Genomic DNA, 144,179 nt, shown 5'->3' on the forward strand with positions numbered 1-144,179 from the left:
TAAACACGCCGAGCGAAAGACCTGGACCCAAAAGAACACACTCTGGGCGATGCCATTCACCTGACCTTCTGGAACAAACGCAAAACTCAGCTAGAGAACAGAAGTCAGAGGAGCAGTTATCCTTGAGGGGCTGTGGGCTGGAAAGAGGCACAAAGGGACCTCCTGGGGCTAGAAGGAAATGTGCAATATCTAGACCTGGGTGGTGGTTACATGGGTGTGTGCGTATGGAAAAATCAAGGTGAACGCTTCAGCTTTGTGTGTTTTACTTAGGTTGTGACTCAATTAAAAGTTTTCTTAAAAAAAAAAAGAGAGAGAGAGACCTCTGGATCCCTCTTTTTTTGAGGGGGGCAGGGGGAGCCTGTCGGATCTCTGGCTTCCTGGGGCCGCGGTGGCCGGCCAGCTGCGGGCTGCCTTGTAAACATTTACATTTCCCCACGTGGTGTCAGCCCCGCAGGGAAGCCATCCAGGAGGGCAGGAATGTAAACACGGGCTGCAAGCACCAGGTCTCGCTCTCCCCCTCCGCAGACTGCCCAGTGGGTGCCCTTGGGCAGGTCGCTCCCCAGGAGTCCCCGCTGCCCCGCCCCACCTGCTACGCCATCGCCATCACGGGAAGGAATTGAGAAGATGCTTCTGAATTCCTTTGCAGCACTGTTGGAAATGGGGGCCCTGCCCGACTTTGAGCAGAAGGATGCTGGCTGAGAGGGAGAAGTGGGGAGGTTTGGGATTGAACTTCAGGGGGTCCTAAGTCACCCAAACAACAGTACATCACCCCACATTTCTCCTGCTTCCTTTCTGCCCCCTCGCTGTACACTAGGACCTTCTGTCCCATCTTCCTTCTCTCCCTTCTTTCCTCTTTCCCTCCCTCCATCCCTCCCTCCTTCCTTCCTTTCTCTCTCTCTCAATACTTACTGAGCACATACTACATGCCAGACGCTTCCCAAGCCCTAGGGCTATGGCAGAGAACAACACAGATGAAAATCCCTGTCCTCCTGGAGCTGACATTCCAGTGGGACAAGGAAGACAGTTAAAGCGGTAACTTAGTAATATCTACGTGGTCTGGCCGGGAGAAAAGTCAGGGACAGGGTGACGTCCCAGCAAAGCCCTGAAGATGAGAGAGACTGAGTCAGAGACGATCAGAGGAAGAGCATTCCAGGCAGCAGGAAGAGCAAGTGCAAAGGTCCTGAGGTGGGGGGTGCCTGGCATTTTCAAGGAGTGGAAAAGAAAAGTGTTTGGTGTGGCCAGAACAGAGTGAGTGAGGGGACAGTGGGAGGAAGTGAGGTCAGAGGGCACCAGGGCCAGATCACAGGGCCTCTGCGGGCATTGGCAGGGGTTTGGGCTAATATTGAAGATGAGGACGGCCAACCATGGGTCCCTGTGTGTGCAAAACCCTCCACCACTTCTCTCCTTTCCTTGCATTAAGCTCTTCTCCTCTTTACCCACCCCAACACACACTCAAGGACACTAAGAGATGGTTCGAGGTCTCATCTCTGGGGAGGAGAAGGAGCTCCATATGAGGCCCCGACAAAAGCCACACAGATCCCCAGCCCTCCCCGTGGCTCCTTCCGCCCTGACCACCTGCTTCTGACTCAGCTGGGATGGGAAACTTGGCTGGTGGGGGCCCCTGCTGAGCCACCTGCTCCCGGCAGCTTCCCTGGGTTCATCTTCGGCAGCCGGGCCCGAGGGCATCCTCACAGAGAGGGCCCTTCCACAACACCCAGATCCGCCCGCCATGGGGGAAAGGGCCACGTGGGGGGGATGGCAAGGAGGTAAAACCCAAGACCACCTGCCCTTCAGGGACCTCTGGGATCTGCTGCTTTGAAGCTGCGCGACCTGGGGCTAGGTTACTCAACCCCTCTGGGCCTCAGTTTCCTCATCTGTAAAATGGCAGTTATAATAATAAATAAATACATAAAATAAAAATAATTATTAAAAAAAACCCACGGGGCGCCTGGGTGGCTCAGATGGTTAGGTGTCTGCCTTCGGCTCAGGTCATGATCCCAGGGTCCTGGGATCGAGTCCCACATTGGGCTCCCAGCTCAGCGGGGAGCCTGCTTCTCCCTCTGACCCTCTCCCCTCTCATGCTGTTTCTCTCTCACTTGCTCTCTAAAAAATAAATAAAATCTTTAAAAAAAAAAAAACCCACATCCCCGGGATTATTATGAGGAATCAATGAGCCTTGGCACAAGGCACTAAATAAATATGCTAATAATAATAATAACAGCAACCAAGTGACACAAGGGACAGAGAATGGGAATCACACCATCTGGACCGCAGCAAACACAGAAGCCTGGCATACAGCAGGCGCTCCATAAGGCTACTAGATGGAAAGGGCAGAGCAATTAGCCCCGCCCCCCACCCCCATCCGCCAGCAGGTCAGTTTGGCAGGGGGTGCCCTCATCCTTGGAGGGGTGTGCATGCAGGCCCGGGCCTCCCCTCCACACCCCTGCACCCACCACGAAGCTGGGGCTCCTGGGTGCGGGCAGCGGGCTGCTCTCCCCCGGGGTTAAGCCAGACCTCCCTGAGCCGGGACACAAGCGGACGCTGGCCAGGGGGGATGGGCCCCGACAGCTGGAAACATCTGGTTTGAATTGTCGGTTGAAAGCCCTGGCCAGGCAGCCAAGGAATTTGTGAGCTAATTTTAGGCCAAAAGACAGAGAGCTCAGCAGGGCGGGGGTTTGCTCCCCAAACCACAGGGATGGGGCTTCAAGGTTGAAGGGGACAGGGAGGCCGCCATGGTGCAGCTCAGGTGGTCCAGGTCTGCCCCGAAGCCAGGGACAATCTCTCCCCAGATGGGCCGTAACTGGGTACCGACAATGTGCCAGCCACATGTGTGGTCACCTCCCTCGGCCTTGGGGTTAGCACCGACTCATCTCCCCATTTCACAGGTGTGGAAGCTGAGGCCCCCAGAGGTTAAAGAGTTGCCCACCGTCCTGCAGCCGGGTACGCAGTGGAACTGGGATTCGAACCAGGACTGCCTGACTCCAAGCCCTACACCGGACGCTCCCTTGGTCTCCGCCCCCGGTGCTTACATTTTTGTCAGTCCCATCATTTTGCCTCCCTCCCCACGCCCTCGCAAAGCCTCCCTTGCTGTGTGTTCATTCAGTAAATGTCCCCTGAACCTCTACTGCCGGGCACTGGGCAGTGACGAGGGGAGAGTGAACGTGAGGGACAGGGGCCCCTGAGCTTGCACAACAAAAATCGGTATCTCAACATTACTACAGGCAGTCATCAGCGCCTTGAAGGGAAAAGGGGGTTGTTGGAATGAAGACCTATGGGCAGGGCTGCAGAGAAGGCCTCTCTGAAGAGGGGACACCAAGCTGAGACCAAAAGGATGGGACAATGCCAGCCATGTGGACATCTGGGAAGAGAACATCAGGTAGAGGAAACAGCAAGTGCAAAGGTCCTGAGGCAGGAGCATGTGAAGAAGAAAGAGCAAGAAGGCTCATGGGGCCAGAGCGCAGTGAGAGGGAGACTATTGTCCTACGTGTTCATTTGAACCCAGTGATTTGCTGAAACTCTGCAGGAAATCACATGAAGCCTCTCCCTCTGGAGCGGCCCAGTGGCTGGACAACAGGGTCTCAGGAACGAACCACCCCCAGGGAGCACGGGGGCAGCCCGAACCAGCGCTGAGGCTGGAGGGGAGGGTGGTTCGCGGGCACGTGGCTGCCCTGGCAGGGTTCATGTGCCTCGCAAAGGGCCCTGTGTCTGTACCACTTTGGCACCCCGGTCTCCTGTCCGGAGGCCCATTTCTCTCTCCTTTCTTGGGAAAGGCAGCCCTGAGCCCATCCCGCCGCCCGCTGACCTCGGGCATGGGGGTGCAGCTCTGCAAGCTCCTGGGTGGCAAGAGTGAGGGCAGCTCCAGCCCCAGCCTCCCAGCCTCCAGGAGGCTACTCAAGGTGGCTGGCACACAGAAACCCCTCTGCGTCTCCAGAAACCTCTGGGAAGGGGCCTTCTGGGCGTCTCTCACTGCCGAGTAGGGATAGCCGTGTGTGTCCCCCTAAGTACTACCGGCCTTTTGGACCAGACACTTCTTTGCTGTGGGGGGCTGTCCTGGGCACTGCAAGGAGGGGGTGGTTAGCTGCAGCCCTGACCATGTGTTCGATGCCAGGAGCACGACCAAAGTATCCACAGACAGGTCCAATGTCCCCCGGGGAGGGCAAAGTCGCCCCCAGGTGAGGACCGCGGGCTCAAAGCCTTCCTGTGTGGGCAGCAGTAAGTCGATGGTTTACTCACCAGCCGGGGAGGCTGGGACCCCCAGAGTTCCCAGCACTTATGGTTTTATTCTATTTGTTGAGAAATACAAAGAAAACAGAAAAAATCTGAAAGAAGCAAAGAAAGCTCAGCTATCATTGCACACCGGGTGGCTAGCCTCTCAACAATTTGGTGGACTGCCTTCTAGTCTTCCTTCCACTCTTGATAATCCTAATAGCTGTGATCTACTGAGCACTTCCTCGCTTCCAGCCTCATTTCATTCAGCCTCCCGACACCCCCGGCGGGGCGATACTGTTCTTATCCCATTTGCCAGAGGAGGAGACCGAGGTTCAGAGTCCACATGATGTTACATCATGGGCGTTTTTCCCTGCTGTCCTTCAAAAACACTTTCATGCCTATCCCACCAGGTTGTCCAGTCACCTGCTTTGTGCTGGGGTCATGCTAGAGGCTGAGTCCATGTCCCTGCCTGCGAGTGCGCCGCCTCCCAGGAGTGAGCGTGGGGGCCAGAGGCCGAGGCTGACAGCTGCGAGGGGGGCGCACGCCTGTCCTCAAGGCTGGCCCCGTTGGGACCCTGAATCCACACGCCACCTTGCACACAGTGGTTTTGGCTTTTGTGAGCTGCCCACAGGGAGAGGCACAGGAAAGGGTGGTCCCCACAGGAGCTGTTTGTCGTTCTGTTTTCTGCCTGCTCTGTGGGGACCGAGAGCATCCTGGCCATTACTAAGTGGTGCCATGTTGAAAAAGGACCACACTCGGGACGCCTGGGTGGCTCAGTCGGTTAAGCGTCTGCCTTCAGCTCAGGTCATGATCCCAGGGTCCTGGGATCAAGTCCCGCATCGGGCTCCCTGATCCGCGGGGAGCCTGCTTCTCCCTCTGCCTCTGCCTCTCTCTCTCTCTGTCATGAATAAATAAATAAAATCTTTTAAAAAAAAAAAGAAAAAAAAAGAAAGAAAGAAAGAAAAAGGACCACACTCTCTTCTGGGCAATCCCATTCCTGCCCATAGCTTCGGGTCCCATGCTCCTTTGCAGCCGCCGAGCGCAGCATGGCACCAAGGATGGGCAGAGCCCAGTGGCCGCTTCCCAGCACCTCCCGCCCTCCTCTGTGGGCTGGCCTCCGGGGTGGACTCTGCTCTGTGGCCAAGGGGCGATCAGGTCAAGGGTGTGGTTTTGAGCTCTGGAGATTTCAGGGAATTCCCAGAGTTTAATCCCGGATCTGTGATTTTTCAAGCTGTGTGGCCTCAGGCAAGTCATCAAACCTCTCTGAACCTCAGTTTGTTCCTCTGTAAAACGGGATTACAGATAGGACCTACCTCACAAGCTAAGGATGAAATGAGGAAACACAGACAACAAATCCAGCACAGAGTAAACTCACGGTTGGCACCTGGGAGGGAGCTGCGGCTGTTACTTCTTGCGCCATTGTGAAGGTTACCGGTACCCCGACCGTTCACGGTCCAGGGGCACTTGACCGTGCCTGTGTTAGATGAGGACTCGGAGGCTCAGAGAGACTACAAGGCCAGGCCCGGACTGAGCATCATCTTGAATTCTGTCCCTTGCTGAGCCTTCTAGGGCATGAAAGACCCATAAGACCCTGCCTCTTGCGGCTCCCACCTGAGTGGGAGGAACAGGTGAGTGAACAGTGGCCACTCAGTGGTATGAGCAGACACGCCAATACCCATTTCACAGACGGAGAGATGGAGGCCCAGAAAGGAGGAGAACAACCTAGAGTTACCTTTTGGCCAGCCAGACTGATCTCTGTGCCCAGAGCTCAGGGCAAAGAACCGGGAAGACGAGGGACAAGCAAACAGGGAGCCCAGAGGCATGGCTGGATCAACCTTGAGCTCAGAAAGTGCTCGGGGCTTCGGGGAGCTGAGCCTCAGAGAGAGGCAGTGGAAGGGGTGATGGATCAGAGGCAGGAAGCATGTGTGAGGAGGAGTGAGGAGTGACGAGGTCAGTCTGTCTGGACCATGAAACATTTAGGTCAATGGCCAGCAAATGACAAGATTGGAAACTTCTTTTCTCCTCGGTCACCAGGGAGTCACTGAAGGTGTCCGAACACAGTAGCAGCCACTGAAGGAAAGGAGGAGCTGGGGTGGGGGGTGGCCCCAGGAGCTGTGGCCTCTTCCGGTCTCTCTGGGGACGTCCAAACCCTCCACGCTCACGCATGCTCCTTCACCTGAGCAGACCCACAGGCATGCCCAGGCTCAGGAACCCACTGCCCGCCTGCTTGTTCATCTGCTTGCACTGGGGCACAATTCCCACACGGTAAAATGCACCAGTCGGACAAGAAGAGTCGAGTGAGCTTCAGTAAAGGACGATCCCATGTGACCACCACCCAGATCAAGATGGAGCACGATGTCCCCATCACCCCAGAAGCCTCCTTCCAGCCCCTCCTACATCATCCCCCAAAAGGGTAACCACTGGGCTGATTTCTACCACTCTGGATTGGCTTTGCCTGTTCTTGGACTATTTATCATTGAAGCCACATAGCATACACATAGCCCTTTGTGTCTGGCCTCTTTAACTCAGCATGTGTTTGAGATTCGTCCACAATGGTGCATGTACCAAACGTTTGCTCCTTTTTATTCCGAGTAGCGTCCCGTTGTTCATTTATCCATTCACCAGATGATGGATCTTTGGATTGTTTCCCGCTTTTTGGCTACTATGAATAAAGCTGCCATAAACATTGCATACAGGTCTTTGCATGGACACACATCTTCATTCTTTCGCAGAAATACCTAGGAAAGGGATTTTGAAGTTGCCCGGATGTGCAACTTGGTGCAAATATGCAGTATGCTGAATACGTGTCTAACTTCGTAAGAAAGCGCCACGCTGGCTTCCAAAGTGGCAGTGCCCTGTTGCATTCCCAGCAGCAACATGCGAGTGTTCTAGCTTCTCTGCATCCTCATCGGTGCGTGGCACTGTGGGTCTTGAATGGTAGTCCTTCTGGTGGTGTGAGGTGACATCTCACGGTGGCTGTCATTTGCATTCCCCTGATGGCTAATGATGTTGAGGGTTTTTTCCAGCAGGCTTCTGACACTTGGCCTGGAGATTCACCAGACCCTGGAGACTCTCCAGGGCCAAAGCCCATCCCACCACCCAACCTGCTCCTTCCACTGATGACACCCATGTAGGAAACTTGAGGTTTCCATTTCCTCCCCTCTCTTCATCACCCTGCCCATGCATCACCAACTCCTACGCTTCCTGCTTCCCAGTTATCTCTCGATTCCTCACCTCGTGCACCCACCACGCTGGCTCAGGCCCCCTTATCCTCAAACAGCCGTGCCCGTCCCCCTGCAGCCACTCTGGCTCCTTCCCGCCGCCCTAGACTCTTCCATTCTCCCAACGCCCCCACCCCGTTCTATATACTGTCCTCAGTGCCTGGAACATTCTCCTCTCTACACCCACCCTCAGTAACTCTGCACCTGTCCAGCCTCAAACATTGTCCTGACCCCTTCCCCACCTCACCCCCAAGGTCCGGCCACATTGCACATGCTCTGAGCCCCAGCACCCCTCCTTTGGGGCTCCGGGCCCAGCCACGATCTCCTATTTCTCTAGGTGATCATTTGATGAATCGCTCTCCCTCCAGGCCAGGAGCCCCACATGGCATCCCCGGGACCTAGCATGGTGCCTGGCACAGGCTGGACACACCATGACATTCGAGTTATATGGCCTGAGTGGCAGATGGGGCGGGATATAGAGGGCAAGCTTGAGGAGGCTCTGCCCAGATCAGCTGCCGGATGAACCATTGCAGGGCTGGCAACCCCAGCCCGGAAGACACAAGAGACCTAGAGTAAACTTAGTATGCGTCCCCTCCATTTCCTGATTTCCTGTCTACCATCCTTCCTTCGTTGCCGCCAGAGCTGAAGTCAGCAGAATCTGCTTTCTTAGCAATGCACTCTGCTGGCGCAAGTGAATTAGCCTCCTGAACCTCAGTTTCCCCAGCAGTAAAATGGGATAATAATTATACTCACGTCCCAGGTGGTTGTGAGGCCTGAGTAGATCCTGCAGCTGAAGTGTTCGGCACGGGGCTAGACGTGCGCTAAATGCCCCGGGCCCCCCGCCCCCCGCCATCTCTCTGTGTCCTGGACCGCAGCTTTACTGCATCCTGCTCTCTGCAAGGAGGGAGCTGGCTTCGACCCTGTCACCTTCCCCAGTACCAGCGCCTTCCCTCAGCCACCAGGAGCTGCAAGCGTGACTGCTGGGGACTTCCAGACGCCAGGACAGGTCAGCAGCAGGGAGAGTTTGGGGCACGGCATTCCCCCCGGAACCCTGCTGGGACCTCAAGGACAGCACGACAGTGTGGTAGGAACAGGGTTTTCTGATTCAGGCCTGGGTTCCAGTCCCAGATCCTATGTGTGACCTGAGACAGGTGATTTGGCCTCAGTTTCTCCTGTAAAATGAGGAGAATACAAGTCCTCCTTCCCAGGCTGTTTGAGGGGACTCGTGGGAGATGTTGCAGATGTTCGTGCTCAGAATATATGTGCCGAATGGATGAATGGGTGATTCAGGCGGTGATGTTCAAGGTCGAGGGGAGGTGGGGGCAAGAGGAGAGCACAGGGGTGTGCAGGAGTCAGCCTATAGCCGTCTCCCAGGGCCCACTGTTAGATTTTCAGAATCTGTAAGCCACTTGTGTCAAAGTTAAGTTATAAAAAACCTCCAATACTCAACACTCATCACTTCCTAATTATTTTACTACATTCTGCTTTTATCTATGTTCTTGAGAAGATTTTTATTTGTTGTATCATTTATTTTATACATAGTTGGTGGCTCAGAATCAGCCCTGGGAGTATTTACAACAAGGACATTGGCAAGCACCACAGATCACCGCCTGGGTACAAATGTACCCAAGGAGCCCGTTGTTCTGGGTCTGCAGCCGGTCCCTGGCTCAGCAATTCCTGCTCCTCAAAAACTGGGAAGGGCCGGCCTCTCAATGGCTCCAAGAGCTGGTGGCGGGCGCCCTCTGATGGCTGCATCAAGCACCTGTCATCCCTGACGCCCACTTAGGTCCAGGCCTTGGAAAAAGCCGCCAAAGGGGAGCCCCCTGGGGCTGCAGTGTCCTCCAGCGGAGGGGGAGAACCCGGGGACCTGTTCCCTGCCCAGAAGGATGGGGTGACAAGGCCCCACGGAGACTGCTCAGATGTCCCCCAAGTCCTTCAGCCTCTGGGTCCCCAGCTCCACGATGTCAAGTCCCCAATGTGATTTTTTTCATCACTTCCAAAGGGCGAGGAAACGCACGTTTCTCCTAATGCACGATCCCGCCTTTTCCAGGGTCAGCTGCCCCAGCCCAGGGTGGACACCCCTCTCCCACCAAAGTGCCCTGAACGCCTTCCTTGTGTGTCACGCTGGTTCCAGAGAGTCAGGGGGCCGGGGGCCGACATTCTTCCACTTCTCACTGACTCTGCCCCCTGGCCTGCCACGTTCCCTCCTGCCTGTCCCGTCTCCCCCCCACTTCTCTAGCTGCAGCCAATACCTACCGGGACTCAACCCTGTCTTTGAACTTTGTCTGCAGGCCACACCCTGAAGTGAAGGGATCCGTGGCTCCCAAAGAGGCCGCGGGAGGTATTTTTCTAGAAGAGAAAAAGCCCACCAAGATGAGGCATATTCCTGTCCCAAAAGGTAGAACAGAGCGCTTGTAGCAGCAGCTCCTTCTCCCGGTACCCAAGGGACAGAAAAGCTTCAGGAGGCAGAAGATCCCAGGTCTGAATCCGGGCTCAGCCACTGTCGAAGCTTTGGCACGGGGTCAGCGTGGGTCCGAATGCGGTAATGCAGGGACATGGTGAGCGTTGCATGAATAGGGCAGCCAACCGTCCCGATTTGCTGGGCCTGCGGAGTTGCCCCCAAATGGGGCTCCTAGTGCTAAAATCACAGAGTCCCACACAAACCGGGCCATCTGCTCACCCAGTGCTTAAATCAGGGGTCAGCAAACATAGAGCCTGCCGTCTGTCTGTAAATAAAGTTTTATTAGAACCCAGCCAACCCCATTCATTTGTGACACAGTGTCCATCACCACATCAGATCTACGAGGACCGAGAACGGGGTTGAGAAGTTGCAGCTGAGACCACGTGGTCTGCAAAACGTAAAATATTTTTGGTCTGGCCATTTAAGAAAAGGTCTGCTGGCCCCAGACTTGGTACAAAAGCCTCGTAGGCTGCAGCTGTGCTCAGCCCTGTGAGGAGTGGGTGTTTAATGGGAGACAGGCCCCCTGTAGAAGGCAGAGGTCAGGGTGGGTTTCCAGGGAGGATGGCCCTGATGTTGAGAGGGCATATTTGTCTGAGATTTGGTGGGGGAGGGCACCAAATTCTGTAGGTTAGAACTGGGTCATGGGGGATGTTGAATAAAGTGGATTCGGGGACCAGCCTCCCTCTCACCCCAAAAGCCTAAAACCTTCCCCAGCTGCCCAAAGATGTACCAAGATGTTCCCAGTGTCCAAGAGACAACACTGAAGTCAACTTTAGGCCTATACAGGGAGCTTCCGGGAGGGGGCTGGGGGTGAACAGCAAAGGACCAACTCCCCACCAGAAGGAGGCACTCTGATACCCTGAAACATTCAGCCATCATTTGTTTATCAAATATTTATTGAAGGCCTGTGCTGTACCAGGCCCTGGGCTGGGGGGTGGGATATTCAGTGAACAAGACAGAGCCCTCCCTAAAATGTAGGCATAGGCGCAGACGAGAGAGGGCAGGATAGGGGTTACTCTGTCCCTAGGAAGAAGCTCGTTGGTCCGCACAGCCCCAAAGAAGGGTATAGCCCTGGGCTCTCCAAGTATACCCCAGACCTCATAGGCCAGGATCTCACCCTGGGCTCCCTGGGGAAACACCCAAGAAAACCCAAGCTGCCCCCACGTGGGGGGTAACCAGGAATGGCCTCAGGAACCCAGCCCTCCTCCCCCAAATGCCCCCTTCCTGTACAGTGACAGCAACCAGAAGACTCTGGGTCTTCCCTGGGTGCATGGGGATGAGACCTCAGCAGTGGGAGGCATTAGAGGGAGCCCAGACAGGTGGGAGACCGGGAGGTGGAGGGATCTCTCCGGCCTCCTCTGGAGGGGGAGGACAAGGCGTCTGGCTCACCAATCCTGCTTTGGCTGCAAGAATTCAGCCGCTTTCGGTCCTGTGGGCCAACCAGGGGCCCTGTTCTAAAGGTCCCCATCCCCAGGGGGCCCCAAGGAAACCCAGACCTGGAACAGAGCCTGGGTGCTTGGTTGTGGCCTGGTGGGCCTTGGAGGGAGCCAGGAGGCCCGGGTCCTGCTCTCATGGACGAACGGAGGAGTTAAGGGAGGAAGCTCTGCAAGGTGAGGTCGTCCCCATCTCGGCCCTCCCCAGGCTCCGCCTTTAGGCCCTGGCTCTTGGCATTGGGCAGGCCCCCATTGGCCGTGGCCGTGGGCACTTCGCCCCCCTCAGGCAGCAGGGATGAGATGCAGACCATCTCGGTGGGGGAATAATTGCGCACCGGGTACATGTGATTCTTGCGGGAGAGGCGGACGGCCAGCACCACTGTGCACACGAGAAAAGTCGTGGCTACCAAGGCCAGGATGAGGATGGCCAGCAAGCACTGCTTCACGGGGATGCGGTCCAGGGCCCCTGTGGGGATGGGGGCCACAGAGCTCTGTGGGGAGAGATGTTGCCGATTTTCCCATCGTTTGGTGAGGACATCAAGCAAATTGCCTCCTGCCACAGTGGTGCTGTTTTGAGGATCGGAGGTCACAAGAAGGACTGTGGTTAGGCGCCCTATGGTGGCAGGTCCTGTGGACGGGACCTTTGTGGTGGCTGAATCTGTGGACAGGGCCTCTATGGCAGTGGGCTCCGTGGACAGGGCATCCGTGGCTTCTGGCCCCGTGGACAGAGTCTCTATGACAGTAGACTCCATGGGCAGGGCCTCTGTGGCAGTGGGCTCCGTGGACAGGGCGTCTGTGGCTTCTGGCCCCGTGGACAGGGTCTCCATGACAGTAGACTCCATGGACGGGGCCTCTGTGGCCACAGGTTGCGTGGTCGGTGCCTCTGTGGATGCTGGCTCTGTGGACGGGGCCTCAGTGGTGGCCAGCTCTGTGGATGGAGCCCCCTCTGTGGATTGAGCTTCTGTGATGGGAGGTAATGTAGTGGCTGGTTCTTTGGTCAGTGTGTCCGTTGTGACAGGAATCACCTGTGTGGCCACTTCCATGCTCAGATTCCCTAGGGCCACCCCTCCTGTGTCCAGGCCAGCAGAGTCCCGTGTGGCCGCCTCCAGAGTAGCTGGCTCAGGAGTTCCATGCCCCAGTGTTGCCAACTCAGCCAGAATGTTAGGGGTCAGGGCCAAAGACCTAGGTTCATGTATAAGCATTTCTGGAGGCTCTGTGCCTTCTGTGACATAGTCATATGAGTCCACTTCATGGTCCTCATCCACTTGTCTCCGGCCCCGGGCAAGCGGGGCGTCTGGGGCCTCCTGGGCTCCATCCTTCTCGAGCTCCCACAGCTGGAGGCTGCTGCCAGGACCCAGCAAAATCAGAAGCAGGAGGACTTGCAGAGGCATGGCACCTGGCGGGAGACACAGACAGAGGGACTTGAGGACAGCTTCACCACTGGGCCTGCCAAGCGCCCTCTACTGCAATCATGTGGACAGTGACAGCCAGGGGCCCAGGCACTTAGCGTTTAAGCATCCTCATGACGCAGCGTGTGCCTGGTACACGGGAGCTGCCCAGAAAATTGCAACTATTATTATTTATCAACATCAATAGATTCATCCAGAGGGCCCCACAACTCTCCTTATATGTTGCAAAGAAATTGTATTTGCCTCCCTACCCTTTGTGATTAAAACTTCAAAATTGTGGGCAACACAGTCCACTGGGGTATAGAAAGAAACTATTAGAGCTTCTAGTTAGACTGTTATGTCACCCTTTTGTGATTTCTAGTTTTGCACACATTTATAATCTATCATGAGCCCAGGAGTACCTGCTTACAATTCATAGATAGATCAATGTACATATATTGTCTGCTGATGGTGTCCATGAACCAAAGAGTCTGTAGACCACAGGTCTACAGGATAAAGCTGCTTGCTTGGGCCTTTGGGGCCTTTTGGAGTCTGTTCCTGACCCGTCTCTCCATGTCCCTCTCTCCTACTTTCCTCCGCCTTGGCTCCCACCGTACACAGTGCTGGCCTGTCCCTCAGGTTCTCAGTTTTCCCCATCCTCTCTCAGTGTCCCGGCTTGGTTTTGTCCTCACTTCCACAACTGGGATGACAGTACCTCCCTCATAGCTTATTGTGAGGTTGATACAAGCAAAGCCTAGAAGCCCTTAGCACTTTGTCCCCATCACCAGTTCCAGCAAAGGGCGGCTACTTGGGCTCCATCAGTAAGTCTCTCCTGTAAGTCCTCAAGGGCCCAGAGCCATCAACTGTACTCTCTGTACTATCTGAAAACTCCCAGCTCTTCAGAACGGTCCTGCCCTCGGGGAGGCATCTCATTCGCTTGGGGGCCCATTCTCCTGTGACCCTTCGGCCCCCCTGACCAGCAGCCAGAAAGGGCAGTTCCTCTCCTTGGTCTTTCTTCCTGGCATGGTGGACATCCATGTTTTCTTGACAGATCTCCCTCCCCTCACGCCCCCCTGCCACTGGTGGGTTGTTTGCGGGATTCAGAATAGTGCACCTGAGGATCCTTTGGGGAGTAACAGCTGTGTTCTGGGCCAGGATTCAGGTATTCCTGGTTTTCTCGGACATAATACCCTCAGCAGGGTGCAATCCCAAGCCCTGTGTCTGGGGCAGAGCCTGGGTCATTTCCAAAACTTATCCTCATACTTCGCATAATTTTGAGCAGAGACCAGTTGCTCATCCTTCCTTGAGTGACTGTAACTTACTCATAAGCCCCTTAGCTTCTAGGCTCAACCTGACCTCCTTCACCTGTTCACTCATGTTGGTTTCTAAAATGCCGGTCTGATTCTGTCTTAAAATAATTTCTTAAACCAAACTTTATGATATTTGCATCAGACACATCAGGCCTTCACAACTGTCTTCATTTTACTAAGGAGGGAGGAGGGGTAAGGCTCTGACAGGTAAAGCAACTTGCCCAAAGGCACACACCTGGCAAGTGGTAGAGATCAGATTGTAGCCCAGTGAAGATTCAGGAAGGCTTTGGGGAGAAACCTGACCTAGCTAAGGGGGCAGAAGGAGCAAAGACTTGGAAAAGACCTTAGCTTGCTGTTTCTGTGGCAGGGGTTGGGGACCCGGTTGAGAGAAGGAAGACAGAATAAGAATAAGAAGGACCTTGGGGCGCCTGGGTAGCTCAGTCAGTTAAGCGTCCGACTCTTGATTTCAGCTCAGGTCATGGGATTGAGCTCTCCCTCAGCTCAGTGCTCAGCATGGAGTCTGCTTGAGATTCTCTCTCCCCCCCTCTCTCTGCCCCTCCCACCTCAATAAACAAATTAATCTTAAAAAAAAAAAAGAAGGACCTTGAGGGCCATCTCATCCAGAAAGGTCAGCCCCATACCCATATGTACCAGGTGCTATTCAGGGCACAGGATTGAGAACACAGACTATGGGGTCAGACAAAAAGATGTTCAGGTCCCAGCTCTGTCCCTTATAAGCTGTATGACCTTGAATTTCTGAGCCTCAGTTTTCTCATCTGTAAAATGGGGATACCAATCTGCATCTATCTCATTGAGCTGTTAAGGGAATGCAACAAGATGATGAACTCAAAAATTCCAGGCTCGCAGTAGGTGCTCAATAAACGTATCACACACACACACACATGTGCGTATGCACATCCTTTGCCTCCCAATCTGCCTTTAGGAGGCAGAGCGTCTTTGTACAGGGGGGAAGTTCCTGCTTGGGGATGATCTTGGCCTTGCTTTCCTGAGGTGGGTGGGGCGGGGTGGACTTTAGGATCTGTATTTCAAAATTACAAAGACTTGTACCCACTCCCCACCCCCCACTTGGGCAGTTCTCAGTTCCTGGAAGGCAGAGCCCTCAGCCACTTCCTGGAAACAGAGGGTGGGGGCAAGAAAAGGCCCCACCCGCCGGTTCCTGGGTGGAGGAGGCACCTTGATGAGTCAGGACCTGACTTTCTGCAGCCCAGAGGCAGGGAGGAAGGCATGGAAGGGGCGGCTGCCCTCTCCCTGTGCCCATCCCCACCGCCCCCTGCATGCGGAGGCAGCTTGGAGGAGAGACCACTCAGCAGCTATGTAACCTGAGTGGGTTGCCGCAGTTTCCCTATCTGTAAAATGGGCAACCTTGCTTCAGAGAATGGAGCTGAGAATCAAATAGCGTGCTGCAGGGAAGGTCCCTGATATCTGGCATCAGCAGGGATGTTTTACTGGGGGAGCCTCTTCAGGGCTGTGGACAGAGGTGCAGAGGATAGAGAAAGCTCAGAGTCAGGGAAGGTATGGACGCGACAGCCTCCCTACCTCCCCCAGGGGCAGTGAGGGACGCTGTGGGGTCCTGCCTGAGAGCAGAGACCCCCGTGTGTGTGGAGATAAGACAGGGCACATCGGGAAAGCCCCATCTCCCAGCCCAGGTCTATTTAGGGCGACCACCTCGTCCAGGGTGTTCCCACTTTTAGTGCTGAAAATCTCTCATCCCCTCATCCGTTGTCCTGTTGCCTCAGTCCCAGACAAGCTGGGCTGGCTGGTCACCCCAGCCTGGTGCCTGCCACCCCACGGGCTTCAAGGGAGAAGGACCACGGAGACCCCAGCCACGAGCCAGGCTGCTTGGCAGGAGGAAAATCCGGCTCCCGGGCGTTCTGTTGTTCTGAGGGGGCCGTGCAGGTGGCAAGGACAGGGCTGGAATGTAAGCGCTGTGGCTGCAGGTGGGATATGGACTTTACTATTTGCTAAGAGAAATGTATTGTAATGCAATGAGCACGGCGTATCAGAAGGCCACCACTGCGGCTGGACCATTCCACACCAGCACCAGCTACCACAACTCCCATTATACGGATGAGGACAGCAAGGCTCAGAAGAGTGAAGGCAATTCCTCAGAGCTGTGAAGTACCCCCCTTACACCTTTCTCCCCCCAGAGGCAGGAGAACGGTCACTTACCACAGGAGAGGGGCTCTGAGAGAGGGGCAGAGAGCTGCCACGTCCTATCTGTCTTCCTGCTCGCCTAACGGAGTAGGTCAGATACGGCCCGTTTCCTGTCTTTTACCCTAAAACCTGGTTGCTCCGCCAGGGCCCCACCCAGGCTGTAGAGGGGCAGGCCACTGGCGGGGGCCCACACCCTGCTCCAGGCTCGGCTGCGTGCGGCCACCCTGCTCGGGAAAGGCACCGTGGCAACTCCAAGAAGCTTGGGACTTGACAGTCAGAATCCTGGATCCTGGGAATCCCAGCACTCAAGAGTTTGGAAGCTTAGGACCGGAAAGACTGAGCATCTGAGGGTGGGGGTTGAGCAGCCGGTCAAGAGAAGGGGAGGCTCTAAATCAACGGTAGGTCAAACCAAGGCCCAGGTTTCCTCCCCCAGGCCCCAGGGCTGTTCTCAGTCCTGGCGGCCAGGACAGGCCCTGGCCCTACTCGGGATCAGGTCCAGCATCAAACCAGATGGAGGCCCAGCTCTGGCACGCATAAGCTGTGTGACCTTGGGCACCTGAACTCACCTCTCTGAGCCACAGGTCCCACATCTGGAATAAAAGGACAATGATAGCATGTACACTTCATGGGGTTGTTGTGGGTTGAAGGGAGCTGGTTCAGGTTGAGTGTTTAGCACACAGTAAGTGCTCAATAATGGCCAGCTGCTGTCTCTGTCATTCTGCATTCAGGGCCATATCCCAGAAAAATCCCCAACCCCGGAACAGCTTTGACGTACCTCTGAGTCAGAGAGGGCCAGGAGAGAGAGCCCTAGAAAACTGTCTCCATGGCAAGCCCCAGGACAGCCCTAGCTTGCAAATCACAGGTATCAAGTGTAGACCATGTTCCAGGGACTGATCTAAGAGCTATACATGAATCACTAGCTCACTCAGGCCCTAGCACCTCCTCTACTAACCGCATGTGAAAGATGGGGAAACCGAGACCCACTTGGCACCTAGAGTCACATACCCAGTAAGAGAGGGCTCAGCAACTTGCCCCTGGGTGTTCTCGCTCCAGATCCAACTCACAGTCACAGCCTCCTATCATCCATTCTCCGGAGCTTAGCAAATGGTGCCTCCTCCAAGAAGCCATCCTGGATTGCTCAGGCATGATTAGTCGTTCCCATTGTTTAAACCGTTTAAAATGTTGTTTACTGTCTAAAACTCCATTCCCATTGGCCCACGCACTTCAAAAGGACAGGAACCACAGATGTCTTGTTGCTCACACCCCTTACCCAGGGCTTAGCGGACAGGCAGGCACTTAGCCGGCGCTGTGACATTGGCCCAGTGGGGCGCGGGCACGGTGGCTGCCCCACCAGCGTCTCCACCAGGCTGCAAGCTTTTGCAGGGCAGAGTCTCCACTGGGTCCCCAGCCCCGACAGGCCTGGCCTCCCAGGGGCTCATGAAAGGCCCGTTGCAGGAGGGGACTGGTGAATGGGACAGAAGCAACCAGCACGCGGGTTCTTGCTCTGGGCTTGCCGTCCTGCCCTTCCCGACCTTTTCTCATCATCGCCCCCGACCCCCCTCAAGGAGCCCTTTACCTAATTACCACCCATCCCTATAAACCGCGATACCGCAGATACACCTGTTTACTGTTCCATAGCCTTTGCAGGAACAGAAGCCCCAGTGATGGCTGATTTTCTCTGCCCCCTGCCCCCACCAAAAACAAACAAACAAACAAACAAACAAAAACAACAAACCAAAACCAAAACAACTTTCACCTTCTGGACCCCGAATTTGCTAGCCTGGTACAGAGGAGGCAAGACATTTTGCACAAATGAATTTAAAGAGACCTACACCTGGTTTTAGTTTAACAACTGAGGATTGTCTGAAGAGTTGTCTGTGTAGACAGGCAGATGGACCAGCACACAGATACACAGACAGCCATCCTATCTCCTTCTAGCCTGGGCCCCGTGTCCCCCCACCATCCTCTTGCTCAAGCTTAGCAAAGGAGACCGAGAGACCACGGCTGGGGTCACCCTGGGCTCCACGAGTTTCCTGCAGCCAGATGAGGGCCAGGGAAGCAAGTCCAACGCCAGCCACCTCCCAGCCGGGCCACGATGGGCAGCTGCTTCTCCCCTCTGAGCCTCGATTTTCTCATCTGCACAAGGGAAGCACAGCATTCCTGGGTGATTCCCCAGCCCCTCGGAAGGCCCTGCTCCTGCCTGGCCGAGCTTCCCAGGAGGCGCTCAGCCTGGCAGCCCGGCCCCTTCCGCCATCCGGGCTTCAGTCTCCCCTGGCCTCTGGCCAAGCCTGGTGACGGAGGCATCTACCATTTCGGGTGTGGCCAGGCCAGCCCCAGAGGAAGCCGCTGAGGGGCCTGGGGCCAGGAGAGTGACCCCCTGGGCTCCCTGCCCACCCAGAGGACTGGTCTCAGGGGGCTCGAAGTCACAGATGGGAAAAGAAGAAAACAAGAGGGTCCAGGAAGGAGGAAGAGAATTCCAGGCGACCGGAGTCCTGATCATTGTTTATGGGTGTTTGTGTGTGCGTGTGTGCGCGCGTGTGTGCATCGGAGGTCACTGCTTTAGGTACCATCCCCCGCCCGCCATTCTCATTCCCCTTTATGCCCCTAAACCACCCCAAATACAAATTACTAAGAGTATTCTAATTATGATGATTATTTTCTCTTTGGCTAGCAATATTAGTTAGTATCCTAATTCTAGTATTTACATAATTTGCTACAGACCAGCGTCATTTTCTCAACTTTATGAAAAGCATGAAGAACATCACTTTGGAGACAATATTGTTATGGATCCCTAGCCTAAGCGGCTTCAAGACACATCCTGCACCCGCTCTCCCTTTCTGGGATCACCCAGATCTAACCCCAGCTCTGCTCTGAGCAAGTCCCTTCACCTCCCTGTGCCTCGCGCGAAAAGAGAGGCAGCATGATTTTTAGGGACATGTTCCTGGTTTCTCTGATTTTTTTCAAAGTTAGAGCCCCTCCCCCTTCTTCAAGCCAGCAGCCCAGTGGCCAGCCTGATGGGGAGGGTAGGATGGAAGAAGCTGAGGGAGCAGGATCCAGAAGAGACTGCCCAATAAGGCCACGACCTCGATCCCCAGCCCCCGGGGCTCTGGTTCGGAGCTCAGGTCCTGCGCCGGGCCGGCCCTCTGCTGTCAGGCGGGCCTGCTGGTCCCAGAGGCCTCCCAGCCACTCCCCGTGGTTTGGCAAGCGGGCACTTACCGTGCTCAGCAGAGCATGCAACAGCTGCCTCGTGGGCCCAGGAGAAGTGGCTTCTCTCCCTTAGCGACCAGGATGGGGCCCACGCTGCCAGAGCACTGCTGTGGACCCCGGACCCCGCCAACCCTCAACAGCCTGTGTGAAAGAAGGAAGCGAGAATGTGGTTATTCAGACGCGGCCACGTGACGGCCCACACCCCCTTGTTTGTGACAGCTTTGGTGGCAGTGTGGATTGAGATGGTGGGTAGTGGGAGCCTGGGACCTGCTGAGCCTCTTGGGTTCTGGTAACCACGCGCATGCCAAAAACCACATGCAAGCTTTCTGGGAAGGGCTGGTTGAGAGGCACGACCCCACGGTGATGGGAAGTAGGGGTGAGGGGGAGCCCACCCTGGAAGGAAGGGAGGGACCAGATGCAAATAAGGATGGTTCTAGATCCTTGTCCAAGTTGGGAATCAGGGTGGGAGAAGCCACGGAACACAGACTTTCCTGAGGTTTGCAAATATGATGCAGCCATTCTTTCAGGATCCATCTCTAGGTGCACAGGTGATCCTTTTAGCCACAAGCAGTAAGTGCTCTGAGGAGCTGCATGGCAAATTCCACCGGGGCAAGACCTGCTTATTTTATTTCCCCATGCTGACTCGTTCGTTTCGCCAACCCTGGCACCCCAGGCTGGGGGCTCTGAGGTCCAAAAGGCAAGCAATTCCAGGCTCTGGTCCTCCCGTAGCTCTTCATCTGGTGGGGAAGCCAGCAGGTGAAAAAGTGAACAGACGATTACACACAGGGATGTCACCCTGCGGTGAGCTAGGGAGGGGCCCCTACCCCTTCCTGGGCAGGAGAGGGGGTTGTCAGGAGAATCTTCCAAGAAGTGGCACAGAGGATAACAAGGGTGGGCTGGGTGAGCAGCCCAGGAGAAAAGTAAAGGCATCCCAGGCAGAGGGCACAGCATGGCCAAAGGCCCGGAGACATAAGAAAGCCCAGAACACTCAAGACAGTGAAGGAAAGCATCATCTCCCAGGGTCTGGCCTGTGGCTCCGTACAAGGTGGGGTGCGGGACATAGGCAGACAGGGGTTCATACACTGCCTTACACACAGGTTGTTTTAAAATGATAACAGGAGGCCCAGTGGGTGTTCACCACGACAGAACCTCCATTCCAGGGTCGCCTGGGTGGCTCAGTTGGTTAAGCATCTGCCTTCAGCTCAGGTCATGATCCCAGGGTCGAGCCCCGCGTGGGGATCCCTGCTCGGTGGAGAGTCTGCCTCTCCCTTTCCCTCTCCCTCTGCCCCTCCACCCAACTTGTGCTCTCTCTCTCTCCCTCTCTCAAATAAATGGATGAATACAATCCTAGAGAAAAAAAAAAAGAACTGTTCTAGAAGCGGCCCAAAACTCCCCCGGTCTATATAGAGACAGGAACACTGAGACCCCAAAAGGGTGAGAATGTTAGAACTTCCCACTCTCCCCCAGCAGGTTTGGAAATAGCCAGCCCTCAGGAGCAGGGATTGAGAAACTGAACAGACCCCTGCCGGGGCTGGAGGCCACTCTCAGGTGATAGGCATTCCAGATAGATGGTTTATCCTGAGTCCACAAGTACATTGGAGACAGGACAGTCCCTCTGCTGGGGACTGCCTTGGGCCCCCACCCCTCACCCTCCAATCCAGCTCATCCTGAACCAGAGCCCATCACCAGATCCACAGTTCTGAAACCAACGGCGAGGTCCTAAAGATACAGAGGACATGGGAGGGTGACCTACCTTCCCAGTCTGCCTGGGACTGAAGGGGCTCTGGGGTCAGGCTTAAAACTGGGTAAGTCCCTGGCAAACCAAAATGACTTGGTCACCCTAGAGTGGGGGCCAGCCCCTTCCAGGCCATGGGGCCAGGGGGAGCTGGTCATTTGCTAAATTCTGAATGGGGCGGCGTCGGAGGCTGTTACCCCACCTGCAGCACTGAGGTGGGAGAATTGGGGGGGGCGGTTCCGGAGCAAGCAGACGCAGAGTCCCACATCCCCCAGATGCATCCCTTCCTCCCTGTCCCAGATGCAGCCACAAAGCTGCTTCTCAGGGGGGTCGGGCACAACCTGGGGAAAAGGAAACCGTACCACAGACCCGCCCCTGGTCCTTTATGCCATCTGTGAGCTTTGAAAACCATCCAGGAGCAGGGCCCTACAGGGGACAACACTCAAGGCCAGGGGGCTGATAACTGGCCTCCTACGAGCTGCATGACCTTGGAAAAGTCTCTTCTCTCGAGCCTCGGCTTCCTCCCGTAATACAATGCTTAACGTTTCCTTGGCCTCTGCCACACGCCAGACGCTGCGCGCTATCAGCTCATATAACGCTCAGAGCAGTCTTTTGGGGAAACTGAGGCTCAAAGCGAGGCTGTGCCTTGCTCAAGGTCACACACAGAGTAGGGGGCAGAGCCAGGCCCAGGCAGCCGGAAAAGAAGCCCCCTGTCTCACCCCCTGGCCTGTGATGGTGCTGGCTCAGTACCTGCCCGCAGTGAGTCTTCCCTGCACACCAGCCAGCTGTCTGTGAAAGGGAAGGGAATAACTCAGGGGCAGGTGGGTGATTTCAAGGTAAGACTTGAGCAGCAAATATCACTACGAGGATTCCGGCTCGTGTCGTCTGTTCGAAGACCAGAAACACCGCCTCTCATGACCCCTACCACCTATGAGATTCAAGCATTCAAAGCGAGCGGGTTTCCACTTCTATAGGCGGAGCCCAAAAAAGGGCTCCCAGGATGCCTTCAGAAACCCCGGAAAAAACATACAAGTCCCGTCCTAATGGAAACCTGCCCCTCAGAGCGTGATCCGGGCATGAAAGTCGCATGCACGCTGAACGCGTCCAGAGCGCTCACGCTTCGTCAGTGGAAAAGCAGGTATAAGGATGTGTGAACGGCACTTTCAGCTGTGGGTGGGTGCTCGGAGGAGGTACCGAAGGAAATGCTCACAGCGCTCATCTCTGGGTGGCCCAAGGATGGGCAGCCCTTCTCTTTCCCATACATCTTCCTGCCCTGTATTTTTAGATAGAAAAATGTAAATAACGACATGAATGTCAGCTCTACTATCAGGAAACAGAGATTTTAAGCAGCGCAAGGCCTTGATAGACACCCTAGATTTCAGGATGACTTGACATTTACCCCCTCTGTCTGTCTCCACCCTCCTGGGGTGTTTGGGGGACGGTCCCTCCCACGCCCCAGCCCTGTGTTTCCCGGGGCTTCCAGCTGTGGTTTACCAAGGCCCTTTGGCCATAGCGAAGGGGCCAGTCACGTCACTTCCTCAAATGTTCCTCAGCCTGACTCTGGAAGATTCTCTGGAGGGGTTTAGGAACCGACTCAGACATCATAGACTAACCCCCCGGAGGGCGACTCCTTCCCTAGAACAGGATCAAGGAGCTTTTTCTGTTAAGGGCCAGAGACCACATCTTTTCAGCTTTGTGGATCTGTCCCAAATATCCAGCTCCGTGGTGGTAACATGGAAACAGCCATAGTCCATATGTAATAAATGGGTGTGGCTGTGAGCTAATAACATTTTCTTTGCAAAAAATAGGCAGAGGGCCAGATTTGTCCTACAGGCTGCAGTTTACTGGCTCCTGACCTAGGAAAATGAGAGACATTGGCTATGGGAGAACCAAACTGGAAGAAGAAGTGAATGGGTCCCCGCGAATGGGCAGAATGAAACACGGGTCCCCTTAAGACTATGTCGCTGGCTTTCTTAGGGCAGGACACATTTATTGAGCCCTGAGTGCCAGGCACTGGGATGAGCCGCACACAAGACACATACAGTCCTTGCCCTCTGGGAGCCTACAGATTAGTGGCCCGGTCAAAAGCCACCATCCTGGGCCACTGAATGTAGCCAGGTGGAAAAGCAGGGTTCTGAGAATGAGGAGAATTGAGTCCTTGCCTCAAGCCTGCTGTGTGGCTTTAGTGAATTCACTTGACCTCTCTGAGATTGTCTCATCTGGAAAATGGAGCCACAAATGCTTAGTGCAAAACAATGCAAGGAATAATAAAAGTCTAACAGTATATTGGGCTACAGATGTAGGCAGAGCCCAATTGCCTCACCTCTGACTCCCTGAGTCCATCTATCCTAAAACTTGAGAGCAAAACCCTAGCCCTCAATGTATAATCCTTGCTCCAAGTGCAGGAACTCTCTCCCTATGTAGGATTCAATGGTTCCCCATTGCTTTTATTTTATTTTTTAAAGATTTTATTTATTTATTTGAGAGAGAAAGAGAGAACGAGCAGTGGGGAGGGGCAGAGGGGAGGAAAGAGAGAGAGCGAGAGAGAGAGAGAAGCAGATTCCCTGCTGAGCAGGAAGTTCAACGTGGGGCCCCGATCCCAGGACCCAGAGATCACGACCTGAGCCCATGATAGATGCTCAACCAACTGAGCCATCCAGGCGCCCCAACCCATGGCTTTTAGAATAAAGACTCAAATCCCTGACATGGGGGCCAATGCCTTGACCCCTCTTCCCCGCCAGCTTCATCTCACTCACATGCCCCCTTGTTCTCTGCTCCAGTGCCTTCTTTTAGCTCCTCTTATATTTCCTCCTGACACAGGACCTTTGCATGTACATTCCTTCTGCCTGGAGCATTCCTTACTGCTCATTGCCTGAGTAACTCCTGCTCACAATTTAGACCCAGTTCACGTGCCATCTCCTCGGGAAAAGCCTTTCCTGACACCTGACTCTACTCCGAGATCTCAGAACACTGCACCCCTCTCCAACATGCATGTCATTCCTTGATACTTATCTCTCTCCCTGGAAGCTCCAGAAGAAACCCATGTCTGTTTTGCCCACCATTGCATCTCCTGAGCCAAGCACAGTGCCTGGCATATATGAATAACAATGGCTAACATTTACCAGGTGTTTCTTCATGCCAGGCACTGTCCTAGGCTCTTGACACATTTGTTTGTCACAATTAAACAAATTGGTAATTTAATTTGTCACAGTTGCCTCATGAGGTATTAATAGTATTCCTATTTTTGGATGGAAAAAAACAAGACCCAGAGAGGTTGAGTAACTTGCCTGAAGTCACACAGCTAGTAAGTGGGAGAGCCAGGGTTTAAACCCAGGCTCTCTGATTATGGAGCCTAAATTGAATCACAGTAGATGTTTGCTGAATAAATATACAAACCGTCACTGCTTCTCCTGGCAGACACTGCCCGTTACGATTGGTCCAAGGGGATGCAATGCTCCCCACCACTCTCCAACAGGATGTGAGCCGCTGTGGAGGTGTGGAGCTGGAACGGCCATCAGCAAAGCCGGTGAGGGTTAGCTTCCTCTCCATATGGACCCCGGTGCCTTTTGGCAAACATGGGCTCCGAGGGGGTTCACTAACCCATTGCTGCTGGAGCAGCCCCATTTTAAAGCTCACTGGGCCCCCCACTTGGACAACCAAAGATCTGATATCTGAGCAATCTGCCACCTCTTATACCTGGACACTACTAAATGGTCGTCCGTACACTAAATGCAGTTTTGCTTACCTTAGCCGATGGGTGAAAATGCTTGTAGCTGCCATGTGAGGGTGTTCACCCCAGCTGGGCAGGGGGCCTGTCTGCTTGCATTTCACTCCTCTGTTGCTTCTGCGTGGGGAGTGGAGTAGGGAACTGTTCACACCAGTGACCAGTACAGCTGCCATGTAGAGACAGAGGAAAGCCAGCAACGCTTAACTTTGACCTGGTATTTACCAGGCATAAGCTGGTCAACCGTGCATTCCACCTGACAGGCCAGGTATAGCTGAGATCTGAACATCTATTTGTAATTTGCTGGGAACTCACTGTGGCCCCTGCCCGCACCTCCCCCCGCACCCAGGATGCCCATTTCCCTGAAAATGGGGAAAACTGTAGGAAAAACTGGGTCACATCTCCTAGAATCATGCCTGCCCTCGAAAGTGGCCACTCTGCCTCCTGGGAAGCTGAGGCTCAGGGAAGGGCCCAGGTGGACTTGAGTCCAGGTTGGCCAGACCAGACCACAAAACCTACAGCTTCCTACCAAACAGGTGTCCAGCTGGAAAACTACCCACCGTGGGTGTCCTTTGTTCAAACGAAAGCAAAGATCTCATGGAGGACAGAGCTGCTTTAATGAAAGGGAGGTGGTGGGGGAGGGGTCATACCCAAGGGCCTGCCCTCCCCCCTTCCCCAAAACACACATCCTCTTTGATTGAAGGGAGGGCTCACAGGCTGTGATTTGCCAATTTGAACCATCTAAAGGGGAAATGGCCACTATGGGGCCCACCGCAGCTGGGACGCAATTCCCCTTCTCAGATGGAAACAGAACCTCGGGGAGCCCTGGATTCTGGCTGTCACTCTGGGCAGCCCCAGGAGCAGCTTCTGGGATGAAGGCCTGCAGAGTGAAGCTGCTCCTCCAGAGTAAAGGAGAACAGGGGCTCCCCGGGGCTCACTGCGTCAGCGTGGGTGCTGGAGAGTGGCCAGCATAGGGGCTGGTCCCAGACCTGGAAGGCCAGAGGGTAATCAAATAGAGAAATGTGCTCCAGACTCAGTGGTTTTTCCGATAGTGGCAGTTGAAGGATCAATGCCTCCGACGGCCACTGGGCCTGATGGTACAGTGATGGAGAACTCTGGATCTCAGACCTCAAGGGGCTCTGATGAAGGAGGAATACCGGCATGAGGAAGGAGTCTTGGGTGCAAACTCATCTCAAACTGACTTAAGTGGCAATAGGATTCCTGAGGTAGCTCATGGAATTTGAGGTTAGAAATGTAGCTGGATCTTATGCATGGATTCAGGGAACTAAAGGGACCCAGAAGCCTTTTCTCCAACACTGCACACCTGCTCTGCCTGCTTGCTCCCCAGTGTCCCCAAATCCCAGGCCTCTGTAAAGGGAAACCCACATTTGACACCCCAGAAGGTGGCTCCAAACGGTGCATTGGCCCAGCCAGGGGAAGGTCACATTCTGGAAGCAAAGTACTGCCATGCAGACAAGCCAATAGGTGTCCCTGTCCCCAAAATGTCTGTTTTCATTCATTTACTTAGCAAATATTTCTAGTTTTTACTTTTTTAAGATTTTTTTTTTTTAATTTTATTTGACAAAGAGAGAGCAAACACAGGCAGGGGGAGTGGCAGGCAGAGGGAGAGGGAGAAGCAGGCTCCCCGCGGAGCAGGGAGCCCGATGTGGGGCTCAATCCCAGGACCCTGGGATCATGACCTGAGCCGAAGGCAGACGCTTCACCGACTAAGCCACCCAGGCACCCCCCTAGCAAATATTTTTATTTTTTTTATTTAAATTCAATTAGCCAACATGCAGTACATCCTTAGTTTCAGATGTAGGGTTCAATGATTCATCAGTTGCGTATAACACCCAGTGCTCATCACATCACGTGTCCCCCTTAATGCCTGTCACCCAGTTACCCCATCCCACCACCCACCTCCCCTTCTGCAGCCCTGTTTGTTTCCCAGAGTCAAGAGTCTCTCATGGTTTGTCTCCCTCTCTGATTTCTTCCCATTAAGTTTTCCCTCCCTTCCCCTATGATCCTCTACGCAATTTCTTACATTCCACATGAGTGAAACTGTACGATAATTGTCTTTCTCTGATTGACTTACTTCACTTAGCATAATCCCCTCCAGTTCCATCCATGTAGATGCAAATGGTGGGTATTCATCCTTTCTGATGGCTGAGTAATATTCCATTGTAGATATGGACCACATCTTCTTTATCCATTCATCTGTTGAAGGGCATCTCGGCTCTTTCCACAGTTTGGCTATTGCGGACGTTGCTGCTATGAACATTGGGGTGCATATGGCCCTTCTTTTCACTACATCTGTGTCTTTGGGGTAAATACCCAGTAGTGCAATTGCTGGGTCATAGGGTAGCTTTATTTTTAACTTCTTGAGGAACCTCCATACTGTTGTCCAGAGTGGCTGCACCAGCTTGCATTCCCACCAACAGTATAGGAGGGTTCCCCTTTCTCCACAACCTCGCCAACATTTGTTTCCTGACTTGTTAATTTTAGCCATTCTGACTGGTGTGAGGTGGTATCTTATTGTGGTTTTAATTTGTATTTCCCTGATGCCGAGTGATGTCAAGCAATTTTTCATGTGTCTGTTGGCCATTTGTCCGTCTTCTTTGGAGAAATGTCTGCTCATGTCTCCTGCCCATTTCTTGACTAATCGGATTATTTGATTTTTGGGTGTTCAGTTTGGTAAGTTCTTTATAGGTCTTGGATACCAGCCCTTTATCTGTAGTGTCATTTGCAAATATCATCTCCCATTCCGTGGGTTGCCTTTTAGTTTTGTTGACTGCTTCCTTTGCTGTGCAGCTTTTCATCTTGATGAAGTCCCAATTGTTCATTTTTGCTTTTGTTTCCCTTGCCTTTAGAGACGTGTCTTGCAAGAAGTTTCACTCTAGCAAATATTTTTAAAAACAATCTGCCAGATCCTGGGGATAACAGTGCATGAAATGAGATCCTGTCCTTGTGGAGTTTATATTCAATTTGGGGGAGACAGTCAAAATCTCAATTGAAGTTGCTAGATCTGGTGGAAATAAGGTGATATGGGGAAGATGGCAGGGGAGGGAGAGCGAAGTGGTGAGCCTCGCAGATTCTGGGGGTAGGAGGGAGGATGGGTGGTCTGGAGAGAGCTGTGCATGGAAATATCAAAGGTAGGAAGCCTCCCAAAAACAAGGGGACAAAAGGAGAGGAGGTCAGGGAGGCAGTGAGGCCAGCCAAACATGGGGAGGCCAGCTTTTATTCTGAGTGGGAGGAGAAACCATAAGGGGTTTTGACTCTAAATATGGGGGTCAGCAAGCTTTTTCTTAATGGGCTAAATTGTAAATATTTTAGGGTCTGTGGTCATAGTCTCTGTTGCAACTCAACTCTGAAGGTGTAACGGGCAGTCATTGATGTTGCGTAAACAAATAGGAATGACTTTGTTCCAATACTTTATGCTCACTAAAACTTGTATTTCACATACTTTTTACTTGTCACTATACTTTTTTTTAAGTTTTTCCCCCCAACCATTTAAAAATGTGAAAAACCATCCTTAATTTGTGGGCTCTACAGACACTTCCAGCAGGGTGGATTTGGCCTGTAGGCCTCAGTTTGCCCACATCTGCCTTAATACCTTACATGGTCACTCTGGCCATTGTGGTGAGAACAGATTAAAGCAGGGAGCAGGAAGCTTGGTCTGGAAGATGTGATAGTACATTTTATGTCAATTTTATTCAGCCATGGGGTACCTAGATTATTTGGGCAAATACTCTGGGTGTGTCTGTAAGGGTGTTTCCAGATATTAACATTTGAATCCCTAGACTGAGGAAAGCAGATAGCCCTCCACAGTGTGGGTGGGCCTCACCCAATCAGGTGAGGGCCAGAAAAGAACAACCAAAAAAAGGGAGTTAAAAGGGAACTCCTTGCCTGACTATCCCTGATCATTGTTTTCTTTCACTGCTTTTGGACTCAAATAGAAACATCGGGTCTCCAGTTGGCTGACAGGAGACCTTGGGACTTGTCAGTCCCCATAACTGTGAGTCAGTTCCTTATAATGAATCTTTCTATATACGTACACATCCTATTGGTTCTGTCTCTCTGGAGAACCCTAACACAGAAGCTCAGTCCACATCAGAGATGACAGGGACATGGACTAGTGGGTTAACAGTGGCAGTGTGAGCAGCATTTGGAATATGTGCATATTCTGAAGCTACAACCAACATGAGTAGCTGACAGCTCATGGTGGGGTATGAGAAAAGAGATGGGAATCAGGTGGGGTGGGAGGCAGGGAGCAAGTCAAGGGGGCTCTCATAAAGGAGGCTGAAAAGCATGGACTTTATCCTGGAGACAAGGGGACCCACTTCTGTCCCCCTCAGAGATCTTGACAGATTCTGTTCTAGAAACCATTACTCTGGAAGCAAAAAAGGGAACAGGTGGGTGGTGGTAGAGGAACCAGTTACAAGGCTGTTCAGACAATGGTCTGTTCTCTCTACAAGGGGAAGTTTCTGGCAGGTGCCCAGACAGCTATATGGGATTCTCTTCCTTGCCATCTTTTGTGGCATTTCCATCCACAGCCCTTAGCAGAAACTGGCCACGGTGGGCACTCATTTTACTGTCTTGGGGAACCGTAGTTGAGGGTGGCCATATGCAGTCCTGCAATTTGTTAACCGTGAGGTGCCTTTTCTACCTTCTACAACCCAAGTATCATCTTGGCACGGAAATGAACCTGCAACAACGTCCTGTTATTTATGGGGCAACTTCCCAGTTCTCAGACCTCTCAGTGCAGCCCACAAGCTTGGATTTTGTCGCTTAAAATACTGATGGTTGATTTCTCGATCAGGGCACACAGCTTCAGTCTTAACACCGAACACAGCTGGACCACTTGGTCATTTGCTCAACTACAATTTTCTCCAGGACTTTCATACCCTCACTGAAAAATAAGTATTTACCCAATGAACGCCAAGATGACAGAATCATGACTAATGTGTGTGGTGGTGGTGGGGGTGGGGGTGGAGAGAAGTAATGAGAAGACAGCAGGACTATAATGAAGGCAGGGCCGCCGTTTGGGACCAGAGAAGCACCCAGTGGAGGTGAGGCTCGACTCCTCTGGCAACCCACCCCCTCGGCTCCTACAGCCCCTCAGGGCCCCCAGGCACTGTGTGACCTCTTTACATTGTAATCTATTTGCATCGCCCAGACCAGTTGGCAGCAAAGGTACTTTATTTGCATCTGAAGTCCTAGCGCAGGCAGCACCTGGCACCAGATGAGCTCCTTCTCTTTCCCTTTGCAACACTGATGACTGCTGGTCTCATTCAACCCAAAGCTTTCCCCACACCCCACCACCTGCCTGCTAGGCTTTTGTCTGAATCATCTCTCTCCAGCGCTGCTACAAACCCACTGCTGTCATCCTTTCCAAAAATATCCATTTCATCTTTAAGACCAGTGTGAGAAAGCTTCCCCACTTAAAAAACAAAAAACTAAGCACCCCGTGGTTTTGGTAACAGAAAAGACCTGGTTTTCCGCGCTCCTGAGTCGAGCATACTGCAGTGATTCACTTGCCTCCCAACCCCAGGCTCCCTGGGCAGTGGGATGGGCAGAGCTTTCTGGTCACCCGAGCTGTGCCCTTCACCCAAACACGCCCCCCACCCCACACTAACTAGGGCCCTTAACATCTGTTTTACCTGGCTGCATTTCCGTATATACAGTAAAGCTACGCTGAACTGCAGATTCTAGCAGCTTCTCCAAACTCCCCTTTCTCCACATTTCAGCCAACCTAACAAACTTAGCAGCCACCTTACCCTTGAGTACTTCTGAATCTGGAGCAGTATCTCCCTTGCACCTTTTCCAGAAACTTGCCATCGGGGAACAAAAGCTCATTCTGACTAGTGTCGCCTAGTAATCTCCTTCCACCTCTGTGATAGACTGAACTCCTGGGGGCCAGGAAGGAAGGCCGATAGGGGCACATCAGCCCTCTCGGCCTCACAGCTGGACACAGCCCACCAGGGAGGTGAGATCACCCCCACTTCAAATACAGTTCGCAGCTGGGACTGAGATTAAGCATATTAAAGTATATTGCTTCATATCGTATTGGTTGAAAATCTATTTCCCAGCTTCCATGACCTTCACTTTTTTTGACATTTTAAAGTCTTCGGTAATTTGATTTTTATGGAGCCAATCTAGCTTTTCCTTTGTGATTTAAAAAGTTTCCCCCAGACTAAAGTCTAGATAGAAAAGGACTTTTTTTTCTTCTAAACTTGAAAATAAAATTTCTTTCCATTTAACTACTAACTCCATCAGGAACATACACTGGTGTCCCGCTGGGCGGCTCTAAGGAGTCCCTGCCCCCCAGAGCTACTTAATGTCACTGCACCACTTCCTTCCCCCACTGATTTAGGATGCTTGTTTCAATGTATCATTAATTCATCATTCAAACATTAATTTTAATAACTTCTCTCTGGGAATAAGGACATTTATGGGAAATAGAAAATTCAGTAAAATCTAATTAGATAAAAATTACCCACAGCCGGTACCTCCACATAGCAACAACAAAACTTGCATTCAACGAGTGAATATATATTGTATATATTCATATCCTTAAGAGGGCTTGTCATAAGCAATCTGTCCTGGGCTGGTTAATTAACCCTACTAAACTAATTTTTCCTCTGCTAATTCCTGAATAGATCTCCCGTTGGTTTCTTTGGGGCAAAATTCCCAGAGGTGAAAACCCTGGGCCAAAAGGTAGGAACGCTGAAGACTTCAGATGTATCTTGTCCCACTGCCCTCCGGAAAAGCTGTGCCGATAAGCATACACCCCCTCCAGCCTTGCAGGAAAGGACTTTAACAAAGGGCACTGTCCAGCACTGCCTGTCTGAAGGAGGAAAAGGTGTGTGTCCTTGGCCATGGCTCACGTTCGAGCCCCCTGCTGGCTTCAGGACATTCTAACGTGCTAGCAGAAAGAGAAGGGCCACTTAGAGTTAACAGATTCTTAAGAGCCAACAAAAAGTTTTTCTGGACACAGAACACCAAGAATGACAAGGGAAGTAGCCTTTAAAAAAAAAAAACGGAAGTCCTCCCTCAATGGGGCCTGGCTGGCCGTCTGGGGCTGACATGGTGACCTTTAGGTTTTCTGGCCTAGAAAGCAGGCTGCCGGAGTGAGAGAAAGCCAGTCGTCAGCACCTCCCACAGGCGTCTGCCCCCTGACCGTGGGCATCCTGGAGGGGCACAGACAGCATCTGCCCACCCTACTTCCTGCAGCCACGCACAGGCTGACCACAAACCCAGCTGCCGTCCTCCTCACGAACTACAGCAACTTTAGGAGAATGTCCTTGAGGAGGGGGAGGTTTGTGCCAGTTATTCATTATGTTTACAAACCTTCGGAAAAACCAAATGGTGGGGGATTGTTTGCTACAATCACTGAAATGTCATGAGATGCTATTTTGGTGTAAAAAGGGAAGCTAAAAAGACCATGAAGTTCAAATGACCCTGAAAACCCTCTGTTGGAATAAAAATCACAGCTAAGCCAAGAGGGCTGCGCTTGTACTGAAGAAAACAATGCTTTCAAAGGCACGGTCAGGGACTCAGCTGGTCACACTGTCAGCCACGCACAGTAGCAAGAGCTCTCTGTGTGGCCAGGTGCGGGTATCCCTCTTCCCAATGACATGGGATTTGTATCCCTCCTTCAAAGCAGGGAAAGGGATGCCTCAAGATGAGGAGATCTGCCCCAGATCCCACCCCTGGTAAAGGCTGGAGGCCCGCCGGAACCCAGCATGTAGCCCTCCCTCCGCTATACCCCGCCCGACCTCCCCCGTGCTGGAGTGCAGCGGCCCACCCCCACTTCCCCTGTACTCACCCTCAGAGAGGAACAGCCGCCTGGTGGGTTCCACTGAGTCAGAGAGGCTGTGGGCTAGCTCAAAGACAGCTGAGGTGTGAAATAAACACGGACACCATTTTGTAATCAATGATTTTTTATCTTTGAAAACGGAAGCAAGTGTTTTGACAGAAGACTATGGCCGCTCTATAAGAGCCGATCTAGGAGTAATTCACTGGTTTTCCTCTGGGATAGCACGGCTTTAAAAAGAAAAAGAAGAAAAACAAAACAAAACAAAAAACGACACAACAGGAAGAATAATCCACAAAGCTTCAGGCGCCGACTTTGAGCCTGGCTGGGCATCCATTCATTAAATAAGTCATAAGCTACACACTAAGATCAGGGTAATTTCTCCTTGCTCTGTCTTCTCTTTGAACCACATTCCCTACGGTGTTCCACCACCATCAACAGTTTTGTTTACTTAATTTGATTTCAGAACCTTAAAACATTTCTCAATCTTAAAAATGAAGATCCTCAGATTACGTTGATAAAGAAACATGTACAGGTTTGAATATAAGTCACTGTGATTGTTTTCCTTACATCTCACTATCCACTCCCAACACACACACACACACACACACACACACACACACACAAAACCACATCAAACATTCAGATGCCTGGAAGTTGTGTAGACAGTAATCCCAATACTGGGTAAAAACATGGTACCTTTCCTATGCGGACATTAGCCCCAGCTCGGCTGTGCACTCCAACCCACTGCCACCACCCTCCACCTCCATCCGGGCTCCCTGTTGCAGATGCTCCCCGCCAGTCCTGTCCCACACAGGCAGGAACAGGCACGCGAGCCCCTGGGTGGGCCCACTGGCACTAGGCGTTTCATGTTCAAACACAGACACTCACTCAGCCCTTCCCAGAGATTGCTTAAATCTTGCTCCTCAAGCATGCAAAATGAGAACATGGAAATGGGAGAGAAGTTCGAGCTAACCTAGGAATGGAACAGGTATTCAGAGCTCAGTCGCTGGCCCCTGCGTCTGGGGAGCCTCTGTGTGAGCTGGAGGGGCACGGCAGGCTGGTTTGTGTGGCGAGCACAAAGGGACGAGTTAGTACACATTAAAGATACAGCAGAGGCCTGCGCTCCTGGTCTGGCATCATGCTAGACCGTTCTCCTCACCCTCAATATTCAATAGCACTCTCTGGCCTCCTCTTAGCTGAATGTGGGGAGGGCTGAAAGGCAGGGAGGACAGAAGGACTGGCTGGGGGAGCCCTGAGAGAGGCGGCTGCATCCATGAGACCGCGGGAAGGACAGGGGCTCCAGGGGCACAGGGAGAACCACCCCTGCCCCCAGCACAACACAGGAACGGCATGGGATGTGCGCGAGAGCAGAGGATCACGTGGGGGCACGCACTCCCCTCCAGGTTCCCCAGGTCTTCGTCCCCTACTGTACTCAAGAGCTAGGCAAGCTGCTGAAATGGGCAAGAAGGAGCACTCCACAGTGGTTTCTGTGGCTTCTTGTCCCGGGAACCCTTGTCAAGTATTGACCGAAACCTGAAACATGATGTTTAAAGTGATCAATGCAATAGATTCTATGTGTATAACAAAACTGCAGAAACACATGCTAGTTTAGGTTAGATTATAATCATCTGAAGCACAGGATAATCAAGAAGTGAAATTCCATTCTGGTACAACCACCCAGTTTCTAGAAAAGAGAGAGGGAAGAAAGGAAACAATACAATAGGAGCTTTTTTGATCAGAAGACTCCATGAAAGGAGAGGGTGGTGATGCGAACCCACGTGATTTTTCAAGTCTTCCTTCTGTACAGTCATGAGGATGACCAGGTTTGTGCTGCAAACGAGCCAGCACCATGTGGCTACTGCTCTGATTGTTCTCAGATGAACGTGTATACAAAATAATATCTTATCTTCATTTAGTTTATAAACATACACAGTGCTGTCCCTTTCAAATTAAGGAAAAAAAAACCACACACACACACACAAATACTGCAAAGTAGTAAAATACAAGGGGGGGGGGGGAAGCTACTTTTGGTTTTGGCAACATTAAAAAAAAAGAAATATAAAAAGCAATGTGGCATTGGTCCCTATTCATAAAAAAAAGGTACTTGGGCATGACACTGAATCAGAATTGGTTGGTTTTCTAAAATTCAGAATATCTGGGATTTTAAAAGTAGCACTTTTGTCTTTTAAAAGTTCGACAAGTCACATAACACTTAAAACATCAAAAAAGCTTTCTGATAAAAAGCTCAGCTATTTTAAATCACATTTTGTTTCTGCAAATTTGAGAGACGAATTGAGTTCTTACTGGAATGTGGCCTATCGCTGGTTGACAAATGTGACACAGAATGTCTCCGAATGGCAGTGCCTCCCTTTCGCCCTCCCTGGGACCACGCCAACAACCAGCTACCAAGCACAAGTTCCTGCTCCCATTTTGGGGGTGGGGGGGTGGACCTTCAGGCTGCGATCTTCGCCATCTGCTGTTCTAACTTGGAAATGCGCTCATCTTGATTGCAGATTGTGTCTTTTATAGATTTGATCTCTTTTAAAATCTCATCCAACTTGGCTTCGTTGTGCTAAGGAAACCAGAAAGGGGGGAGTGGAGAGGGAAGAGGTTACTAAAACACAATAAACAAAGCTTACCACAGTATAATCTAATTTTCTACTTTGGAAGTGGCAAGCCACAGCCACCAAATTGGGCCTTCCGAGAAAAGTACTGCCTGCTGGTCAGTCCACCTGCCGCCCACAGCAGAACCAGGGTCCCGCAGCGCTACTCCCATTCCCCGTGCCTGTGCACTCACCTGGACTGACTCAGGACACAGTCAAACTGTGGGACAGGACTGATTCTTTCAGGCCTGCCTCACAGCCCAGCCACCCCACGCAATGCCATCAGGAGTAGCTTCTATGTGACCTGGGTCAGGGGTGAACTTCCAGAGGCTACAGAGCTCCCACCATCTCCCAGGGAGGATCCTTCTTAGAAGCTAACCCCTCCTGCCCTGCTTGCTAACTCTTCCAAAGAGGCCTTAGTCTGTCCCAGGTGGAGGCAATTCATTTGGAAACCCTACAGGCCACGGCGCCTCACGTGGCTTCCTCAATGACGGCCAAAGCACCAGCTCCTGCAGGTACCTTGGCTCTTCATTCCACTCACCTTCTCACTGACAACTCACTGCCCGTCCTCTGGCTCCCTGGGATCCTGCTCCACTCCCGCCAACTCCCCATGCCCTGTCCTCCCTAGTTAGACCCTGCTCTCTCAGCAGCAGCACCCCCGGGGGCCATGCAGGTGTCCAACATCAGGCTTTGGTTCCCACCACTCCACTGAAACAGTTCTTGCCAAGAGGCCCAAGATCATCTTTGCTGCTAAGTCTCACTCACCACCAGATGCTTGTCTCTGGAACACTAAGCAACACCTGAACCCTCTTATCACTCTTTCCCCTTCCTGGGACCCTCTCTTTCCAGCACCTGTGGCCCCACACTCTTGTGTTTCATTTCTACCCCAGTGAGACATGACTGTAAACACTGGGGAGAAACAGTTAAGAAAACACCGAAGCAGGGGCGCCTGGTGGCTCAGTCGGTTAAGCGTCTGCCTTTGGCTCAGGTCATGATCCCAGAATCCTGGGATCGAGCCCCGCATCGGGCTCCTTGCTCAGCAAGGAGTCTGCTTCTCCCTCTCCCTCTGCCCCTGGCTTGTGTGCTCTCTCTTTCGCTCACTCTTTCTCTCAAAGATGATAATAGATTGACTTCTACCCCGGTCCTTACAAAAAAACACAGCTAAAGGAGACAAAAGTGGCCACAAGCTCACAAATGTCATGTGACCAAGAAGGTCCTTACAAATAGTACATGTTCTCATTCACTAAAAGCCCTGAGCCCGGGGTGCCTGGGTGGCTCAGTCAGTTAAGCGGCTGCCTTCAGCTCAGGTCATGATCCCAGGGTCCTGAAATCGAGCCCCACATCGGGCTCCCAGCTCAGTGGGGAGTCTGCTTCTTTCTCTGCCTCTGCTCGTGTTCTCTCTCTCATTAAAAAAAAAAAAAAAATCTTAAAAAAAAAGGTAAATCAAAGCCCTGAGCCAGCTAAGCACACCCTCCACCTCCTGCAGGCCTTACCACACTGGCCATGTCTGGGGTTTTCTTAGGGACATTGATCAGGTCACACTTCTTATTTGCAGTGGGCTTGCTATCCAGAATGTTCTTCTTGACCACCTTGAGATCCCTGTTTTTGCCGGGAATGTATCCATGCTTTAAGGAGATGAGGACTGGCTCTGCATTCCTCCCCTCAAACCACTCCTCTGCCTCCAGCGCTGCTTCAGGCCCCGCTGTGTCAGGATACAGGTCATCTTGGAAAAGGTCGGACTACAAGAGACATTTTGGGAAAATCCTTAGTTAAAGAAGACAGACCTGGAATTTAAAAATTATTTTTAAACATGGATTGCCTAGGAAACTGGGCACTTACCTTCCTGGGAACAGTCATGATAATAGGCTCACACTTTCTCTCATGAAGTTTGAAGAATCTTCAAGGGGGAAATAAAGGCAAAGTTGTATTAAGTGAAAACAGGAGGCCAGGTAACAGGCTTCATGACTGACAACTAGTCTTCTACATTGCTGTATGAACACAAAATGCTTTGCCTATAACCTTAGCTGATCTACCCTGGGGAGCAGGTACAATTTGTGTTCCCATTTTCCAGGTGAGAAAAGAGAAGTCAAGAGTAACTATGCTAGGAAATGGTGGACTAGAAACAAGAACCAGGAGCAGAAGTTTATACTTCTGGGGATGGTCCAACTCCAGTCATCTGGGGGCTGACCAGCCATGGTGGAAACACCACCACCGATGATGATTCACTTCTGGAAAAGTGACCAAGTCAGCAGGCAGGAGAGAACAAACACCTAATATTAATAGCTTCTATGACTTGGATGCCAGGCCTTCTGCCAACTAGAGGTAGTTGAACGTTTGTCAGCATAAATAGGATTTTTAAAAAGGAAAAGAAAACAATCTTAAGATTAAAATGTTGGCATCCAAGCAAACCACATCATGTCTAACACTCAAGAAAAATTTGAAATTATCCAAAACGTGGCAAGAGTGGGAACCTCTGCAGCCAGCTTGGCAGTAAAACAGACTGCACCGGGACTGACAGCCAGCTCAAGGACTGTGTGTGGTGGCCTGTTTAGCACAGTGCCCAGTGTCTAACGAATGCTCAAGAAACACTTCATATGTAGGAGGTATCCTGAAGGATTATGCTTGTAAGTCTCTTAAACTTTTAGATGACAGTAAAATAAAGGCTTTCCCAAATACTGGAGGCAATCTTAAGTTTGGATTCAGTCTATTTGAACCACATTTTGATGAGATTGGTTTACACCATGATTTTGAATTATCTGTGACAGCTTTCCTTCACTGCTCCAGTTATAGAGAACTGAATGTATTTTAAAAAGAAACTTACAATAATTAACGTAAAAAGGGGCTTCTAAAAAATTATTTTTATTTTTAAAGATGTGTTCATTACTTGTGTGACCAGGACAGCATAGTTAGGCAGATGTCCATAGAAATGTAGTGTTGTGGGGCGCCTGGGTGGCTCAGTTGGTCAAGTGCCTGACTCTTGATTTTGGCTCAGATCATGATCTCAGGATCCTGAGATCAAGCTCCACGTCGGGCTCTGTGCTCAGCAGGGAGTCGGCTTGAGAGCTCTGTCTTTCCCTCTCTCTCTGCCCCTCCCCCTGCACGTGCGCTCTCTAAAATAAACAAAATAAATTTTTAAAAATTAAAAAAAGAAGAAGAAAGAAATGTAGTGCTATACAAATGTGCGGTATGATAGGCCTGATAGTGCTAGTCATTCTGTTGTTTAAAATGGTCAGTCATTGGGGTGCCTGGGTGGCTCAGTCGTTAAGCATCTGCCTTCGGCTCAGGTCATGATCCCAGGGTTCTGGGACTGAGCCCCGCCATCGGGCTCCCTGCTCGGCGGGAAGCCTGCTTCTCCCTCTCCCACTCCCCCTGCTTGTGTTCCCTCTCTCACTGTGTCTCTGTCAAATAAATAAATAAAATCTTTAAAACAAACAAAAAAAATACATGACCAAACCGTTTAAAAAAAAAAAAAGAAAGAAATGGTCAGTCATTCGTGAGTCTCATGAACTATCATTTGTTAACCAGGAGGACAAAAAAGCCTACCCTCCTTTAGGAAGACCACTAGCATTATGCAATACAGAATTTTAAATCCACAGTAGTAGAGAGAGGCAGGAATTTTATAACACAGCTGAACCTCCTAAATCAAGCTAACCCAACACCCAGCTATTCGTCTTTGGCTTCTCGAACTTAGGATCCATGAGGTCTACAATCCAGTTTGGAACGTATTTGTCCCCCCACAGGGCAGAAAACCCAAGTCTTCTTTCCATCCCAAGGGCAGGCCCTCCCTGCTTGCCTCCCAGGGAACACTGGCCACAGTCTCAGCCTGAAGACAAGAGATGAAGGCTTTGCTATTTAAGTTAAGTGTGCAATATGCCTCGGCTAACCCAGTGCACTGCAGGTTATGTAGTGTGAAGAATAGGGAGGGACACAGTTCAATTAAATGATTCTGAAAGGTTCTTCACTGCTCTAAAACTCTATGTTCCGGGGCACCTGAGTAGTCTGCCTTTGGCTCAGCTCATGACCTCCGGGTCCTGGGGTCGAGCCCCATATCGGGCTCCCAGCTCAGCTGGGAGTCTGCTTCTCCTTTTCCCTCTGCCGCTCCCCACTGCTTGTGCTTTCTCGTCTCTCTCTCAAATGAATAAATAAAATCTTTTTAAAAAGTAAATAAAACTCCATGTTCCTAAGTGTGGGCAGGAAAGGAGACACCAATTCTACACCACAACAAAGGGCAGAGACTGGCTCCACGGCATGACTGGTAGATGTACTGTTCTTGTGCGGTGCGCAGGGCACAAACAATGTGAAGACTTCACCAGACCAATTCTTTACCTGGCAATCTCACATTTGTTAACATCAAGTCCCCTCTTGGGCATGTAGCCCATCCCTCTCTGAGGCTCCTTGCTGCTGAATGTGTTGAGGTAGTGGACGTACGGGGATTCATCTGTGATCTCAAAATAGCGAATACTGCTGTCACCCTACAAGAAATCAGAGACAAGTTTGCGTTGGATGTTACCTGAAGCATCTGGCTGAAGTGGGGTCTCTCTCCCCTCTAAGCCCAGCATTAACCGGGACTCCGCCTCAGTGGCCAACCTTTGTTTTCTCTTCAGAGGAAGAGGATACGATGGTTTCTCTTCCTGGCAAAGCCAGCCCTCACTTATCAGATGCTAGCCTGTCCTTTAAACGGTCTCCTCTGCCTCCTACTGAAGGCTCAAATTTTACTCCACTGAGCCTAGACACCAAGTCGGAGTCAGGGCAAAAATGTTAACACTTCTGGCCAAGCAACTGCAATTGCAATTCAACCTCAAAAAACAAACAAAAGTCTAGTAGGACTGCAGAGAAGGCAATGACTGATTCTCACTGGCAACGGAATGATGGTGTTCACAGACCTGAGGGCACTAACACTGGACAATCAAGATGATAATAAAAGTAAGATTTTTATAATTAAGAAACATTTAGAATAAATGTTCTTAATCATTAGTAATTCATTATTCTTAACTCATAGTAATTCTTAATTCATAATTAAGATACTTACTAAAACATGAGTATCCTTTAACTTTAGAAGGTAGTGCTATCTCATAGCAGTGTGTCAAATTCTATGATAATTTTGCTTAGAAAGGTCAGATGTTTTTGGAGATCTGAAGCATATGCTAGTCTCTCCAAGTATAACTGTCACACAGTTATACCAACCTGAACAACGAAGGCAAGGCTGCCTGCTAGAAGCAATGTGTGTGTGTGTGTGTGTGTGTGTGTGTGTGTGTGTGTGTGTAAGATATAAATAACCAGGCAGTATTATGCCTTGTTTACAAGTCTCTCATTTTGCATGGTTTCCACTTGTTTCAATGGTGTAAATATCTAAAGCAATGGTAAAAAAGCTAAACACAGACTATCTGTTTCCTGCATACTCAAAATAACTTTCCACCTTGGGTTAATAATATCTGGGTAACCACTCCTGTTATTTGTTTTGATGTACTCTATGGCAGTTGCGAACATCTGAAGTAAAATGACTTTCAAGGAAACAGACAAGATCCCAGTTTCTAAGCAACTGATCTATGACAACTATGAGAAGTGAAACATCTCTGGCTTTACCTAGCAAGGGGCTACCTAACAGGTTTGGGGGAAATATATCAACAGCTCCAGCTGCATTAATTCATTTATTTCAACTACAAAAATTCTAAGGAAAACAGAACCTACAAAAGAATATGGAACATTAAGGTTACTGTCCACTAAAATGAAATCCTCCTCCTCCTCCTCCTCCTCAAGCTGGTAACCCTGTAATTAGAGAGATCATAAGGCAGGAAGGTAGGCTTTCTGATTTTAGTGTGGGGTCTTCCTGTAACAACTGTCATCTCCTGAAACTAGGCAGACCACGTACTTTCAAGCCCAGGGCCCTAATGCTGGAACTCCAGGAACAAGAAAAACACCCTGGAGAATCTCTGAGGCCTTCAAAAGCTCCTATCCACAAAGCTCATGGCATGTGGTGATAAGTACCTACATGCCAATATAGGGCTACCCGGTGGATTTCAGCATTAGATGTGGCTACCTCGTTACTCACTCGTCATACCATTACAGAGCAATCTAAAATCCTGGATCACATGGCACCAGAGGTGAAAGGAACATCAGTGTGTCCTCTTTTTTTCATTAGAGTGCCTGAGCAAAGATATCCCTGTCAGCATTTGCCCCAACACCAGATCCCCATCCCTGCTGCAGTCAGAAGTCCTGAACACAGAATGTTATTACCATACAAATGACAAACTCAAAGGGTCCAGGTCTCCAGACCGAAAACACATTAAAATCATTGGTCCTTATTTAAGCTTAAGACATACACACAATAAGATAAATCAAAACATTAAAATGATGTAATGCATTGCCCATCTACTATATCTCTGAAGAATACTTTTCCTCTTACAAGATTAAATTTAATATGAAACATTAAAATGACTGTTTACCTTTCCACATAAGTAAATGATACTGGTGTCGGGGTCATAGAAGGGCAGCAACACCCCATTGCTAGTGTCCATTTCATGAAGAGCGATTGGTTCCTGCATATTTTTCTGGGAAAAAAATACAAATATATATATATATTTGTATACACACACATTTTTACAAGGTGAATCATTCTTTTATCCCTAATTATGCGAGCAATTTCCTAGAGTAATGAAAGGTTGAACAATGCACACATAATATTCATACATGTAAATACCAATTCATACACATAAATACCAATTTTCCAAACCAATGAAAACTGTCAATTTGACAACCTCATCAAGGTACACATCACTGTGATTCCAAGACAGACAAAGATGAGACAGACAGCCCTTCCCCTTTGTGATTTTTTTTTTCTTTTTTAAAAAAATTTATTTAAAGTAGGCTCCACGCCCAATGCACGGTTTGAACTCATGACCCTGAGATCAAGAGTCACACACTCTACTGAGCCAGGCAGGCACCCTATTTCCTTTTTAAAAGAAATGTTTCTTATTGTAAATATACATTCTTTAAAGTTACAGAAAGACTATAAAAATCATCCCATATTCCATAATCCCACAGTCCAGTGGGTGGCAAAAACAATGACCGCTTTTGTCTACTTCCTTCCTTCCAACATACACACACACACACACACACACACACACAGATTGAGATCATACCGTATATTCAGTTTTGTTATTTTTTTCACTTATGCTATTCTCGACATTTTCCTAAGCATGACTATTTTGATTCAAACATTTGATCATATAAAAATAAAGTTCAGAACTTGTTTCCCAAGTTCTAAACACTGGCTTCTTTGTGCATTCTTTTTAAAAAACGTAGTCAACACAGACTACTTGAGAGTATCAAGAATGCATTTTTGTAATACATTTAAGCAATAAGTCTCCAGTGAGGATAAGAACGTAACATCCAATTTAAGACCAGCAGGAGTTCAGAAAACTACACTAAGAATCCTATAATCCATTTACCAACCCAAAGACCTGCTCAGAAAAGAGAAAGCTTAAATGTAAGCCAGTGGAAAGGCTGGGAAGGGACGTACCGGATTCCAGAGAGCCAGCTGCCGCTCACTCATGCGGCTGAAACCAGTGGTAAAGACATTCCCGTCAGCCAGAAAGATGGCTCTCATAGGTCTTGCTCCTTCATGTGCTTTCTCCTTCTCCTGGGGGACCAAGAATCATAGGCATATTATATTCAAACTGCGGTAAAGGTGGGGTGGGGTGGGAGAGTGGGGGCTCATACCTGAATCCAATCCATGCCCCCCATGCCATTCAGATTACCAAGCGTGCACGTGTGTGTGTGTGTGTGTGTGTGTGCTCCCAAAATGAGAAAACAAAGAGACTATGTAATTTGGCCAAGGTCCCTCAGCTAGTTAGCAAGCAAGAATGCCAGGAGTTGACTCAAAAGCCTCACTCCTTCCACCATGCCCTGCTGCCAACCCAAGTCCAGGCTCTATAAAAATAAAAAACATGAAAGGACTCTGCCAGATGTCTGTTTCTCAAGAGGATATAACCTGAAGTTGGATATACCCTACGGTTTCTACCAAATTCATTGGACAGAAGGAAGTCTAGTTCAGTTAACCCCTTCCTTAATCTCATTTGTTCACTGAGAGTGCACTAGTTGTGAGCCCTGAAGGTTCTAGTGGAGAAAGCCCTTTGCGCAGGGCCGGGCAAGTCCCCAGTGCTCAATAAGCACTAGTCATGACCGCCACCCAACTCTTAAGAAGTAAAACTGCCGAAAAACCAGCACATCCCAGAGAGACACAAATGCAGGACCAGAGACCGGGGCTGATGCAAGACACTCTGGGATCCAGCACCTGCCGTTTCAACCCCAGCTCAAGTCCCAAATGCCCATCTTCTGTCACAATGGGTGACCTGGTGAGGCCTACTCTGAGTGGCAGAAACTAAGACATGGAACTGGAGAGACAACCTGTGGCATCTCTGTGAGGTACTCTGATGATGGCTGCTGCAGGAAGGGGCAGGGATCAATCCTCAGCACTAAGCCAGGAATGCAGTTAACAGTTTAGGTTAGCTGATCTAGACTTGTAAATTCTCAAGGACTCTAGTGAACTGATGAAAACTTCATTTCTTTGTGAAAAATGGTCCCCAAGTGAGAGATAAGACTCGTGTAAATGCTGGAATGCACAACTCTGAAGAGTGGCTGGGAGGCAGAAGCCTGTACAAGGCTCTTCGGATTCACGGTTCAGCGTCTGGCGTCTGCACACAACGAGGCTCCACTGACCAGGGGTGAGGCCTCTACAGCCTGCCTTTTAACAAGCAAAGTTCACTGAAGTGCTACCAAGATGGGGTATTTTGTCCTAAGCATACTTACAGCAACAATCTCTTGTTTCCTAGGATCGATTACTCTCACTTTCTTGTCTTTGGAAGCTGTACAGATCAGACTGCCATTCCGGTTCCAGCTTACGTTGTAAATCATGTCTGAATGCATATCATCCAAGTTTATAAGGGCTTCCCCCGTCCCCACATTCCAGATGATGATGGCATTATCACAGCCTGAAAGCAAGCAAAGCCACGCCCCTCAGAGATGAGAAACACCTGCACAGCAACGCTTGAAAGCTACGAATACAGTGAGGAGACACATGCACAGAAAGAAAGACGCTGATTGTAAGTGGCTCTATTTACTTGCTGGGAGTTAAAAACTCAAGTGACAAAGGAAAAAGACATCTGTATAAAAGAAATGTGTTAAAGGGAAAATATGGCTTGCTACGTTTGGGTTCATACGAAACAAACAAAAAGCAATGACCAAAGAACTCTTAAGAAACTAAAATCTATTTTTTTGAGAATTAACTGGGACTGGTGGACCCCATGTGATCTTAATCTTCCCTTTTCTAGTAAAACCAACATCAGAATAAACAGTTTATGTCTTCTCCAGCAGAACTAAAAATAAAGTTTAAATAACTGTTTAGAACACTCAACAAAAATGTGGGACAGCAGGTTATTCAAATCAAAAATGCTGTAAAACATGGTCTTACATTAAAGCATGGTAAATCAAGTAAGCGGAAGGGAAATGCATGTGTGCTCAGAGCAGATCTTTATCTCTAAAAGGGGAGAAAAATAGGTCAAGACTGGGCTGATCTGAGAAGCCCAAACTGTAATCAAGTAGGCATGTGGATTCAGAAACTGATCCCAGAAGAGGCCACAATGCTGATGGAGCCACACCCCTCTGCTCATTGACTCCAACTTCCTTCAAGCATGAGGCCCAAGGCCCCCTTATTTTATTTTATTTTTTTAAAGATTTATTTATTTTAGAGAGGGGGCAGGGAAGGGCAGAGGGGGAGAGAGAATCTCAAGCAGGCTCCCTGCTGAGCGTGGAGCCCGATGAGGAACTCAGTCCCAGGACCCTGAGATCATGACCTGAGCTGAAGGCAGACGCTCAACTGACTGAGCCACCCAGGTGCCCCGCCCAAGACTACTTTAAAAAGCAGGTGCCATTTGTTGCTTCCAGGACATTAGTTCAAGGATGAAGCAAAATAAGGGATGGAGACCCTGAAGATAAATTCTTGCCAATAAGCCAATTTTGCAAGCACTTCAAAAAAACTTAGCCACTGATATCCAGATTGTCTATGGGATGGAAACAGGAGACTGGGAAAAAAGCCTGCACAACAGTAAAGCTGCACCTGAATCCTGGGTGAGACCTGACCCTCCCTCTGCCTTGTGCACCACAAGCAAACAGGTAACTTCAGCCACCATGGATGGATCACGTAGTCTGAAAATACGCATAACACTGCCATCAACCATCCTCCTTGTTTGTAAAAGGCAGAATGGGGATCAGTCGGCTGATGATGCCCTATGCTGGACCTCGATGACAAGGGGCAGCAGGAAAATTTCCATGATGGAATTCCACCTCTGGAACTGTTTTCTCTCCTTATCAGACTGAGTAGAACATCAGAAGGGTTCCCAGGTTTAGTCACTTGTGATCTTAACTAAAAGAGAGAATTTTATATAGCATCTTTTTTGAAAAGTAGTCCTTGGTTTCAATAGGTACCTGGTGTTAAGTTTTTCAATTTACCTTATTACATCATAAACACCCTCTATTCCTAGTTAAAAACTCAACTGCCCCCTTCCTTTTTACTGATGAGGAGAAAGATCTTTAAAATTCTACTACTAAGTTTAGTATTCCTTTTTTTATAAATCAATTTTATTACGGTATAATTTACATACAATCCAATGCACCTATTTTAAGTATACATTTGCTAAATTTTGACAAATGTATATATTCATGTAGCCATCATCACAATCAAGATATAAAACATTTCCACCACCCCATGAAAGGCTCCCTTGTGACCTTTGTATTGCTTCTATAAAAGATAAAATCTCAAACTGTAGGCAGAGGACAAGATTTCTGTAGGATAACACTTAGAAACCACTCAAGTGGCAAACCAAGAAGAACACTAAATCTTGGCTTGAGGTTCACTGCAGTGCTGTTCAACAGTGTAAAAAAAAAAAACCCCAGGAAACCTCAATGTCCCGAAATAGGGGCCTGATTAAATAAATGAAGGTATCCAGACAGTGGACTATTAATGGTGGTGTTAAAAATATCACAGGAATGGGGCACCTGGGTGGCTCAGTAGGTTAAGCATCTGCCTTCAGCCTCAGGTCATGATGCCGGGGTTCCGGGGTCGAGCCCCGCATCAGACTCCCTGCTCAGTGGGGAGTCTGTTTCTTCCTCTGCCCCTCACCCTGCTCTCGTGCTCTCTCACTCTCTCTCAAATAAATAAACTCTTAAAAAAAAAATAACAGGAATAACGTTCAATGGCACACGGACAGGACCATAGTGCACCACTAAGCACAGAAAGCAGAAAGCAGGTCACATGTAAAGTTTCTGAACCTATCTTTGTGGGTAAAATCATTTATGTATGTGCACAAAAGTTCTTCCGGAAAGAAACATCAATGATGATATTCCTTCTGAGTAGGTGGTAGGATTACAAATGATTTTATTTTCCCCTTTTGTTTATATATTTTTTCTATAACATACATGTACTACTTATATAGGGAGAAAAATCAAAGTATCTTTTTCAAGGAAGGAGATTTGCCTAACAGGATCACCCCAAAGCTGGCAACAACATTCAGAGCAGGAACCCAGGGCTCCTACCAGGGATCCTCCTGCTGTCTCAGGAATAACTGAAACTGTGGTCCAGGAAGGGCCCCAGCAGGAGCCATGAGTCTGTTGGGATTCTAGGTAAGAACGTATCTGTTCCTTTCTCTAGGCAACAAGTCTTGAGTCAGACTGCCAAAGTGGCCTTCACACATAGCCATGTGCCTGTGGGCACGGGGGCTGGGGAGCCACCGTATCCCGGCCCCTCACTGTCAGTTCCCGGTGAGCTGCTTCAGATGCACCCTGCACACATGGAAACACACTGGCTACCATGCCCTCCCCCAGTGCTGAGCTCCCACCTGCGCTAAGAAGTACATTGCGGGTAGTCGGATGCCAGACCACGATGCCGACTCTCTTTGAGTGGCCTTCTAAAATCACCACCGGTTCGGTCAGGGAGAGGGTAAGTCCATTTTCTGGGATCTGCCACACCTGTTGGGAAAGGAAGCAAGAGGGACCATATGAGGGGTGACCTTTCATTGTCACATTTCCTGTGACCATCCAGTTTGCTGACTTGCTCTGTATAAACAGAACACACACTGGCTTTGGATGAAAGGCAGAATATTGTATGACTCTAAGCAGGTTTTTAAAAAATGGAGTAGGCTATTAAAGATCAGAACATCCATCAACCTATAAAATGTTGCCTCTCCACTTTTACTTAATAGTTGAGATTTTATTTTAAAATTCCCTGTTAAGTTCAAAATCTCCAGTTAGAAGTGTGCCAAAAAAAAAAAAAAAAAATTTCAAAGAATAGGAAACACCTGAAACACCTGTGAGACGCAGCACTGGGGTGACAGGCCCCAGCTGAGCCCAGGGTTCTGGAGGGGAGAGCAAACGCCACATACCAGGGCTCCTGCAGGATGGTGCCATTTTTAAAACATCATGTTTTCTGTGATTTTACATTTGGAAAATAAAAATATACATAATAGGTCTGTAACATCTAGCATAGAAAAATCTTACAAAGAAAAAAAAGATAAATCAGGCCTCATCAAAATTAAAAACTTTGCCTTTCAAAGAACACAATCAAGATGGTGAAAAAGAATATGTAAAGAACTCCTAACAAATCAATAATAAAAGGAAAATAACCCAATTTTAAAAGTGGGCAAGGAATTTAAGTAGAACATTTCTTCAAGAAAGATATATAGTTTTCAAAGGCACATGAAAACATGCTCAATATTATTAGTCATTAGGGAAACGCAAATCTAAACCACAATAAAACATCAGTTCATACCCACTGGGAGGCTATAATCAAAAGACAGATAGTGAGTGCTGGTGAAGATGGGGGGGCAATCAGAGCCCCATACACCACTGGTGGGAATGTAAAATGGTGCAGCCACTTTGGAAAAGTCTGGCAGTTCTCAAATGATTTAACACAGAGTTACTATATGGCCCAGCAACATCACTCCGAAGGTAACCCAAGAGAAATGAAAATATATGTCCACACAAAAACTTGCACATGAATGTTCATAGCAGCATTATTCATAAACGCCAAAATGTGGAAACAACCCAAATGTCCAGCAACTGAGAAACGGATAAACAAAATGTGATATATGTGTACAAGGGAATATTTGTCCACAAAAAGAAATTAAGTACTGATTCATGCTAAAACATGGATGAAGCTTGAAATATTATGCTAAGTAAAAAAAGCTAGTTCCAAAAGACCACATATTGCAGGATTCTGTGTATATGAAATGTCCAGAACAGAAAAATACATAGAGACAGAAAGTAGATTAGCGATTGCTTAGTGCTGGGGACTCGGGGGCAGTGACAGCTAATTAATACATGGTTTCTTTTTGGGGTTGATGAAATGAGCTAAAATTGTCTCTGGTGGTAGTTTTACGTATCTGTGAATAAATTAAGACCATTAAATTGTACACTTTAAATGGGTGAACTGCATGTGAATTACAGCTCAATGAAGCGGTTTTAAAAAGTCCTCTTGACTGGTGAATACACACAGAAGATTCATCATATCTTAACTGGGGACATGCCTGGGTGGCAGAGGGGGACGGGGATGGGAAAAGCATTAGACGGAAGGGACAAGAGACTTTGACAGTGGAAGACCTGAGTTTTAACAGGTTAAGAGACACCCTCTAAGAAGAAAGAACCGAGTCTCCACTAAGCTGAGTAGCACGAAAACCCTGTAGAAAACCAGACATTAAGTACTATTTCAGTTTGTGAAAACGCTCAAGTTTAAAATAATTATCTTCTTACATACGGAGATTAAAACACATTAAATGAGTTAATATATTTTAAATACACAAATATTTAAAATATATTAAACAATTCAAATGTATTAATATATTAAAATAAGTAAATTTACCACCAAAAAAGATTTTAAGGAACTAGTTCATGAAAAATTTAGAACTTGCCAGTGAAAAATCATGCTCAACAGTGGAACAAGTGAGAAACAGAATTTTCCTTTGTTGGGGATTTTTAAGGAGAAGACAAACAACTGTCTGTTTTCAACTGCTTAGTGGAAGGCAGAGATCTGGATTAGATGAGTGTTTAAGGTTCAGCTCAGTTCTGTTGTCCTGCAAAAAATTAGAAGAAAAAGTTTGCCATCCTGAAGAATGGGAAAAAGTCAAGAATTCAGTGATCATTCATTCTGCACAGGCTAACTTTAACCCTGGTTATAGTATATATAACCCTATAACCTCTTACTAAATTCTGCCCAGGCTAATTATAACCCCTTACGCCAATCATGGCCAAACAAACGTGACTTCTGAGGGCCCAAGCTTAGGATGTCACCTGATTTCCCCTGAACCCTCATCTCTGAGCAAATTTTAAACAATGCAGTCGTGAACAAGCATAGACGGCACAAGAAAACCTACCTTGCCTCTCTTCACCAAACAGACTCTGACCCGTGCCTCTCTTCCCTGGGGGTGTGGCTATCTGCTTACCACCCCCAGCATTACTGATTTGCTTTCATCCGGATACACACTATTTTTAGTGAAGGGTTTATGATTAGTCAAACAGCTCCAAATTGAACTTAACTATCTGAATGTAGAGCAGGGCTGGGTTGTTTTTTTTTTAACAGAAGGAACGGAAAACTGATTGGATCAAAGCCTAAAGTCACTGAGAAACAATTATGAAATGGGACTTCAGTGACTCAACAGGAAATGCATTTTCCAAGCTGAATTCTGACCCGGGCCTCAAAGTGGAGAAGCAGTAACGCCACCTGCCATCTCCAGATGGCACCACGACCACGGGTTGCTGGCTTCTCTTGCAAGACTCTAACCACAATTAAATACTGTGTTTTCTAAATCCCTGATGAGGCGTGGAGTGATGGAAGGCTTTGTTTACAGCCAGCATTTCCAATCTTAAACATGAGGGTGAAGCAGAGCCCATAACGGGACTTCACCTTTTCCTGTCTCTAGCTTCTCCCTCCATCCATGTTTTCCTTGGATTGCAAGGAAACTTCAATGATGGAGCAAAATTTATTACATAATTTTTAAAATGAGGAAACTCTCTTCCTTTTTTATCTCACCTTAGCAGATTCAATGGTTCCTAACCCATTTTACCACCTTGGTCACTCCTTCACACAACACCTCTTTCGAGTAGCCTCTACTTAAGGCAGGCCCATTACCAGGCAAGAGGGGAAAGGGTGACTACACAGAGTCTGCTGTCAAGCGGTTTACAGTCTAACAGAAAGCAGAGACTTCTAAGAGACCAAAACTCGAAGACAAGTGGTATGATGTAGAGGCTTGGGGCATGGGCTCCAGAGCCAAACAGACCCCGCAGGGTTCAAATCCTGCCTGGGACACTTACAGTGATGGTCCTGGGCAAACAACTCGACATCACTGGACACAGAGGAAACATGAGTACTTACACTTTCCAGGGCTGCTGTGGGGATTACATGAGTTTGTAAGTCCTAGAACAGTGCCTGGCATTCAGTCAGTGCCCCCCCCCCAGATGCAGAGACAGAACAGTACCGTGGTTAGGAACATGGGCTCCAGAACTAGAACAGACTGCCCAATTCCTGATTCTGCCCCATATCAGCTGCATAACCTTGGAGACAGTGACCTAAACTTTCTGAGCCTTAAGATTTCCTCCTCTATAAAACGGGAAGAGTAACGAATCTGCTTTCATTAGGCAGATTCGTTTGAGAAGCAATGTGGTAATAAGAGTCTAAAGTATTTAGCATAACGCCTGTCATAAGGCAGGCTCTTCCCAAGTGTTAGCTCTTGCTACTGCCTGTGTAATGTGCCCGGAACCCACAGCGCGCATGCAACCAAAGCTACGCTGCTATAAGGCAAGGGCTACACGAAAATGCAAGTGTCATGAAGTTACCGTCTTTTTTTTTTTTTTTTAAGATTTTATTTATTTGACAGAGAGAGACACAGCGAGAGAGGGAACACAAGCAGGGGGAGTGGGAGAGGGAGAAGCAGGTTTCCCGTCAAGCCGGGAGCCCGATGTGGGGCTCGATCCCAGGACCCTGGGACCATGACCTGAGCCGAAGGCAGACGTTTAATGACTGAGCCACCCAGGCGCCCCATGAAGTTACTTCTTGCTATCCAGTCTGGTGCATCCAGGAAGACTCTGGGCAGATGACCTCTAACAATGAACGGGAGTTAGGTGACAGGAAGAAGAGGAAAGAAGGAAGGAGTAACACAGACCCGAGGATTTACAGTGGGAGGTGCCAGTGACTGGAAAAGTCTGTGAAACTAAATGAAAAGATGATGGAACTCTTGCCTTTGCTGGTAAATAAAGGTGGTAGTGTTCTGCACTGCGGACTGTGGGAAAGGGCTGGAAGACCTGTCAACTTTTCCATATAAAGCATGCACGCCGCTTGGCTGGTGCCCACTGGCCCTACTCACAGGCCTGTTGTTATGTGGCTCTCTGCCCTTTGTAGGGTTGTCTGAGGCTTCCAGGCAATGGCCTTCCTATTTGGACTGAAGAGGTCTTGCCTCCTGAAGTGCAGGGACAACAAAGCAGAACCCCCAGTTGGTACAGGTTTAGTCTTCTTGTGCATAATCTGGGACACAGCCTGGTGTGGCAGAAAGGATGCTGGCCTGGATGCCAGAAGACATGGGTTCCTGACAGAGCTAGGACACTAACTGGCTGTGTTAACATTAAGAAGGGACTTCACTTCTGGGAGCTTCAGTTTCCTTGTTTGATATGGGGCCAGCATCAGCTCTGCATACAGGCGTTAAAGGACACATCAAAAGAGCTGAAACATTCTGCATACCTGAAGCACTCCCCTGATGTGAGATACTGCAAACAGGGTGACCTTTGGACAAACCAGTTATTGCCTGGGCTGGTGTTCTAAGCTGTAAAATGGGACACATTCTTGGCCTTACTGTGCTGTTATAATGATTAAATGTAATCATATACATAAAGGGCTTAGAAAACACAGCTTGGCCAAAAAAAAAATGCTTACTATGTTCACGATTATTTTTCTTGCTGTTTACTATGACCCTGCATATATTTTTAGGTGCGAACACCAGGATTTCCTTGAGTCTTGTCTTCAAATTAATTCAGCACTGTACCCAACTATTTAATTCACATGCAAGATAGGATGTGTGAAAGCGCTAGTACATGCCTAGACCAATCAGCACAAATGAGAACAGCTCTGATTTCTATGCAGGTCTATTAGCTCTTCTCTGTTCCATGTTCAGCCGCTAAAGCCACTACTCTAAACCAAACAGCTTTTTTTGAAAAAAAGTCAGTGAGGAGAGAGGAAAACAGGCATCAACCATCCTCTGCTGTGCCCAGACTGAGCATCTCAGCACGGCAGGGATAACAAGCTATCTCTCTCCTCCACTTGATTTTTTGCTTTATGTTTTTTAAATAATACTTTGTATTCCTGAAATTTTCTATTTGGACTAGACATTGCTATGGCAATGTTTTGTTTAAATCAAAACAAAAAAAACCACGTAATCAGTCCCAAGGGCTTCCAGATGAAAAAGCGAATCAATCAGTAAAAATCCATCATGGTTCTGGAAAAAAAATAACTTGAAGCACATGTTCAGGAACTAATGTATCACTGGAATCCTTTTCAACATGTGAAATTCTGAAAATGGAAAAAGGACAGCTCGAGAGAACAGTTCCAATAAGAAAAAAGTGATGAACAGGGCGCCTGGCTGGTTCAGTCAGTAGAGCATGCGACTCTTGATCTCAGGGTTGGGAGTTCCAGCCCCACACTGGGTGTAGAGATTACTTAAAAATAAGATCTTTAAAAGAAAAAAGTGATGAAAATTAAGAAACTTGGGTTTCTTAATTGCTCTCGAAGAGCAATTTTGAAGTGCAATTCATTGATGGTTTTGTTTCTCAAACACAGTGCAAATTTAAAGCACACACAAAGCGTTTCCAGACACTGCTTCCCAACTTCAATCACCCCTCTTGAACCTGCTACTGGTCTAGACACTAGAGTTACAGCCATAAAAAGGGCTATTCCCCCCAAAGGCCCTATTTCTTAGATGCTAAGGAGACCAATTCCAAAGGGAAAATGAAGAAAAGAGATGATCTGAAGAAACAGGCAGAGGCTTATAGACTCTGTAGCAGCTGCAGAACAGCAGAATCCCCTACAGAAACTGCCTAAATGAACCAGGCCGTGGAAAACAACATTAGTTTTGGGAAAATCAAGAACTGAGAGCTCATTTCTGATGTGCCCAGGTTATAATAACCACTGGCAAACGGCCCGGATGTAATCTGCACAAAATGGAAATAACATGAAGACCTGCAGAATGACTGAGGAATTCACTCTTATCACCAACTACAACATCACTTCCATTTTTATTTCAAGGCAAAAACTGTATTAGGAAAATCTGTCACAGAAGCAATGATGTGCAAAATAGGGAGTTTACTTCTGTTGACTTCTAGTGTAAGACCGATCTGGGAGAAGGGAAAAATGTCCATTTGAACTTCATTTGGGACCGCTCAGAACATCTAGCCAGAGACAAGTAAGACAAATACTCTGTTTCCAAGATCTTTCCCTCTCCCAGATTCTGGAAGAAGCAATGACTGCAACCCACTGTTTGAACCGGCCATTTCTTACACTTGTGTTTGTTCACTCCCTGCAGATAAGGAACAAACAACGGTGAGTCAACATCATTCACTAAACTTAACTTGGCTGCTCTTTGTATTATTTAAAACAGTAATATTTTCCTGGGGCTAAACTTTTCCCAAGTCAAATACTTAGTAGCCACAATCTTTAAAACTCTCTACGAGAAGATATTGTTGGAGAAAAGAACTCACAGTATGAAAAGTCTGGAAAACCTAGAAGCAGAGTATAATTTCTGAGAGGAGGATTTATAGAATTGCTTTCTGCCAGTATAAGACACTGCTTCAAAAAGTAATACATTAAAGGTAAGCTACACCAATATAATTTACTTTCAGACTGCTTAAAAAAGTCATCTGTATGAATGATAAGGAAGATGTGATGTGATACACACACACACACACACACACACACAGGAATATAATGCAGTCTTCAAAAAATGAAATCTTGCCATTTGCAACGACGTGGATGGAACTGGAGGGTATTATGCTAAGCAAAATAAGTCAATCAGAGAAAGAATTATCATATGATCTCGCTGATATGTGGAATGTGAGAAAAAGGCAGAGGATCACAGGGGAAAAGAGGAAAAAATGAAACAAGACAAAACCAGAGAGGGAGACAAACCATAAGCGACTCTTAATCTTAGGAAACAAACTGAGGGTTGCTGAAGCGGTGGGGGGTGGGAGGGATGGGGTGGCTGGGTGATGGGCATTGGGGAGGGTATGTGCTATGGTGAGCGCTGTGAATTGTGTAAGACTGATGAATCACAGACCTGTATCCCTGAAACAAATAACACATTATATGTTAATAAAAAAAATTTACTTAGAAAAATCTTAGTCTACTGTATAGTGCTATCTGCTGTTCTTATAACAAGAAATACAGCTAATCTTTTTCCCACAAATTAAAAAAAATAAAAAGTCATCTGTAAAAGATGAAGGAATGTACCGTTAGCCTGAACCTACAATCAAAAGGATATCCTGTCACTGAATCAATGCTTGCAAAATTAACAAATCAATGCTTAAATGCTTAGGACTTAATGGAATTAGAACTATAAATACAACAAGTTTTAAAAATAAATTTAGGGGGGGCGCCTGGGTGGCTCAGTCATTAAGCGTCTGCCTTCGGCTCAGGTCATGATCTCAGGGTCCTGGAACTGAGCCCCACATCGTGCTCCCTGCTCAGCGGGGAAGCCTGCTTCTCCCTCTTCCATTTCCCCTGCTTGTGTTCCCACTCTTGCTGTGTCTCTCTCTGTCAAATAAATAAATAATAAAAATAAAAAATAAAAATAAATTCAGGGGCGCCTGGGTTGTTGTTGAGTGTCCGACTTGATTTTGGCTCAGGGTTGTGTGATGGAGCCCTTGCGACAGGCTCCGAGCTGGGCATGGAGCCTACTTAAGATCCTGTTCCTCTGCCCCTCCTCGCTACACACCCCCCACCCCCCCCCCCCCCCCCCGCATTCCTTTTTTTTTTTTTAAAAAAAAAAAAAAAAAACTTTAATTCTTTTACAGTTCATTTGACAAAGTGGTTCTATTATATTTTTTTAACTGAGTATTTGCTAAAGATATTCTTACTGCTATGAAATCACTATAGGTACACTGTAAAAAATAGTAACTCGTTTTATATTTATAGCTTCCTTCCTGTTGTTATTGTTATTATTATTATTATTTTACCCGTAAGGCAACTGAGTATGAGGGCATGTAAGCGGCCTACACACGCTCTAAATCCCCATCTTGGGCTTTTCTCTCCTACTAGAATGAGGCCTTGTTACACTACCTACTATTTGTAGCTCCTGGGTTACTACCAATAGCCTACGCTTGGGAAACTACTGAAAGCATTTTGCTTTAAAAACAAAATGGTATTGGGGCACCTGGCTGGATCCATCAATAAAGTGGGTGGCCCCTGATCTCAGGGTCATGAATCAAGCCCCACAGCGGGCGTGGAGATTACTTAAAAAATCATCATCATCATAATAATAACGTAAAAATTTTAAAAAATGGTGTTGTGTTTGAAACAGATAGGTCTATCATACAGTGTACTTTTACCTTCAGGAGAGCAAAGAGGAAAATGAGGTATTGAGAAGGTAGGGTAGGAAAAATCAACTATTTCTTTAAAATTTCATTTCAACTGCTAAGCTATAAAAGCTTCTTGTAATTGCTCCAGTAACAATAACAAATGATTTGGAGGATATTAAACAATTAAAATATCAGTGCCATACTTAAGGGCTTAAAAAAAAACAAACTAGGAGGAGGATTTATCTCAAAGCATTATTTAATTTACAAAATGTTCACTCTAGCAATACCAATAAAAGGGAATAGAAGATTCTGGAAGGATGGTGGCATCAGTGGCAAGCACAGTTTTGGGATCTTCTCAAGTCTCTCTGTAAAAACACAGAGCAAACAGATAATAAAACAAAAGCCCAGAACTAGGTGATAACCCCCAAATGCAAGTGGGAGGAGGAAAACCACCAATAGCCATATGACCTATGTATTATGGGTCTCTTGTGTGGAAAAATCATGGGGCAGCAATGGGGTGCTTCACAAACCTGAGAGTAACAGTGGAAGCAGTGAAGAGAGTTACAGCCATAAAAAGGGCTATTACTCACAAAGGCCCTATTTTTTAAATGCTAAGGAAGCCAAGCATGAGAGAAGTGAGAAAGAAGCAGTGGAAACTGGGAAGGGTTTTGCCCCCTCCAACAGCAGGCGGGGACAGGGACCAGAAATACAAAGGTCTGAAGGGGCTGGAGCAGTCTAGACCTCAGTCTAGACCCCATACTCTAGAAGTGAACCAGAAAGGGCTCCTTTCTGAGACAGGACCCACAATAAAGAGAAATTCCAAGGACTGGAATCAAATCTGAGAAGGACAGAAATAAGAGGGACAAAGGAATGAGAAAGGCCAAATAAAAGCAGGCCAGGAAATCTCAGAAAGCAAGCCACCACGTTTCTGAACACTACCTGAAAAGGAAAGAAGGGGGAGCTCTGTGAAGTTAGGTTGGCTGTATGAACTGAGCCACCTTTGGAACAACGCATATAAAAATAAGAAAAAAAAGCTAAGGCCCCCCAAATTACTATAAGAAACAAAGAGAACAGGCACAGAGTAGTGCCCTATAGACAACAAAAGAATGCTAAGAAGGTGTGCTCAACTAGAAAAACAATCACTTATTTCAAAACAAAATAAAATCAGAATTTGAAAAACTCAAAAGGTAGCAAAAATTTTTTGAAATTAGAAACAAAAGAAAAATCACTTTATAAGTGAAGACTAACCAAAAAAGAACACATTATCAAAAACATAATAATGCCCCCAAAGAAATAAAAGGTAAAAGGCAGAAAAAAGATTAAAGTTCTAAAGCTAATGTAACAAACACTATGCGTCAACTATACTTCAATCAATTTTTTTTAGGGGAGCCTGGGTGGCTCAGTAGGTTTTGAGTGTCTGCCTCCAGCTCAGGTCATGGTCTCAGGGTCCTGGGATCGAGCCCCACATTGGCCTCCCTGCTCAGCAGGGTGTCTGCTTCTCTCGGTCACTCTCCTTCTCTGCTCTCTCTCTCTCAAATAAATAAAAAGTAACATCTTAAAAAAAATTTTTAATTAAAAAATAAAAATAAATGAACAACAACAAAAAAATAAAAATAAATGAACAAACAACAAAAAAAAAATTGGGAGAGAAACTGACCAATACTGAAGACAGGTAAAGAAGACAAAGCATATGGATTAACAGGAGGAGTCCCTGAAGAAGAAAACCAAAGCAAAAAAATAGAACAAATACTAAGGAATATAACTGAGAAAACATTCCTGGGAGGGAGAAAAAAGTCCTGAAACCCTATACTGAAAGAACATACCACCAGCCTAGGAATTCCAAGTCAGAATAACCAACAATATTCTAGCAAGATTACTGTATTCTAAGGAAAAAAAAAAATCTTATGAACATCTAGGCGAAAAGAACATATGGTTTATAAAGGAGAGAAAACCAAATTATCTGGATTTTTTTTTTTTGACAGCAACACTTTATGCCAAAAGAAAATGGAATAATATATTTAGATACCTGAGGAAAAACTGTGACCAAGGATTTTATATTCAGAAAAACTCACCTTCAAACCTATAAAGGTCACAGATGAGCTACTATCTATATAGAAGGACTTAAAAAGTACTGTTCCCCTGAGCCTTTTCTATTTGATTCCATTCTTTGCAATCTCTCCTCAATGCAGGGCTTGTCCCAGAAGGAAGCACTCTCTGGTTGGGTTCTAGCATACTGGGGTCTAGAATCTACTAGGGAAGGAGCTTTAGAGGATCCAAATGACTAGACAGGGGTGGATGTAAGGACCTACGGAGAGCACTAAATATAGTGACTTACAGAACTAAGAAGGAGAGGCTGTTAAATGTAATGGCTATGTCATCTTGGAATTACAGAGTATATCATTTTTAAAGAGGGAGAACAGAGATACCATAGATTAAAAAGTTGTGGCTTTTTAAAACTATTTTTTTGGTAATCATCAACCAGTACTCATAACAGTATTTTTGCTCTGAGTCTGTCGTATCTATAATATGATAAAGCATGTGAGATCAGGGCTCTCTAATTCACCCTCTGAGTCCTTGAGAACCCGGATTCTCAGTGTGGAAGAAGACAGATAAAGTTGCAAATTCAAGAGCTTAGGTTAAAACTAGATAGTCCAGAATTTGAACAAGGAATATTAAGATGAAGTCACAAGGTATTTTATTCTTAAATATATATGTATATTCTAGCCCCATTTACTGCAAAGTCTTAAAAAAAAAAAAAAAAAAGATCATCAAAGGGGTGCCTGGGTGGCTCAGTCGATTAAGGGTCTGCCTTCAGCAGGTCATGATTCCAGAGTCCTGGGATCAAGTCCCACATCGGGGTCCCTGCTCAGCGGAGAGCCTGCTTCTCCCTCTCCCTCTGCCCCTCCCCCTACTCGTGCTTTCTCTCGCTCTCTCAAATAAATAAAATCTTTAAAAACAAATGATCATCACCATGGTAACAATGAGCATTCCTAGCATCCAAACTGATCTAGAAATTCCATTTTCCATTAAAAGAAGCCAGAGCTTCTGGCAGAAATGGCCGATATGAAGTGTGGGTGAAGAGATGTCCAAGATGAGCCTGGAACACCTTAACATACCAAATAGCAGGGAAGCTACCAAAAACGAGGGTTTGTCAAAAGAACTCAGGAAACTCGAAGCAAGTTCCCATTAACAAAGACTGGATGACCTAAGCTTTGAGATAAGAATTGTAATGAACCAAAACCCATGAAATATGTTCAAATCCATGAGCTCAAAATGAAATGAAAATGGGGGTGGAGGGGTGTGGGTGGGGAGAACCAGTTAACTGGTCATCTTCTGAGAAAGAACCAATTCATTATCTTGAAAACTGGGTAAATAAAAGTTAAGAATCAATCATCTATCCTACTTTCCTATATGAACAGTACTACTGGGCAACCAAATAGTAGGTAAGAGAGGGCATCACCTTACAATTTTTACCAGCTAAAAACTGAAAACAAAATAACAGAATTTCACATTACCATTTTGTGACCCCTAAGGATTTGTGGGATCTGAGCGGTGAGCATCGATAGCTGCACAAATCAAAAAAGAACAAAGACCAGACATCTCGGTATCATGGGCCTCTTGATGTAAGAACATAACACTAGCTATAGTCTTGCTGAAAGGATTGAACCTGAATCTGATCACACTTCAGGATCCAGCTGCCAGTTTGCGGGGAGTTCAGAGGACAGAGGAGCATGCTGAACTGCACCATTAGCGTGCAATCACCAAAAACTAGATGCAGGTCAAAGGTCAGGCTTCTTCATCAGATTCATTGTTAAGGACAAGAAAACAATGGAGGAGGAACCTACAGATTACAAAAGACTTACAAGACATATTAAGTTCTTTAAGCTAGCAAGACTAAGCTATAGTGTCTAGAAATGCATGCTGGGGTGATTAAAACCATGAAGAACAGCAAGGAAGGAAGTATTCGAAGAGTGGGAGTAGTGGTTACTTTAGGAGGGAGGGAGGGGTTATGACAGGGATGCAGCACATGGAAGAGTCTGGGAAGGCTGGCTAAGTTCTGTTTCCTGACCTGGGTGGTGGTTAGAGGGTATTCCCTTCACTGAACTTCCTTCCCTGTTTAGCATGTTTTATAATTTAAAAAAGGGTGTTTTTAGATGACTCAAACCTACTTCTTCAGGAAAAGTTAAGTCTCAGTTTAAGATTTTGGCATCAGTGGACTAAATAATGTTCTTTTCCCTTAGTAAAATGTGTCTGCTGCCATGAAAATGATCAATTTAGCCAGGCACACTAAGCGGAACAATTCCTTTTAACAAAGCAGCGTATTTCATTATAATCTGACTTGGCTGCCAAAATTATGAGATCACAGGAGGAGTTATCCTCAGCCAAAAGTCCATGAGGAAAAATGGGTAAATGTTTAACTGACACAGTCAGGAATTAATTTGTGTTTATGTAAAATAATTTTAATTAATAAAACTTTCCAATGTCTCTAAGTCTGGCTCAGTCCACAGAAAATAAGGAGGGTAGTGTGGGTCTCCAAGCTCTGCACCTGACATGCACAAGACTGCCTGCAACTGACCGAGGGAGCACCTTCACTTCTTTCTGCTCTCAGTGCATTACTCCCCATCTGTACTTACGGTAGTCTTTCAACATATTTTGGGCCAGGATTAAGAATTGATCCAAACTAGTAATTACATTTTAAGGCTAAGAAGAACATAATCAAGAATAAGAAGTATTTAATATACATTAAAAAGTATCCCAAAGCCTGGTTTCACACCTAATCTACTTTTGGAATCTAAATGAGGGAATGTAAAGAACTTAAATATCTTTCATGTTGTTTGTGCAGCTACATAAAAAAGACTTTCTTAAGAGGGTCCGACTAGACAGAACATACCTTCTGACCTTGGCTTGGAAATAAGCACTTTACTTATCGCAAAACTTTACTATTTCCCAATATCTGTTACATATCCCATTTTTTATGTATAACCTTTGGCATTTTCTATGTATAACCTTCCACTATAATATGCCATTCATGCTAGCAGTTTTTTCTCTCCTTTTGAGGGAGGCAGAGGACTTGTGGATCAATGGCATTCACAGAATGCCACAGAGCAGATGTGACAACTGTCAATAAGCACGCACACATGCACACCCGTACAAAAGAAGAAGAAAGACAATACAGTACAAGGTCTCTGATATAAAGGCTTACAAGAGGCTTATCTATAGGTACACTTTCATGTCACTCAATCAGTGTATAATCCAATGGACAATCGAAACTGCTCTGACTTTCTGCTTTTCAAGTCCCTACACACACACTCTTTTTGGGAGCAGTAGGTGGGTCTCACTGGCCTGTGTGCATGCCACACCCTGGGAGCTTACCATAACCGTGCAGTCCTCTGAGCCACTGGCAATGACTTGATCATTATGTGGGCACCAGTCTATGTCAAGCACTGGTCCTGTGTGGCCACATACTGTGGGGTAGGATTTGTCAATCCGACCAGTCTGAAAGAAGAGAGAAACAAATCTCCTGTAAGTAACACCAACACCACAGAGTTTGTGTGTTTTCTCAAACCCATTTTTCTTTTGTTACCTCCACCCCAAACTCTCCAGTGTCTACATATGATGACATTCACATCGGTCAGTGTCAACTAGTAGGAACTGTCAACTTGCATTTCTAGAAATAGCTACTGCCAAGGACACTCCGCCAAATTATAAGGATCCAGATTTCTAGAACCACAAAGGTATTATTTAATCAACTGCATTAATAGACACAGCAAACAAAAATACAAAATCGTTTCACCAAAATACAATCTGTAAATTATAAGTGTGTTTTTACTATTAAAAAAAAAAACCTTGGTATTATTTTATTATTTTATTTTATTATTTTATTTTATTATTATTTTTTTAAAGATTTTATTTATTTATTTGACAGAGAGAGACACAGTGAGAGAGGGAACACAAGCAGGGCGAGTAGAAGAGGGAGAAGCAGGCTTCCTGCAGAGCAGGGAGCCCGATGTGGGGCTCGATCCCAGGACCCTGGGATCATGACCTGAGCCGAAGGCAGACGCTTAACGACTGAGCCACCCAGGCGCCCCAACCTTGGTATTATTTTAAATGTTAAATATAACTTTTAATATAATTAACTAACACCCTTGAATATAACAAATTACCAGTTCTAGAAATGAATGGCATTGTGAGCACACTAAGTTAGGATAATAAAAAGAAATGCTTTAGCTATTGCTCACAGGCTAAAGGACATAACTTTATTTTAATGTCTTAGTCTCTGCACTATCTTCAATCAACAGAAGAGCCAGCCAGATCATCTAATTAACACCAGCTTGGATCTTACCCATTATCTGGTCCACATCTCATTAAGAACACAATTTTCAATATTGGTTAAGTAGCCATCATAATATGCTCATGTTATACATTTGAATCTAACCAGTCAATCTGGCTTATCAAGCCAATTTTGTTAACCAAGACAAATGCTACTGTTAACAACCAGTATATAAAAGCTATTTCCTTTTTTAAACAGGTTAACGCCAGCCAGTCCATGCTGAGGTCCTATATGCTCTAAAAGCAGGCATACAAAAAGGAATCACTGCCAAGCAAAACTGAACCTATTTTTTGTTGTTGTTTTTCTCCTGTTATGGCAAGTCATCACGACACTGAGGCAAGGCTTCTCGGAAATTTCTCAAGATCAAGAAATTCTATGATTTCTCCACTTTGACTCAACCGTGGAAATCTCCAGAGAAGCAGTATGCTACATGCAAAGACCACAGTATCCAGTCAGACAGATTGGGTTCAAATCCAGGCTCTATTGTTTCAACAGCAGACGACCTTAGGCAGGTCATATAATCTCTCTGAGCTTCATCTCATCACCTGTGAAATGAGTGACAAGAATACTTATCTCCCAGGATTACTGTTAGGATTAGATGAAATAAAGTTTTTTGGCAAGCCTAACTTAGTATTCCAATTATCTGTGTAAGTTATGTAAAAAATCTAATTTCAGTTGTACCTCAGAGATATTGCAGGTTCTGGTCCATATCCCTGCAATTAAAGCGAGTCAAATGAAGTTTTTGATTTCCCAGGGCACATAAAAGTTATATTTACACCAGACTGTAACCTATGAAGCATGCGATAGCATTAGGTCTAAAAAAAAAAAAATACAATGTATAGACCTTAATTAAAAAGTACTTTATTGCTAAAGAACGCTAACCACTGCTAACCATCATCAAACCGTATAACAAATAGTTACAAAAAAGTCTGAAGTATTCCAAGAATAACCAAAATGTGACAAAGAGACATGAAGTGAGCAAATGCTATTGGGAAAATGGCATCGATAGACTTGCTCCACACAGGATTGCCACAGACCTTCAGTTTGTAAAAAAACAAAAAAAACAAAAAACACACAGTACGTGAGAAGTGCAGTAAATGAGGTAAGCCCGGATAGTGCTTGGAATATAGTAAATACTAAATAAAAAACCACTGTCACTTATTATTAGTTCTCGCTCTCTCTCTCTCTCTCTCTCTCTATATATATATTAATTTACTCCACCATTAAGAACTACAAATATGTGTCCTTTATGAACTTTCAGGGGCCAGACACTGTGCTGAGTACCAGAGATACAAAAGTAAACAGGGCAGCTCCATCCTGGCTGAACGTGGAGTCCAATTAAACCATCAATTCCAGCGCAGCATGAGACATGCTCCACCAGGACAGGCACGCGTGGCAGGGACACAGAGGGGGACATTCAACCAGGCCTGTGGGGCTCACGGGTTTTCTGCTGAGAAAGAAGAATTCTAAACTGAGGTGTGGAGATGGCCCTGTCCACAGACCTGAAGCCTGGGTTTTTCACATGCTCATTTCCCCTTGCAAATCGGATTCAACCCCGTTTCGATCTCCAGAACTGCATAACCAAAAAAGGAATCCTAGAAGAAAATGCCAACGAACACGTTATATAGCATGTGGGTGTCTGTCATAAGGAGAGGCCCTATGGGTCATTTACAGGCAGCACAGCACAAGGGGCTGGGAACCAGACTGCCTGGGTTGGCAGCGTGGCTCCATCCTTTCCCAGGCTCTGCGGCCCTGGCCAAATGACTTCATCTTCCAACCTCATTTCCTCATCCGTAGAACAAGAATGTTACAACTCCTTCTGTAAGAGCTGATGTGAGGATTAACTGGAGACAATCAAAGTAAAGGACTTGGTACTACTTTCCCAGCACCTGAAGGGCTCAATAAACGTTACCCCAAACTGAACTGCTGGAATCCACTCTATCATATCCCTGATCGTGTCTTTCCTTAAAGAAGCAACTGCTACTAAACACCTTAGCCAGGTGGTTTTCCCTATCCCCCACCCTGCATCCTCACGGAAACCATGTGAGTAACCCAGCCCTGAAGCTACTGCCGGCCACCCCCTGACATTCTACTGCTAAAGCAGGTGGTAACGGAACTCAAAGGGGTCCGTTTTATTACGATATACAGAATACGAAATTTTAACATGAACACTACATTACATCCACCAGCGTGGATTTAATGTAATAAATGTAATAAATGTAATAAAAGACAGCGTGTCTCAGATTAGATTAAAACCAGCTACGAGACATGTTTAAAAAAATAATACAACAACTAAATTAAAAACTAAAAAGGTCACTAAAGGAGGGGAAGGGTATAAAAATATGGACCAGCCAGCTATGCTAGAACAAGCTGACTTTAAGGTGCGATGCATTATTCAAGATTAATGTCACTACGTAATATTTAAACAATTCACTGGGATGCTACAGTCACTATGAACTTTAACTCATCTAACTACATAGATTCAAACTAATTACAGCAAAAGCTGACAGAACCAGGAAGAGAAAATGACAAAGCCATAATCTTAGAAGATGTTAACAATGACTTACTCTCAAGCAAACAGACAAAAATTAGCATGAATATAGAAGACTCTAGCAAGTAACAAGCTTGATCTAATGGACGTATCCGGCCTTGGAGCCAATATTTTAAAATAAACATTTTTTTTTTTTCCAAGCACCCATTAAACTTTACCTCTTTAAAATGACCAGTTAGGATACCACAAAGCAAATCTCACAAAATACCAAGGAATCAATATCCTGTGGCCCATTTTCAGAGCATAATGCAATTCAATTAAAAATTAATAGAAAGGGCGCCTGGGTGGCTCAGTTGGTTAAGCGACTGCCTTCGGCTCAGGTCATGGTCCTGGAGTCCCTGGATCGAGTCCCGCGTCGGGCTCCCTGCTCGGCAGGGAGTCTGCTTCTCCCTCTGACCCTCACCCTCTCATGTGCTCTCTCTCAAATAAATAAATAAAATCTTTAAAAAAAATTAATAGAAAAATATATAAACCCAAAATCCCCAAGGCATCAGAAAAAAATTTTATTTAATTAATTTATTTTTTGACAGAGAGAGAGACAGCGAGAGAGGGAACACAAGCAGGAGGAGTGGGAGAGGGAGAAGCAGGCCTCCAGCCAAGCAGGGAGCCCAACACGGGGCTCAATCCCAGGGCCCCAGGATCATGACCCAAGCCAAAGGCAGACACCCAACAACTTAAGCCACCCAGGCGCCCCTGAAAAAATTTTAAATTTACTAAATTCTTCACACACAAAATTATAATGGCCAATAGAAAAAGGTTAAAACTGATCAATAAACACATGACATTTCACAATTCATGGGACAGAGCTAAAACAGATCTCCTTAATGGAAAATCAGTAGCCTTAAATGCATATATACAAAAAGTCTGAAAATTAAGGAGGTAAGCACGTAATGAGAAGTTAGAACATACACAGAGCACACCCAAAAATGTAAAATTATGAGAAGAAATTAACAAGGAATAAAATAAATAATAAGCCAGACTGACACAATAGGATAGATTAAGAAAAGAGAGCACAAATACCAGGAATTTGAAAAGGGGCATAAAACTTACAAATATGGGGTAAATTTACATGACATGAAAATACTACGAATAACATCTGAAAACATGTTGAAAACACGAGATAGGCAATCTCCTAGGGAAAAAAAAATATTATATCAAAACTTTTTCAATAAATAAAAAACCTGAACAGACCCATAACCATAAAAGAACGAGCAAGAGAAGTCCACATAGTATCCACCTCCCCATCAATCATGTAACACCAAAAGCCACTAGGCCCAGATGGTTTTACTGGAGAGCTTTACAAAACACTCAAGGAAGAGATCATCTCAGACAAAACTTCCCAGAGAACAGAAAAGAGGAGCACCACTGAACTCATTACATAAGGAAATGTACCACCCTGACACAAAGGACGGTGTAAGAAAGAGAAATTGAAGCCCATATGACAAATACTGATGCAAACTCCCCTCAAAACAACAACAACAACAACAACTAAACCAAACTCGGCAGTTGTTCTCAAAAAACATGAGCAAGAGTGGAAAGACAAGTTGCAGACAGAGAAAATATATATGCAACATCCATACCGGACAAAGTCAACAAACAACCTAACAGAATAATGGCAAATAGTACTGAGCACAGAATTCCCAGGGAAGGAAACCTGGACAGCATATAGATGTAAGAAAAGATACTGCTCTCCCTGGTAATCAGGGAGCTACAGATTAAAATAAGGTAACATTTTACACCTATTAAAATTGGCAACAATTTAGAAGTCTAAATACAAGTGTTGCCAAGGATGTCAGGAAAGAGGAACTCAAAAACACCTGTCACAGGAGATTTTCCTGCTACAGTACTTTTTGAGAGCAATCTGGAAACAAGTGGAAGTGAAGATGCCCACCCCGGAGCAATACTACATGGCACTGGGTGGTCTGTGGGAGAGAAAGGTTCCCATGTTTGACACAGAAAGGATATTAAGGACAGCATCGTTGAGAATAGTGAAAAAAAGCAGAAGCAATTTAACTGTCCTTGGTATGGAAATAAATATCACTTATGTAAAAGTTTAACACATATAAAATAATAACCTATAGATAGATACACATGTAATAAAAGTACACATCCCAACTTTGAGGAAATGGATACCTCTGGTGAAGGAGAAGAGGAGGAAAGAGGAATGGAATTTTAGCTACATCTGTTACGCTTTGTTTTTCAAAAACAGGAGATATGAAATGAACAGGGCAAAATAATAACATCTGTTTAATCTTGTGGGTAAGTATGTGAGTGTTCTATTATTTTTCCTATTTTTAAAAAAATAATTAAAATATAATAAAGTTGAGAAACACACCAATGTATTGTTATTCCCCACCACCACCACCACCAATGTACTGTTATTAACTTTACATTAAGAGATCTTTACTCCCAAGGAAAAAATGTTTTTCTATCTGAACTGTTTTATCTCAGAGTCTTTGCATCCTTACGCTCTCCCCAGCAAACCACGTCTGGCATCTTTGATGGCAAAGTATAGTCACTAAACTCTGAATTTCCAAGGACACAAAATAATTTTTTCCAATCTGGGTTAAGAAGAGCTTTTGCTGATAATTGCAGGAAACAAACTGAGGGTTGCTGGAGTGGGGGGTGGGGTGGGAGGGATGGGGTGACTGGGTGATAGACACTGGCGAGGGTATGTGCTCTGGTAAGCGCTGTGAATTGTGCAAGACTGTTGAATCTCAGATCTGTACCTCTGAAACAAATAATGCAATATATGTTAAGGAAAAAAAAAGAAGAAGAAGAAGGTAGCGGGAGGGGAAGAATGAAGCGGGGGAAATCGGAGGGGTAGATGAACCATGAGAGACGATGGACTCTGAAAAACAAACTGAGGGTTCTAGAGGGGAGGGGGGTGGGAGAATGGGTTAGCCTGGTGGTGGGTATTGAGGAGGGCACGTTCTGCATGGAGCACTGGGTGTTATGCACAAACAATGAATCATGGAACACTTCATCTAAAACTAATGATGTAATGTATGGGGATTAACATAAGAATTAAAAAAATAAATAAAAAATGAAAAAAAAAAAAGAAGAGCTTTTGCTGAGATATACAAAAATTTTGAGGGCAATTTGGAAGTACTAATACAAGTTGTTCTTAATTCTACTGAGAAGTTTACTAAATAACTTCCTTTTTAAGGTATTATACATATTGGCATAAAGATATTGGTCAGTATTGTTCAGTCAAGTCAGACATTTAAGAATAGGAGTAAGCTTAGCTGCCGTTCTCAGCTTCGTGCTGACAAGTCCATAGCATCAAAGCACTAAAGAACCTAATGTTTTCATAGGAACTTGAATGTCATTTAAAGAGCAACTGCCACCAATTGCCCATTTTCCTATCAAAAACAAGTAATAGTAAAAACAGCTAACACTTGGGGTGCCTGGGTGGCACAGTTGGGTAAGGGTCCGACTCTTCGTTTCAGCTCAGGTCATGATCTCAGTGTCGTGAGATCAAGCCCTGAGTCAGGCTCCATGCTCAGTGTGGAGTCTGCTTGTCCCTCTCCCTCGGCTCCAACCTCCCCACTCCCTGCTGCGTGTGTGCTCTCTCTCTAAAATAAATAAGCAAATAAATTAATTTTTTTAAAAAAGTAGCTAACACTTTCAAAAATTATATTTCATGCTAGGAACTGTATGAAGACCTTTTAGATCTTCAATGTCACAAAGTTGCTTTATGACATAGCAACTTTATTATCCCCATCCTCTAAATAAAGAAATGGAGTGAAAAAGCAGAGATCTAAAACATCACTGACCATCCAGCCATACTAGATTTCCATAGGGAAAGGAAATTCCCACTAGGCCACGGGTTGTGAAAAAGGCATGAAAGTAATGTTAAAATTATTGGCAGCTGGTCATCAGAAACAGAGTTAATAAAAAATGTATCCTGCCAACAGCTGTTTCCTCTGGTTGTAACATCATCACAAATCCTTACAACAAATAAAACAGGGAAAGTAGCATCATGTTGCAGCAGAACAAAAAGGGAATCGACTAAATGTCTGATAGTGATAGAGGAACAAAAAGGGGAGAAGTGCGAGAAGAACTGGCATTTTAAATGCGCACTGACTGTTTTACATACAGGATGCTCACCACACACAATCCAGGGTCAGCTATCTGGATTTCAAGGGCTTATACCCCTGAATATCTTCTTACCCATAACAAAATCAATCAAAAGAGAAGCATAACGTATTTTACCCAATGAGTATACGTTATTAAAAGGGCAGAGCTGGGCAATTATAAACTGCTGAGCGTGCGAGTACATGGAAACTGGAGGAAACCATACAATACTGGCCTTATATGGTAAAGATGTGGATGCATCGTTTCTGAGAAACATTTTGCACGAGGATCTAATGAAAATGCATTTCTCGTTCACACCCATGACACATCCTCATTCATCATGCAGTGAATAGGCCGAGGAATCCATGTCTAATTGCTGGCTTGTGAAGGACCACTCAGAAGAGACATCCACTGCGAGTCACGGTGACACCACAGCTCACCTGCACCTCTAAGCAGCAAATGTAAGTGAATGCTGAGGCTGGAAAAAAGAGTTACAAGAATTTAATGCCAGCCTTTTTTTTTTTTTTTTAACTAAATGGTGACTTAAGTACTACCAATCAGTTTTCCAAGGCTTACACATAGAGTAATTTCACTTACTAACTAATCAGGTCACTGTCTCATTAAGGATGTGTCACACCTCAGCTTCATCATCTAGAATATCACTCCTTTTCTAGCATGGAACTGAAGGTTTAGCTGAGAACAGTCTGCCACCACTTAAGACTCCCTGCTTTAAATAATGTTTAAAGACTTATCAATTACTCACTAGTCCCTGCCCCTTGTCACAAGAAAGCTCTTATTGTATCTCTCTAGCTAAAACTCCAAGTGCTGGGGATGGCCAGCAAGTCAACTCAAGTAGCAAAATGACCAAGGTTACCAACAGCACCAGCCCCGTGCCTCGTTCATAAACTTGTGGCGTATCAGTGAAATAGGTCAGGGCACCAGCTTAGGGACTGTCCTTATCTAAAAGATCCAGCGGTCTGCCCAGGGCCCAGCACCATGAGCCCCAGGGAAAATTCAGCCTCCAAAGCGTGTGCACGGCTGGCACAGGGGAGGGGGCGACAGCAGTTCCCATGTGGCTGGCCCGAGCGGAGGCTGACGGCTTTGCCATGTTCCAGCCAGCAACCCTCATGGTGGCAGAAAACCACCTAGACACTAGCACTATCATTTACTTTGGGTTTGGGGAAAGTTCTCAAAAATTTCAAAGCAGCCACAAAACTCAACAGAGCTCCTGGAAACTGATGCTTCAACTAAAACCAGAGTTAGGCAACGCTTTCCTCCAAGAGGCATTTTTGGGGAGGGGAAAGTAATCAAAATTTAAGCACCGGTAAATACATTATCTGACTGTTCTAAGAAGGAATGTTTGTGATTTTAAATAACCTTGCAAACACATTCCTCCTGAGGCATATAAAATTCAGTGTAACTCTTACGGTATATTTCCAGTTGCTAAAGACATTTCCCATCAATTTCGATAGGAAACCGTAACTTCTCCCACTTACATCTCACAGTGTATCTTATTTATTTCTCACACCTCACGTCAAAAAGGAATCCATACTTAGGACGTGCGCTCATCCTACACGCCAAAGGCTGTACCACGCAATGTTCATGCAATACGCATGAACAAAAGCGTACAGAAGTCTTCTCACAGATCTGTTTCTATAAAGGAGCTCCACTCTGCAATGTGTTTTTAAAGGAGCTGATGGTATATCACAGAGGAACCTGCACACATTTTCACCCTCCCAAACTCTCAAAATTCAACATTGGGAAGCTTGCCCATATGACCTCTGCATTATATAAAAGATCGTTCAGAATGACTGTTTCTTAATGTAACCACAACCCCTAACATGATAACTGTTTTCAATCCACACATTAGCTTGCTCAATATCAGGCCAAAGAAACTACCAAACTGGGGCTACATGAACATCTAGCGGGTCCTTCAAAATATACCATTTTGTTAATTAAAGCCACACAGCACTTTAACCAGCAGACTCACTCTTTCTCACAATAACCTAGGTCTCCAAAAAAGTTAATAAACTTCCACGGTGTTAAAAAGTGACACGTGTTAATTTTTATCAGTCAAATCAAGGATTCCCCTTTAAGATGCTCCACGTATCCCACGTATGAGGTCTTTCTAGCTGATATCCTGGAGTTCAGTCATGCAGACCCCGGCTGTTCCAGGGTGCGTGTGGGCTTCTGACAGCAATCCACACCGTCCCCTTCATCTAGTCCTGCATGGCAGCTTCCCAGCGCCTTTCCAACTTCTGACCTGCAGTCATCTCATCCAGCCGCTTTATAATCTGCGATTATCCAGACTGACTTCACCACCCTTGGATATAAATGCCTAAAAAGCCCCTCCCTATCCTGACTCAAGGAACAGGAGACAAAGATTTTCCAAACTCTCCATCCTTATTTTATATTTATATATTTTAGGGAAAAAATGCTGATCAAAATCACTTTATATGCCCAAAGTTCAATAACTTTATCATTCTGTCCATACTTTAAAAGATCTTCTGTAAGGCACTGATAATGACTCCTTACTGGCCTCCGAGTAGTACACTGAGAATTCTTGAACTCTCGGCAAGGAGAATGGTAAGTCAAACATGTGCTCGGAAGCAAAGGAAAAGTTTTCAGCCCAGGCATAAGGGCTCCATTCACACTGTGCAGAGTTCAAAGGAGTCCAAAAAGGATGTCTATTGAAGTTTTTTTTCAACTTCCTTTTTCTTGTATCAGTATTATTTATGTGGATACATGTTCTGTTGAAATTTCTTCGGGCCCTATTGCTCCACACGAAGAAGCTACACAGTCAGTGATAGTGGGACAGGGTAGAGTGGCACAGGGAACGTTGACAGGGACTTCTGCAGCAGACTGGAGAGACTGAGGCACACGATAGATGTCTTGTTGACAAGCTGGCTACTGAGAGTGACAGCTCCTGACCTGGGACTAATACATTCTGAGGAGGTTTTACTTTAAGGGAACCAAAAACACCAACCTTGAGGGTAAGTGGAGGCGCCCTGGAATCAAGCACACAGGTTGGGTTACCCAGTGCCGTCAAGTAAGTGAGATTCTAGAGCCGCCAGAGAGAGGCAGTGTGGCTCTGTAGAGAGCTCACCTGCCCGCGAGCAAAGAACAACAGGCTTTAAGGGCACAAGAAAAAATGCCAAGCAAATTACTTGGCATCACGGGTCGTCTTTAAAACCTGGGTCTAGGGGCGCCTGGGTGGCTCAGTTGGTTAAGCAACCGCCTTCAGCTCAGGTCATGATCTCAGGGTCCTGAGATCGAGCCCCACATCGGGAAGCCTGTTTCTCTCTTTCCCACTCCCCCTGCTTGTGTTCCCTCTCTCGCCGTCTCTCTCTCTGTCAAATAAATAAATAAAATCTTTTAAAAAAAAAATTTAATAAAACCTGGGTCTAATACCACATAGGCCATTTTAAAAGTCCGTTAAGAATATGAGGGAAGGGCGCCTGGGTGGCTCAGTTGGTTAGGCGACTGCCTTCGGCTCAGGTCATGATCCTGGAGTCCCTGGATCGAGTCCCACATCGGGCTCCCTGCTCGGCGGGGAGTCTGCTTCTCCCTCTGACCCTCCCCCCTCTCATGCTAGCTCTATCTCACTCTCTGTCTCAAATAAATAAATAAAATCTTTAAAAAAAAAAAAGAATATGAGGGAAGTTACTGTAAAACTATGGATTTCACGATCAGAAAGCAAAGCAGTGGAAGTTAACGGTTCCTTGCTCAACCACGCCTGAATATGCAACAGTGCACGGAGACACTGTATTTCCTAACTTAACAATTTATAAAGTGAAAACTTCATCACTACAGACAAGTAACTCCATAATTTCTGGTCTGAGAATAAACAAAAACTAGGAATCCAAGATGAGGTAGAACCTAGTCAAAATAAAATTCAGCTCGAAAGCAAAAGCTGAAAAGCAAAATAACTGCTGACGTAAGTGCAAATATAGGAAATTAAAACAAATCAATTTCAAATCAGAAAGAGTAATCAGTTGCCTAACCCCCTGTACTCAGCGAGTGACACAGGATTTCTCCCCGAGGACCCTCTGTGAATCACGTCCAGGGGCTCCCGGGGCTACCCCTTTCAGTCCAAGCTCTGCAGTGGGTTACACACAAGCTTCAGAAGAAAAATCCACCCTCCCTGAAGTAGAGCTGAAAACCAGAAAAACAATGGAACTTTTTTTAAAGGTGAATGCCTTGGGCTCTGTGGCAGAGGCAGTTCCCATCTTGCAGCAGTTATAAACAAGGAGGAGGATGGGAGGATAGACCCAGTTCAGTAGACTGTATCATTTACTCATGACTTAAAGCTCAGCCAGAAAAGAAACCCAAGTCACTGTTCCTCTAAGAAAGCCAACACGTGCTCCATCACTCACCCTCCCAGCTCAGCCTCCCCTGGACTCAACTCAGGTCCGACCCTAACAAGTACAGATACTCAACTTGGCAGCAGAAAATTTGTTACATATGGTTATAAAGGAGGCTTCTGGACAAATGAGGACTGTAGATATTTGTCCATTAAACGTTGGGTCTATTTCAGAGTAATGTGTGTTCGGAAACCTTTTCTTCGCTGCTTTCCCAGACTTAGGTTATAATGTTTACACAGTGAGGCTTCCGCTAGCAGCACTTGCCAGTGTGCTCAGCACAGACCCACGCTCCAGAAAACCAGCAAAGAGTTAAACGTTCTTTGCACTTGACTCAGTGGCTTCCCTCCACCACACACTCCCAGATCCCACCATTCTCTGAGCCACCAAGCAGCCAATCAAAGCAAAGGAAGGAAATTATCCTGGCCAGCTGACAGCCCCAGAGCTCTGATGGCCATATATGGTAAAAACCACTGTCAGAGCCCTGTCAGGCCTACAGGCCGGCTGCTGTGGACATATCAGTGAACTGCAGCGGCAGGAGAAGCCGGCCAAGGAAATGTACAAAGGACAGGCTGCCTGCTCATCTCCAGGGGTGGAGGACGGGGAGGGGAGGGGGGAAGCCATCCTCTGCCAGGGCACACTCTGAGTCACAGCCACTCACAGTAATCCAAAATAGCCCCAGGGTACGTTGTGAGGCTCCTTCTGCCAGGACTCTAAGCTCCATTGTTAACTGGGGGTGAGCAGGGTATCCCCCCAAAAAGCCCCCACAGCAGGACTGTGGAAAACAGTCACTGGGAGAAAATGAAAGGGCCCTTCTGTGGCACTTCATGTGGTAATGAGGCCGTGCAGTGCTCGTGCGGCTGGCAGCTCGTGACATAATTTGAAGTCATTGTGCTGCACCTGGTGCCGTCCCCCTGCATCCCGCACCGCCCCCACCCCCGCCTCGCAGCCTTTCACCGCCCATACAATTGACAGTTTAAGGTGCTCAGCGCATCAGACAGCATCTGTTTCAGGAGGCAGTGAATGGGCATCCCGTGACACATCAGGACACTGGCACTGAATAAAACTCCCTGCTCGTCACACCAAAGCGACCATGTGCCAAACGCCCACAACTGTACAAAGGGCTACTGGCACTGCTACCCTTGTCCAAACTGGAGCAATGCTATTTGTGGGAATGAAAACTGCCTGTCAGCAGAGTAGAGTAAGGGGGACATGCAGCCAATGCAAAGCCAGCAGGTGCCGGCAGTGATTGGGGGGGGGGGGGCACAGAGAAGAGAAAAGCGCCATCGGGAGACTGCCATTCCTTTTGAACTAGTCCATGAAAGAAGGCACTTATCAGCACGGTGCCTGGCGATTAAAGGGAGCCCTCCATAATGTGAAGTGCTGTGATTTCAACGCTGTGGCTGGCTCCTCGAGGCAGGGTATAGACCAGGGTACTTTCCAAACCTTAAGACAATTCTCTGAGCTGACAGAACCAAAGCCCTGACAAGCTAGTGTTTTTGTTATTAAGCCTTCTAATGCCAGAGAAAGAAAGAATGCAAAGGATTAAGTATCAATTAGACCACAGTTTCTATACGCCTCCCACCTAAAAAATCTTTTCACACTCAGTGGGGGGAAAATGTTATTCAAAAATATACATGTACAGATCAAATAAAGACTCAGAGGCCCAGGTTCTAATCCATGAAAAACCCCATAGCTCTGGCCCATCACTCAGTATGAGCTTCAATTCCCGCACCTGCAGAACACAGGTAGGACAGCAACCTACCCGGGCAACAACTAAGATCATCTATGAAGGGGACTCCCAAGCACATTCTGAGGTCATTTTGGAGTTGCATCGTTATGAAGATGACGTGAAGGCATCGCTTTTTCCTGAAGAACACACAGGAAAGACGCTATGTGGCTCCAGTTACGACAATAATCCTAAAATACAGAACAGTGATGCTTATTTTCTGGTTCTTCTCCATGTAACGATCAAGGAAAACACTAATTTTGCACTATTTACACTGGAAGTGATGGGACAAAACGGACAAAAGAAAATGGTTTTTCTACCAAAAAGCTATCCTTCACCTCCTCTTAACCCCTCCAATCGAACATCCTATTTCACCAGTTTCACCGAATGCCCACCTCCACACCCAGAGATCCTGGGATCTGAGGGGGGGAATGTGGTTCCCACCTCATTCTCTGTCCTGCTGGGAACTGAGCACCTCTTCAAACTCATTAGTTTAGTGAACCGGCGGGGCTCCTCTTCTGTTCCATTTCTAGCTCCTACACACAGGAGAAACCTGAATTCCAACAGAACCTTTTCTGTGAGGTCTTCCTTGACTTATGAGCCGCAGTTGGAACTCATCTCTCATCACTGTGTCAGAGAACTTTAGGTACACACAAAGCTCCCCATCCGAGGGATCAAGGTCAACTGTTACCAAAGCTTTTTAAGAGCAAGAACCCAACACAGGTCCTGACACAGAGCAAACACTCAAATGTCTAAGGAATGAGTATGTGAATGAATGAAAATGATTTTTTTAAAGGACTGTTTTAGACTTCACTAAAGCTTAAAGAACAATTAGCTCTTTATACATGCTCGGATAATATTATGGATGATAATACTTTTTAAAAATAACCTTTACAGGGCGCCTGGGTGGCTCAGTTGGTTAAGTGACTGCCTTCGGCTCAGGTCATGATCCTGGAGTCCCAGGATCGAGTCCCGCATCGGGCTCCCTGCTCGGCAGGGAGTCTGCTTCGCCCTCTGACCCTCCTCCCTCTCATGCTCTCTGTCTCTCATTCTCTCTCTCTCAAATAAATAAATAAAATCTTTAAAAAAAAAAAAAAAAAAAAAAATAACCTTTACATGCAATAAATTCATTGTAAAACATTTTGAAGAAAGTACAGGTAATTATAAAGTAGAAAATAAAAATCACCTTTATCAATAACCTTTAATCAATGTTAACATTCCAGACTTTTTCCCACAAACCAATAACATAATTTGAAGTTATACATACAACAGTGACTATGACCTCATAACACATTTTTTAGGTTATATGATAATAACACGGAACATAGGATAACCAAATCTTGCCATATAACTTTCTCTTGCTACTGTACAGAACCTCTCAATTATTCATTTAAGATTTATTTAAGAATGTTATATATCTGTATATATTTATACATCTGTATAGATAGTTTAAGAGATATGTGGAAAGAGTGCCTAAAACTCCCAGAAGGGCTTTTAGGTCACTGTAAGTAACTCATTTATTTATGCATTGCGTGACCTAACATGATGAGCCCAGCGCTATATTCTGAGAATACATGAATCAGTTATCAATTGCTGCTTAATAAGTTACCCTAAAACTTAGCTGCTTAAGACAGTAAACATTTATTGTCTCATAGTTTGAGGGTCAGGAGTTCAAAAGCACCTTATCTGGGTGGTTCTAGCTCAGGGTTCTTACGAGTCATGTGTCAGCTGGGGCGGTAGGATCCACTTTCAAGACAGCTCACTCACGGGATTGGTCAGTTGATGCAGACTATCAGCGGGAGATCCTGTGGACCTCTCCACAGAACTGCTTGAGTCTCCTCAAAACATGGTGCTTCTCAAAGAGATAAAGCGGAAGCCAACATGCTTTCAGAACCTAGCGTCAGAAGTTACACGCCATCAAGTCCACCATATCCCAGTGTTTACAGAGTTCAACCCTATTTAATGTGGGAGGAAACCACACTACAGCATGAATATAAGGAGGTGACAATCACTGGAGGCCATCCTGGAAATCTACCACACAAACAGCCATCTTGTTTGTTGTCAAGAGATCAAGAGAATATAACTGTAATCATCCTCCCCTAATCTGTTAAGTGACTACGAAAAGAATTATAGTACAATGTGATGATGCCGGATGTGGTACCAGCAGCATGGACAAGCATCTAAGGGAACCCAAAAGATGATTTTCACTGACTCAGTGAATCAGAGGTAACATCTGAGTTGGATACTGAACAGTAAGAAGAGGTACTTAGAATTCTGAGTGAAATGAGTCAAGATTTATTCCTCAATAAATAGGACAGAATAACACTCTAAAGCAGCCCTTGTCAACCCAGGTTCTATGAGAAAAGTAAGTCCTAATGCTCTAAGGCAGCAGATACATGTAATGAATTAATTTCTCTCCTATGAATCTGGAAGGCATAGCATGTCCCATCCTTGAGAGAACTAAGAAAATATTTACTGAAATAATTTTCTGTAGGACTGAATTCTTTCACAAAACTCTAGTTGAGAAAGACCACCAGATGAGTTGAAAAGATAGTTCACAGACATAAATAAAGCCATGTCACAAGTATGCCTACATACAGTTTCTAAAACAAATGGGAGAAACATAACTGTGTGCAAGAAGGTACTGCACAGCTGTATCAGAGAAGCTAGAAGGAGAGGGGATAGTTACCCAAAAGGGTAACAGAGGCCTGGCCACACCCAGCCCACCCTGGCCCAGAGCAGAGCTGCCTCAGAGGCAATTACTGGGAGGATGAAATCAGCCGTCACTCCAATAACCCAAAGTAAGAATAGTCAAGGGAGGAAGGGAGAAAGCAATTTGCATCCTCCACCTAAGTTAATTTTTTTTAGAAGATTTTATTTATTTATTTGAGAGAAAGAGAACATGAGAGGGGAGAGGTCACAGGGAGAAGCAGACTCCCTGCTAAGCAGGAAGCCCCGATGCGGGACTTGATCCTGGTACTCCAGGATCATGACCTGAGCCAAAGGCAGTTGCTACCCAGGTGCCCCCACCTAAGTGAATGTTAAGAGATCAAGAGCAGAGAATTCTAACCAACTCCCCCCACCCTTGTTTTAAGTTAGGATTTACAGATTCACTGTGATCTGAAGCTTTAGTGTGTATGTGCATACACATACATGCACCTTCCCACAAACACTGGTGTGTATAAGCCACCATGCTTCACGACAGGGATGGGAATGCCTCATCCGCCATCACCAGTGTGGCTACTCCACACAGGAGAGGCTTGTTCTTGCCCACATGGTATAGTGAGTGCACTGAGAGCTAAAACCTGTATGTTCTTGATACAAGGCAGCCTGTGTAATTGTTGGAGTGGGGGGAATCCCTACAGCCAAAACCACAAGGCCAACTTCTGTTCTGCAAGACTGCTGTTATTCATCCTCTGAAAGACCAAATAATAAGAAAATGTATTAAGCCACACCTTGAAAGTCATGACAGCATGGCATGCCACAGCTTGATGGGAGCATTACAAAAGAGATCCTGAACCACGTGTGCTAATCTAAATCACCCCACGTCAGGGCTGAGTACCTTCTGTAGTCCTCTAGAGTGACTTCCTACAATCCCACTTTCCCTAATAAAACCTTCTTGGGGCGCCTGGGTGGCTCAGTTGGTTGGGCGACTGCCTTCGGCTCAGGTCATGATCCCGGAGTCCCGGGATCGAGTCCCACGTCGGGCTCCCTGCTCGGCGGGGGGTCTGCTTCTCCCTCTGACCCTCCCCTCTCTCATGCTCTCTCTCTCTCATTCTCTCTCTCAAATAAATAAATAAAATCTTTAAAAAAAAAAAACAAAAAACCTTCTTGGGCGCCTGGGTGGCTCAGTTAGTTAAGCGACTGCCTTCGGCTCAGGTCATGATCCCGGAGTCCCGGGATCGAGTCCCGCATCGGGCTCCCTGCTCAGCGAGGAGCCTGCTTCTCCCTCTGACCCTCCCCCACTCATGTACTCTCTCTCTCTCTCTCATATAAATAAATAAATCTTTAAAAAAAAACCTTCTTAACGAAAACCTCATAAACCACACACTTAAAATAAATATACAATTCATTCCTAAGCTTGCCTCTTGCTATGTATGTATTTTAATGTATTTGTCCCTACTACTCTTTCCAATTTTTTTTAAGTCCACAGAGATATGACTTTCCCAGAATCTAACCACAAACCTCATGAAGTAGCAATAATAAGCCCTATTTACAGCTGACACTAACTAGCTTTGAAGATAAATTCATGGAAGGCCATGTTTTTAAAGAGGAAGCTTTGTGGAAGAGTCACAATACATCTTAAGATCAATACATGCATATTCAGTATTAATATGTACAGAGAGCCCCAAAAGCATCACCAAAACTCACCTGTTTATAACCAGAAAAAAAAAAAGCGATAGGGGGCATTAATAGAAGTCTCTGAGATGGCTATTAAAAACCATGCCCATCTCCTACAATTCATGTTTAGAGGAATCCCAGACTGCTAACACACACTGGAGTCCAGTACACACCTAGAGCATCATTTCTTGCAATCTTAATTTCAAGCATCACTTCCTATTATATTTAAGAATTTGGTTTTCCTTAGCTTTAAACAAAAGCAGCACCTCATTATAAAACTATTTCAAAGCTGTCAAGAGACTGAAGTTGTAGGAAGGATAGACATATCCATGTCCTACTACAAGTCTGTGGCTGAGCCAGGACTGAACGACCCCCAGCTCCCCAATTCCCAGACCTGTGTTCTTTCTCTATGCCACACTGACCCTAAGGGCTAAAATACAGACACTTTAATACACAAAATCCCACATAGTACATGTGAACCCATCAATTATAAAAGTCATTAAACACCAAGTACTGGCCTTATTTCCAATAGCTGGGCTTAGTTTATGCCAATGTCACCTCCTCCAAAACAAATTAATATTTAAGGAGCAAAGCCACACAGACCATATTATAGTCTGGGAAAATGACCCTTGAGGCTCCTCCAAAAACTAACACTTCTTCCAAACATGGCAATTTTTAAAGCAAATTATTCTACCTTAATTCCTATACAACTGGTAAAAGAACAAAATACTAACGCAAGCGAAAACCAAATCATAAGATCCAGTTGGCTTAGGAACTGCATACAGGCCTCCCTTACATGATATAAATGAAACTCAAAGCTTCCTGTGTTTGTAAAAGCAAAGATGGATTCACAGAGCCTTTTGTGGATGTGGAACTTGAAGAGAACTATCTAGGAACTCAGAGGAAGATTAACCATTCAAAAGTTTATTCTGGGGCTTAATTGGCTTGTTCCATTTCTTTGGAGCTAAATAAGTAAATAAATAAATCAGTCTTAAATGTATCTCAGTCTACAGAAGGGAGAATAAAAACTCAAACTCCAAAACACATCATGGTGCTCCGGTGCCTGATGTCGGTTGACAAGCTGAGGTGTTCCTCTCAGAAGGCCACCGTAAAACCTACCACATGCAACTGACATTAAATTCAAACTCCCACTCTAGAATCAGGTAAGCAGTTGTAATACTGTAATGTCTTATTTGCCACTAAAGAGCAATTTTCTCCACATAAATAAAAGTATCTGAGTAGAAAATTAAATTTCAATGAAGGAGTAAGAAGGAAAAGAGTCTCCTTTAAAATATAATCAACAACTCTGCCTTAAGTAAGAAAGTACGTTTGGAAACACTTATCAAATTTGTTCCCTAAGGGTATCCATCTACTATTTCTGTAGTGTGATGGTCCTATTGCATAATATCACATCAATCTGGCCACTGAAGTAAAAATCAGACGTTAAAATAAGTCAGTCATGAGTATCTGAGAGAAAGTAAAGTACAGGGGAATTGTAAGTTTTCCCAGTGAGAATTTTCCCAAGGAAAAAAACATCAAAATATAATGGAAAACAATACTTTGACAGAAATTCACTTTACTGTAACCATGTTCAGAAACACACAGTCCGTTATGATGAGATGCACCCCTAATATACATGGCTCAGACTCACGGAGACCCAATGTTAGCAGAATGGAAACAGCTGAAATGTGACCCAACACCTGCATCCTCACTGGCACTAAGCCCTTATCATTAGAGTTCAGGACTCATCAAACTTATTTTCCTCTTAGAAGCCAACTAGAAAAGGACTCTTTCCAGCCTTGCTCTCTCTTCACACCACCCACTTATCTGCAATCCTGGGATTTCCTGTTAAAGCAAGTGCTGAGTTTCATCTACAATACTCAAGAACAGTCAGAAATTCACAAATCTCCTATCTTCTCCCCCATACTGGAGACGGCTCCCTGGAAGGATAAAGTCAGGAGACTGGGAAGCCCAGTAAGGTTGAAGGTCACACGTAACAACTTTCAGTAAAGATCCTTTATTTGTACCACTTATTTGCACTGCTTAGATTCTATGCTGAAACTTAGTCTTGTCCAGATTTAAAACCTGTGTTGTTTGGGGACATTTTCTTAAGGTTTCATCCCATTTACCATTCAAAAAACCAAAAAGTCTCAGTCCTCATGACTTCACAGGTGAAGGAGGAGAAGGAAAAGAAAGGAGGAGGAGAAGAAGAGGAAGAAGATGAACTTAAAAATTTCTGCCCAGGGGCACCTGGGTGGCTCAGTCAGTTGAGCGTCAGATTCTTGACTTTGGCTAGGGTTATGATCTCAGGGTTGTGAGATGGAGCGCTATGATGAGCTCTGCGCTGGGCGTGGAGTCTGCTTGAGATTCTCTCTCTCCCCCTCCCTCTGCTCTTCCCCCTGCTTGCACACATGCTCTTTCTCAAATAAAATCTTTTAAAAAAAATTTTCTGCTCCTTTTAAAAACTGCACTTTTTGAAAAAACTTCTGTGAAAAGTGGATGATTACTAACCAAATCATAAAATGCCTGTGCCTGCCCATACTCACAGCATCCTTATAATAATCTCTTCATCCAGGTAAGGCACACCCAGAACAGAGTTCACCATTTTGTTTAATGATTCTGTTAGAGAAAAACTGATGTGGTTAGTGAAGTGTGTGGACTAAACCTCAGTTACATCAGAGTCTAATGGTCTCCACAATCGCAACTCTCAGTGAACTATCAATCTTCAAAGTCAATCTATTATGAAATAAATCAAGATTACCAGAGGGTATCTAAGAATAGAAAAGTCAGATTACTTACCTTGTGCAAAGGGAGCACAAGGAACGCTCCTCCCCCACTCGCTTCTATGATAATGGCAACAAATCTGGGATTGACAGCGCAAAAGGAACTATCCCAGGTCACTCGAGAAACCCGGATGTCATCATAACACTGGTCATTTTTCACCGCTTGTCCAAATACATGCCGAAACTTGCTCTGTCGTACCACTCGCCTCATTGTGTCTGTGGAAGAGCAAAAAGTACATTAAAATCCAAGCAGGAAAAAAAAAAAAAAAGTCAGAATATGGCATTTTGTCTGCTCTCCTAAAAAGTAGCCAAATGGCAAACCCAAATTTCCTTTAGCAGCACATACCTAGAGAAAACAAAATGCGTCAGGGGAAGAATTACAAAGAAATGAAAAGCTCCAAATTCAAGATCCAGAAACAGCTCATCAGTTTTAATCTCAGGAGAAAGATCAAAGCAAAAAATGAAGGAAAATTAGCCTTTCAGGGTTGGGTGGGAATTGAAAGATAATTCACTCCAACCTCCTCCTTTCATAGATAAAGAAACTCCAAAGAGAAGTTAACTGGTAAATTTGAAGCTAAAGCAAATCCCCCCAAAAGTTATGATACTGTGGCTTTTTCCTCAGTCTGCCAAGGTAATTTTTCAGTTTTTAAGCATTTTCCCCAGACACTGGCTCCTTGATGAGGACTGTGCCTGCTTACAAGAGTGTTTCCATCAAATCGGTTATGTGTAGTGGCAAATTCAAGAGACATAAGCAACCATCCTTGTCTTCAAAAGCCTTCCAACATAGGAATAATATCAGAGCAACTTAGAACAAGATTTCTGGTGCTAAGTGTTAGCAGGAGTCTGACTAAGGCAGCAGACAGGTCAAAAGCCAGGTCTTAGAAAAGAATAGCAAAGATTTAAATAGAAAGCAATGTGATAAAAGTGCTATTTAGGATGACAAGAGGTCTAACAGTAGCATACTGGACATATTAGATGGGAAGAAGCTATAAGCAAGGTGCTGGCTGAACTGTGGCAGTAAACCAGCCTAAGAAAGTTCCAGAATGATTATAGCAGTAGCAGTCAGACAGAGGAAAGGAAAAAGGGAGGGGAAACGAAACGAGGGCTGGTTTTCATGTCAGAACTGATCATTCACCACAGCCACTTCCCAAGTAATCAGGGGACTTAGGAAAGGGGAAGTGACACCAAGCCGGGTGTTCCTGGGCTTCCTCATGGGTCACTTCAGACTCCAAATTCCACTAGGTATCCCAGAGACATGTGCACTGAAAGCTTCATGCTTTGGGATCACCAGGCCTCACCTGATCCAGGTTTCCTAAACTGCAACCAATATAATTTTCCTGTCTGCTAATATGCAGTACATCCTGTTCATATTGGCTAGGATAGAAGGGGCCTGGAGAAAACGTAAGAGGAAATGGAACATGGTCAAACCTGACAACTCAGCTGAAAACCAGTACTCCTGATCACCATGCATGGAGGAAGGTTAATACCTGTCTACTCATGCCAAATGGGACAGAGGGTGGGGCTGTTGCTAATTCCTTCCCTCTGATTCTCTTCCTCATGGCTCTGGGCCCACCGCTAAATGCAGAGGGAGATCATTTATACTTGCCAGAGCCTCGTTCTACCCTTCCAAGGCATGTGCAAAAGTGGCCTCTTTCCAAGCCTGGGGCATGTGGCTGGGCTGAGGCAACAAACGTTTGGCAGGCATCTGAGCACCCGTGTTCCTCAGCCCAGCTGTTGCCAGACCTTTCCAGCTGACTACCAGGACCATATATTTAGAGTATCTGGTAGAGGAGATGGCAAATGATTCGCTTCCACTTGGCCAGAGTCTGTCATTTGTAAAACAGCATGAGTATTTCTCAAGTATGCATAGATAAGACAGCTTGCATGAGGTGGTGAAAACCAAAAGAAAATCACATCCATATAAAAGTTAATGTACAGGGCGCCTGGGTGGCTCAGTTGGTTAAGCGACTGCCTTCGGCTCAGGTCATGATCCTGGAGTCCCTGGATTGAGTCCCGCATCGGGCTCCCTGCTCGGCAGGGAGTGTGCTTCTCCCTCTGACCCTCCCCCCTCTCATGTGCTCTCTCTCATTCTCTCTCAAATAAATAAATAAAACCTTTAAAAAAAAAAAAAGTTAATGTACAGCCAGCTGGTCTCAGGATCCATTTCCCTATATACAACAATCTGTACAAGTTAGCAAAAGCTGGAATCCCCACCGGTATCTTCCAGCAAGTGTTTCAAAAGTAAGTTAACAGAGAGGAAAGGAAGGATTGCACCATATGTCAAAGAGTTATTGTTCATATATGAAGTTTTTACAGATTTAAAACATAAAAATCCCAATAGAAAGTTATACAAAGGACATGAAGAGGTAATTTACAAAAGAAATACAAATGACATTTATCTCCACTCCTTCCTGAAATCCTAATAAAATGCCAATAAAGGAATAAAAGTAGGTAACACCAAAGGACAAAAGAACGAACACTGGAAAGAAGCCTACAAAAGAGCAAATGTGGGGGTGCCTGGCTGGCTCAGTGGGTGGAGAGTGCGACTCTTAATCTCAGGGTTGTAAAAGTTCAAGCCTCATATTGGGTGTACAGATTACTTAAAAAAAAATCTTTAAAAAAAGAGTAAACGTGACAAGAAAATCTGGGAAGACAGAAAGCGACCATGCACATGTAACTGACTGAGGTGTGAATGTTCTCCACTCAGCTGAGTGCCTCAGGAGGAGAGGCTCACAAAAGGATGCCTGCCAAGGCCCACTGTGAAACCCCAGAGCACTCAGAAGAAAAGCTGTCTATCTCTAAAGACAGGGATGTGGAAAACAGGCTGCAGAGAAAACTGACTGAAAGCCTAAATTAAGAGCAGCTAGACACTCAGATACGCTCCCTCCAGGGCTGCACAATGAGGGGACTGCCCCACGCCAGCCTCAGCAGAAGCCAGGCCTGCAGGCCCTGGATAAGACAACACCAAGCACAGATGAGCACAGATATGAGCAGGTACCACTGACAACCTGGTTCTGTACAGTGGAGCCTCGAGCCCTTGTTCCTGGGGCTCCCAGAACACCAGCTGCCTAGCCTAGATACCACCCACCCCACTGTGCAGAAGATAAGACCTAACCTCCCTCTGTGAGCTCCACCACTCAACCAGCCCCTCCACTCACACAAGGCATCAGGTCAGCTTTTTGTGCCTCCTTTGAAATGTGAATGGACATTTGAGGAGGGCCTTTAACTTAAAAAATAGAATTTTCCCTCTTTACTCAAATAGGCTAGATACCATCTAATATCACCAAAACATGAAAATACATATAAACATGTAAAGTGCTCTGAATGTCCTCATTGAAAGACATTATGCAAATCTGCTGGCTGACGTCCATACTAAAATACCTTTAAAAGTCATTTCTATATTGCGCATGGTGACAACTTACTTTCATCCTAACCACATGGAGTCAGAATGATATACAGGTTCTTTTGCTACAACCATGGAGAAGAGTGTTAGCTACATAGCAGAGTAAGTGAGAAAAAGTACTTCTAGAGCACTACGCTGACTGAAGCCAGGTATGTCCAAGTGCAGCTTGAAGGACAGTGTGAGCCCATTTACAATCAAGGTCAAACCTGACCTGGGCTCAGCTGTCCACATGTGGCACAGCTGCTTTTGCTGTACACAATAGAGAAAAGCAATTTAGAGGGCAGGCTCCAGAGTCAGACAGCCTTGTGAGTGAGAAGCACAGCTGTATCATTTACTTCCTGGCCAAGGTTCAATAGGGCAAGTCAGTGTCAGATTCTCTATCTGAAAACGGGTATGATACATATGAAGTTGAAGCTATTATTAAATGAGCACTTGGTGTGGGGATTGTAGCAGGAGATTAATATGTCAGAGCACCTTGTATGGTTAGAGACACATAACTACGTGGTAAATGTCAGCTATTGTTACCATCCTAGAGCCTGACATAAAGTCATTCAGATTAAGATCAGTTTTGCCACTTATTAGAGAATTACTTAACCTTTCCGAGCTTCAGTTTCCTCTTCTATAAAATGAAGGGATTGATACCTATAATAATTTAAAAAATCATCTGACAAAGCCCAGGTCCAGATGGTTTCACCACTGCCACCGAAGCCTACCAAATATTTAAAGAACACAAATTCTTCACAAATTCTTCCAAAGAACAGAAGAGGAGAGAATACCTCCAAACTAATTTTATGAGGCCAGTATTACTCTAATACCAAAATCAAAGAAAGATATCACAAGAAAACTACACCAATTTGTCTTAGGAATACAGATGCAGAAATGCTCAACAAAATACTAGCAGAGCAAATCTAGCAACCTATAAAAAGGATTATACACCATGACCAAGTGGGACTTGTCCTAGAAATGCAAGGTAGGGTCAACATCTGAAAATCAAATAATGTAACATATCAATCAAATAAAAACAAACATCGTATGATCATCTCACACAGATAAAGCATTTGATAAAATCCAACACTTTCATGATAAAAACACTCAACAAAGCAGGAATACAAGGAAACTTCCTCAAACTGATTAAAACAAAAACCCCACAGCTAACACAATATTCAATGATGAAAGATGCTTTTTCTCCAAGATCAAGAACCAGACAAGGATGTCTACTCTTGCCATTTCTATTCAGCAATGTGCTAAAGGTTCTAGCCAGGGTAATTAGACAAGAAAAAGAAATAAAAGGCATTCAGATTGGAAAGGAAGAAGTGAAACTATCTCTGAACATAGATAACATGATCTTACATATAGAAATCCTAAGCAATCTACTAAAAAACTATTAGAAGAAGTTCAGCAAGGTTGAAGGATAAGAGATCAATACTCAAGAATCAATTGTATTTCTATACACTCTTAACAATCTGAAAATGAAATTAAGAAAACAATTCCATTCACAGCAGTATCAGAAAGAATAAAATACTTAGGAATAAACCTAACCAAGAAGGTGAAAGACTTGTACACTGAAAAATACAAAACACTGTTGAAAGAAATTGAAGACCACAATTAAATGGAAAGACATCTAGTGCTGATGGATCAGAAGACTTAACATTAACATAACAATACTCCAGGAAGCCCGGCTGGCTCAGTTGGTAGAGCATAGGACACCTGATCTCAGGGTTGTGAGCTCAAGCCCCCAATGGTGGGCATGAAGCCTACTTAAAAAAAAAAAAAAAAAAAAAAAGCGGTACTCCCCAAACTGATCTACAGATTTAATGCAAACCCTATCAGAATCTCAGCTGACTTCATAGAAATTAACAGATTCCAAAATTCATATGGAATTGCAAGGGAACCCAAAATAACCAAAACAACCTTGAAAAAGAACAAATTAGGAAGCTCCATACTTTCTGATTGCAAAACTTACTACAAAGCAATGAAAATCAAGACAGTGACGGACAAGAAGGACAGATAAAAAGACCAATGGAATGAAATTCAAAGTCCAGAAATAAATTCATACATCTTTGGTCAAGTGATTTTCAACAAGGGTGCCAAAACCATTCAATGAGGAAAGAAAAGTCTTCAACAGAAGGTGCTGGGACCACTGGACAGCCACTACAAAAGAAGCTGGACCCTAACCTACACCATACAAAATAATTAATTCAAAATGGATCAAAGACATAACTGTAAAAGAATTAAAACTATGAAACTCTTGGAAGAAAACACAGAAGTAAATCTTCATGACCTTCGATCTGACAAAGGATTCTTAGATATGACACCACCAAAAGCACAAGCAACAAAATAAAAAGACAAACTGGATTTTATCAAAGTTAAAAACCTTTGTGCTTCAAAAGATACCATCAAGAAAGTGAAAAGACAATCCACCAGAATGGAAGAAATTTTTTGCAAATCATATATCTGATAAGGCACCTGTATCTAGAATATAGAAGAATTCCTACAATTCGGGTGCCTGGGTGGCTCAGTTGGTTGAGCGACTGCCTTCAGCTCAGGTCATGATCCCGGGGTCCTGGGATCAAGTCCCTGGTCGGGCTCCCCTGCTCTGCGGGGAGCCTGCTTCTCCCTCTCCCTCTGCCTGCCACTCCCCAAACTTGTGCTCTCTCTCTCTCTGTCAAATATATAAATAAAATCCTAAAAAGGAAAAAGAATTCCTACAATTCAATAATAGACAAATAATCCAATTTAAAGGGGAGCAAAGAACTTGAATAGATATTTTTCCAAATCAGATATACAAATGTCCAATAAGCACATGAAAAGATACTGCACATCATTAGTCATTAAGGAAATTTAAATCACAACCACAAAGAAATACCACTTCGTGCCCCCTAAGATGGCTAGAATCAAAAAGTCAGAGAGTTAACAGGTGTTATGAGGATACAGAGAAATCACAATCCTCATAGACTACTAGCGGAATATAAAATGGTAGAGCTGTTCTGGAAAGCAGTCTCGCAGCTTTTGAAATGATTCAACAGTTACCATATGACCCAGAAATCCACTCCTAGAAATACACCCCAAAGAATTGATATTCAAACAAATATTTATATGTGAATGTTCTTGGCAGCATATTCACAGTAAGCCAAAGGGAAGAAACAACCCATAGGTTGGAGCCTCATTAGATGAATGGGAAAACAAAATGTGGTATACCCATACAGTGAAATATTATTTAGCAATAAAAAGGAATGAAGTGGTAATACACACTACAACTTGGAGGAACTCTGAAAATATTATGCTGAATAAATCACAAAATCCCCAACCACAAAAGTCTACATATTATGATTCCAATCATATAAAGTCCAGAATAGGCAAACTGACAGATAAAGAAAGTAAATCAGAGGTTGTTTGGCAGGGGGAGGGGAAGGAAGATGACAACAGGGGAATAAAAAGTTACAGCTAACAAGTGCAGGGTTTCTTTCTGAAGTGATGAAAATGTTCTGAAATCGACTGTGGTAATAGCTGTACATACCTGTGACTACATATACTAAAAACCACTGAACTGTATGTTTTAAATGCGTGAACTGTATGGTATGTGAAATATAATTGACCCTTGAACAACATGGGTTTCAACTGCATGGGTGCACTTGCAGATTTTTTTCAATAAATACAGTACAGGACTGTAAATGTATTTCCTCTTCCTTATAATTTTCTCAGTAACACTTTCTTTTCTCTAGCTTATCTACTGTAAGAATACAGAATATAACATTTAACATATAAAATATGTGTTAATTGACTGTTTATATTATCGGTAAGGCTTCCAGTCAACAGTAGGCTGTTAATACTAAGTTTTGGGGGAGTCAAAAGTTATATACAGATTTTTGACTGCACAAGGGGTCAGTGCCCCTAACCTCCATGTTGTTCAAGGATCAACTGTGTATCTCAACAGAGCTGTTTTTAAAAATATCTGCAAAGTACCTAGCATAGACTCTGAAGCATAGTAAGCACTGTCCAATAAATGTTAGCCATTATTATTGAAGAGTCCCCTAATAGGTTTCTCTACCTGAGGGGAAGAGAGCTAATCAATTCCCTACTGATTATGGGCCAAGAGTATAACTTCATGCAAGATAACTAGCATCAGTTATCATGGACCCTTTACAAAATTTTATGTTCTCCTACCTTAGCACAGTATTTACTACATTTCTATTTCCCCCCAAAGGAAAAAATAAGGCCTAGCTCAACTTCTCAACTCCCCTGCATTATCAAATGGCATTAGTGTTTCACTGTTTTTTTTAAATGCTCAGCTATGAATTTCCAAATTAAGATGTCATATCATCCAACCTTAGGAATTCTTTTGTTAAATAATCTTATCCTAAATTATACAACTAAAGTATCCCCCAAAACTAAAACACTTTATAAAGAAATCTAATTTTCAATTAAAAAGAATAAATGAAAAAATCTTAAACTAATACAAAAGACACAAAGTCCAAGGAAATACTAAGTATAATTTTAAATTTCTTGTCAGAGTCCAACCTTGGAGAAGTTGCCTGCTCATTAGGTCTTTCAAGTACAAACTCTTAAAAATGCGTATGGCCTTTTCTTTGCAATTGTAGGATCAGCAGCATCAGTAGAGGGAGAAGATGTAGCAGTAAGTCATTCATTAAGCAAATCAAAGAAAGAAATGTTTACAAATTTCAAAATAAATTGACTTTAGATGTGAGAAAATGCAACGTGGTTTTTAATTTCCACAAAATGTAGGAATTACAAACCTTACTTAAGGCCTTATAATATGAAAGTTATCATTCTACCCACAAATCTAACAAGACTGGGACTATCTCAAAATGGTTTTCATTGTAATAAAAAGTGATGTCTTTGAAAGACAATGTGAGAACACATTGAGCGCAGAGGCTCAACTATGAAATGCTCTCTCTGGGATTTAGTTGAAACACCTACTTTATTTTATTTTATTTTTAAAGATTTATTTATTTATTTGAGAGAGAGAGCGTGAGAGAGAGATCATGAACAGGGGGAAGGGCAGATGGAGAAGGAGACTCCCTGCTGAGCAGGGAGCCCAAAACAGGACTCGATCCCAGCACCCCGGGATCATGACCTGGGCTGAAGGCAGACGCTTAAGCGACTGAGCCACTCAGGTGCCCCTGAAACCCCTACTTTAGAAACATGGGCAGTCATCTCTATTGCCCAAGTCCCCAAGTAATACTGAAGGACAGGAAAGAGTTAGGGTTAGGTCTTGACTGTCCAGTAGCTATCATAATACATTTTTTTTTTTAATTTTTTAAATCTTTCCTGTGGTTGCCAGGCTGCACTTTATATCCCCAAGACTTACTTATCTTGTAATTGCAAGTCTGTACTTTTTGATCACCTTCACCCATTTCATCCACCCCCGTCCCCCAACTTCTGGCAATCACTGTTCTGTTTCTAAGTTCTGCTCTGGGTTTTTTTTGTTTGTTCGTTTGTTTTTGTTGTTGTTGTTAAAAGTGGGGCATCTGGGTGGCTCCCATCTCAGTTAGGTGTCCGGTTCTTGATCTCAGCTTAGGTCAAGATCTCAGGGTCGTGAGATCAAGCCCCATGTTAGGCTCTGTGCTCAGCGGGGAGTCTGCTTAAGATTCTCCCCCCCAGCCCCCCGTGTGCACACACTCTCTAAAATAAATAAATCTAAAAAAAAAAAACATGTAAGTGATATCATACAGTATTTCTCTGTCTGACTCATTTCACTTAGCATAATACCCTCAAGATCCATCCGTGTTGTCACAGATGGCGGAATTTCTTTTTATGACTGAACAATATTCTATCATATATGCATACACATACATACATATTTATATGCATACATACGTTATATACATATATATATTCAACAGATGAATTGATAAAGATGATGTGGTATGTGTATATGTATATATGTGTGTGTGTTTATGTGTGTGTATATATATATACACACATACCACATCTTTTCAATTCATCTGTTGAAGGACACAGGTTGTTTCCAATTCTTGCTATTGTAAATAATGCTATAATGAACATGAGGGTACATAGGCCTTTTCAAGTTAGTGATTTCATTTCCTTTGGATAAACACCCAGAAGTGGAACTGCTGGATCATAAGGTAATTTTAATCTTTTGAGGACCCTCCATAATGGCTGCACAAATTTACATTTCCACAAAGATTTCTAATGAGTTGATAATATACTCCTGTTTTTGCTTCAAATAAAACCTAAAAGCTGACTATTGACATTCACAATACTTAACAGCTCATCTAAGGAAACAAAAAAAAATTTTCTTTACATGTTGAGTGATCATCTTAACTAAGAACAAGCTGTTAAAAATAAAGTCTATCTCGGCGCGCCTGGGTGGCTCAGTCATTAAGCGTCTGCCTTCGGCTCAGGTCATGATCCCAGGGTCCTGGGATCGAGCCCCACATTGGGCTCCCTGCTCGGCGGGAAGCCTGCTTCTCCCTCTCCCACTCCCCCGGCTGTGTCCCCTCTCTCTCTGTCAAGATAAATAAATAAAAATTCTTAAAAAAAAAATAAGGTCTATCTCTATGGTTTAGGGACTTATTTTCTTTTAAAGATTTTATTTTTAAAAGTAATCTCCATACCCAACATGGGACTTGAACTCACAACCCTGAGATCAAGAGTTGCATCCTCTACCGACTGAGCCAGCCAGGTGCCCCAAACTTACAAGTGTCAGAGGAAAGTCTGTAAAAAATCATACTCAGAATACAACTCGCATATTACAGTCAGTTAATAATCCTCAACCTCTAGGAGAGTGTAAAGTCTTAAGGTACTGCCAAGTTATACCTAGAAAATTTATTTCATAGACCATACAAGAAATGTGTTAGGACGAAAAAACGTAGACAAGACAGGGTGTTTATACTGTAATGGTACCAAATAAAATACACTCAAAACACCTGAGTAAATGTTACTACATTTTCTCTCTTCTCTGTCTACTTCCATCAATCTCATAAAAAATGACCACAATTTTGACATTTTCCTGTTTATTGAGAAGTTATCTGTTTAAAGATTCCAGCAGATGTATTTCTATAGTTCATATGAAAGGAAACACATCCTGCTAGGAACACATACAGGAAAACCCCTACTGGTAGCAAAATCCTGCCCAGCACATTTGCTGAGACTATTCCAGAGCACCAATTACTCCAGTGCTCACAGAGTGTTCCCTTGCCAGCAGCAACTGCAGGAAGACTCCAGAATGTCCCAACAGGGAAAGAACATGTTCCCTCTAAGTTGTTGCTTTAATGGCAGGCACTTTTCAATGTGGGAGAGATCGGATGCATTATTTAAAAGAAAATGACAGGTAAGATTGTGGATGAGGAAACAATGTCCTAAAACCAGCTATTTAAATGGCAATACGAACAGTTAAAATTGCTTTTAGGAAGCTGAAAATGGAATATGTTAAGCCTATGAAGAATACACATTCACAAGAGAGCCGACACCCAAAGCAAATACGGGAGGTGCTATGATTAAATACAAAAATTCAACATTCATCATTTCTGGATATGAGATGGCTGAGCTGTTTTGAATTCTCTTAAATAAAATCTACCAGTGACACTCCAATTCATCTAACAAATCATTTTAACTGCAGCCAATTCCTTAATTAACAGATTCATATGTGACACATTCCAAGAAAAAATATGCCTAATTTACCTACTTTAATAGAAGTTGTTTTAAAAAAGACCACATGCAACATTTCTTATAAAGCACAACAGAAAGTCAGATACACCAAAGACCTCATACACAGCAGCTATGGCTGAAAGAGATGTGGACTCCACTAATGACATGTAGGTGCTGGGAAAAAAATGGTTTTTTTTTTTTCCTAGAAAAATAGCTGACCACTTAAGACAACTGACTGCACGTATGGAACAGTCTTGATGTTGATTCAATTTATTATGACATCGAGAATGGTAAGAACAAAGAGGGGAGGGAGTTCACCCTCATTCCTGCCTTCCAAGTAGTTTCATCCCATTGCCATTATTCATCCAAGTAACAGGCAAGATACCAAGAAGGAGGCATCAATTATAAATGTACTTTGTTTCGACTCAATGACCCATTATCATTTTAGTTTTTAAATCTTTCCAGGAATGAAAAAAAAGAAAACACAAGTAAGATCCACCAAGAAGCACCCAGGCTCAGTCCTCACAGAAGCCCGGAGTGGAAAAGGTTCCAAAGCTCATCAATTCCAGGCCCTTCATTTTCGGCACAGAAACATTATGGGACTTGCCCAAAGATAAAAGACTTCTAGAGAGAGACAACGACCTTGAACCACAAAGTACAGGGCAGTTCAACTTTCCACCCCCTGAACTTTCATACTTTTTCAATGATAAACTCCCCATCATACATACAATTTGGCTTTCCCACGTCAGCCAATATGCCACTCAGAGCTCTTTTGTGGGGGTGCTGCCTCGACAGTTCACAGTTCCACTTGGCCTGTTTGTGCAATTTTTAAATATGAAATTGCATTTTGCTCACATTTTATAAAATATAGAAACTGGTTGTAAACACTCAAAACAGAGAGACAAACAGCATTAAACATGCCAAAGGAAGCAAATCTTTACTTCTGATCGAAAATCCTTAGGCTTAATGCCAGAGGGCTATGCACTCTCTGGTCTAAGAGAACAGCACAAAAGGACATGAATAAAAAGCTAGAAATCCGTATATCAAGGACAATTTCTAACAGGTTTATACTTTTTAAAGCTTTCTAAGAAAAGAACTCTTACTTTTACCTTTTGCAATTTTGTAGTCATTTTACGAACCTGTTACAGAGAGAAGCTAGGGATTCCTGATGGTGACATAAACACTGATGATTTGGAGTAGAATGCGAAGCTATGAAAATGCTAAAAATGAAGTCTGATGAGAAATGAAATGAGCTATAAAACATAAATCAAATCACAAGGTACACTTCAAACATCTCACAATTTCATGTCAACTATAGCTCAATAAAGCCAAAATTTTAAAAATGAAATCAGCATATGAGCAGCAAAATAGCAACATATAAAGATCCTAAATGCAAAAAATAAAAATCTTCAAATTAACTCTCACACTTGAATTAGAGACCCTTTATCAACTAAAAGATGCCCTAACAGGGCCTGTAACTTACTTATAATAAATAATAATGACATTACAGAAATTTTACAGGTGCTAAAACATGAGTCATAAGGTTTTAGGGGTCCTCTCTGGCTCTTCAATGACAGAAATATATTTTTGTTACTGCACTATCAAAATAAGAGATTTTTTTCCTATGATCATGTGCAAGGATGATGTGTTTACTATCCCTCATATTCTCCCAATTTGCTGCTTATCACCAGCATCTTCATAAACACAATCACCTCTCCCCAGCCCTGGAGCTTTGAAAAAGAATTGCGTAAGAAACCTCCCTCACAGAGCCGGAGAGGCAGGCACTACCTGCCTGGAGAACACTGTGGATCGGATTCAGAAGCTGCACCATCTCCCTCAAGGGTACCACAGGAGACTAGTCTCAGAAGCTGAAACTCTTCTCATCAAAGAGCCCAATTAACCCCAAGAGTTCTCAAAGCAACTACAGAACTTTTACAGACATGACTGACCCAGCAAGCTCACTTAAAAATTAATGATGTATGTGTTTTGAAATACTCTCTATACCTATGACCTACTTCTCTTATCAACAACTGGTAAAAAGCACACTGTATGACTGTTCAAACTTGCTAAGTCTGTTTCTCCCACTAAGTCAAACGGAGTTACTCCTGTAATAAAATTTTAATAATTCTTTGCCACTAAACTTGTACCAGGAAATGAAATTACTGGATTCCCGGATCTTTTGGGGGTTTTTAAAAGACATTTTTATGAAGACCTTCATAAGGGTAGTCATAGGCAAAGCTAGCAATGTCAAAAAACAAAGTAATCACCTTTCACTGAAGAATCTGTCTTCCCTTTTTAATACCCTGTACCCTGGGCAGTGACTAAACATATACTCCTAACAATGTTTCAAGGGAACAGTGAGATAGAGTGGGAAAACTCTGGCTTAGATGCAAGACACAAGTTTATCCTGACAGTTACTTAACCACTAAATCATTTTTGTCTTACGGCTGTTGGTTTCTTCATCTACAAAATGGGCAACTACCATGTTATTATTCTAGGGATCCTATTGTAATCTGAAGCCTACAAATCGATACGAAATGCTTATTTCATTGGGATCCAGTCCACAACCCTCTAATAAAAGACACACAATTCACTGAGAACTCAGTTACTAGCACTCACAGGGTTATACATACAACACATACACTCAACTGTGAATGCTGAGTAGATCTTTAATCCTTGTCATTCATCATTCATTTATTCAAATATTTATTGAGCTTTGATCATGTGCTTGGCATCATGCTAGACATGGCAGACACAATGCTGAGCAAGGAGACCCAGCCCTAGCTCTCATGCAGCTTACGATCTGCTGGAAGACACATATCATAATCAAATATTCACACTAACGTTAAAGTGCTGCTGTGACAAATGTTGGGATGCAGAAGTGCACACAGAGGAGTCAAGAGCCAGGGCAAAGAACCACCTCTTAGTAGTAGCTTCAAACAACCTTCTCTCGGGATGCCTAGGTGGCTCAGTTGGTTAAGAATCTGCCTTCGGCTCAAGTCATGATCCCAAGGTCCTGGGATCGAGTCCCGCACCAGCCTCCTTGCTCAGCGGGGAGCCTGCTTCTCCCTCTGCCTGTTTCTCCCCCTGCTTGTTCTGACAGATAAATAAAACCTTAAAAAAAAAAAAAAAAAAAAAGCCTTCTCTCTACAAGTAGGGTGTTTGAACAGAGAAAAAAATAGGGAAAAAATTCAAATTACTTATTGTCCCTTTTCAGATTAATAACTGGAGTCATGGCTTTAAAATTAAGGTACTCTGCCCACAAACATACCCAGAGCTTGAAGGTAAACATATTGAGCATGCAATTTCAAAATGAAATTAACACTATTTAAATATAAATCTATGTCTCCAGAATTTTCAGACATTCTATAGAAATAGGAAAGTATAACTCTTAAAATCTTACCACCTTAGGGCAAATCATTTTGTCTGATCCTTTTTGGTAAAAATACAAACTATTTCCTTATCTGCACACCTCTCTTCAAAAGGAGTAGGGGACAAAAACCCCACAGAATATCAATATCTACAACAAAGTACAAGAAACAGGAAGGTGTAACTTCACTGAGGAAAATGCAGTTACTAGCAAATAAATACTTTCCCACCACCCACTACCTTCCAAAGACCTCAGTCCTTGAGGAAAAAACATCATACATCCCATTTCACCAATAAAATGAAAATACCTCCAGGGAAGTGAGACAAACAAATAAAGCCCTCTTTGAGGAGGAAACAGTTGGGCTAAGTATTTTGGGAGTGAATATTCTATTACAAGAAGCGTTTAGTAGCCTTAGCTGGCAAAACTATAACACAACCCCCAAATCTATTTTCCTTCCAAACTGTATGAAGATTTGAAAAGAAAATCACAGTCAATTCTTTATGTTAAATTAACTGGACTGCATAATAGAACTAAAAGAGAAATGCCATATGCCTCAAAAGAAAGTAGGAGGAATCCTCAAAAGAAAGTAGGAAGAATCCTCTTTAAAGCATTTTGGGTAGAAAACTAGCATAAAGATCAGGGGGCTTCCCATCCCTAATACTCTTTTAAAAGACTGCATTTATAAGAGACAAGCAAAAAAACCTACATTTATAGTTAGTAGTAATCTCTAAAACCTGCCAGAAATACACACACACACACACACACACACACACATGCAATTACAAAACTTTTTTTTTTTTTAAAGGTAGGCTCAATGCTCAATGTGCTGTTTGAACTCATGACTATGAGAACAAGAGTCAACTGCTCTGGACGCCTGGGTGGCTCAATCAGTTAAGCGTCTGACTCGATTCCTGCTCAGGTCATGATCTGAGAGTTGTGAGATTGAGCCACAGCAGGCTTCCTGCTGGGTGTGTTGCTGCCTAAGATTCTCTCTCCCCCTCTTCCTCCCCACCTCCCTGTGTGGGCACGCCCTCTCTCACCCTCGCTCTATTAAAAAAAAAAAAAGAGAGAGTCATATGCTCTACCAACTGAGCCATTCAGGCGCCCCTACAGAACAATTCTTACGATATGATCACTTATCACAACTATAAAACAATTCTTTGTGATCACATATCACAATTACAAAACAAATTTTTTGTGATCACGCATCACTAATACAATATAAACCAAAGCCTATGGTTTTTCAAATTTTAATAATGCACAAATGAGGGCACCTGGGTGCCTCAGTTACGTGTCTGCCTTTGGCCTGGGTCATGATCCCAGGGTCCTGGGATCGAGTCCTGCATTGGGCTCCCTGCTCAGCGGTAAGCCTGCTTCTCCCTCTCCCTCTGCTGCTCCCCCTGCTTGTGTGCTCTCTCTCTGCGTCAAATAAATAAAAATCTTTTTCAAAAAAATGAACAAATGAACCCCCAAATGATTCAACAGTTGGAATAGTATACGATTTGCCCTATCTTAATCTACCCAGTTCTTGTCAATTTCTCAAGTCAAATGAAGGCAAACACATTAAAACCCTGGAGCCCAGGAGCCCCTGAAAAGGTATGATAGCTGTTCCGTGATTCCCCTGGGGCTGGCCTGAAGGCCCCTCAGGATCCACTTAACAGGCAGTCAGTGCATTAAAGGATAAGAAACTTGAGAGGAGAAAGACAGGAAAGGGAAGCTCAATTTTTTCCATGTCTACCTTAACTTCAAATCCTCATCTTGATACAAATTATGGTTCTTCTCATATCTCATCAAAAACTCACAAGATGAAAGCATGCTTCCACTGGGATGTTACTTCAATTGCTTCATCAAAGCTGCTAACCAAATTACAAAACAAAGACCTAAAACCCCCAAGCTACCAATATTTTCAACTTATTCAAGAAGTCAGTTAAGTAAATTTGCAATGAAGTACCAATATGTAATGTCACCGTTTTTCATCAGAATTCATGCTCTAAATAACCAGAGCTCCAAAACGTGCTTTGCAAATAAAACATGTTTCAATAAACATGTACATAAACACACACACTTTGCTTACAGTATTTATAATGAAAATTATGGGGTTGGATTACCATTAAATAATTTAATAAGCAAATGTTTACAATTAGTAATCCTTCCACACCACAGAAAACATCCCCTTCATTACTTTCATCTTCTAGTAAAATGGGAAGACTGACCATCTCTATCACAACTGTATCACGTAAAACTGAAATTCAATTATTCAACTAACATTTACTGGACACCTACTGTGTGCCAGGCAGCATGCTGGGAATGGAGGCACAGAAAATGTAGGCTATTCTCTGCCTTTAAGGGATGTGAAAGATAGTGGTATTAGTGTTTACTTTCACAAACTGAAAATTAATTCCATACAGATACTTATTTTTAAATTTCTATTCATTTAACCCAAAATATAATTCCTATTAGCAGAGAAATCATTAACACTAGTGACACCCACAAATTACATTTTCATTTACCTTTGTAACTCCATATCTAAACTATATTTATATTTTACATACACAGGATATATATTCTATTACCATGACTTCCCACAATCTGGCCATTTCCTCTATCCATCTTATACTCCTCCTCCTCTATTACACCTGTTCCAAATCAGCCTAGTGCTATTTTATACACCCTTAGGGCCTCAACCCCATGTCCCATAAATACTGACTCTCCAACACTTTGTCCTCTCAACTCCCACAGAGCTCAGTCCCCACATGGAATTCAGTATCGAGAATTATACACGTGAGGGGCACCTGGATGGCTCTGTTGGTAGAGACACGACTCTTGATCTCAGGGTTATAAGTCTGAGCCCCACATTAGGCGTAGATACTACTTTAAAAAAAAAAAAAGGAGTTATACACTTGAGGGCTACAGGAAGCTTGTAACATTTTTTAAACTATTACACATTTTAAAAGCAAATAAAATACTTAATACATAAAAATGTTTGAATGAGTTCTTGGAAACTGGACAATCCAAACCCTTCAAAGAGGCAACAACAAAAAAGAGAGGTCAATTATTTCTCATTGTTTGAAGGGGCTTTTTGGTAAGAGTTTATAAGGGACTAGAAATATAGAGACCAGTGCCTAGCTCTGGCCAGTACAAGCCGACCCAATTTACAGACATTACCCTGCCCTGATCCACTTCTCAAAGGTCAGAAAAACCAAGTCATTGCTAAAACTTAATACCCTTTCAAGAGTGGTTTCCAAAAGGAAAGAGAAAGAAAAAGGGATCATGAATATTTCAGGGGAAAAAAAAAAAACTTAGCGGATTAAGTGTTTTAGAGGTAACAGGAAGAACCTTTCAAAAGCAGGCAAAGCTTCTTCCTGATTCCAGGTATCAGAGCTAGCCTCTCTATATGGGCTCTCCCTGATCCCACATGCCTTAGTTCAACTTTCCCCTTGAAACCTTGTTGCACTGACTGAATGCCAAAATTTCAGAGAGCTGATCTATTAATAGGAATATTCCTTTTTAAAAGTATTAATATTGGGGTGCCTGCATGGTTCAGTTGGTTAAGCGTCTGACTCTTCATTTCAGCTCAGGTCATGATCTCAGGGTCGTGAGATCAAGCCCCGAGTCTGGCTCTGCGCTCAGCGTGGTACATGCTTAAGATTCTCTCTCTCCCTGCTCCACACTCTCTTTAAAAAAAAAAAATTAACAATAACAATAAAAATATTAATATTGTACCTCTGAAAGGGTAAAGGGATGTGAGGAAAATAATATAATTAAAGCCCACAGTCATCCTAACACTGATTAACAGTGGCAGCCTAGTAGTGACTGTGGCCATCCAGGAACACATTAGTAGAAATGAATTTGAACCATTTGCTTTACTATTTTGAAGGAGATCAGCTTAACCAGGGGGAGTCGAGGCTTCAAATGAAGAAAGGAGGATGAAGCCTGTGGAGGGCTGCCGGGGCAGGAGGCCACCAGATGCCAGCATAGGCTGGTGGGGGGTAGAACATGGTTCCTTTCCTCTGTTTCACAGGACTCCACTATCACCATTAAAAGGTGAAAAACCTGTGCTGCGAATTAAACAGATTTCTTCAGTCTCGGCTGGGAACTTACCCACCACCTATAATACTAAATCTAGACCATAAATGCCATCTGAGTTCCACTTTGGAACACAACTCTGGGTTGAGGACTGAATGTACACAGTGCCTGCAAAACAGAAACCGTATCTGGGCTCTCAACCATTCAGTCTTAGAAAACCACATGCTTCACAACCATCCCTTGCAGGTGACACATATTATTTGTTTCACTTGACAATTTCAGCCCAGTTGCATGCCAGGTATCTCTATGCAGTGTAAGAACAAAATGAAACTCTCAGAGTACTAAAACAACCAAAAACTTCTAACTTATCTTTTCCTACAGCAGCACTGTGAAGCAGCAATGGCTCGGATAAGAGAGAAAGCCTAAGATTACTCTATTTCTAAAACAGACAACATGCATCGCATTAAATACCACCCGAAAGAGCTACGGCCGGCACTCGTTGGCTGAGACCCCTCTCTTGCTTGCCAAGAAAAACTAGGATGACAATGTTAAGCTAAAGACACTGCTAACCACAAAATTAATTCACCACCTAGCTTCTAAAGTGATGGGTCTCCCCATAAATCCTTCCGCTTAAGGGAGAGGACAGCCCAAGTTTACATGTGTTTCTCGGTCACACGCACACAGCATCTGAGTTTTTATATTTGTAAGTCAGACTCAATTCTTTAAGTTCCTAAGAATGAAAGGAATTAGAATCTTTAACTAGAAAAGAATGCTTGACCATTATGGAAAGGAATTTAAGTATCTTTCATATGAAGTAAGCAAACAATGGTGATTAAACATTTGTCCTAAGGAGGAGGTGCTTTGTGAATTCTGTCAAGAAGCCCTATGATATAAAGAGTGGAAAATACCCCCTCAAAGGCTGCACTCTCCCAACACTTCCTTTCCCACATGTGTTTATGGCCTTTCACAAAACTGAAAAACTACATCTCTGTTCATTCAGGATGAATACCTCAGCAGTTCCCAGAATATGGGGACACGCATCTGACTCCATAATGGGGCAAAGAAGGCTCTTGCACCAAACTGCCCTGTGCCCAGATTCCCTGTCTGTCTTGGTCCCGTGGAGCCAGAATGACCATACTGTGAAGCTGTGAACAACTTCTGCTAATCCTAAAGGGTTTTCACTACGCCTGTTACAATCTGTGTAGTTCCAGTACGCAGCATGTTGCTCCTGTCAAAATTAGCGTTTTCATATGCATATGGCCTGATGGTGCCGATTATTCTGGCAAGACACAATGCAAAGGCACCTTTGCAATATTAATTGGTCTTTGAAACTTTTGAGATAAACACCTACAACCACGTTTACTAATGGTCAGATTATAAGATTGAAGAAATAAAAAGGGATTTTTTATGTTAAAACTAAGAAATCAAATCTACCAAAGGCTTATCCAAGAGATTCAGTGTATTTTTAAGTTCCCCAAAAATGCATCTAAAAAAACCTGAAAATCTGGACCAACCTTCATAGTGTAAATAAAATACATGCACAATCTAAAGATGTTGAGAAAAGACACAAACATTGGTACAAACTACTGATAGCGGCGATAAACTGAAGAGGCAAACTCTGAGTAATCTGGCGAAAGACCGTGGTGGAAGGTTAAGAGGGAACTGGTGCATTCGGTCAAGGACTAAAAAGAGAAAGTACATCAGGTTCACACTGTTTAAAAAAAAAAAAAAAAAATTCACAAGACACTATAAATCAACATAACCAACTCTAAAAATGAATTTCGCAAGACACATGGAAGGAGGTGGAAGGCAGCTGGGAGAAGAGGGATGGAACAGTTAAGTTCCTGATCTTGGGCAAGTCTCTCATGTTCCTATGACAGTAGTCCCTTCAACCGTTAAGAGGAGGAATAGACCAACAAGGTACTTTCCGCTCTGGCTTGATTCAGAATCACCAGGGAGCACAAGCCCAGGCAGATGTATTTATAAAGGTCTACAGCTGATCCTCATGGATAGTCAAGAATGAGGACCTCTGGGGGCGCCCGGGTGGCTCAGTCAGTTAAGCATTGGCCTTTGGTTCAGGTCACGATCCCAGGATCCTGGGATGGAGCCACGCGAATCAGGCTCTCTGCTCAGCGGGAAGCCTGCTTCTCCCTCTCCCTCTGATGCTTCCCCTGCTTCTGCTCTCTCGCTGACAAATAAATAAATAAAATCTTAAAAAAAAAAAAAGAATGAGGACCTCTGGAATTGAGAAATAATCTCCCGAACACCCTAAAATGATATATTCTTTAAAAAGTAGTAAGATACTGGTGCTATATATGATCCATTTTCATAATTTTTAAAAAAATTAATGTAGGCAATTTCATGACCAGAGGAGGAGGATATGTATTGTGAAATTATTGCCTTCAGTCATACAAAATATAAGCCTCCCTATACCCATCTGTATTCCACTTTCTCTCACTCTGACCTCTGCATTAATTTGACTTCATTTCTCTTTACTGTGGCAAAGAGGAGGACCCATTTTTGTTATTAATGTGAACTTTAAATAACAGGCCCAATTTAACATCCCATGTAGCTACTAAGGCTCTTTCCCACACGGAATGTTAGTTTATCACAACACTGCCATTCACATTATAACCAGATGAGGGTCTCAAGCACCGCAGTGCAATCTCTTTCCAAACCCTAAAAGGTATCAATCTTTTCCAGGAACTAAACATTTTTCCTTAAAATAGATTGAATACAACGGAGGCCTGAATAAGAGAAGCTTGTCTAAATAGACATTTCTTTTTTCTTTTTTTAAAGATTTTATTTATTTGAGAGAGAGAGTGAGAGAGCACAAGAAGGGGGAGCCAGAGAGGGAGAAGCAGACTCCCTGCCGAGCAGGGAGCCCAATGCGGGACTCGATCCCGGGACTCCAGGATCATGACCTGAGCTGAAGGCAGTTGTTTAACCAACTGAGCCACCCAGACATTTCTAATTCAGATAGAAGGCAAATACAAAACAAAACCCTGCCTCATCTTTAATGTTATCCTCCTAACCTAAAATTAGACATTTTTCCCCTCTTCAGTAATTCAACTTTGATTTGAAGTCTAAAATGCTGAGGTGGGAGTAGGAATCCATACATTAATAGCCTAATTTCAGAAATAAAATGTATTAAACTGAGTCTCTTTGATTCTCCCCAGTTCCATTCATTAACAGACATTAAGAGTGATGACAGGGGGAACACAAATTTATTCATGGTCTACTCGATAGCCCAGCAAGGCACCATTAGCACCCCTACACTATAGAAGAGAAGGAAGGCTCAGGGAGGTGGGATAACGGGCAGTCACAGCTATTAAGAAGTGGAGCCAAGAGTGAAACCCAGCTCAGTCTAGCTCTAAAGGCCTGCACCTTTTATTGCCTCAGTTTCTCTAAATACAAGACTCTCTTAGAGCAAGAACCTGCATAAAGTAGGATGGCTCATTGAGCCTAAAGGGATGAAGAAATTTGAAATTTATTTTTCTTTTCTTTACTACCTTATCATAATCCAACCACTTCAATGAACACACACAAAAAGAAATGTTCCCAAATGGCCAACTGGTCTCTCCTAATTCTCAAGATACTAACCGGGGGAGCTTGGGTGGCTCAGTCAGTTGAGTGTCCAATTCTTGATTTCAGCTCAGGTCATGATCTTGGGGTCGTGAGATCGAGCCCCACATCAGGATCCATGCTCAGCATGGAGTCTGCTTGAAGTTCTCTCTCTCCCTCCCACTCTGGCACTCTCTCTCTCTCTCTAAAATAAATAAATCTTAAAAAAAAAAAAAAGAAAAGAAAATGCTAACTGGAGTATTTTCAATGAAACTATTAAGAGTGAACATAGGAGCACAAAACATAACTAAAGACTACTAGAGTCAGACGCTCTGAGAGAAGCAAGAGAACATGAACCAAAGAATGAAAGGCAAGAAGGTGTGTGCCCTGAAAACCCAGTTTACACCGTCATCAGGTGTACACAGGGGTGGTTCCAGGACTGACCGACTCAGTACCATCAGGACTGGCCTGCTGCCTTTGGTGTGGCTAAATCGTACCAAACCAAAAATGTTCCCTGGCCATCTGTTCTACTTAGAAGGCTGTGCACCAATCATCGCTGTTCATTAGGGGGAAAGAACCTGGAAGAGAAGGTTCTGCCCTCAGGAAAATGTTTCAAACGCTCAGTTTTACATCTGAGCAATTTTTTGGCATGAGCTGGACTTGAGTACCAGAAAAACAGATGGGGATCACCCCTGTATTTCATGTTACTTTAACACAGGCAACAAAGAGGTAAATAATCATCAGAGAAACCCACTGACCTCAAGATCTTTCCAATTAACTTCAATAATCCTTCATTCAGCAAATAACCCAAAAGACACTTGAGACCAAGCTGTGAGCAAGGGAATCTTGGTCTGCCTTCCATAGGAACTTCTCTCTCACATTCTGCCTTCTATTTGGAAGGCGCCTTTCAGACAGTAAGCTCAAGTTCAGGTCCATTTCCCCGTAGCAGACAATAGTGATGAATGTCTGATGTGTGATGACAAGGACAATGTCTGCCTGCAGGGATGAGGAAGGTTTCATGAAGGATCCCAAAGGACAAGTGGGATTCAGCAGATGGGGGGGTGGGGGGCGGGTATTAGTAAATTCATCACAAGATCTGAAGGCTGGAAGTTTCAGGAAGTGGCAACAGAGATGAAAACATAGGAAGGAGAGTAGTGAGAGATGAGGCTGGCTGAAATCAGAGACACCTTGATCCACAACCACATGAAGAAGCCTGAAGTTTAACCACAGACAAGAGGTGAAAAGCCACCAGAGGATTTAAACAGGGGAATGACATGTTCCTGATGAACCCTTTGTGATCTAGAACTATTTTAAATCTTTCCCTAACCCTTTCACAGTTGGCTTTTAATTTATAGAACCAAAATATTGACGAGGATGTGATTTAAGGTCTAAGTAACTTCTTTTTTTTTTTAAAGATATTTATTTGAGAGAGAGAGAGCAAGAGAGCACAAGCAGAGAGAGGGATAGGGGCGGGGAGAAGCAGGCTCCCTGCTAAGCAGGGAGCCTGATGAGGGGCTCAATCCTAGGACCCTGAGACCATGACCTGAGCCAAAGGCAGAAGCTTAACCAACTGAGCCACCCAGGTGCCCAAGGTCTAAATAACTTCTAACTCCATTATCAACTGACTCCATTATTCATAAATTGGACTTCACCAAAATTAAAAACTTTTGTGCTTCAAAGGACATCATCAAGAAAGTGAAAAGGCAACTCACAGAATTGGAGAAAAATTTCACAAATCATACACCTAATAAGATACTATATAATCTAGAATGTATAAATAACTCATAACAATAAATGGATAATCCAATTTAAAAATAAGAAAAGCATCTGAATAGAGATTTCTCCAGAGAAAATATACAACTGTCTGCTAATTACTTCAGAAGATGCTGGACATCATTTGCCATCAGGGAAATGCAAATCAAAACCACAATGAGATACTGATTCACACCCACTAGGATGGCTAGAGTCAAAAAGTAAGAGAATAACACTGTTGACAAGGATGTGGAGAAATTGAAACCTTTATACAATGCCAGTGGAACTGTAAAATGATGCAGCTGTTTTGGAAAACAGTCTGACAGTTCCTCTAACAGTTAAACACAGAGTGACCAATATGACCCAGCAAGTCCCAAGAGAAATGAAAACAAGTCCACATAGAAACTTTTACAGGAATGTTCATAGCAGCATTATGTATAACAGCCAAAAGGGGAAAACACCCAAATGTCCATCAACTGATGAATGGATAAACAAAACACAGTATATCCATACAATGGAGTATTATTCGACCATTAAAGAAGAATATAGTGCTGATACACTCTACAACATAAATAAACCTTGAAAACCCTTATACTTAATAAGAGACACAAAAGACCACATATTGAATGATCCTATTTATACGAAAAGTCCCAAACAGGCAAATCCACAGAGACAGAAAATAGATTAGTAGCTGCCTAGGGCAGGGGAGGGAGGAGAATAAGGGGGTTGGAGGACCACTAATGGGTATGGGGTTTCTTTTTGGACTGATGAACATGCTCTAAAACTGCGGTGATGACTGCACAATTCTGTGAATATAATAAAAACCACTGAATTGTACACTTTACATGGATGAATTGTATAATATGTGAATTATATCTCAAAAAGCAGTTATAAAACAAACAAAAATTCCATTATGCATTACTGAAATACAAATAAGCTCTCAAAAAGGATTATAGGGCCTTATTCACTCATTCTAAAGAATCCAAACTAGGGCAAAGAAAACCCAGAGAGATTCTATTACTTGATTCTAGGTACTAGGTCATACTGAAATATTCATGAAAATTTCCATGTTTTAATACAGGAAAAACATCTTAAGTTGAAAAAGACAGAGAAGTGTCAAAAAAGAGTTTTTATAACTCAGAAATAGGATAACACAGGGAAGTCACCAAATGGAAAACAAACATGGATTTGTACCCTGCATATGAAAGAGGCACCCAAATTTATTACTGTTCCACCTCTGAAAAAGTCAAAAGGTAAAACAGCCCAGTTCATAATATCTGTTTCTAGGGGCACCTGGGTGGCTCAGTCAGTTGAGCGCCTGCCTTCGGCTCAGGTCATGATCCCAGCGTCCAGGGATCGAACCCCGAGTCCAGCTTCCTGCTTGGTGGGGAGCCTGCTTCTCCCTCGGCCTGCTGTTCCCCTTCTTGGGCTCTCTCTCTGACAAATAAGTAAATACAATCTTAAAAAAAAAAAAAATCTGTTTCTAAAGCACCAATTTGTGACAAATCAAAGAATTAAGAAATAATTTGCCATTCCCAGTTACATAACTGAGAACTGATAATTTATCCTTTTGAACATTCCATTTCACAGACATTGGAGTGACTCTCTTCCTCATGGCTGGAGTGGATCCCAAAAGTGACAGGTGCATTAAACATAAAATGTAAATCAAAAAATCCAACAGTGTTTAAAAAGTACCATGTGCCACCGTGAATCTAATCCTGAACTACATAAAGTAATAGCCATAAATGCTGATTAGCACAATCTGCAGGCAAAGTAACAAATGAACATGAAAAATTCAATACTGCGTGCAGTGTGATAGCTCACTGCTATGTGTCCATTAAAATTCATCAGGCTTCAATGTATCTTCCACAAATAATCAAAAACAAATATGGACAAGGCACATTCTGCATTTGTCAAAAAGGTGTGTACCCTACTTTTATACCAGTCTTTGTTCAATCCTGAGTACACATGACTATCCCTACCACAAAACACTGCACATCATGGACGCCTAACATTCAACAGAATTCCCTTTTTTTTTTCAATCCCCCCCCCCAAGTAGTTATGCAACCTCTCAGACCCAAGGGTTACTACTAAACTTCACATCCTAACAGTGTCTCTGAAATGTACTCAAATGTACTCCACTCAAAAAAATAAAAATAAAAAAATAAAAATTACCTTCAAGTTAGTTTTATATACAAAATCAAGTCCAAAACAGATTTTTCCCATTTCTTCAGTTTCACCGGGAATGCAGGAAGTGAAGTTATATAAACAGATATCTATTTGCCTTCACAAATGAACAGACGGTACAAAGCAACTGCTTATACTTAATCATGTTTTTGTCTATTCTACCAGGCCCTGGTGTCAGGAGAGAGTTCTGTCAGATAAGGACAATGAAATGCATTATTATATAGAGTGACTAAGAGCCCTACAAGTACTGTTTTAGAATGTAATCCCAGGCAGGACGGCTGCTGTAAAAGGGCCTAATATTTTGTGATAACTATTACCAAAAGTAAAGGCATTGGCCACCCAGTACCAATTTAAAAACACGCACTACATTCAATTCTATTTAAGTGTCTTACAGGAAAGAAGGGCCTTTGTATCTTCCTATCCTGGGGGGAGATGAACAACTTGCAATTTGCTTCCCACACTGAATCCCACGTTTGCAACATGTAGAGCAAGTACTTCAGACACCACAAAACAAGGGCAGCCAACATTAAGGCCAAATATAGGATGGGATTCTAAACCACGATGCAGTAAAGCCTACGTTTCCTTTTCCAGCGATCAAAACCCTTTGAATACTCCCAAAAAAGGACGGCAGGGCCAGCGCCTCCCTCCAAGAGGAAGCCCCTTTCTTCTCGGCTCTCCCTTGCAGCCTGCCACTTCCCCCAACACATTCAAATCATTTGAGAGACCGAGGGTTGGTGTGTGCGCGCCTGTGTGGACAGGCGGGAGAGCTGGGTTCCTGCATTTCACCCTCTACAGCCGACCTCACCCCCAGTCATTTAGGCGCAGCGGAGCCCCACCTGCACCTCGCTCCTTTTGACTGCGTCCCTCGCCAGCTGCTCCGCTATCAGGGGAGCACACCTCTGAATCACCGGGTTCACTCCGATGCTCCAGGCCCCGGACCCTGCAGCGTTCCGGCTCCGTTCTTCCTCTCCCAACCCCCTTCCAGTCCCGGCCCTCCCAGCCCGCCGCTCCCACCGCCCGGCTCATCCCTCTTCCCAAGCCGCCCCCGCCCACATTACTCCAGTTCTAGCCGCGCCCCGCCCTTCCCGACCCCCGAGCTAGATCTTCAAGGCCCGGAGCTGGCCTCGCACCCACGGCCAGCCACCCTCAGGCTGGACCGCCGCCCTCGCCCCTCCCACGCAGGGCCCCAGCTCGCCCTGGCCCCACGTGAGCCCGGCCCCTGCCCACCCCCCACCCCCGACCCACTGGCTCCCTGGGGCGGCTCAAACCCCGCCCCCAGGCCCAGCGCCCCGGGGCTCGGCGCCCTAGCCCCGAACAGCCCCTCCCCACCCCAGACCCCACCCAGCCAGGCGGGTCCCCAACCCCTAAAACCCTTCCTCGGGCAGCTCCGCCCCACCCGACCCGCGGTTCCTCACCCCGCCGAGAGGCGTCTGAACCCCCGAAAGCCTCCCCTGGGCAGCCTCCTCCCCACAGGGACCACGGTTCACCCTCCCCAGGCCAAGCGGTTCCGTCCCGAACCTCCGACAGCAGCCCCTGCTCCAACCCGCGGCACACCGGCCGGGGGAGGGGGGCCCCGGACCAAGGGTCCGCGCCGCGCGCGCCCACCACAGCCCACTCCCCTTCACCCAGCCCTGCTCCACACCCCGCCGGCTCCTGTCAGCCGGCGCCGGCACATGCCGAGAGGATCGGTCGGCCCGCCGGCTCGCTCACGAGCGGTCCCGCCAGGCGCGCGCTGCTCACCAGGGCCGAGGTGCCTGAGGCGCCGCCGCCGCCGTCGCCGCCACCGAAGTCCCCGCTGCAAAGCCCGGCGAAGCCTCTAACCGCTGCCGCCTCCCGCCTGGCACTGAGCGCCGCGCGGGGGAGGGGCGCGGGCAGCCGCGGCCGCCACCGCCGCCGCACGCAGGCCCCGCCCCCGCGCCGCACCGCGCCCAACCAAAGGGCCCCTCGGGCTGCGGCCCGCCACGCCCACTTCCTGGAGGGGAAGCCCGCTTCCCACCCCTGGTTCCATGCCCCGCTCTCGTTAGCGCCCCCTCTGGTCGCGCCGAGGGATGCCGGTTGGCTGCGGAGGAAGGCGGTACCCAAGCACACGCACCGCCCACTAGTCAACTAGCCGGAGAGCCACGCCCATGGGCGCTCCGGAGCCACGCCCGCTGCTCCTCAGAACCGGGAGCGGCATTCTTAGAGCTCCGCCCACTGACCCGCTTGGCTCTGCAGGGCCACATCCCCCCGCTCCTCAAAGATTCTTCCAGAGCCCCTCAAAACCGGAACATCAGCTCCTCTGAGCCCGCCCACTGCCCCATCCAAACCCTTAGCCGGCCTCCTGGCCCCCTAAGCCCGCCTCCCGTCTCGTTGCTTCCGAACTGGCCCAACGGCGCCACGAAACCCCGCCCCGCTGCTAGAAGCCCCACCCGCGGACCCCAACCCGAGTCTCGGCACCACAAGCCCCGCCCACTGCCTATCTAAATCCTTAAATCTCCAAGCCCCTCCCGAATTCTCGAACTCCCGCCTTTGCCATCCGAAGTTCCGCCCCTGCTCCCCGTCACACCCTCCCACCACCACCTCCGGGGACAGCTAGCGCTCCAGCCCTCCCTCCACTTTCCATTGTCGCATTCCTAGCACCGGGTGGCTGCCCCTGGGTGGGACACGCACTCCACAGGGAGGTCCCGTCTTGACCCCGTTTCGCAGGTGAGGAAGAGGGTTCTTCCCCTCCTTGTGCTGGCCAAAGTCCCTCACCCGTTTGCTCCAAAGCTGGGCTGCCCAGGCCAAAGAGCAGCGGAGTCCCAGCTTTGCTGCTGTCAGACTGTGTGTCCTGGGTCAGTTCCCTTCACCTCTTCGGGCCCGACGTTCCTGATCTTTAGCGTGAAGTTGTCCTGTTACCAGCCCGAGCCCCTTTCGAAAATACCAAGTTCTGAAATACCAAGATTTGAGGAAACTGGACCTGAGGATTTGAATGAACAAAGCAGGCCCGCCTAGGGCTGGTTACTTCCCAAAGCAAGGCATCTTTGCTGTTCACGGGGTGGGGTGGGGGGGGTGATTTTTCATTTTAAGCCTTAGCCTCAGAAATCTGTGTTATGTAAATTATGGCCCACCTGAACCAAAAGAGCTCTAACAGCAACTTACCTATCATCTCTAGGCCTCAGTTTCTTTATCAGTAAAATAGGGACTGTAACAGCCACTCCTGGAAGGATTCCGTGAGCTTAGTAATGCACTTGGCAGGGTGACTAACTTGTGATGAGCCCTCAACCTGTGGTACCTGATGCTGCTACTGCTGGGCCTCAACAAAGTGGAGAGGTGAGTTTCGTTTTGCCTTCAAGCAGCCACTAACAGGAGCACCCCTTCCACAGAAAGACTTGGCTACTAACGTCGTTTAAATGAGAGATGAAGTTGGTGAAGCACCTGATGCAGTGGCAGGCATTTGGCCATGCACAAAAACCACTGGCTGTTATCATGATTCCTATTTTTAGTGAAGCAAGAGCATTGTTAGCAGCGGAGTTCTGAGTGGTTTGGGGGAAATGAAGTTTGATGCAAGTGCTTGCAAAGGAACCGGGAACCAAACTGGCTTACTCTTTGGGAACAGATTATTGTTAACATTTAACATCGCTTATATATGTCAGGCACTGAGTGCTTTGAACACAAAATCTCCTGAAATTCCTCCAACAATCCTGTGGCTACAAAAACAATTCTTTTTTCTTACGACTGTATTTATTTATTTGAGAGAGAGCAGGAGCTGAGGGGAGGGGCAGAGGGAGAAGCAGACGCCCCACTGAGCAGGTGGACAGATGACTCGGGGCTCCATCCCAGGACCCCAAAATCATGACCTGAGCCAAAGGCAGATGCTTAACTGACCAAGCCACCCAGGTGCCCCTACAAAAATGATTCTTAATCCCCATCTATAAAGGTGAAGAAAATAAGAAGTTAATTTAATTGCTCAAGGTCACACAACTTGAGCCAGGCAGAGCTAAAGGTAGAACCCACATCCCTCTAATGGCAGAATCTGCACCCTCTGCCAATTAGTCATTCCATTAAACGGCCTCTATGGATCCTGGTGGCCTTGGCCTTACCTTCAAGCTCCTCTACTTACCCACTGTGTGACCTTGGGCAAGTCATTTTCTCCTCTCTGGGCTTACTCTCTTTATCTATACAGTGGGGTTCATCCAAATGCTTACTTCGGGGTAGATTTTAAAGACTCAAGGGTCTAAGATTCAACGAATTAAGGCACAGCAAAGCATCCGGCCCAGTGTCTGTCACACAGCAGATGTTTAAAATTTGTTGATTCACGGGGCGCCTGGGTGGCTCAGTCGTTAAGTGTCTGCCTTCAGCTCAGGTCAGGATCCCAGGGTCCTGGGATCGAGCCCCGCGTTGGGCTCCCTGCTCAGCAGGAAGCCTGCTTCTCCCTCTCCCACTCCCCCTGCTTGTGTTCCCACTCTTGCTGTGTCCCTCTCTGTCAAATGAAGAAATAAAATCTTTAAAAAAAAGAAAAGAAAAATTTGTTGATTCACTTACCCCAGTTTTTTCAATGATGAAATTAGAAGCAAAATTTTCGATGACACCAATTTCCCCCAGATGACACCACCAGAGAGCAACCACGGAATACACTGAGAAAGAAAGTTCCCAAGGCCTTTGCCTTCCAGGTGCCTGTTTCAATTCCTGGGTTGGGAGTGGTGATTCTTGCACAAGAAACAAGGCCACCTCACCACCCCACCCCACACCTGCCCTGAATGTGGTCAGCTTAGAGCTGCTACTCCCAGAAATAGCAGGAAGATTGTATAACCCTTTGCTGGGGGAAAACCCCACATCTCCCTGTTCTTGAATCCACAGCAATGCCTTTGTGAGCCTGAAGGTAATGAAGTTACCCAAGTTCTGCCCAAGCTGGCTCTTAAATGAAGGGACTCCGGTCTAGGTGAGATGCTGGATTTTAGAATCTTTTGCCAGTGGTTTCTGAAGTGACCTAAGACGTGTGCTAGATGAAGAGGAATTGAATGATCAGGAAAAATAAGAGGGATTCCAAATACTACACACTACGGTGCACCAGCTCATGTATGCAGAAGAAAGGATTATGAAGCCTGCATTTGGAGCTCCTCAGCACGTCGTGTTTCTGGTTTCTCTTTGTACCAAATGGGGACATGAGTCTTGGGTTGCCCGGGCAACCTGGAAGCTGAGGGAATTAGCCCTGTGGAAGCATTAACAAATAATAATATTAAATACATGAGAGACTGGAAACTCCTAGAGTAATCTCAGCAGGCAAGACCCCTAATTGAGTGACAGAAGACGACAAAGCTCAGAGAATATTAAAATTCACGCTACGTCGATAAATCTCGGTTCTCACTGCTCTGAGTCCCTCTTTCTGCAAACTAGGAGCTGGAAATGAGTGGCTACAGATGGACTGCCTTTTTTATTTTATTTTATTTTTAAAAATTTTTTATTTTTTTATTTTTATTTTTTTTTAAAGATTTTATTTATTCATTTGAGACACAGAGATAGAGAGAGAGAGCATGAGCAGTGGGAGAGGCAGAGGGAGAGGGGGAGAGGAAGAAGCAGACTCCCCGCCGAGTCAGGAGCCCGACGTGGGGCTCGATCCCAGGACCCCGGGACCATGACCTGAGCCGAAGGCAGACGGTCAACCATCTGAGCCACCCAGGCACCCCTTATTTTTTAAAATTTTTAAAAAGATTTTATTTATTTGACACAGAGAGAGAGAGAGAGCACAAGCAGGGGGAGCAGCAGAGGGAGAGGGAGAAGCGGGCTCCCCGCTGAGCAAGGAGCCCGGCGGGGGCTCGATCCCAGAACTCTGGGATCACTACCAGAGCTGAAGGCAGACGCTCAGTGGACTGAACCACCCAGGCGTCCCTGGATTGCCTTTTTTAAACTAAATTTTTTATTTTGAGATAATTGCAGATTCACATGTAAGTGTAAGAAATAATACAAAGAGATCCTATGTACCCTTTACCCAGTTTCCCCCCGTGGTAACGTCTTATAAAATGATAGTACAATATAACCCAGATGTTGACATTTGATACAGTCGAGATACAGAACATTACCAAAACCACAAAATCTCAGCCCCGTTTCATAGCCACACCCACTTCCTTCTGGCCCGCCGCCTCCTTAACTCCTGGCAACCACTCATCTGTTCTCCATTTCTCTAATTCTGTCATTTCAAGAATGACAAATGAAATGATAGAGTATGCAGCCTTTGGGGATTGGTTTTTTTCACTCAGTATAAATTTCTGGAGATGTACCTAGGTTGTTGCATGTATGAGTAGTTTGTTCTTTATTACTGCTGAGTGGTAGTCCATGGTATGGATATATCACAGTCTAACCATTCGTCCCTTGAAAGACACCTGGGTTGTTTTCAGTTCGGAGCAGATTATTACCAAAAAAGCTGCTATAAACATGATAAACATTCATGTTGAGGCTCTTGTGTAAACATAAATTTTTATTTCTCTGTGAAAAAAAATTGCCGCATAGTACAATGGCTGGGTCATATGGTAATTGTATGTTTAGTACTGTAAGAAACTGCCAAACTATTCCCCAGAGTGGCTATACCCTTTTATACCCCTATCAAACAGAAATCCATACGTGATCCAGTTTCTCTCATCTTCACCAGCATTTGGGGTTGTCATTATTATTTATTTTAGCCATTCTGATAGGTATGTAGTGGTATCTCATTGTGGTTTTAATTTGCATTTCTCCCATGGCTAACGATGTTGAAATCTTTTCTTAAAAAAAAATTTTTTTTTTTTTTATTTATTTTGAGAGAGAGAGAAAGAGCAAGTGCAGGGGAGGGGGATGAGGAGAATAGGGAGAGAAGCATACTCCCTGCCGAACATGGAGCCAGATGTGGGGTTTAATCTCACGACCCTGAGAACATGAAGTGAGCCAAAATCAAGAGTTGGATGCTTAGCTTACTGAGCCACCCAGGCACCCCTGAAATCTTTTCATATGCTTATTTACTATCTGTTTGTGTCTTCATGTCTTTTGCCCATTTTTTTATTGAACCTTCTGTATTTTGACTGTTGAGTTTTAGAGTTCTTTATATGTTCTACATACTAGTCCTCTTTTGAATATGTGGTTTCCAAAATTTTCTCCCAGTATGTAGTATTTTTTTCATCCCCTTAATGTAGTCTTTCATGAAGAAAATATTTTTAATTTTGATATTCAATTTGTCAATTTTCCTTTTTTGGATCACACTTTTGATATTAAATCTAAGAAGTCCATGATCCATGTCGAATTATCATTTTCTTAAGTTGTTGTTGTTTTGTTTTTTTTTTTAGTGATCTTTATACCTAATGCAGGGCTCAAACTCACCACCCAGAGATCAAGAGTCACATGCTCTTCTGACTGAGCCAGCCAAGTGTACCTTTGTTGAATTAATTTTTGGTGGTTTTTTTTTTTAAGATTTTATTTATTTACTTGACAGAGAGAGAGAGAGCACAGCAAGGGGAGCAGCAGAGGGAGAGGGAGAAGCAGGCTTCCCGCTGAGCAGGGAGCCCGACGCAGGGCTCAATCCCAGGACGCTGGGATCATGACCCGAGCTGCAGGCAGACGCTGAACCAGCTGAGCCACCCAGGAGCCCCTTGAATTAATTTTCATATAAAGTTTGAGACTTGGGTTGGGGTTAACTTTTTTTTTCCAGCAGTCGTACAATCATTCCAGTATCATTTGTTGAAAATGCTTTCTTCCCTCCATGGAATTTAAATTTTGTACTTTTGTCAAAAATCAACTGGGCATATTTATGTGGGTCTATTTATGGATTCTCTACTTTGTTGCATGATCTATTTATCTATCTTCTGCCATTAACACACAGTCACGATTACTGTAGTTAAATAATAAATCTTGAAATTGGGTATACTGTTTCTGCCCACCTTACCCTTTTTAAGAAATGTTTTAGTTATTCTAACTTCACTGCCTTTCCATATAAATTTTAGAATAATGTTGTTTATATCTGCAAAAAAATCTCTCTGAGATTTTATAGGAATTGTTAAACCTGTATATCAATTTGGGGAGAAGTGACAGAAGCTTTACTATGCTATTTTCCAATCCATAACATCGTATGTCTGCTTAGATCTTCTTTGATTTCTTTCATTGTGTTATGTGGTTTTAGTATATAAGTCCTGTACATGTTTTGTGAGATTTACACCTAAGTTATTTTTTTACGATTATAAATAGCATTGTATTTTTAAATTTCAGTGTCTATGAGTTCCTTGGTAGGGTATTGAAATGCAATTGATTTTTTTGTATGTTTAGCTTGTATCCTGCAACCTTTTTGAACTCACTTATTAGTTCCAGGAAGTGTTTTGCAGATTCCTTGGGATTTTCTATGTAGACAATCATGTCATCTATAAATAGGGATAGTTTTATTTTTTCCTTTCTGATCTGTATGCCTTTATTCCCCTTTCTTGCCTTATTGTACCGGCTACAACCTCTAGTACTATGTTGACTAAATAGTGAGAGCAAACATCCTTGCCTTATTCCTGACTTCAGGGAGGAAGCATTCAGTCTTTCATCATTAACTGTGACATTAGCTATAGATTTTCTTTGTAGATACTCTTTACCAAGTTGTAAAAGTTCCCCCTTTATTCTTATTTTTAAAAGAGTTTTTATCATGAATAGGTGTTGAATATTGTCAAATATTTTCTTTACATCAAATGAAATGATCACATGGTTTTTCTGTTCTAGCCTATTACTATGGTGGGTTACACTGATTGATTTTTGAATATTGACCTGGCCTTGTATCCCTGGAATAAATTCCACTTGGTCATGGTGTATAATTCTTTTTACATGTAGCTGAATTCTATTTGCTAATGTGTTTTTAGGCATGTTTGTTTTTAAACTAATGAGGGATATTCATCTATAGTTTCCCTTTTTTGTACTCTTCGCCTGGTTTTGATAAGGCAGAGTAACACTGCCTTAATAAAATGAGGTGGGATGTGTTTTCTTCTCTTCTATTTTCTGGAAGAGATTTTGTAGATTGCTGTTAATTCTTTAAATGTTTGGTAGGTTTTTCCAGTGAAACCATATGGCTCTAGGCTTTTTTTTTGGTGGGGGGGGAGCTGTTAAATTACAAATTCAATGTCCTTAATAGTTATATTGGTATCAAATTATCTATTCCGTATTGGCCCATTGCACTTAAGTTGTCAAATTTATGTGTGTAGAGTTGTTTGTAGAGTGTTCTTATTATCTTTTGATGTTTGCAGGTTCTGCAGTAATAGTTCCTGTTTCATTCTTGATATTTGTAAATTGTGTCTTCTTTTTTTCTTGTTTTCTTGGTTAGTCTTAGAGATTTGTCCATTTTGCTGATCCTTCCAAAGAACTGCTCTTCATTTCATTGATTTTCTCTATTGTTTTTCTATTTTCCATCTCATTGATTTGTGCTCTTTAGTATTTCCTTCCTTATGCTTGCTTTGGGTTTATTTTGCTCTTTTTGTTCTAGGTTTTTGAAGTATGAGCTTAGATTATTGATATGAGACTTTATCTATGTATTTAGTCCTTCATTTGTAATACATGCATTTAGTACTATAGAATTCCTTCTCAGTACCGCTTTAGCTGTGTGCCACACATTTTGATATTTGTATTGTCATTTTCATTCAGTTCAATGTATTTTTAAATTTCCCTGAAGACTTCCTCTTTGACTCATGAGTTATTTATAAATTTGTTATTTAGCTTTGAGGTGTTTGGAGATTATCCTGTTATCTTTTTGGTATTGATTTCTAATTTGATTTCATCATGATCAGAGAACACACAGTATGGTTTATTTAATTCTTTTAAATTTGTTGAAGTTTCTTTTTTTTATAATTTTCATCTTAATTAAGTAGACGTCACGCCCAACGTGGGACTTGAATTCATGACCCTGACATCAAGAGTCACATGCTTTTACCGACTGAGCCAGGCAGGTGCCCCAAAGTTTTGTTTTTGTTTTTGCATTTTTATAAAACTTGAAAAAAAAATAGTATTTCAAACTGCACAGTCACCAGCTGTACATAGTTATCAAAAATGCACACACTTCACTTGGCATCTCCTGAAGTTTCTTTTTTATGGTCCAGAATATAGTCTATGTTGTGTTCTGTTGTGATTCAACAGAGTGTTCTACAAATGACGATCAGATCCTGTCAGTTGGTAGTGTCCTTGCCGATTTTTTTTTGTCAAGTTGTTTTTTCGATTGTTGAGAGAGGAGTGTTGAAATCTTAAACTATAAGGATGGATTTGTCTGTTTCTCCTTTCTCCTTTCTTCTATCAGTTCTTGCTTCACATATTCTGCAGTTCTGTTGTTTGGTGTATACACATTTAGGATTGTTAGGTCTTCTTGGTGGATTGCCCTTTTATCATTACAGAGTGTCCCTCTCTGCCTGGTAGTTTTCTTTGCTCTGAAATGTACTTTATCTAATATTAACACGGCCACTCCTGAATTCTTTTGATTAATGTTTCCATAGTATATCTTTTTTCCATCCTTTTACTTTCAACCTGTCTATACTGATATATTTGAAGTGAGTTTCTTATAGAGTGCATATTGTTGATTCATGTTTTTTTAATCCAATCTCTGTCTTTTAATTAGTGTATTTAGACCATTTACATTTAAGGCAATTATTGATACGTTAAAGTTTAATCTGATATTTTGTTTTGTACTTTGTGCTTGTTCTACTTTTCATTTGTCTTATTTTCTTTTTCCTGCTTTCTTGTGGGTTACTTGAACTTTTTTTTTTTAGAATTCCATTTTGATTTATCCCTAGTATTTTTGAGTGTATCTCTGTGTATAGCATTTTTTAGTGGTTGCTCTAAGTATTACATGATACATAGGATGAGCCTACATCTATGCATCTATATCTATGTATCTATATCTATGTATCTATATCTATGTATCTATAGATACGTTCACAGTCTGCTGGTGTCATTTCACCAGTTCAAGTAAAGCATAGCAAACTTATTTCCCTTTATGCCCCCTTTGTTTGTAATATAATTATCTTAAAGATTTTCTCTACATACAATTAGGACTCTATCAGATGGTGGCAAAAGTCCTGCCTCTTTATTATGCCTTCTCTGATGTCACCCTAGAGGAGAGAGACAAGCACATCATTTCACCAGGTGGGGGTGGAAATCCAGACTCCTCCTGTGGTCTCCACTGACACCAATGGGGTGACAGCCTCATGACCACCCAGTGGGGATGAACATCCCCACTCCCTACTCAGCCTCCTCTGACACCACCTCATTATGTGGGAGCATCCATGAGAAAATGGTGTGCACTCTTGGCTCAGGGCCCAGCCCATGCTAGGGGCTGGGTCCATGCACGATCGCTCTGATGGACTGAGCTGATGGTTGAAGCCCTGGGGTAATGACTGGCCCTGCTACCAGTCCTCCTCGCCCTGTGATCTTGGGTGAATGACATCACCTCTTGGGCCCTCCGTTTCCTTATCTCTTCACTGGGAAAAAAAAATGATGCTAACCTGAGATTATGTTTGTGAGAGCACCTGCCACAGATCGTTAATACAAATAAATACTATAATGGAACTGGTACTTATTAAGCACTTACTTACTGCTCACCAGGCCTAATGTTACCAACTGGCCAGGCACTAGCTCAAGGAATATTCATCCTAAGCTGATGAAAACTAATATGGTTTTTTTAAATCTCCATTTTACAGGGGAAACTGAGGTTTGTTGTTGCACAATAAGAGCTAACTGAGACAAACTCAAAAGACCTCAGGAGGGCTATTCTACTTAAGCTCAGTAATGCCATTCTCAGAAATTTATCCTAAGGCCATAATCATGGTTGCATGCAGAGATACAGTCAATTTTCATTCTTTACTATTGTTGTACTCTATAATAAAGTCACCACAAACACTTCATTAGTGAATACTGGGTCCTTGCACCTAGAGGAAATACAGGCTAGGTTCCTGCAGGCTGCTGGTCACAGCATTTTCATCAACCAATCAATATTTAACCTCATTTTATGTGTGTTTCTGTTTGAAGGCACCTTATTTAACATATACATTGTATATATTATAAATATACTATAATATATTGTTTATTGTATATATTATATTATATATTATAATATATAATATATGATATATTTATATCATATATAATATATATGATATATTTATATCATATTTATATCGTATATGATATTTATATCATATATAATATATGATATATTTATATGTAATATAATATATGATATATTTATATATATTATAATATATTGTATATTGTATATAATGTATAATATATACATTGTATATATTACAAATATATATATATAGTTGATTCATTAACATTAAACTTACCCTATAACTCATGTCTGAACGAAGCTTATCTAACACAAGCATTTTCTCCCTAAGGCACATCGCAGCCTCCTCGCCACTTAGGAATCCCAGACTGCACTTGAGCCCTACACTTGGGGCCCATTTTAAATAGCAGATCGTGCCCTAAATGCACACAAATGCTAAAAATGCACACAAATACCAAGTATACCGTGAAAGGACACTTGCTTACATTACAAGAGCTGAAACGAGAAGGCAGAACGTTGCCTAGTTCGACCTCAGTCGGCAGTGTGTATGCTGGATGATTAACATTTTCTCCACTCTGTGCACACGCGTGCCCACGAACGACTACAAAAGCACTTCAAGTGTGGCTTTTGGGGCTGCAAATAAATTTTATTTTATTTTTTATTATTTTTTAAAGATTTTATTTATTTATTTGAGAGAGAGAATGAGATAGAGAGAGAGAGCATGAGACAGGGGAGGGTCAGAGGGAGAAGCAGACTCCCCACCGAGCAGGGAGCCCGATGCGGGACTCGATCCTGGGACTCCAGGATCATGACCTGAGCCGAAGGCAGTTGCTCAACCAACTGAGCCACCCAGGCGCCCTGCAAATAAATTTTAAATAGGTAGCTGAATTTGCAAATATGGAGTCCACAGATAATGAAGATTGACCATATATGTGTAAGGACGTTTATTGCTGTTTGCTCTGGAAACAGCCCTGGTTGGAAACAAGAACAGTTAGGTAAATACATTCCAGTGCAGTAATTGGACGGAATGCAATAAATGAGGGATATGAACAGAAAGATGGGCTGAGGTCAGGCACTGGAAAGAATGAACAGCAGCCAAAAATGTTTGTACCTCATCCTAGAGGCAAATAGGACTTCCCAGAATCCAACCTCTGCCTTCCTCCTGCAGGAGGTCCGTGGTCCCTGGCCCCCACATGCCCAGGTAACATCTGTAAAGGACTGGTTTGTCGCAAACTATGGAATATGGCCTCAACCTTTTCCCCTTGTGAAGCCTGACTATTCCTAAGTCCACGGGGAGCCACAGGTTGTTAAGCAGGAAATAGAAAAGAATTTTGTGGAAGACGATTGGTTGCTTAATGATATGTAAGGCTGTCCCAGATGTGCTGTTAAGTGAAAAAGGCAGGTCCGAAATCAGTTATGTCCCATTTCTATACACACACACACACACACACAGAGTAATAGAAAGTATCTCTGAGTGACAGGATTCAAGTTATGAGTGAGTTTCCTTTTTCTATTTCCTGTTCTCTATTTTCTCATGTTTCTGCGAAGGGCATTCGATGGCTTGAAATTTTAAAATGTCACCTTTCCGAAGAGGGTGAAGGAATTCTGTATATTCAAGGTGTTCTGTCAAGACCCCCAAGCTCCTTGAAGATTTTTCAAAATCCAAATACAAATCTGGGTACAGAAAAACACTCACTCACCCACGTAAATCCTGTTGTCGAGGCAATAAACCTTACTACTGCCTGTATCATCTATGGCAGCGTGAGCTACAGCTTCCAAAGTCTAACTTGTCCTGTGTTCCTCCCCTCACCAATCAGATGCCTCTGCCTCACGTGATAAGGGGGTTACTGTTAATCAACAGCAATGATAAAGGCTTAGACCAATGGTTCTCACCTGGGGGCAGTTACACTTCCCACCTCTGTCCCCAAGGTACATCAGACAATGTCTGGAGACATTTTTGGTGGTCACAACTATGAGAATGTTACTGGCATCTAAGGAGTAGAGGCCAGGGATGCTGCTAAATATCATGCAATGTACAGGACAGCCTCCATCCCACCGCACAACGAAGAAGTATTAGGCCCCAGATGCCAACAGTAGCGAGGTTGAGAAACCCTGTCTCAGACATGGGGAGATTTACTAAGTCTTACTGGGCTCAGGGTTTTACAGGAAAAATCATGTGATCCTCACAGCAATGCTGGGAGATAGGGACTGTAAGTGTGCCTGTTTTATAGAAGAGGAAACTGAGGCTTTAGGAGGGGAAGGAACTTGAGACTATACACCTCTATCTTGCATGTTTCTGACTTCAGGGCCTGTCTTCTCCCCTCCACAGTCTCTGCTTCCAAATTCCAAACACAAAAAATTGCTGTTTTTTTTTTTTTTAATTATGGAAACTTCTAGATAGAAACAAAAGCAAAGAAACCAGTTGAGCGAGCCCACGTGTTCCCACTCTCCAGCCTCAGAGCTACACTTGGGACCTCCAGGATGGGGATGCTCTCCTGCAGAATCGAGAATCCCTGAACATATCAGGGTAAATCACACCAGGCTTGGAGCCCTTGGGGTGGGGGTAGGGTGGGGGACACAGGAGCTCCTCTCTCAGGTGGTTTGGAATATGTTCCCTTTTCCTTTACAGGTTCTGATCATAGCCCCCATCAGCTGGTGGCTTTCCCAGCAGAAGAGCGAGGTAGAAGATCATCTGTTTTCTCCCCAAGGAAGTGCCACCTCCTTTTCTGAGAGGTGTGAGAAAATGATTTCTCCCAAAGGAAAGCTGAAAAGGGGGAACAGCCCTCTGAAACAGAGAGACTCCTGCCACCAGAACTGTCAGTGGCAGGAAGGCATTATTTGCCCAGTGGGATCCAAAACATCTCCCACTCTGTGTCTGCATGCATACACCAGGGCGGCAATATCTTTGGTTCAAACAAATGTTCTTTGGTTTCTGCTTTGCGCCAGGCTCAACTGCACTCTAGTTTTGGACTACAGACAGCAAGCAGGAGTCAGCTGGCTTCTTTCAAATGAGGCCAGACCTTCATGGTCAGACAGGAGAAACCAGGTTTGTAACCCAGATAGAGGCTTCTCTTAGCTCCATTAATGTTCGAACTGAATTACCTGTGCTGGGGAAAACAGCCGCAGGGATGGCTATGACCATGAGCTTTGGAACCAGACAGCCCCGGGTTCTGAGTCCAGTTGTTTCAAGGATTAACTGTGTGACCCTGGTTAAATGATCAACTTTTGTGAACAACAGTTCCCTCACCTGGAAAGTGAGGATTATTCATTCAACATGTTTTGAGCCCCTACTATATGCCAATAAGTGATTTCTGTTAACTTAGTTACTACTGAGAACCATGTCCTTTTTCATTTGTCCTTCCCAATATTCCTGGCAGGGACACTGAGGTAAGATTGCAAAAATGGCTACAATTTATTCTCTTCCATCTAGCCACGCCCCATGCAGTTGCTCTCCACTCTGACTCAGCCCTCTACCATGGGACTGCTTTGGCCAATGGGACATGAGCAAACATGACACATGCAAAGACTTGCAAGCTGTTTGTGTGTGGAACTTACCTTCTCTTGCTGTACTTGGACCCCAGCCACCATGTGAAAAAGCCCAGGAAGAAAAGCTAGCCTGTTGGATGATGACAGTCCTTTGACCCGGACACATCCTGTCACCCCCACGCAGCAGCCACCAATCATCAGACATTTGAGTGAGGACACCCTAGACCATCCAGCCATGATCAACCTTCCAGCTGACCACAGATGCAAGAGCAAACCCACAACCAAGCTAAATAGTATATGTTGCTTTAAGCCGCTAACACTTTCGGGTGGTTTGTTACATAGCAGTAGGTAACTGATACATAGCCCTTATCCTCCCACTTTACAGACAAGGAAATGGAAACTTGGAGAAGCTTGCCAAGGCTCAGTTTCTTTCTCCTACACCATGCAATAAGGCCCCCCTCTGACATCTCTAGTCCCTAAAGCAGGACCAATTGTTAATAAGACAGCAGATGAGGCAAGGACTGTATTCACTGCCTCCATTCAGTGGCTTGCTGGGGGACCCTGGCCATGCCCTCAGCCTCATTAGCTTGGTGGACATATAATCGACTGCTCGGAAGCTCTGTGGAAATATGTCCACCCTGGAGCATGGCGGGAAGACCCACACACCAAGCTAGAGAACACAGGCTCTTTGAGAACCCATGACTTATTGGTTGGGGGAGCCCCAAATGTTCACCCATCCTCTCTGCGTCCTGTTCTGTATACCTGATAGCCAGTAAGGGAAGAGGGTATGTATGACCTTTCTAAAATATGTGGGAATGAGAAAACACCTTCCTTGGACAAGACCGACTTGCAAAAAATGGCCAAAAATGCCAGGAGCTCCCTTTCCAAGGGAATAATCCTCACTTTCCAGGTGAGGGAACACCACACATATATTGTAGACTCTGGGTTTAGCACTTTACATGGGTGTCATCTGATTTTATCCTCTCCCAAACCACATCACGTGGATATAAAGCTGCAGAGTTAAAAAGTTCAGAGCACTGGCCAAAGACCCTGACTACCTGGTTTAAAACCCGTCTTAGCCACTTACTAGTAAGTGACTTAACTTCCCTGTGCCACAACTTGCCCATCTGTAAAATGGGGATATGATAACAGCACCTACTTCATGGGGCTGTCATGAAGACTCGGTGCGTTAATGAATGTAAAGTACTTAAAACCAGGTCCGACACAGGGGCGCTCAGCTCATACCACAGCCATCATCGACAGCATTTTACAGATGAAGACACTGAAGCACAAATGGGTTAACTGCATTGATTAATTTCACTTGGCTAAGTCAATGGTGGAGCTGAATTTTGGACCTTGGTCTGGCAGACTCTTTTTTTTTTTTTTTTTTAAAGATTTTATTTATTTATGAGAGAGAGAGAGCATATGAGAGGGGGGAGGGTCAGAGGGAGAAGCAGACTCCCTGCCGAGCAGGGAGCCCAATGCGGGACTCGATCCGGAGACTCCAGGATCATGACCTGAGCCGAAGGCAGTCGCTTAACCAACTGAGCCACCCAGGCGCCCGACTCTTTTTTTTTTTAAGATTATTTATTTGAGAGGGTGCAAGCAGGGGGACTGGCAGAGGGAGAGAAAGACTCTCAGCAGGTGCTGAGCCTCATGCAGGGCTTGACGTGGGGTCAATCTCACCTGAGATCATGACCTGAGTGGAAAACAAGAGTTGGATGCTTAACCGACTCTACCACCCAGGCTCCCCTGGTCTGACAGACTTTTTTTATTATTATTATTTGAGTGAGAGAGAGAGAGAGAGAATGAGCCGGGAGCAGGGAGGGGCAGAAGAAGAGGGAGAAGCAGACTCCCCCCTGAGCAGGGAGCCCGACATGGGGCTCGATCCTGGGACCCCGAGATCATGATCAGAGCTGAAGGCAGACGTCCAACTGACTGAGCCACCCAGGTGCCCCGATCTGACAGACTCTTAATAACCCCATTTTTCCTGGGGGTTCCAGGATCACCTGCTCACCATACAGGGTCCTGCCCCTGCAGCTAGAGTTCCTGCCCCAAAGTCAAAGGAAGGCTTGCTTTTTTTTTTTTTAAGATCTTATTTATTTATTCATGAGAGACAGAGAGAGAGAGAGACAGAGAGAGAGGCAGAGGGAGAAGCAGGCTCCCAAGGAACAGGGAGCCCGATGCGGGACTCGATCCCAGGACCTTGGGATCATGACCTGAGCCAAAAGCAGACGCTTAACCATCTGAGCCACCCAGGCGCCCAGGAAGCCTTGCTCTTTAAGGTCCTATTACCCAAACGGATTGCTGGCTGGTTCCTCAGAAATCTGCACCCACGCCTCAAGAACCCATGTAAAGACCTTTTCTATAGCGTTTATCACACTGTATTGCAATGATTTGCTTTTCTGATCATCTTCCCTGCTAATAGAAATAGCTGCCATATATTGTGGGTCTCCTGTGTGCTGAACATCTAGATGCACACATTGCCTTAATCTGCACAACAGCCCAGCAAGGTGCATTGATTAGACCTTTTCTATAGATCAAGAAACCAAAGCTCAGAGTGGTGAAGGCATTTGATCCATGGCACACACTCGGGATTCAAATATGGGTCTGTTTTGTTTTTGTTTTTGTTTTAAGATTTATGTATTTATTAGAGAGAGAGAGAGAGTGCAAGTGCATGTGGAAGGAAGGGCAGAGGGAGAGGGAGAGAGAGAGTCTCAAGCAGACTCCCCGCTGATCGTGGAGCCCAATGCAGGGCTCGATCTCAGGACCCTGAGATCACAACCTGAGCCGAAATCAAAAGTCGGACACTTAACCAACTGAGCCACCCAGGTGCCCCGGGATCTGTCTTATTTGTGATGTGGGCTTATCCGTGGCGCTGTGGGACCTTTTACTTTTAACAATTACACACTCCACAGTGGTTAAACCCATGCCAAGCTCTAGGGCCCATACTAATCATTTCACATGCATATCTCCTTTAATCCTCAAAACATTGCAAATAGATAGTTATTATCTTCTCCTTTTAGAAGAGGAAATGGAGGCTCAGTGAGGTATAGAAACCTGACCAGGGTCACACAGCTTGTAGGTGGTTATAGCGGGGACTTGAACCTAGTAGAAACAACAACATCCATGGACTATTTACTCCATTCACTGCCTCTGTGAACAACATCAGGCACAAAGACCATGACATACATGCCTTTGAATGTTCTCAACATAGTGTTGTTGAGTGTCTGGGATGCTAAATAAATATTTAGCAAACATACTAGTGATCAAATGAATGGAAACTTCAATGTTTCTCCAAGTACCCATGCAGGTTCCCTGGGTCTGTGCATCATGTGGGAGAGCTTTTGAGCATGTGAGCTAGAGAAATGAAAGCCGAATTCCTCACCATAACCCTCATTCTTGTTGCATGGCCTCTGATGAAATATTCTTTGGTGAGCCAGACGATTTTGCTGACACTCCTTAAAAAGTTTCTGAGAATCCAGAGAAAGAAAGGGGCCATTTAACTGACAACAGGCCGGACTTTCTCTGCTGCCCAGCTTGGGCTATTCGATGCATCAGCTGGGCACAGAAACAAGCTGTGAACATCTCTCCCTGGAAATGCCCACAGCCACAAATCAAAAATCAGTCTTCATGGGGGGACAGCGTGGAGACGTCTGTTGGTCACATATGGGGCTTTCCAAACATACTCTGCATCCCCAGAGCTGATAGGAACTCATATGGGGAGGTCACTCTAGATCATCAGACCGGTTCCATGTCAGAGTCAACTGATAATCTGGCAGAATGAAGAGGAAAGAAGAAATGGCATTCTCTATCATGAGTCTTAAAAGTGCTCTTGTCTTTGGCTATGTCTATTAGTTACCCCTGGCTGAAAAACAAATCACCCAAAACATATTGGCTTAAAACAAACTCATTTATCATCTCTTGCAGGTTGAGAATTTGGGAGCTGCCTAGCTGTGTGGTTCTGGGTCAGGGCTTCTTAGAAGGTCGGAGGCAGGGGCGCCTGGGTGGCTCAGTTGGTTAAGCGTCCAACTCTGGGTTTTGACTCAGGTCATGATGTCAGGGTTGTGAGATCGAGCCCTATGTTGGGCTCCGTGCTCTATGGGGAGTCTGCTTGAGATTCTCTTCCTCTGCCCCTGCCCCTGCCCCTGCCCACTCTCTCTCTCAAATAAATAAATCTTAAAAAAAGAAGGTTGCTCTCTGGTGAAAGTGGGACTGCAGTCTGTGGAAGGCTTGACTGAGACCCCACTCCCCTTCTAAGGTGCTTCCCCCACATGGCTAGCAAGCTGGTGTGGCCGCTGGTGGGACGCCTCAGTTTCCCGTCAGGTGGGTATCTCCTCTGGCTGTTGGCGTGTCCTCATGACATGGCAGCTGACTTCCCCAGACGGTGAGATTCAAGAGCCCAAGACAGAGACTGCGATGCTGTTTATGACTTGGCTTTGAAAGTCACACACTGTCATTTCTGTCCACGCAGGCCAGCCCTGATTCCACATGGCAGGCGACTTCCTAAAGGCGTGAATATGAGGTAGCGTGGAGCCCCCGTTGGAAGGAGGCTACCATTTCTGAGAATCGGGTCTAAGGGAAGGTGACAGGCGCTACAGACGGTGTTAGGCATGAAGGCGTTCACTGCAGCGTTGTTTACAATAGTAAGAAATTGGAAACAGCCTATGTATGTGTCCTTTTTTTTTTTTTTAAGGATTTTTTGTATTTATTTGAGAGAAAGAGATAGAGCGAGCACGAGCAGGGGGAGGGGCAGAGGGAGAGGGAGAAACAGGCTCCCCAAAGAACAGAGAACCCGATGTGGGACTCCATCCCAGGACCCCAGGATCATGATCCGAGCCGAAGGCAGACGCTTAGCCCACTGAGCCACCCAGGCGCCCTGCATGCATCCTCCTATATGAGAAGCCACACAATGGAATAACGATTATCTGCGTGCCTATTGCCCAGAGAAAGAGCTGGGAAGACATCGTCAAGACAGCATCACGCTTTGGCCCTGATTATTACTGTGGGCGGGCGTGTGCCTGAGTGGTGTGGGTAGCTGAGGCTCAGGGCGCCCAAATGTGGGACCGCTGAGGGAAGGAAGCTGGCTCTTCATTTATAAATTCATCCTGCTGGGCTGCTCTCTCCTCGACACTCCCAGAAAATTGAAGCTGAGCATTTTGGTTTCTGAAACACCCCTTTAATCAGGCTGGCTTCAAACCAGAGGTTTAGCAGCTACCTACCCCTAAGGGTGTGATTCCAAGTAGCAGCTGGTCCAGCGAGGTGTCAGGGATTGCTCCTCATTCACCTCCCCCATCCTCTCTGTCCCCTACACAGATTAGGACACTGGGAGGCTTCTGGAGCACCCAGGGCAACCAAGGGCCACAGAGATATTACCTTGTCCTGTTAATTAGAAACAGACGTTTGTCCCCTCCCCTGAACCCCTCCACCAGCTCAGTGAGAAATGACCAGTCATTTTTCTTGACCCTCAACACATTAATTATCCAGGGAGTACAAAGAAAAGGATACCATTTCTGGAAGAAATCTATGGCCCCATCTGTCCCTATTTCGCCGAGACTCCCAGGACTCAAACAGCTTTTAAAAGATGCAAATACAGTTTCCTTGCAGCCAGCTTGCTGCAGCCTCCCTGCTGCTGGAACCGGGGCCTTTCCCAGGGCCTGGGGCGGTGTCATCCCTCAGGGAGAAGGGGCTGATGGTGTGAGAGAACTGGAGGAGGCTAGCTCTTTCTCCACCTCAGTCGGCAAGCCAGAGGTGACAGAGAAAAAGAGCAAGGCTTTGTGCTATCATTTTAGCAGTTGGAGCTGCTTGGCCGATGAGCACAGGCTTTGGCAAATGAGTGGACCCCATTTGGATTTCCATCTCTGCCAAAGACATGCTGTGTGGCCTTCGGCAAGTCACTCTGCCTCTCTGTGCCTCTGATTCTTCACCTTTAAAAGGAGAGACTAGGGGCGCCTGGATGGCTCAGTCCATGAAGCGTCTGCCTTCGGCTCAGGTCATGATCCCGGGGTCCTGGGATGGAGTCCCACATCGGGCTCCCTGCTCTTTGGGGAGTCTGCTTCTCCCTCTCCCTCTGCTCCTCACCCCTGCTTGTGCTCTCTCTCTCTCAAATAAGTAAATAAATCTTTTTTTTTTTTTAAAGATTTTATTTATTTATTTGACAGAGAGAGAAATAGCGAGAGCAGGAACACAAGCAGGGGGAGTGGGAGAGGGAGAAGCAGGCTTCCCGCAGAGCAGGGAGCCCGATGTGGGACTCGATCCCAGGACCCTGGGATCATGACCTGAGCCGAGGGCAGACGCTTAACGACTGAGCCACCCAGGCGCCCATGTAAACAAATCTTAAAACAAAAACAAAACCAAAAAAGAAAAAAGAAAAGGAGAGACTAATGGGGCTTACCTCTCATGGTTGCTGTGAGGTTTAACGAGCTCACATTTAAATGCTTAGCAAAGTGTAGGGCATGCAATAAGAGCATAATAAATGGTTGTCAGGATCATACTATTGCAGATTCACAAGACTGGCTGCAAGAGCCGACACCTGCTGGCCTAGACGGAGCCTTTGTGAAATTAGGAGAAGCTGAACCACTAAGACCTCAGATTTCTCATCTCTCAAGTGGGGCTACACAAGACATACCCATGCCGCTGGGACGCTGAGATCAGCTGGTGGATCTGGTGTAGACTGTCGAGCAGGTTTCAAACCCTGCCTATTGGACCTAACTGTATTAAGTGCACCTGCTCTTGGCCTTGGCCTTCAGTTATGCCCCCCCCACCCTGCCGGAGATGGTGCCCCTGGAGGCTGGTGGGCACGCAGGGCCTGCAGCTGGGACCCTTGGACTGCAGGCCGGAGGGCTCAGGAGGTGCGGGCCATACCCACTCTCCTCCAGACTGTGTACCATGGGCCCGGCAGGAGGAGGAGGGGCATGGTCCCTGGGGTCCCTGCGAGGAGGCCAGCGGTCCTGTGAGGAGTGGAGCCAGGGACGGGAGCATCCTGTGGACCGGCAGGTAGAAGGCAGTGCTTAGAGTCCACCCATCTGGCCCAGAGCGACCCCTCCCTGCCCCCTGGGGCTGCAGAAGCCATCCCGACACCCTTTTGCCACCCCGAGAGGCTTCTGGACCCACAGGGGGAGGAGGGCGTATGGGTGATAGGGCCCCTTCTCACCTGCCCTTTGGGAGCTTCTAATAACACGCCAAGCCCAGAGGCTGCAGACCTTATGTGTCCCCCTCACCTCCCTTTCCCGGGTATGGGAGGCCGACTGAGCTCCTGAAACCACACAACTCACTGTGTGTCCCTGGACTGGCCACTGTCACTTCCTTCATTCAACAAACAGATCTGGGGCTGGGGTCAAGAGCCTCCCTTTTCCACTGTATGCTTGGGCAAGGGACAGTCACCTCTCTGAGCCTCTGTTCCCTCATCTGTAAAATGGGGATGACAATAGCACTTTCATAGAGTTTTTAGGATTTAACGAGAAAACAAGGCCCTGGGTAAAGGGGGCTGTTACAATTGCTCTCCACCACCCCCTCTGCTCTAGGGAGACCCCTGCCTGGTCTGCCCAGAAGCCCAGCCCTGCTGGTTGTTTTGGGGCTGAGCAGGGAGAATGGCTAAGGCCACGGCTGGAACCAGCAAGATACAGGCTCTGTGACCTTGGACAAGTCACTGGCCCTCTCTGGGCCTCAGTTTCCCCATCTGTGGAAGTCAGGAGCTGTACAGTAAAAGCTGAGACAGCAGTGCCTGGTACATTTATGGAGCGCTTACTGTATGCTCCACCCTTCACCTGCTTCTCAACAATTCTAGGGGGCACGCGTGTCATCGACAGCCCATTGTCCAGCCAGCGAGGCTCAGAGAGGTGGGGGGACATGTTCCCAGGCACACAGCTAGGAGTACTGGTGCTCAGCTTGAGTCCCGCCCTCCTGTACAAGTAGTTTCCTCCCCTTGGGGTGCGAGGCTAACTTTGGGGGGGCTTCCATTCCCGCTCCAACCCTCCCCACCTCCTTCCAGCCTCTGTGGGGAGGTGCTCTCCTGGAGGAGAAGCTGCCATCCCAGCTCCACTGAACTCAGCACAAAGGTAGTGACAGGGCCGAAGCTCCGTCTCCACCTAGTCAGGAGGTCTGATGGAAAAACACCCCAGAGCCGGCCCGGTGGGGAGGGTGTTCTGGGAGCTGCTTCGGTCCTCTGGGCCCATAGCCAAACAGCCACAGAAAGGAGATTCAGTTCCTTCAGCAATCTGAGCACCTATCCTGTGCCTAGCAGGGAGCAAGGCCCTGGGGTAGAAGAAGTGGGAGGACTCACCCCAAATCACAGAAGCCCATGTTTATGGGGGACTTACTAGGTGGACTCTCCTTTAATCCTCACCACCTCGAGTGATCAGTGCTGTCATGATCCCCAAGTGACAGATCTGGAAAATGAGGTCCAGAGAAGGAAAGTGATTTGTCTGAGGCCACACAGTTAGTGGCTGTTGGAGCTCAGATTGGGAACCCTCACAGCCTGATTCCGGGCCTGAATTATCTCTCTACGGTGCTGTTGACTGAACACCTACTATGTACAGCCATTGTAAGTCATCTTCACCCCTCCCCACAGACCGTAACCCTATTTTACAGAGAGGGAAGTGGAGGCTCAGAGAGGTTAGGTAACTGGGCCAAGGTCACGCAGCCAGGAAGTGGCAGAGGAAAGATTCAACCAGGTCTGCCTGACTCCCGCAAACCTCTCATGGCCCCAAAGGGGAAAAGAGATCTGTTCCATCATTCATCAATTTATTTATTTAACCATTTGTTGAACAAATATTTATTGAGTGCCTATTATGTCAGGCATAGGGTGGGCCACAGTAAAGCTGACCCAGCCCCCAACCTAAGGGGCTCACAGTCTTGTACGCGCCCATGGAGTGCTCAGACTAAATAGCCCTCTCTTGCAGACTTGGGGGCATGCTATTAGCGATGGCTTTCTGGAAGAGGTGGATCTGGAATTCTGTCTACTTTCTGGCTGGGCGACCTGGGTAAGCCATTTAACTTCTGAGTCTCTTCATCTGAACAATGGTGAAAACAAAGCCAGCTTGTCTGGTAGCTCAAGGGGTGTCACTTGTTACAACTAACATTAGGATCCCAACCGAGCCTCCACTGCCGGGCAGAGAAAGCGGGTGGAGGGAAGAGGCGTGATGTCACTGAGGTCTAGGCTCTGGGAGGCAACAGGCAGAGAGTGCGGAAACCCTTGGAAGGCAGGAACTCAGGCTAATGGGTGAGGAGAGCGCAAAGGCCCCAGACAGGGTGTGGCCTCCGTGAGTCTAGAGTCCAGAACTGTGACCTCAGCTGGACCCCTGAGGCTTCCAGCAGGAATGAGGTCAGGGCTGGGGACGTGTGGCCTAAAGAGAGGAGGTGTTCAAGCACTAAGAGAAGCTGCAAAAGGGGTTGTTGGTGGTGGAAGATTCTGGGCTTAAAGCTCTAGTGTTGGTGTCACCCGGATTCAAATCGGGGTCAGACACTCCTTAGTGACCTTAGGCAGGTGATGTCACTTACCTGAGCCTCTGTTTCTTCCTGTAGGAAATGTGTTCACACCTGCGTTGCCAGCTTGACGTATGGAATCAGATATTAGCAATTGTTTTATTTGACAAGGGCATGTATAGCACCTACCTGGGCCTGGTGCCATTCTAAGCCCTTTACGCATGCAAGTGTGCGGCGCAGAGAGCGCCCGCTCATACACCCTCCCCGGGCAGCTACTGTCACTCTAGACATCACGTGATTTTGATACAATGACTGTGTTTTACTTTCGAATCAGGAAAAACAATAACAACCAGGAAAGCAAATTCCATTTTGGGAGCAGGATGGGGCCGCCTAAGGGCAGCTCTGGGAGCCTGGCTGTGAGCTAGGCCAGGATGAGAATTCGGGGTGGCGGGGGGGGGGGCGGGTACCGTCCTGCTAGGGCTGGGCACTTGGGATCTTCTCCCGGGACCTCCAGGAAGAACCTCGGGAATCAGGAACTGTTCCCTATGGGAGACGCGCGGGTCCCGGAAGCCTTCCAGACACCGTGTGCACGTGCGCGCCTGCGTTTGGCTCTGTGCGGGTGCGCGTGCGTGTGCCTGTGCGCGTGCATGTGCATGCATCTGCGGCGGGGGCCGGGGGGGGGGGGGGGGGGAGGGGGGAGCGGTTTCGAGGAGGTTTCCCAGGTCCGGGTTCAGCTCCAGTCTTGCTGCGTCTTGCGTCCTTTCCACCCCGGCCTCCCGTGGCTGGCCACGGCCCCGCTGCCAGCCGCCGGCCACGGCCGTCTGTTGTGGCAGATGTTTGGCTGTGCCATGGCAACGCCAGAACAGGATGTGCCGCTGGATCGCAGCAGGGACAAGCCCACGCTCCCAGGCCGCCCACGCCGTTCCCTCTCCCAAAGGCTTTATTGCAAAGAACCACGCGGGGCCAGGTCGGGGACGGGCGGTGTTTGTATCCGGAGAGACGCAGAGCCAGCGTCCTCGGAGGGGTCAGCGGCCGGGGGTGGGGAGGATGTGTGTGCACACCCCAGCGGAGTCCCCCTCCCCCTTGCCTCCCTCTGCCCTTCAGAGCCCTGCTAAGGAAGCGGGGTGGGGAGGAGAGCTGCCCATCAGCAGGGTCTGATCTGCGCGTGTCTACCCGGTGTTCCCCACTGTTCCAGCAACGACTCACCAAAGGATTACTTTGGCCAGGACCTGTACTAAGTACTTCATGTAACAAATAACACTAAAATTCAGGGGGGTGTACTTGGTGCTAACTACCCAGTGCCCATCTCTAGCACAGCATTATGAGGTTATTTTTGTTCTTCACCTTGGGAAACTGAGTCACAGGGAGGTTAAGTCACTTGCTCCAGGGCACAGAGCAGGTGAGTCAGGGAGCTGGGATTGGGGTCCAGGCCTGTCTTCCTCCGAAGCCCTTGATTGGACAGGTGACACTGCCAGGGCCGGCTACGTAATTTGCAGGACCCTGTTGCAAAATGAAAAGGCCTGGTCTTTGTTAAGGAATTATTAGGGATTTCAGGGCGCCTGGGTGGCTGTCGGTTAAGCATCTGCCTTCGGCTCGGGTCATGATCCTAGGGTCCTGGGATCGAGCCCCATGTCCAGCTCCCTGCTCAGCGGGAAGCCTGCTTCTTCCTCTCCCCCTTCCCCCTCTCTCTCCCACCCATGTGTGCGTGCTCTCTAATAAATAAATAAAATCTTAAAAAAAAGAATTATTAAGGATTTCAAGAGTGACAAGCAGAGCCTCAGACCAATCGCAGTGCCCTGGTAAGTGCAGAGTCCTGTGCAGCTGCCCGTGAAGCCTACCCTGGATGCTACATCACCACCCCCCAGACGCTCAGAGGGTGGGCCTGAGCAGCCTGGAGAAGCTCACAGAGCAGGATACTGAGCCACTGCAATCTGGGAGCACTCTGTCTGTTCCCAGGGCTGTGCCAGCTCATCAGAGGGGAGCAAAGACCTTCTCCCGCAAAATGCTGTGCTGAGTCCCCCAGAGCCAAGAGCCTGGGAGTTTACAGTGCAAATTTTAGCTCAAGACAAAAGCATCCTTTTATTAAATCTTTACGTTTCTCTTTTTCATTACAAAAGTAACAGAACCCTGTTGCAGAGATGCGGGAAAATAGGGAAAAAGAGGAAAAAACGTAAACCTTGACTCCTACCTGTCCGACTCCATTTCTGTTAGCAGGTGGTGTATTTTCTTCCTGTTGTTTACAGAAGGGCTTTCTGTCAGGACCCCCAGGGATGAAACAGATGGCCTCCTCTTTGTCCCCAGCGCCTGGCACGTGGCAGGGGAGCCGCAAATTGGGGGGGGGGGGGGGAGAATGCCAGAAGGGATGGATGTTATAAAGGGACCTGGCTTGGGTGACCTTTCAGATGCTCTGGACTCCAAAAAACTCAGGATTCTTAGATTCATAGCTAATGCCTGGTGCTGACTTAAGGTTCGGTCCAATATGCCAAGCCCTTGTTGGGGTCCAGAAGGTGTCAGGTACCGACCCTGCCCCAGAGGGACTTGGTTTAGGCAATCATGGGTGTCCCCAAACTTTTCCAGGCCTTGGTGAATGAAATGAGGACTCGCTTTCAGAGCACATTTCATTCACAATCATCAAATATTTATTAAGCACCTACTATGCACTCAGCATTGCACTAAGTACACTATGGACTGTTTTCTTTGGGGAGAGCATGGTGGGGTAGAAAGTATATGAATCTGGAGTCAGGCATCCTGGACTTTTGTCCCTTTCTGGCTGTGTGGCTCTGACCCACATTCCCTAACCTCTCTGAGCTTCCACTTTCTTGTTTGTAAAAGGGGGTCAAATCTGTTGTGAGGACCAACCCAGTAATATATATGAAACTTGCAAGCAGTAGATGCTCAGTGAAGGCTACTTCCTTCCCGCTTCCGTCCCCCCTTCCCTCTCACCAGTACCAACAAGAACAGCCACCGTGATACAACATGGGTGGTGGGCCAGGCCAAAGGGGTTGCATACATTATCAGCTAATTCTCAAATTCTTGGCTCCACGAGGTAGGTAGCATTGTCCTTAACCCATTTTGATATCCGACTTCCAAACTAGACAGCTCACCACCTCCAACATACCACCTGCAGGAGAATCTGTCTCTTAGCATCAGGGTCTTATGCATCCTTTCCTACGCTGGGAGGCTGTTCCTGCCAACACCAACATTTTATTTGCTGGAACAGTTTACAACGAGAGGACTTTTGAGCTGGAATGGGACCCTTTACAACTATACTTCAGGATGCAAGAGCGGTTTCCCTTTAAAGGCAAAAAATGGTGGACAGGATTTGGGAAAGAGACACACACACCTTTGTGTCATCCAAATAGCCTTTGGAGCACGACGTGGATCAGATTTTGCAGGGGCTGGAGGCTTCATTCCTGACTCCTGTGTTTTCTTGCTGATACCTATAGGGAGACCAAGATGCATCTTCAGGTTGCTTTTTCTACTTCTGGGGTGGGGACAGCTCTGGGTAAGGTTTCAGGCGGGGAATAAGCAGTACCTACTGGCTTCACCACTTCCCAGATGTAACCGTGGGCAAACCACTTGCCCTCTGCAGGCCTGTCTCTTCATGTGTGAGCTGCGGATCACATCAACAGGGCTGTTTCGAGGACTCCGGGATTCCTTATGTAAAGTGCCAGGTACACAGAAGGGCGGGTAGAATCTGCTCCCTCGTGCTAGGGTACAGGATGCATGGCTGGGTTTTCTGAGCAGGGCTCACTTTGGACGCTGTTGGTGGACATCTTTAGAAAGGGCTTCCCCACTGTGAGGTGAATCCTTCTGAAACGCCAGTCATTCCCCAAGCACCGCCTTCTGGAGCCTCCTCCAAGCATCTGGCCAAGAGGGGCTTCTCCAGGCGTCAACACAAGCAGCAAGTGGGAGGGGGGAGGAGGGGGGGCTGGAGGGGGTTGTCCTCCTCTACAAACTACCCCCGCTGGTGGCGTAACCTGGGATCACACTCCAACCTCAGGATGGTTACTCTGAGGATGAAATCAGGGTAAAAATCAGCCGATGATAGGAACGTTCTCTTAGGGCCCTGGGTAAATGGAGTATCTGACGAGTTTGGGGATCATCCGGGTTCTGTTAGGGGGATGTGGGTGTTGGCTCTAGGAAGCTGTGTGGAATGTGATCGTGGCTAGCGAAGTGGAAGCCTGCCCCATTGCATCACACTCTTACTTTGATGGTTTCTGTGCTTGGCCATTAGAATTCCCAGGGAATCCATCAGGAGTGTACAGAGTGCTGGGCCCGTTCCCCAGGCTCTGATTCATGTTTGGAGCCTGAAGAGAATTTAGGAGGTGTCTCCAGCCTTGCCAACGACGAAGCCTGTCCTGAACCAGGACCCTCAGTGGTTTGGTTTCACGAACATCTTACAGAAAGGACTGCCCTGAAACGTGCTGGCACTAACCACAGGAATCACCCCCCACCCCACCCCACCTTAACCTTTTGCTTTGATTTCCTACTCCATAAACAATTCCTAACCATAATTTGGCTTCAAATGTAGATTTGTCTAGAGGACTCAGTGTGCTCATTGACAGGTGAGAGTACTCGGACCTGCTTGACAGCTATTAAATTCTTGCTCTCAAGTAATCCGCTTGCATTCTGGTTTAGCCATCAGTCTCCTGTGAGTCCAGGCGACAGACACAGCAAGGCGAGGTGAACGAAACATAGTGTTTCTTGGAGTGAATGTGAGTCCCCATGCTCTTTCCCCTGACTGCGCAGCCAGAGCAAAGGACACCAAGATAGCAGGGTTTAAAACACAAGTAGCTCAGCTTCGTGAGTCACCAAGGGAGGAGAGCCACCAAAAGGGTCCTGACCTGCAGTGGATTGGGACCTGGGCAGAAGATCAGCCTTTGTTGTGTGCAGCAACTGAGGTTCCCTGGGACTCCTGCCTTGGCCACCAGCAGTAATCAGCCTCCACAGTCTCCTCTCCCATGACGTGCGGCTGGGCTAGCTTAGGTGGTGGTGCCGAACACACTCGAGCAAGAAGAGACACCTCCCAGAGTCCAAGTCCCACCTTGGCAGGGACAGGTTTTTTTGGGTATAGAAATGACCACCCACATGCGGGCCCGCTCTTCCTTACTAATAAAATCGGGAGGAGAAACAAGACAATTCCTAGAGGAGCTAACATCTGTTCCCTTGTTCTTTCTTCCGTCTAATGTGTCCGGGTTTCTATAGCATGGGGCTTAGCACAAAGTAGGTGCTCAGTAAAGACTGGCTGTCAGGATGATGCAGATATGCTGACTGTCTTGGCAAGGACTGAAGAAGCAGCTTCCTTTTGCATGAGTTCACAGGTCGTCAAACGTTTATAAAGAAAAAGTTTATTTTCATCACAAGCACACAGACTATTACAGTACACACCAACAGAAGTAAAAAAAAAAAAGTGCATTATGCATCTTCTACTGCAAATTCACAGTACAAAAGATACTGCCTTTTAAATATATAATATAAAAAAAACACGAAGAAAAACAATAGAATAAAAAAAAATCATTGATATCTTAACGCAACACGCTGGAACCCACTGGCAGCTTCTGAAAACCAAAGAACTTATCTTAGAGAGCTCCTGATTTTGCAGGGGCTGGTGTCTGTCCCCGCATTTGGTTGCAGCGAGCTCAGGACACCAACGGAGGAGAAAACAGGGAGGCCTGGGTGGTAACACAGCTCTATTAAACAAGAGTACAACTGTGTGATGGGGGGAGGGGGCGGTGCACCCCCGGCTGGCTAGCAAACCAAGTTCTGTGCTTTCCTTGCTACCGTGGGACACACTGTGAGCCAGTGCCTGCCTCGCCTGCAGGAACCACCAACGCTCCTTGGACAGTTGCGGGGGGCACCCCCCCACCCCCGCATATGATCGCACAGCAGATGAGCACAAGCACGGGGTAGGGCGAGCTCCAGCCCTCACGCTAACCACCACTGACAAGGCAAAGGTCCAATCACAGAAGGTGAGAGCTTACCAGTTTCCCATAAATACACAGTATTTGTAAACTATTATTAAGGCACTCAATTGTAAAACAATAATTACAGTGTCGGAAAAGGGGGAGGAAGCAGCCACCTTCTTGTGTGGCACGGCCAACACAAAGGACAGCAGAGGGGCTGGGGGGGCTGGTTGTAAAGACTCTTGTTGCAGAGACTGACCGAAGCTGGGGCCGTGGCACCTACCGCTAGACAAAAGGGGGGGGGTGGTCAATGTCCGGGTCTCCAAGGAGTAGCGCTGCACACGGCCCCATTCCACATCGGTCAAGGTGATCCGCTTTGTACTAGGGTGACACAGCATGTATGTGGATGGGAGAGAAGTGACCCGCAAGATGTTTTGATTCAAGTTGCATATATATATATATGCATATATATATGCATATATATATGTATGTATGCAGAGTGAGCTCATACACATAAGTATGCAGTTGCAGAGTACACAATAAAAAGACCAAGTAGCTGAGCATGGGGGGCTCAATCAACTCCCTTTGTTTGGCATGCAGCATTGGCAAGAACCTGTGGGATGGCAGCGGAGTGGGGGCACCCTCGCTGTGCTAAGTGTCGCCAGTTCCTTAGCCTGCCTAGCTCTCCTGCCGGAGGTCACGTGGCTGTCCTCACCGGGTCCGGGGGAAGCTCTGCTAGGTGGCCAGCCAGAGGAGGGTTGGGCGGAATGTATTCTGGAACAAAGCCTTTCTGGTCAACAGAGACTTTGGGTTAGGTCACGTATATGACCGTGCCTAAATGACGCATCAATTCTTCTCACTGGGGAGAAAAGGCCCCAGGGGGGCCGGGGGAGTCATGAACCTTCTGGGATCGGGCCAGGGTGGAGAGACAAGAGTGCCGAAGTACAGGGCTGTCCTGAAGATGCTAATGCTCTTGCAACTTTGGCTCCACCCTGTGGCATCCTCTGGGCTTATCCAGGGGGGAAAAGGCTTTAAGAATGGGCTGGGATGGTTTTTGGCTAGAGGGGTGGGGTGGAACGGAACGGAAGGGAAGGCTGGACGGTGCGGCCACCTGGGAGCAGCTGGTGAGTGATCTCACGCATGCAAACGGTGTCACCACCCAGGAGCGTGCTGTTGGGCACCCAGAGGTCGGCATGGGTCCCCGCGAAGAGATCAAAGAAACGGGGAATGCCAAGAGCAAGAAGCCTTGTGCTGAGGTTCTTCAGCGGTGACCATCGCTCCAACACCCTAAAGTAGCATGAAGGCAGAGAAACTGAAATCGGCATTATGGAATCAAGATCAGAGGGCAGCGTGGTTCCTCCTCTCTCCGGATCCGGTTTCCCCCTCGTACTTAACAAAGCTTGACAAGAAGACCCTCTACCCCACCCCGGATCAATGCAAGATGAAGATGGAGGGAAGTTCAGTCTAACTTGCGGCACGCCGCCTGAATTACAGTAAAAGAGACAGAGGCGAGGTGGGACATGAAAGGCAGTTCAAGACTCAGGGAGATTATCCAGCTGATCTAGAAAAATCCCGCTCTCCATTTCAATAAGGACATTCCCTGAAGATGGTGGTCACCAGGATCAATGACTTTCACCAGCAGAAATCCCCGCCTCCCACTTGTGCCCCCCACGTTCAGCACATTTGCCATCAGCAAAGATTCCAGACAGAGCATTGGTCGAGATGCGGCCTATCTTATGGCACAGACTTTCTTTTCAGAGGCCAGTGAGTCATGGAAAAAAGTTCGTATACTTTCCTCCAGGCCACGGTGTTATCCACCCAATCAAGAACGCCACCATTTTGCTTTGATAATGGGGACCCGGGCCCTGGTCTGTGTAGATGCTGACCTACAAGCCGTGCTTGTGAAAACGAAAGGGTCACCAAAGGCCGAAGACTCACTCCAATTTGTAATCCTCCTCCTACGCTTTCAAAATTGAAGTTTGCAAAAATATATTGTTCTCACACACCAGACATGTGTGGTTAAAAGAGCAACATAAGCCCGTCAGCATCAAATCTAAAGGATCATCTGACACAAAAATGGAGCCACCTCGCGAAATTTAATTTGGCAAAACATATTGAACTCAATTATGTTTTTGGAGAATGATGTTTCTTTTGGCGGGGGGCAGGGGAGGGGAACCCCAATAGGGTTTCCAGGAAGAAGTAGATAATCACCTTTTAAGGTGATTTCAATTGACAGGGGTGGGAAAACAAATTCCTATAAAATAACATTATGTTAAAAACAAAAAAAAAACCCAACACTGGAGAGGAAAAGTTCCTGGAGAGAGTGTTTCGGCACAAACTCCACCCACCAGTTGAAATGTGGACCACCCTTGTCCACCCTTGTTCCTGAAGACCCTGCCTGGGGTGCTCTCTGGCTGCTCTCGGGGACCCAGGTCCGACCACTGTAAGATACAAGATGGCAGTTCCTTCGGCCACTTTCTGAGCTTGGCTGGCGCCGGAAGGCTTCTAGTTCCACTGAATACATCTGGCTGACAGCTGAGTGCAAAAGAAAGCTTCAGCCGGCAGCGCCCCATACCTACGCAGCTACCCCCACCCTGCAGGAGAGCACGCAGGGGTGGGTGGGCAAGGTCTGGGTCGGGAGAAGGCAAGGGTTGGGCCTGAGGTGTCCAAGAGGCAGGGGAGGAGGGCTTCAGATCTGCCAGTTTCTTCCTGGAGGGCCCCGGGCAGCCCTGTGTTGTCAAATGAAACCAAGGGTCAGCAAACCTTTTTTAGAAAGGGCTCGATCGTGAGGATCTTGGGCTGTGCAGGCTACTCGGTCCCTGCTGCAGATTAGGTTGTTGTTTTTAATAACCCCTTACAAATATAAAAGCCATCCTTAGCTCATGGGTCTGTGTAACAGCGCTGCGGACTCCCCGGATGAAACCCTTCTGCCTTACTACCAAGCCCTTTTCCCCGCTCTCTCTCTCTTCAAAATACTTTAAACAGCCCGTCCTGCCGACCGACACCAGTGGACTCCCTCCGCCCAGGCCCGGGGCCCGGGCCAGTGAGTGTCACAGGCTCAGCTCACCTGATTCTGAAGGCCCCCCCACCCCACCCCCTAGCCCAGACCGGGACTACAGACCCCTCTTCTACTCTGTCCTCACCGCTAGGAAGGGCCAAAGAGAGACAGGGAACAGTAGCCTCATGGAAGGAAGGGGCGACTGTAAACATCTGTGAAGCTTTTCAATGGTCTCGTTTCTCCGAGAAGCTGCAGGGCTGTTCCTGGAGAGCGACTGGCAGAGCTGCTCATGACCGCTTAAAGCCCCCTTTCCTCCCCGAACATGCTCCGGTGACCTCATGAGCCCAAGGGCCCAGGCTCCTGGCAGGCCGATCCACGTCTCGGACTCACGGCCCCTGCCAGACGCTCGAGCGCTTTCAAAGCCTCAACGCAACCACATCGGGTTTAGCAGCAGATGAGGCGCGGTGATGCTTTTTGGGTCCTTCTCCCCAGACCAGGGGCAACTTACACGTCAGCATTAGCAATGACTGAGGACGTCCCATATACACATCCCCCCTCCTCACCCCAGTGCCGGCCAGACACACGCCGCTCCGCTGGGACAACACACCAGGACAAGGAATCCAACTGCACAGATGATCTCCACGCACCACAGAGTTGGTTCAACAACAGCATTCCACAGCCTTGTCTAACTTTACCTAGCGGTGGTGGGTGCAGTCGACTTAAAAAGTCTTTTAACACTTTTTGGGGGTCCCCACCAAATAAAAATTAAAAAAAAATTCTCTTTTGGAAAAACCTTTTCTGACACAGCATTATTCCCTGGAAGGAGCCTTGGTCATTACTGTATTTTAAAAATAAAAAGCACAGCAAGAACAGAGGTAGGACTTATATTGCCATCCAAGGGTTTCCCCGCAAGGGCCTGAATGAGCTAGGAACGTGCGCCGTGGCGACAGAAACGTCACCACTGCCACCCTTTTGCATGGTGCAAATGGAGTATTCGGGATGTGTGTGCATATCTGTATATGCTCTTTTTAAGAACAGGATTCTTCCTGAAAACACAGGACTTGGGGATCGGAGTTTTGTATCTACTGGCCGACGGCTTCTGGCTCTCCTGGGCCACCCCATTGGCATCACCCCCCCTTTCTTCTTGTGCTGGGTTATTCTTGTTTTCTCTCCTCCTCTCTGCGGTGAGAGGGGAAGAGTTAGAATGTCAATCATTTAGGAGACATCACGGCCAAAACCCACAGTGAAACAGAGGGAGGGACCACGTGAAAACAGATGTCCGAATACAGCAAGAGGCGGGTCAGCTTTTGCTCATCCACGAGGGGCTTCTCAAGTGTTCTGAAGCAGATTTCCCTGATGGTTGAGAGGTCGTGGCTGGGTTCCTTGGGGTCGCCTGGGGCTCACGCAAGAAGGAAGACTCGCTCGACTTGGCGTCCCGGGAGTCGGTGAGGGCGGACGCATCTGCCTCACTGGACAGGTCCTCTGTCGAGAAGTTGAGACTTCCAAGCTTGGCCAGAGAGTGTGAGCGTTTCAGTGGGGACGAGACGGTGAGGCCCGCCAGCCGGAGCCGGGTCTCGATCTCCTGCGTCCGCTGCTTCACCAGGCCTGGCTTGCCTCGGACGCTGTGGATGCTGTCACTGCTAGAGCTCCGCGTCAGGTTGGAGCTCATGGAGGAGGACGTGGGGGTGTAGCAGATGGTCTTCAGGAAGTCTTTTGAGAAGTGACTGGTGTGATCCAGGCGGCAGAGGAAGGGAGTGGGGCTCTTGAGTGAGGCGCCTTCGAACGGAGGCGGGATGGCCTCTGACTTGTCATCGCTCCCAGCGAGACTGGGCAGGGCCGGGGGCCCTGGCGGGTGGACAGGAGCCAGATCAGGATTCTCCTCGGGGACGCTGGCCTCCGGCCTGCCGGCAGGGCCGTCCCTACAGGGAGACGCTGGGTCTGCGGGCGTGCCCTTCAGCCTCTCCAGTTCTTTGGTGTGCTTTCGGACCAAGCCCGCCTTCTGCAGCTGAATGATGGATTCCTGGTGCTGCATCAGGTAGCTGTTGGTTGTCGGCTTCTCGGCTTCTTTACTGAACAGAAGCCGCAGGTCCTTGGCCGGTTTCAGATCTTTCTTGGGCGGCGATTCATCCTTCGCTACGTCCATGCTTGGAGGGTTCTTATCACAGTGAGAATTCTTCAAAAGGAGGGACTTTGGCAGGACTTTTTGGGTTTCTCTGGAAGATTCCAAAAGGCTAGCTGGTAGTTCTGGGGCAGCCGCAGCCCTGGAGCCACCGACATCTGACCTCCTCGAGCCTGCTGGTGGTACCAATGGGGGACTCTCGCTTGGGCCAGACGCCAGTTTCTCTAAAGCTCGGGATCTGCTGGACGTG

At 45.9% G+C, this 144,179-nt stretch overlaps 3 protein-coding genes across 3 annotated transcripts in view; all 3 read right to left on the reverse strand.

Annotated features, from left to right (window-relative positions):
- Positions 1–10,775: 10,775 nt before the first annotated feature.
- On the reverse strand, positions 10,776–19,526 carry SELPLG (selectin P ligand). Its single transcript, XM_021703538.2, has 2 exons — positions 19,414–19,526; positions 10,776–12,720 (listed from the first exon to the last, which is right to left on the reverse strand). The coding sequence occupies exon 2, from the start codon at positions 12,713–12,715 to the stop codon at positions 11,480–11,482; it is 1,236 nt and encodes a 411-aa protein (XP_021559213.1). The 5' UTR covers positions 12,716–12,720; positions 19,414–19,526; the 3' UTR covers positions 10,776–11,479.
- A 14,760-nt stretch (positions 19,527–34,286) lies between these two features.
- CORO1C (coronin 1C) lies at positions 34,287–109,831 on the reverse strand. The gene is made up of 11 exons (XM_021703633.1): positions 109,737–109,831; positions 82,079–82,278; positions 61,260–61,382; positions 47,177–47,306; positions 44,094–44,275; positions 42,805–42,924; positions 41,729–41,833; positions 39,612–39,757; positions 37,125–37,182; positions 36,779–37,024; positions 34,287–35,254 (listed from the first exon to the last, which is right to left on the reverse strand). The coding sequence occupies exons 2-11, from the start codon at positions 82,271–82,273 to the stop codon at positions 35,135–35,137; spliced, it is 1,425 nt and encodes a 474-aa protein (XP_021559308.1). The 5' UTR covers positions 82,274–82,278; positions 109,737–109,831; the 3' UTR covers positions 34,287–35,134.
- Positions 109,832–142,189: 32,358 nt separating this feature from the next.
- SSH1 (slingshot protein phosphatase 1) overlaps positions 142,190–144,179 on the reverse strand; it is a gene marked incomplete at its 5' end in the record, with an annotated part of 55,877 nt that continues 53,887 nt past the window's right edge. Inside the window, one exon of the mRNA XM_044921038.1 lies at positions 142,190–144,179. This exon is cut by the window's right edge and continues 185 nt beyond it. Within this exon, the coding sequence (XP_044776973.1) occupies positions 143,111–144,179 (1,069 nt within the window).

This window comes from Neomonachus schauinslandi, chromosome 14 (assembly GCF_002201575.2).
Source record: "Neomonachus schauinslandi chromosome 14, ASM220157v2, whole genome shotgun sequence".
Lineage (NCBI taxonomy): Eukaryota > Metazoa > Chordata > Mammalia > Carnivora > Phocidae > Neomonachus > Neomonachus schauinslandi.

Coding starts and splice junctions, on each gene's coding strand:
- SELPLG (XM_021703538.2), bottom strand. CDS start 12,715: ATGCCTCTGCAAGTCCTCCTGCTTCTGATTTTGCTGGGTCCTGGCAGC.
- CORO1C (XM_021703633.1), bottom strand. CDS start 82,273: ATGAGGCGAGTGGTACGACAGAGCAAGTTTCGGCATGTATTTGGACAA. Junction 61,383..82,078: donor TTGTGCTCCCTTTGCACAAG/GTAAGTAATCTG, acceptor CTCTTCTTTCAG/ACTGGTCGGATTGACAAATC. Junction 35,255..36,778: donor CCCCAGACATGGCCAGTGTG/GTAAGGCCTGCA, acceptor TGGTTTCCTTAG/CACAACGAAGCCAAGTTGGA.